The 144,179-nt window shown below is 40.2% G+C and overlaps 1 protein-coding gene across 1 annotated transcript; it reads right to left on the bottom strand.

Moving 5' to 3' along the window:
* Positions 1–41,943: 41,943 nt before the first annotated feature.
* Positions 41,944–131,797, bottom strand: ofcc1 (orofacial cleft 1 candidate 1). Its single transcript, XM_064331213.1, has 22 exons — positions 131,717–131,797; positions 127,199–127,263; positions 117,078–117,144; positions 116,559–116,735; positions 112,432–112,533; positions 110,356–110,445; positions 107,776–107,963; positions 106,402–106,494; positions 106,032–106,105; positions 104,631–104,748; positions 100,900–101,139; positions 97,220–97,483; positions 96,618–96,804; positions 89,290–89,378; positions 87,749–87,873; positions 74,290–74,508; positions 71,568–71,820; positions 69,877–70,040; positions 65,424–65,583; positions 50,684–50,893; positions 45,468–45,600; positions 41,944–45,159 (listed from the first exon to the last, which is right to left on the bottom strand). Exons 2-22 carry the CDS (start codon positions 127,214–127,216, stop codon positions 45,086–45,088), a joined length of 3,045 nt encoding a protein of 1,014 aa, XP_064187283.1. The 5' UTR covers positions 127,217–127,263; positions 131,717–131,797; the 3' UTR covers positions 41,944–45,085.
* Between the last annotated feature and the right edge of the window lie 12,382 nt (positions 131,798–144,179).

Below are 144,179 nucleotides of genomic sequence, written 5' to 3'. Positions count from 1 at the left end.
GGTGTTGTCATCTCCAGGGAAGGTGTAATTCTCACCACCAGGCCACGGCGGCCACAGCGCTCCAGTCCGCGCCCACGACTTCCACAACATCATCTGCCACCCGCCTCCACCCCTCCCCACCCCACCCGCTGCCCCCGCCAGCCCAGCCAAGCACACACCTTCATGCCTGTTCAGGGGGAGCTGTTATTCCAAAGGAGCCTGACTGACAGGAAGTGAATTGCTTCCGAGAGACGTCTGTCAGCTCCCCCACCAGTAAAACTGCAGCTTTAATCTGTGTCGCTCCCTCTTTTTCGCTGGGAATCAGATACAGTGGATTCTCTTTTGGATTCAGGCACTTTGCTTCATCCCTGTAGCCTGACTTGGTGGAGTTACAGCCGCAGAAGGAATACAACTGCTCAACTCTGGAGACTAGTTTGGCAGAGACCTCTGCTTCTGTCGCTATCAGGTATAAATGGGCATTGATATGAATCGTAGCGTGTTATCGTATCTGAGCAAGGCCTTATTCCCGCCCGCAGCCACATCCGCCGTCCTCCGGATCTCCTGATGCTGCTTCGACAGGGAAGGCCACGGACAGAGCAGGCAGCCCTCTGCGCCAACACAGCGGCCCTCATCAAGCACAATCAGGCGCCTGTGCTAATTGGGTGATGAAATGTAAATGGGCAGTAATGGGCACAATTACGTCCACTGGAGGGAAGTCGTCAAAGCAGCTTCTTCTTCCTTCACAGATCAGCACCCCCCTTTCTAGGGTCAAGCCCCCAGCGGGAACCCACAACCTGGGTGGAGGGGTCCCCTGTGGGGGTCTGGCTGGGCCATGCTGGGCTGGGCTGGACCAGGCTACAGGGGGATGCTGACGTTACTCCTGGTGGTGACTGGGGCTTTCCTGGCCCATTAATTACACAAAAGCCCTCTGAGAAAATTAAGAAGAAAATTTAATAACAAGGGCCAAGAGATCCATACGATATTTTTCCACAATTACGCGAAGACTGATGTGAGGCTTAGCATCTGGCGACACTGGCGTTTGCCGTTGGTGAACGCCAAAGGGATGTGTGCCCTCCAGGACCAGTTGCTGCATGCCAACCATGTTTATGTGAAGGTATGTACACCATGCCTTGTTGTGAGAAAATGAAGAGACAATGGCCTTCATCTGGTGTCCTGCAGGTTTCGAGGGAAATCTTAATGAAGCGTTTCAGATCCGGAAAGATTTCTGTGAATGGCTCAATTAAGAGAGTAATTGTTTGAGCTTAGCGATGCAGGGTAAATTGTTAAGCCATCTCTTTTGAGGATCCCCTGGCTAATCACCCCGCTTGATATCTTTTGCAAGTCAACAGCTGAACTTACGAGGACAAACTGAATTATTGCTGTTCACAAAATGGCGCAGCTGAAAAAGGGATTAACAGGATAGATGGATGTGGAGCAGGGTTTTTAAGTTTCTAGGCCTGATGCTGAAATCCCTTTCACAGGAGCCTCCTGTAGGGTTCCACATCGCCTCTTTGATACGCATTTCAGGCTCAAACCATATTTTAAAGTTTTACTTTCCCTTTGTTCTTCTCTCTCTGTTCTCTGGGGGGCCACAGTATTGAGTCTCTGGGTGCTACACATTGCTCAGGGCAAAAAGAGGCAATCTACGGGGAAAGGGATGCTTTAGAATTGAAGCTGATGACCAAAAAGGCTGTGGGTGCGGAGGTGTGTGTGTGTGTGCGTGTGATGTGAGAAGGTGCATTTTGAAAAAAATTGTATCCGCCCAAAAAACATGGTAATTTCAATTTAATTTGACCTCACGTTACTTGCAACTACGCCCCCATCCCCCACAATCCATAGTCCTGCAAAACACAAATGCAAACACACACACGCACACACACACACACACACCAACACCACCACCAAACCCCCAGCTTAAAGCCTTTGGGATGATTTGATTTGCAGTGATATCTGAAAACGGCCTCATCGTGCTAACAAGATTAAGCTGAGCTCCTGTCTGTTTCTTGCACTGAAAATTTGCTGGGTGATTAAAACTGGCTTTCTGCTGGAACTGGAGCCAGCGAATGGGATGGTTGCCAGGTAACAAGACATGACTCCTGTTTGATATAGCTACATAGGCAAAAGGCTAGCTACACAACCAAAGACCTCAAGCCCAGGCAACAAAAGATTATGTTTTCATGAAACATTGCCTTCATCAATAAGTCTGTGAGATTTTACACATTCCCAGTAAATGATATTCAGCACATTTTAAGCCACCAGAGAAGCAGTTTTGTCCACAAAAGGCAACACATAGTTGTTCTTAACCATTGTTTTGTGTGCATTTTTGCATTTTCAGATCTCAGAACGTGTGTTATTAAAATTATTTTTAAAAAATGATTGTAATGTACGGCTACACACCCCTTTGAAGAATCTCTCACTTACTCGGGGCTGTAGAAAGAAAGAATTCCATGCAATTTAGTATTCGGGAATTTTTAAGTCAGTTCAAAAATCTATTGTTATCAGCTGTAAACACGGTACTGATGCAGGCAGTCAAGTACGACCTGATGCTCCAGCTCGAACTTCCAGTTTACCAGAGGAAGAGCTGAGTATTAATCCTTCATCCCTCCTCTCTGTTTACTCAATTGGATTATGTATGCATGGGATCTCTAATGAGGATTTAAAAATGCAATTATTGCTTAAGCAAAAATGCGACTTTTTTGATAAATGTTTCTATTAGCTAATAAATGGAGAATCAACAGACTTAGAAAACTGCTTTATTCAGGGCTGAAAATTAGCCCATCAATCATCAGGAGTTTGTTAACTATTTTTTCTTTTGCTCTTTTTTTTCCATCACTGGAGGTCTCAGAATATGGAAAATGATTAAACTACCGAATGAAAGAATAAAAAATAACGGAGGACAAACTGTGCTTGATTACCCGAGTCAAAACGTTTTAAACGTGAATTGTCCATTTCTGTGGCTGAGTGGGAAATTAGGTTCAATTAAATAGCATATAAAATATGCCATAATTATCAAACACATTTATTATTTAAAAAGCCCTGACACAGGTCACTGGACCATGGTTTTCATAGGGTTAATCAGATTCATGTGAGACACAGTGCCCTGTGTCTGTAGCAGATACAGCTGCCTGAGGGTCATTGTGAAACCTAAAGCATTGTATGTTTTATTAACCCATTGATTGTGCTTTGCACTTTGAATGTTGCAAAAATGGTGTGTATATCTCTCATTGCTGAATCTATTGAACACTGAGCCTGTAACTCCCGATCAATACATTAATAGACCCTATGTGCAAGTATAAATTCACTTTATATTAGATGCTAGACATAATATGATTATATGTAATATGATTATAATATTTGTATAAAAAGCATTAGCATTACATACATAAAGAGTCGATTATTGTCATTCAGTGGGCCCATCGGTTTAAATGTTTTTTGTCTACCTCGACCTTGGATGTACAAACTCACATATACCTCACAGCCATATTGACCCCAGGGGGTATTCTGCAATGAATACTGGAGTTATTCTTTAGTGAATTCATTTGCAGACCCAAGGACGCGTTGCATTTGCATGATTATGCAACTGTAAATCTGGAAGCAAGTGGCATCCAGACTGGTCAAACACCGCTCTTCAACCTTCTTCTCCACCTTGAGCAATACACCAAAAGGACACAGGAAGACAAAATGTCTCATTAACTGAGCATTTTAGCCCACAATGCTAGTAAACAGAATCAATTTTGTTCTATTGCTTTGCGGTTATTTTTTCATTAGCCCATTGCCGCAGCTCTCAGTTCTGTAAGCACTATATGTTGGGATGACTAGATCCTTTAATCCATATGCTACTGAATGTATTTTTTCAGTTCATAAAATTTAATGATGCACACATAAACGTGAATGTATGGTCCACCCCCCCAATCTTGAAATGGCACACCCACTCCGGGACTGGAAGTACATACAAAAAAAAAAAAAAATTATAGTTACAGTGTGAGTTGAGTTAAAACTTAAGTCCAAAAATAAATATATTTTTAAGCCCTAGATTGCTTTGAGACATTTTCATTGGAAGACACATACAGAAGGGGAGGGGATAAGAACACCATGTGACATTCAGAGCTGGGATGTTCCAGCCCTTGCAGCTCTTCAAGTTCGCACCGTGCTAAAAGTGGCCAGAAGTTTCTGGCTTTAGTCTCAACACAGTGTGAGCCCATGGCCACCGAGCCACCTTACAGCACAACTTCTGCTGAATTGTATTGGACTGTTTGCTATAGGGAGAGGCTGGTTTAATTCTCAGAGCTGATGGCTTTACTTCTGTGGTCTTAATTCTGCAGGCATGAAATGCAGTTCTGAAACAGCACATGGAGGAAAATCAATCTTGAGGGAAATATCTCCCTATGTGATTACTGTAGTAACATTACCTCTAGGCCAAGGGTATCAAACTCCAGTCCTGAAGGGCTGCAGTGTCTGTAGGTGTCCATGGGTTCCTTTCAATCAGCTGCCAATTAACAGCTTGAGATCAAGGTGCGTGGACTCTAGCCAATCAAGGACCCACATTAATTGTATGTGCTGAAACCCTCCAAAAACCAGCAGACACTGTGGCGCTCCAGGACAGGAGTTTGACACCCCTGCACTACACATTGATAAGGCCTTGCCTTCATGAAGCCCGGGATACAGCCCACTGCTTTGTGTTCCCATCCTGAGAATGCTGTGGAAAACCTTCATATTGCTGGAAGCACCGAGGCTGAGCTCTGGTCTCAGCAGGCTTCTGTATCCATTGTTGCCAATTTTCACATCAAAAACATTCACAAAATGTATTGGCTGTTTCCAAAATGGCCTCTCAGTCAAAAAAAGGAAGAAAATTATTCATTTCATTTTATCATATGTTAATAAAAAAAATTTCAGCTATAAGAAAATGTTATCTGCATATACAAAACCTTAATTTATGTGTTTACAGACAATTAAAAACATCTTGCTAATGTAAAAAATCCAAATCCAAATATCAATGTGCACCGTGTCATGTATATGTGTGCAATGTGCCATAAGGCCAGTTTTTATCAGTGGAATCACTTTGTGGCTAGGTATGATTTCATTTTCAAATGTATTGCTATACCATTGATATCACTGGCTCATTTTAAAAATGTGTTATATATTAATTATTTTTATTCTCCATAATTTCTATTTCCCAAGTATTCATTATTAGCTACAGTATTTTAATTCCTCCAGTTGACTGGGTAATTAATTCCAGCTGTACATATCAACAACATCAAGTTTTCATTGTAACTGAAGAACATTTCTTTTGTTATTAGCATTCAAGCATTCTCTGGTTGTGAATGGTATCTCCTGTGATCATAAAAAATAAAACATAGAGCAATCATATGCTGTGATATTGAAATATCACATTTTCAAAATGAATGCTTTTATTCAAAACAATTAAAAAAAGCCAGGCTATACATTTATTTTTCTTTTTGTATTTCAGTCTACTGTATTTCTGTTCAAAAGCATACCTGATGGTGCATTCTCTATAGATACTCCCACAACTTCCATTTACCCTACATTAGGGAATTATAGTAATTATATCAAAAACTTGCCTTCAGCAAGTATTATTTTAAGATAAAATGGAACGTGACGGGATTAAATACTGTTGGACGACCAATGTAAGGTAATATTATTTGATGTTTTCCCAAAATGGCTGTAGTGGGCTACCACTTTACTGGGAGAAAGCTATTGGGAGCAGCCAGCATTCTCCAGAGACTGCCCCTTCACCTTACCCTCTCTCCTTTCAGCACATGTGTTCCTAAACATTATAGTAATGTGATTTAATGGCTGATTTTCAATGAGTACAATTGCTTTAATTGGAGGCTCCCAAATTGTATTTTATTTTGCTGCCGAGTTTTGAAATATAATCAGTTTTCCTAATTTTATTGCATTTCCTAATGATGCTTGCCCTAAGCAATTGTACTGTGTGTTCCTTAGCAAACAGCGCGTGTCAGCTACAGAGATTAATCTTGATTACTTTAGCCCTTGATGAAGTAGTGTACAATAGTGCTCTAATTGGGGAATATTATGGTATTAAGGACTGATAGACAGACGGTGAAATGGATGTTAGAATCCTGTAATAATTGCAATACTATTTGTGTGATTACTAGCTGTTGCTATGCGAAACATATAAACAAAGGGGTACACTTGACTTAGGATTTGACTTATTTCAGACACTTTATTAGAGTGATTGGTTTGTCACAATTCATGAAATATGTATATTTATGATAGATATAATATGATGAATATTTGTTTACATAAAGATTTTATATTCAAGTGTACTTTAAGTTCTAGTATAAACTCACCCTGTAATGAATATATTCCCAAAAGTTTCAATTAGCTATTTTCTTGTAACTAGCCCATACAAGTGAATTTTAAACAAACCACTCTTATAAACAGCCTTCCCACCAGCCTATCCATTGTTACCGTTTATTTATTGCAGATATGTATGCAATTGTAATGAATAGAAATGATCTCCATCTTCATAAAATATGTTTTGCAGGGGAAAAAATGTCAAGACATTTGATTACATTTTTTACTTTTTCTAAAATCCTTGGAGTCTCTGGGAACGCTTGGTAAATACAAGGACAAAATAGCTGGTATATTATTTTGGCTGCTTCACTTAAGCCAACAAGGTTGGAAAAAGCTCTTTGGGGGGTTGTCGTACACACTGAATGCATGCACTGTATCCCTGAGCATATTCCAATTCTTTTTTTTTCTTAAAAAAAAAAAAAAAACATCAACAAATTTTGTGTCGTCATGGCTGAAAAGATAAACACATAAAAGATGGGAGCATTAATCTGAGTCCGCCCCCATCAGAGGGATGTCTTCAGAGGTGTTTTATGGCAAGACAACATGTGCTGATTCCCACATTTTCTTTTGTGCTGACAGCATCTTTGATCCATCGGGGGCTTTGCTGAATCTCATTTGGAAGGTGAGGGAGACTCAACATCCCTGACGGGATGTGGGGATGGGATCTGAGGGCGGCCATGGCCGCGCAGCGTGGAGTAGGAGAGCACTGGTCAGCGCTGCACTGGCCAATACAATCACTTGGGCGGGCTCGGTGGTAAAGCTCAGCCCCCATTGTGTGTCTCGTGGAAGATGGACAGCCACACCAGGCAATGAAGCATTGAGGTCCCCAGGAAGTGTAAAAGGGTCCGATGTGGTGTGGAGTAGCCTGGCATGCCATGACGCCGGTATAGATGGTCATCTCTGTATTGCTGCCATTTCTCTGAAAGGTAAAGCAAAAACAGCAGAAATGAAGGGGTCCCCCAGCCATGAGTTAGGTGTCATGATGGAAAAATGAAAAAGGTGCCAAGGCCAGCTTTACAAGTGAAAGCTAAAGTAAACACAACCAGGGCGGTGTATTAACTACTTCCTGTTTTCTCTGGTTTTAGGGAAATCATCTTCCATGTGTATTTAGATTTTTGAAGGGATTTTTGTTTTCTGTACAGGCTGAAAGCCCAACTTTGGCTATGTCTCTGACTAGTACGCAAACACCTTCATACACATATGTGGCATTGAACTAAGCAGAGTGTATGCACATCTAAAACCAAAGGCAATGAAAAAGTAAACTTCACTATGATCACTCCATAATTGCACTTGATGTCTGTCATCAACGTCTGCGTGTCTATCATTCTTGCAAGTCCTATTTCATAAAATTACAATATAATAATATGTTTGGTGTGACATATATCAAGCATTCCACATGTGTTGCACTGAAAGAATGGTGATTCTGAAAATAACTACTAGCTTTGTGGTGTCTTCCCAGAAACAGCCAGTAACCAGCCACCAAAGAAGCCATTGCAAATGAATTGTCAAAACAGAGTGACTGAAACACACAAATGCTCTTAAATTACAACTCTCCTTGCCTCATTGCCATCATTAAATTCTGTGCCACGAAACAGCAACATCATTTCAGAAATTAAAAATATTATTTGCAAGCTAATACTCTGAGTACTGTAGCTAGTACAGTTGCTACTATAGTGCTCACAGGCCAGTATTGTGTCATTTTTCATATATTCAGATTTTGGAATTACAATCAAGTAAACATGTTTTCATGCATTCATTTGCTATTTTTATTTTCAAAATGAGCACATGACAGACAATCCAATTCCGCGCGGGACATCTATTGCCAAATACATTGTGAGCACAAGAATTACATTACAATTAATATTACATTATTGAAATTGCTCTTGTTTATCTCGTTGGTCTCAGCAGATTGCTTTTATTAAGTGCACGCACCGTTTTTTTTGTCTATCAGAACAAGCTAGTAAGAGCTTGTTCTGATAAACCCCAGCTTTTCTTATTAAAGTCCGAGCAGCATATTGTAAATACAGCAGCTTGTCATAATAATGACAGAGTCGACTCCATTATGTTCTTTTCAGTTTATTTCTTTGATTTACCACCCCAGACTTTGGCCCGGGATGATCTCCAAGGCTGCTGTCAGGATGAATTTTATGTCCTTGGCTTTTGCGTCTTTCTGCAAGCCTGTCACATTCACTCAGCAGTGACTAGCATACCAGCCAAGACCTCTGGCATACTGAGTATTAATAGAATATTGATACAGCCCAAATACTGTTGTGGGATTTATTCGTTTTGTAAATCCTTGCACTGTTTCGGTGGTACAGGAACAATTTAATTAGCAATTTTACTGCCTTGTCCTCTCATTAAATTAATTATTAATTAGGCAAAAAATATAGACTTGTTTAATACTTTAATTACGGGGGAGCTTTATGGTCATCAGAGTTCAGCTGGTCAAGGATATTTGGGAAGCTTGTGAGGTGGCTGCTCTGCTCTTTCCTCACTGCACTTATACACTTACATAAGCCACGTATGCAAGTACCTTCTTGTGGACATTTTTTTCTTAATTGAAGATAGTTGAAAAACAACGGGAGCAAAAAAAAAAAAAAGAAAAAAAAAAAGCATTTGCACAACCATGGCAGTACTGGGAAGAGAGCCAGCCTTTTTTGCATGTTATTATTATTTTTCTTTTTTTAAAACTCCTTTAGCTATTGCAGAAAACTAGTTCTGGCTTGAGCCCTCCTCATTTTTACAGGATATGCTGGGTGCTACTGTGCTTGACTTACGTTCCCTTTCTTGACTGGATTTGTTTTCATTTCAGCATCACTGAACAAGAAAAACAAACAAAAACAAAAAGCATTAATTAACACATGCTCTCTTGTGTTAGGTGCTAAATCATAATATCTGTGTATGAGGTGACGATGAACAGGTGCCTGAATCTTGTGATATGGAGGAAAAGCATGGAAAAAACTAAACTGGAGAAATTCAAACCTTAGGGAGCCAACAAGGGAGGTCCATGATTGCATTGAGATATATAATATAATAATAATAATAATAATAATAACAACAACAACAACAACAATTATTATAATAGTAATAATAATCTGTCTGCATCTATTTTCCATGAAACACTATGCTTGGCCAACAAACACAATAATACAAGCACAGCTAAATCATAGTAGTGGAGGAATTCAGATAATGGCATGTTTTCCAAAGGGAGTTACACTGTTCACTTTTCCTAGTGTAGTGTATGGCTTTAGACATAATGTTTTTAGATTGAGGCAGCCAATCAATGCCAAATATTCCTTTGGAAAAAAAGGGAAAGTAAATGCAAATGTAACGACAGGTTCATTGATTTTGATATTTACATAATTATCAACAATGCCGCTGTATATTGGAGTGTGGAGATAGATGATTCATTATCTGGAAAAAACACATGGGAGTGTGATAAACTAATTAATTTCCTTTGATAGCATTTTGGTTTTTGTTAAGAGCTGGATTACGTCAATAATACATTGTTTATTGAGATAAATTATTACCAACTCATTGAGTTGTGCATTGCTAAGTCAATAACATTGCTTATGCATACAATGTTTGGTTCTCCATTAAAATACAGTATATCGTGAAAACACGCCATTCTTAACAGTTTATGTAACACATAGTTGAATGCTTACATACAACAGTTATGCAGCTTTTCATATATTCAAAGGCATAAAACCCATAAGACAATGTCATTTTGAAACATCTGCGACGGTCATTTGAGCACTCATCAGAATCCCTAGTCTTCCATGAAAGAAATAATCAAAAGTCTCTCCTTCCTGGATGCCGAAATCTCCAGCTTGTTCGCTGTTTCCCTCCAACTTCTGAGGAATCTTTTGCGTGGCCAGAATTAACATTTTTCTGTTTTTTTATACGCATGGTCAGCCATGCACATCCAACATACTGTAAAAGTAATACATTAATCTAACTAATAAAACTCCAGGTTACATTTTCCATTCATTTTGTTTGAGATGGGTGAACTTAAGGGTATTTTTGAATAAAACTCAAAAATATAAGTTTGATAGAAAGACTTAAAACTGATTGCAGCGGAATTGAAATCATTATAAAACAATTGTTATAAAATGAAGTTGAATAAATGTCATTGGAGCAAAATGGACACATTTATAAATATTTAACTAAACTTGATAAAATTGAGTACAGCTTAAGGGAAATGCACCAGATAATTAAATTGCATGAACTGTGTTAAATTAAAATGTTTAATTTTGGGCAACTCTGCTTTCTTGTGTTAGTGAAGTTGAAACTGCATTGAGCACGCAGCAAGATAGGGGAGCACAAACTACACATTGCAGCGATGGACCCAAGGCAGCTTTTTATTGTATGCAGAGCAAGTTTGACTCAAGCTGTGTAAAATGCCTGAAGGCCATTTTCCATGCTCAAAATTCTGTCTACAGTTGCACATTGTAAACACACACAAAGCATTTCCGGTACTACTACTGTGACATCATAGAACAATAAGGATGTAAGCCCTTCAGTGGCTAACTAGCTAGCTCATTTTGATAGCCACCACTGCAGTATGCATTTTCTTTTCCAATGACAGAAACAAATCCAGTGTTTGTTTTCCTCCATGGGGATTGTTCTTCTTCACATAGAACTGGACAAAACTAACTTAATGTTCTTCATTTAAAAACAAACTTGCATAACCTACTGCAGATGAGCAGTACTATGGTAACGTTAGATGATAAATTATAATTTGACTCCTGCACTCATCATCTTAGAGTGACTTTTTGGTCATGCCTCATTAATACAAATGTGTTCGATTTTATTCACTGGCATGCACCATTCATTCTGTGGTGCAAAGTGCCATGGACAAGACTTGCAATAAGCCCACACAATGAATGAATAAAATCCAAGTTAAGCATGGCATAAGCCAGGTTCATGGGAGCTGTGATATAAGCATTTTCATTGAGTTTATTGCATACAGTTTATCATCCTGTTCTCATTTGTTAAATAAAATGATTGACTGTAAAAAAAAAAAAAAGAATTCCTTTAAGTTTGATATTTTTGAGTAGTTAAATTATGATGAAAATGAATTTATCAGAGGAAATTGTTCATATAGAGTATGTGTAGCCATGAAACTACTTTTTACACTGCAGGGGAAATGGGTGTGTGTCAATGTTTTTACATCCACAGGTGCCACTGTACTACCATGGATAAAGTGATATGGGTGAGCCACACGAATGCAATTAAACTGCAAGATGCCAACAGAAAATGTGACTGTGTTTGCAGTGGGCACCTCAAAATGGGATGGAATTTTTAATAAGCTAATATAAAATAATGTGGAAAGAATATCTCACTTGGCTATATGAGCCAATACACAATAAAATGTCCAGTGTCAATTCAACTCTAACAGTGTTAATTCAACACTTGAATTGACAGATAATATTTGGAATGTGGGACCAGATGGATTAACACTGTCAGAGTTGAATTAACAGTGGACATCTTACTGTGAAGATAACAAACGTGTAAGACAAGTGAGAGATATTTTTGTCTTTAAGAATATCGAATGTGTATGCAATAGCGACACAAAACACATACACATACATATGGCCTCACAAATATCGATGCTGTAGCTCTCCTCTCCACTGAATTCTATTTTACACAGAACTTTGACGACTCATTTTCTTTGGACAAGAGCGACTTTCTTTCGGAGTACTTGGATATAATTGGCACACTATTAACCATGTGCAAGTTCTCTGACTGATGCTATCCAAAACTATTTTCAATAATTGATTCTGTACTTTAATTGAACAGTATGAGTGAATGTCATAGCTCATTACTTTACTCATTAGTTAATTATCGAAGAAGTAGGACAAGTCAATAAAACGGAGGGCAGTAAATTCCGGTGCTAATTAGCGGCATTTCCTCAGAGACATATTTAAAGGCAGATTAGTTACCTGAATGTCCCCAGACAGCACGGGTGGAAAGAACAAGCCAGAGCAAGTTAAGGTTAGCAGCCTGCCATTATTAAGGCATGACTTATAATCACAGCACTGTTATGTAACCCCGGATAAGAGAGCGGGCACAAGTGAAATGTCAGGCTAAGCTGTATATGGCTCATAAACAATGATATAAAAAAGCCTTTGGAGTACATGGCACGGGATTTAATAAAAGCTAGGAAAATAAAGATGGGATGGCAAAAAATTAAATTCACAAAAAACTAAGACTAGCAAACAAATTCACAGTTAAGTCCAAACATTTATATTTATGTTTGTGCATCATTTTTTCTACATTCAATTCATTATGTGTTTGTTTGTCTGACTAGAATAAAAAAAATAAATAAATAAAAAATCTATATTTTGTACAGCTATCTGTTGAAAAAGGTGGCCACATTTGGACAAGCTGTTGACGGACGCATTTGGCCTGCGCGAGGGGGTTCGTCGAGCGGCGTCATGCGGGCACCGACACACCGCATTTGGGGGGCGGGGGGGGGGGTTCCGGGACGGAGGTTGCCGCTTTTGAGATGCAAATCGTCCAATGAGATCATAAACACCTGACATCGACTGCGACCGCGCCGTTTATCCCTTTTAATTGCTCCCCTCGCCTTTATTTCTCTCTCCGACGAGCAGGAGAACCACTCAGCTGTTTTCGGGGCCCGCATTATCACTTTTTCACTCAAATGGATCCGACGGGCCAAGTTTTCCCGAGCCCTTTTGCTGCGGGGGCCCAGGGGAGGAAGTGACAGAAGGCGGCTTTTATTTACCTTAGCGGCCTCACCGTGTCATCTGCTTAATCATGTGGCTAATCGACAACACTGTCTCCCCTCTCACACTGGGCTGGACAATAACAGCTCATTCATATTTAATACAATGGAGTGTTTAAGTCATTGCACGCGTTTGCGGGGGGATATTGTGTTTCATTGTTGAAATTCTCCTTGGAGACTTTGCTAGCCGTCTAAACAAGCATATGCTTGCACTTCTGGTGTTAAGCAGACCCATGCAGCTGGACTAGTGGGATGTATCAAAGAATTAATTCACATGATTAATTCAAATGGTTAATTCAGCATTATGGAGGTTTCAGATATAAAATTACCAAGACAAATATGTACTCCACTGAATAATAAATGACGGGTGAATTTAATTATGCAGCACAGTGTACAATAGGAGTTCTTTATTCCAGTCTATAATCTCTTTTGAGCCTTAACAACAAGTGCACGGTGTCAAATTCTAAGTAGCGTATGCCGCCATGTTTGTAACCATTGTTAAAAAAACAAAAAAACAAAAAAAAAACTGTGTGGATACTGGAAGCAGGGTATCATTGTGGCTACAGTATTTCAGATTGAATTTAAATACATTTTCTTCACCTCAACTTCCATTTTGCACAATTTGCTATCTGCACTTAAACACTACAGTATACTATTGTCTGTGATGATGTACTGCTTTAAAAAGTACAAACAAGTCAACAATTCAGTAATGTGCTACTGACGTTTCTTCCCTGGATCTTTTAACTAAACGATGAGGACAAGGTCGTTAAGACACTGAAAGGTTCATTTCATTGTTACGAGCAGATGAGTGAATTAATCATAAGGGATGCCGTTTAATGACACACTCGCCTCGCTGATTGTGTTCTTGTTAATTACGATTGTTAACTACAGAGCACCTCTGAAGGTCCTTTTGGTATTTGATCTGAACTCCCTTCTCCTAAACATGCATGCTTTATTCTCTGTCCTTGAGTGAAACTAAATGATAGGCGAAAGACACAGGGGTGCAGAATGTTTTTTTCTCAAACATTATGCAACGAGAGGAGGTTTGATACTTGTTTGCATGTGTTGTTAACTTTACAAAAAATGGCCATGAAAGCATGGTTATCCTCAGCACTGGTACTCTACTGCCCTGCGTCTTCTGAGCAAGAAAAAAAGACAGTTGTTGGTACCAGGACAATGTGGCCATCTCAGTTTCCCTTCTTTTTTTGCAAATTAGTTGGTGTCCAACAGGAGTGTTTGATTATGTGGTGGGGCTCCAGTTCTTTTAATATTGGGGTCTTAGGGGCAGGCAAAGGTCATAGTGGACACTTCCTTCTGTTCAAAGAGTAATTCATCAGAATCAGGTTGCCACAGAAACAATTGGAACCAATCAGGAGAACAGCCTGGGGTGATGGGAATCTGGGTGTTACTCTTAACACTTAAGAATCAGGAACAGATAATCTCTTAAGAGCTTTATGGTTATTAGCGCATTTGCCAGGTTGAGATGTTTTAAATCTTGGTGCGGAAGGGTTAAGTCTTGAGAATTTGCAGAAATTTTGTATTTATAATATAAACCTAATTTTGCTTTTGTCAATACTTGCTAAGTTCAGAACATGAATAAGAATCCATCTTGTGTTTTCCACTATTTTCAGAACAGATTTATGTTAACATTTTGCATTCATCCTTTATAAATAATATGATTTGAGTTGAAGGTTTATCTTTTCAAGATCAGAAAATGTGTCATGTTCAAAAGACCAGACAATAAAAAATATTTTTCAGAGCCTTAAAGCAATGAGAAATAATTTATTTTTTGGTCGATTAAATGCTTCATTGATTTATCTATTTGTGTTTTAAAAAGCAAAGAAAATTATTTTATGGAACTTATAAATGTTTTCTTTTTTAAATAATGAATAAAAGGAATACATTCATGTGCTTCTGAAAAATGAAAAAATAAAAACTACGCAGGCTTGTTTTTCAGGAGTTAATTTTAATGCCAGTGATAACATGAGACATTCTCTCTACTAACAGTAAAGACTGACAATCGCATAAGTAAATGTAGCTTTTTTAGTCTTATTCCATCATTTCCCTTCTCTTTCAGATTGTACTTATCAACATCTCAGAACAACCTAGATTGGCAGAAGGCACAATCGCAAGTGTGAAACACTTTCCCAGCATGTGCATTTTGGCACACCTTTGATGTGGTCGATACGTCTTCATCTCACTTTTCTATATCGTTCTCATTTCCTCCGAGTCATTTCCAATAATGCCAAAATTTTTCACTTTGATTTTTCTTTAAACATAGAAGAGGGCTTAAAGAAAATCCTGAAAAGGCCTTTTAAAATGGAATGGGACCAGCAGAGTTATTTGCTGGATTTCTTCTTTTTTTTCCTACTCTGCTTTACAATCTCATTAAAGCAATCTTTTGTTTTGCCACTTTATAAGCTGTGATCTCTGGCTTAGGACAAGTCAAGAGGGCAGGACAGTTTGAAAAAGCCCCTTTGCCACAAAGAAGCTGTTTGTCCTCCGACAAAATAAGCCTCCCTTTTTTAGCCCTCGACAAAAAGAGCAGGAAAGGTCATCCACTACCAAGATATCGTGAGAACTTAATGAAAGTTTTATAACTCTTGAAATGTTTATGACCCCCCTGTACTCACCAGCTTGACTCTCCAATTAATGAAAGATTCTGAGGGGCACATCAACTGCAGCTGGACGGCAGCCAGACCGGCCAGCTCTAATCTTAATGCTGTGGCACTTCCTCTTTCCACAGGCACTTTTATATTTCATATCACCAGCATGTTGGGGGTACTTCTCCTGCGAACACATTTCCCCTCTCATTACTTGCTGTAATTCAGAGCTTGACTCTTGATACTGAACTTGATGAATTGAAGATTGCTTTCTCCGTGGACACATTTTTCAGCATTACCAGTTGTTTTCAGAATGAAATCTATGCATAGGTAATTTTTCAAAAACAAGCTGTACTGTATGAAAATAACCATTAACTCCCATTTATAACCATATTCCAGGCAGCAAGATATATATATATATATATATATATATAATTTATTTATTTATTTATTTATTTTGTTAAGTTTCTGAATTTCTGTGAAAATATTGTGGAAAATCAAAACAATAAAGACAACCATTTCAACAGGCCCAGTCTACAACATTTGACACTACCTCCACCACTAAAATTAATTTTACCACAAGAAATCTCTGCACATGATAGTGGTTATAGAAATTCAACTTGAGTGAACACTTGTCTTTCCTCTGTAGACCTGTCGTACTGTGTTGCAAGGAAATCAGAATGCATCTGAAACAAATGACAAAATATATTGCCTAAGGCCTTTTCTTTTAATGGTTATGACGGGAAACTATTGCTGTCCACAAAATATGATAAAACCCCTGCCATAATAGGATTCATAAACATGCCTAAATACAATTTGTTGAAATGTATTTCAGGAAAAGACAATCATTTACAACTTCTGAGGGGGATTTGGAATAAGTATGTTTGTATGCAAATCCGCAACACGTTTTATGTACTCTGCTCCTGCAGTTCATGAAAGCGCATTAGATTTATGGCAGTGCATGTGCATAATTGTGGAATGGAGGGGGGAGGGGGGGGGATGAAGAAACATTTTGGATTTATAGAAAGACCTTTTTGGAGCTTTGATTACAGTGAAATGAGTTCCGCTTTCATGCCTGTGACATTGAAAACAATCCGATTGCTTTAACTATAAGTGTTCATCAGTTCGGTCCTGGATTGCATTGGCATGGGAGCGAGCCAGCTCCTATGGGCTAACACATTCAGCTGGCACTGACACAGTTCTGAGGGAAGAGGGGGAACAAAAGATTCTGTAAAAGCCCCCCATATCCAGAAATTCTGAAAAGGTTTCAACAAAATTTAATGTAAGATATTTTATTTTTTGTGCACGGGACACATTTTTTGTGTGTAAGACTGAAAAAGAAAGGTTGCACACTCTGCTCTGTTTTTGTACATCATAGATATGAGAGACTCGCTTATTTAAGATGGTGGTTTCTTCATAGCGTATTCTTGAAGGGTTGTCTGGGTGCCACACTATGAAATATCCAGTCATTCTGTATGATCGTTACTTTCTGGTAAATTCTTGAACAAAAATTTCATTTATTTTATTTTTGTACATCACAGCACGGCACAAAATTGAATTGAATACAAGTAACTGTTTTTTTTTCTTCTATTAAATTTAGGAAAAAACGGTAGTTGTTAAAACTGAGTGTTGTCTGTAATAAAAATGTAATAAAATATATGCAATAAAAATATATAATGATGGATGAACGTAGCCAGATCACTCACATGCAGTTCAATTTTTAAACTGATATTTTGGATGTATACCCACTGGCTAAGTAGTAATACTGGTGAATATTGCATACTGTTTCCTTTTATGGTCTGGTCATTTTTAAGACTGTATTTAATTACCCAGTAAAGAATATCCCAAATGTGGGCAGAGCTCTGTAAAAGCATTACAGTTTTCCAAAAAAACTGTATCGCCAAAGGTTATAAGTCAACCTTATGTAAACACATCTCAGAGCATTTTATCTAATAAAACTGCATTTACAAATGAATTTATACCCAATAAAGTGAGCAGACACACCTGCTTCACAGGCCCTGGAAAAATGTTATGTATGTTTGGAAATTTTACCACAACATATTTTTGAAATGTGGTATGGATTTGGGGCGTCTGTAGCAGTGGTTCTCCGTGCCCTGATCCCTCCCGCTGAGAGGGAAGCGGGTGACCCCCGATCATGGCTCGGAATGAGAGTTCAAAGGCGCTCCCTGCAGCTTGTATAAACCACACTCAATTGGCACAAAAGGAAACTCAATTTGCAGGGAGCTACGCTATATACTTTTTACAGAGGAACTTCAGTCATTAGACCACTTATTCCCTCTCACTCAAAGGCCGGAGCTGAGCGACGGGACACTGCTCACTCCCTCCACAAAATCGGGGGCACCTAAAATCCTAATGAGAGCTTGGTTCCTGTGCTATTAGCCAACAATGTTCGCACCAAAGCAGGGGGATGCATTTAACCCTTCCTCAACAAAATCTGCTTAGAATATGTAATCCTATCTAGTATGCATATGCTGGTCTTCAGGCGTGGTGTGCTGGAAAAACAGCCAAAGATGCTGTATCAAATTAAACAAACATGCAAAACAGTGCTTGGACTGAAATCAGTCCACAGCCAAGAAAATGATATTAAACTGAGCATTCTGAAAATCTACTTTAAGGCTGTCATATTCAGTTTATTTAAATGGGATTTGCAAACAAAGACAGCTACCAATGTGATACAAATAAATCTAAGAATTGATTTAGTAACAAAACGTCCTCCCTCTTGATTCAATGTACCTTCATCTGCATCTAATACACAGCAGCTGCAATCAAATTTTTTAAAGTGTCTTCAAGAAGTACTAAATATTTTTCTTGCTGTTAGCATAGCAGACTATTATTTTACTATTATCACAAATGCATGTTTTCATCAGTGTATGCATTCATCTATTAAATTGCTTGGAAATAGATAATTTGACAATTATTTTTTTAAGTAGTGCAATTTAATTACAATCCAAGTCCAATCCAAATGAATCCCAGAACATGTGATGCCATCCATACACTAGAAACGCCATCCATGCAGTGGCATTATTAAGATTCTACAGTATATTGTATGACTGTTGTATGACTGTGACCTGTCCAGAAAACTTGATCTCCACACAACGCAATTACAGCATATTCATCAGTGCCCTTGTTCTTCACTTTGGAAAATTACAGAGTGTTACAGAAGCTTTTTTTCATTTAAGGCCAACCTTGGCAGTCAATTTCTCTTCCACTCAATCAAATATGTGATTAGCTGCTCACGTTGCAGTGCCAGAGCTTCTCATATCAAATCATCCATAAAACATGATACAAATCACTTTAAATCTGTCTCACCTTAATTATATACACAACTGTTTATAAAATATCCAGCAAAATAAGCCCTTAATCATTCAGTTATCCAAAGCTAAACTGTGCTTGCTCTCTGCCTCATGTGCAAGTAGCATAATCTCACTTTGATCCATGTGCATCCTGTTCAGACCCTTTCCTCTATGTTCAAAAGAGTTACCCAATTCAAATAAATAACTGTCAGACCAAACATGGTGTGTGTATTCTGTCAAACTGCAAAGATGCTTTTTACATAATTTTGGACTGGATTCAATCAATGTTTTTCTTCTGCAGAAACACATTTTGTTGAGTTTAGATCGGTGATGACTGAACTCTCCAATATGCCTTTAACTGTGAATTGGAATTAGTAAAAAAAATTTTAATTTAATTCATATCATTCATATTTGTGAATAATTTTTTTTCTTCTCAGAACCCAACTAATTTAGCAAAGTCCACAGAATTAAAATCCCATGTAAAATTATTTAAGATGCCAATCAAACTTTCTACCACTGGAGATAAAGTTATAGGTTACAATGTCAGCTACTTGGGCACATGTAGGGATGAATCTTAAAGGTGTTTTTTTTTCACTCATTAAATTTACAGGTTGGTTATATGCTATACTGTTTTAGTTACATTCTTTATCGTATCAATGATCTTCTGTCCATAGCAATTTCATATCCCCCGAATTACTGTATGAGCTACTATGCAATTCCCTGCAATACAGATCCTAGTTGATAGTCAAACTGGCAATATGAACGTACTGAAGAACTTATTTTGGATTTTACGCAAGGACAATATTTATCCCTGGCACCACTTGTCTTATTTGGGTTCACTGTAAGGGAACTGAAATGGGTTAAGGAAGAACAAATTGTTTCATTTATAAAACTCACACCCTTTTATATGGTATTGGCACCCATGTAAAGGCCCGTAAAGAAGATGATGTTGTTTAAATCCAATCAGGTGCCAAACAGCCATGATCACCTTTGCATGACAGCACATGCCTTTTGTCTACAATCCATAAAGAAGGTCTATTATTTATATTCTATGAGAATCATGCCATGTGGCCTGTGCTACATTTTTTAAGTAATAAAGGTGACACTGCCCAGGAAAATTAATTTTGTGAGAATGTAAATTTTATTTGAATTATTACAGTTGTTTTGTTGAAAAATGATTAAAACTATGTTGATTTGGGATGCTATAATTGGAATGTAGCATACGGTAATGGTAAGCTAAGAGGCTTCTTGAGGCATTCTATATTCACAGTCCTCTACTTTTTGCTCTGCTTTTCATATTCCATTTATAACAATGGCATATGACAAAAGCCTGCCAAAGCCTATCGGTCAAGACTTCATTTGAACTCATGATTACTATATTTTGCTTGATCATATTTATGTATTTATTTATTTGCTTGTTTGTGTGTAATGGTAGGTTGTTCCCTGGCCTTGCATGACTACATCCAGACACAGACTGACCCTGAGTCTTGAAACCATGGTGTCAGTACAAGCCCGTAACAAGTAACAGACTGTGTTCAAAGGATGTCATAACACTGCTTATTGTTATGTGAATCGGGCTTTTATTCCAAGATGCTACATGTAAGTGACTTCATAATTGTAAAGCTGTAGCTGTGGCCTAATAACCTCATACATTTAAATAAAACATATTGTTCTAAGCACAATTTGTGCACATTAAATGTGAATATAAAATCTATGTATAGTATTCTGGCCAATCTCCTTTATTTTTCCAGTGGCCTTCCTTCATTAGCGATGAACTTATGATGAACCTTTTTGGTCAAGCCAATGCAAGTTCTCATTTGCCCCTCTTTTGTTTCCTATGCATGTTACTCCTCTCTTTCGTTACATGAAATAGTAATGGCAGTGCATATTATCTGATGTCCCTGAACATTGCCATATAATGAGATGTGTCCCCAATGGGTTGCCGAGATGTCACCACTAACAAATTCCCCAACCCTGCGTACAATTAGCTTGTAAAAGGAGTGATCATACGTTAAATCAGCACTGGAGAAGATGGATGGGGCTAAACACAAGAAAACCTTCCCACAGTAGTTACTTGGTAGAAGGAAAAGGGGGAAAAAAACCTGCTTTTCTGTCAACATTATTTCCCAGGAAGAAAATATGGACAGGTTACCTTTATGGTAACATTATTCCTGACTGGCTGGTGGCAGGATTTCATTACACCTCAGCTAATGTTGAAATATTTTCTGCAAAATGTCAGCATATGTAAATGAAGCCAAAGCTTCGCTCGTGTGTCATGTTTTGTTTAAAGTTGTTGCAACCTTTCCCATTCCTTCCTCTCTCCATCACTCAAATCCCCCACCTTCCTTTTATTTTCCTCAAGAAAAAAAGCATCCCTCTCCTTTTCCATGAAAATGAGTGAATCTATCAGTAAAATAATAATAATAATAATAAAAAAAGATCAATCAATCATAAAGTACCTCAAAAAGAGGTACTTTATGAGTATGTTACACAGACAGAATGTTACTGTGATGCCAACATACTGATACTGATGTGCTATTGCCAAAGATGGCAAAGATGCAGACCTTAGAATGGTAAAAAAAACAAAAAACAAACAAACAACAAAAAAAAAATGGTTGTGACAGAATGACAGTATAAGAAGTTAATAAACAAAACATGACATTAAAACAATTGATAAGAATGCAAAAATTGCATTTCAGTTCAAAATTGCAATCTGAATGAAATAATGGCATTATGCCAAAGGCAAAAACAAATAAAAGTGACCAATTAGTTTAAACAGAGCTATGGGTAATAGGATTGATTAAAAAATTAATGAATAAACAAAGGCCAAGAGGCAACATTGTTTAATACTGATAATATGAGGACAATTTCAATTCAATCTAAATGTCAAATAAACAATTCAATCATAACATGACACTGAATTGGTAGATTCAGATGGACAACTAATTATTCCAGTTAGACGCAGGATGGATAGTACTGCCAAAGTAAGTTTCCACAGAAAAATCCTATCAAATGTGTCCTTTTTTTGGGTGTATGTTACTTGCTTTAAACCGTGGACTAAAAAACCTCTGAGATCTTTGAGCGACACTGAAAAACTCCTTGGAGGAACCAGACCCCAAAGAATGGACATCTGATCTGTGAGCATGAGCACAATTAATCAATGTTATGATGGGCTTCTATGAAATCCATAATCTTCCTATCTGAGTTGTGGAGTTGTTATTGGAATACTCAACTGGATGCACAACTAGATTCATTTAACCACAGAGGGTTGAAAGAATGAAACAGATCACAAAAGCAGTCCACAATAACATATGTGCTTGTTTCCAATAGGACAACTAATGTTGTCCTATTGGACAACTAAGCAAGGTGATTAACTACACCAGATTAGCAGGTGATAATACAGTCTATTTCGGTGGCCTTCCTAGCAGAATGTTACCTAAAGCATTAAGTGGTTCATGTCAGTGAACACATAAGTGACCGTGTGATCATCAGTTCACCTCTGTCTCACCAGAAGTAGCAAATTCCTTTGATAATGTCCCTGTGCCAGAAGAGAGGGCCAGTTAAACCTATTAATTAGTTCATTTAAATGTGCTTTATTTTTACTACCTCTTAGCTTATATTACTGCAGGACTATAACATTAGCATTTTTTTTTGAAACTCCTGTTATATTCAAGTCTGTGTTTTAGATGACCCACCTGCACTGTATAATCATACAAATAATAAAAATGCCATTTGGTCAGCAACTGTTAAACTGTCTATATCTGCTGCTAAGCAGGTATAGCACTGTGAAGAATAGCTGACAAAATGGCATTTATATATATTGTTATAATTGTGTTATTGTGACTATTATTGTTATTACCATTAGTGTTACTACCGGTTGTGATGGTACAGTATAACATATTTCAGGGAAATAGCCATAACAAATGGATGCTTTTAATTTTCAGACATCACACAGAACAGATTAATAGAAAAAACAGGACAGAATGTGCTTTTGAGTGTTTTTATCCAGTCAATTCACCACAACATAAAATCTATGGTTTGGATGCATCACATCCAGGCGTCAATTCATGCATTTTTAAAAATGATGTTCCATTAGAGACACCAAGTCTGTTTTCGCACTGGATTTCATTAGGAAGAATTGTTTAAGCTGTCAGTGGCCAAATGCTTAGGGAGAAAAATTTGATAAGTTTTGAAGTATTGCAGATGGTTAAACAGTTTGATTAACAGATTGAGATCCAATGGTGTTTCTTCTAATTAGGTTATTATAGCAAACACCCCTGTGGAGAGAACACTCAGGAAGAAGGTTCGGAGGGGGAAGGGGTGGATTTGAATACCAGCAGATGCGATTTAGAAGTGTGAATCTGTGGCTTAGACAGTTTATAGACAATTATGTATGGTATTTGAGAAGATGCAAAATAACAAGAAACAAAGCAGTCAAAAAGTGTTTTACTGTAATCACACCAACTAGTAAACAAGCTGTGGAGACTGTGATTCTCTCAATATATGCAGAATGTAAGGGTTAGGCCCACAAAATGTTTCACCACCTATAGTTTGAAGTTGAAATGGGGACAAGGATGTCCTCTGTTTGCTCAGTTTTTATTCTGTCGCCGGTCAGACACGTTGCATTGCACAACATAAAAAGAAATGAAATACTTTTTTTCTGGCCAGCGGTTTTCAAATTAGGAACCAGAGCAGCAAAGCATTACTGTGAGTTTTCATTCAGAGCCAGAATGCAAATATGTCATCATGTTTCCCATTAAGTGCACACTGATGTCCACTACAGAATATCAGCCAATCACAAGTGCATGCTTAAGCACTCATCACACAATAAGAGCAGTGAAGCCAAGTGAAGTGTGATTTTCAACCATGGCTACTCAGCTACCATTTTATAGTTATCTACAAAAGAACACTATGAGCCCTTTTATACGTTGTTTTTTAAAATGGATCACAAGACTCTGATATACGAGGTATGGAAATTCATAAAATACATTTCCTAAAAAAAAACTTTACAAAACTTTTTCTTTGCTCATAACATCATCTTCCACCCGTCTGATATAATTACATTCAGCAAAAATGTATGCCATAATACAGAAAATCTAGTTAAGAAAAGAAGTAGTGTGTTTGAAGAAGCCTCTAAAATCTGCATGCAAATGCATAATAATCACACATTTACAATATTGCAATGATCAAAAAATACCTTGAATTAAATTACCATGTGGGGAAATAATCATAATGTTATTGGAAACTCAATTACCGAGGCAACCCATGTCTGGAAATTAGCAGGACTTAGCCAAGGCAAGTCAGCCCCGAATTCATCAAATTTCGATTATCACAATATTACATGTTCACTTTGATTCTGTCCAAAGACAAACATCCTCACTCACTGCTATATACTCACTGCATTTGTATTATTCATGAACAACGCTCTGATCTATTATACATACAAAACTGATTCTATGCCGCTTGCCGCGGGCTACAAGGCAGAGACACAGAATTAATTTTATTATATACACATGCATGATAATTGTGTACGATTCGGTCAAATATCAAGCTACTTTCCCGCGTGTGATTAGCGTTGTTGCTGCTCTTACTCTGTCATTGTTATTGCAGTCTTACCACAAGGAGGAAGGTGAGAATTTCATTTCTCAGAGAACTTTCTGATGCTTGTGAAGACTATTGAAGTCAAATGAAGCCTGTTTCCTATATGCGTAGTTCCCTTTAATAACAGTTACACACATGAAGAATGCATGACTAAATGAAGCACTGTTCTGCAAGGTATGAGACAGCATTGAGATATTTTTGTTTTGATTGTTTTGTTTTGTTTTTTGATGAAAAAACAGTTGGGCATCCATTGTCGTACATGTTTTGCAATGCAGAATTGAGTAAAAAGGTAAAAATACTGGGTGAAAATTTGGCAAATTTATGGGCATTGTAATAGTAACTGTAAAATATTCATAAGAAAATCTGCAACTCGGCACATGGGGGCATTTATGTATTTGGCAGATACCTGAATCCAGTGTGGGAGAGTACACATGCAGAAAACAAAGGGAAAGCAAGCCAACCCAAATAACCAGTGGCACAATGCAAGACTACACGTGACACAAACACAACAGACACGCTGAAATGTGTCAGTCTTGCAGGGGCTTCCTCCAGCCGAGTGCAGTGTCGAGGCAGCAGAACATCCTATGTCAGGTGTGCTGTGCGTTCTTAATTGCTTTAATTAAAAACCTCACATTTGCCAGCGCTATGTGCACACGTCAACTGTGTGAGCCTCGGCTCTTTTCCTCACTGGCACACGTGGCTCTTTCCCCTGAACCAGCGACACCAGCGAGCAGCAGTCTCAGAAACTTCAATCCCACATTATCAGGGGAGCACACATTGCCTCTCACAAGGGTTTAATTTATTTGTGCCTGTTTCAGACAAAGATTAAAGTTTCATTGGCAGTGACTGGCAGCTCCCAAGTTTTGACTAATTCTCCTTATCAGGGGTCCTTACTGCGGCGCTGAGGGCGATGTGAGTGCTGTGTGTGGTAAAGGTGCCCAGTCACACACACAGATGCGCTCATTCACGCACACACACACACACATGCACATACATACGCGCACACACACACACACACATGCGCGCACACGCACGCACACACACAGACATGCACACACACTGGCATAATCCCTAGTTTTTCAGCTGGCCAATATGACGGATACCTGGAACTTTTGGGTTTTTATGTTCTCTGTCTGGTAAATTTCCAAATCCAGGGCTCTGCATGTAATCAGCGAAACATTCACTTCTTAATACGGTATGTGTGCCGAAGACACCGGTGAATTTTAATTTACAAAAAATAGAGGGGATGTATATTCAATTAAAATAAACTTCACACTAGTTTTTAACTGTTAAAAAAATTGTGCTACAATTGCCCAAAGCTATTTACATAAAGTAACAAAAAATAAAATAAAATAAAACTGTAATTTAGGTCAGGGTAAAAGGCCATTGTATAAAAGCCAGTGTAAGACTTGCATTCATATACAAATCACATTTATGTATCCTGGGTCAAAGCAGAGTATAACCATGAACCGAATGAATTTTTTGGTGGATCATATTTATATGACATAGAGAAATAAAACATTTCAGACCTGCAGTATTAGCGGCAGCTATTAAAAGCTGTGGTTAATTTGAAGTGCCCCATTTACCCAAGCAGAGATGTGCATGAGATATGGTTCTTTTGCTCGTAAATAATGGCTCTAATCAGCAGCAGTATTACAATAACATGGTCCAGAAACTTTCTGCCTCAGATTAGCCTGTTCTCAAGGGAGCTGACGTAGCCTACAGAGCCAAACCCTCCAGATTTTCCTGCAAACGCTTGTACACGCATGCGCCTGGAACCTGTATGTTTCTGCAAGTATGTGCACATGCACACCTAACACATATGCCCACATACATGTACACATGGCATGCGCACGTAAACATGCATGTCTTGTCTGCATGTTGCACATATGAGAACGCTCTTGCACGCGCATACACACACAGATACACAGGTATGGCTTTAAACACACATACCCATGAGCATACAGATACACTCACACAAAATTCGTCTAAAGTGTGGTCATGGCTGATAAATGCAATATATTATAAAAATTTGCTGAAATTCATTATTCAGCACCACTGATAAATTCCTTCTATTTTAAATACAGCGCCTCATTTTTGGATTAAGCAAAAAATGATGAATAAATTGAAGCCCCAGAAACCTAAATATACAAAGAGGAAAATACAAAGCTTCATGTTTTTATTTGTGCCGTGAGAAAATTCACGGCCGAAAGAAGTGAAACTTGTGGGAATACGCATGGAGCCATTGAGACGCAGAGGAGAACAAGGTTACCGCCGGTTTAACACGTATAAAACCAGTTTCTCACCTGTCACAGCAAATCTGGGATTATGCCAAACTGTGAGGCAGTGTGCTGCTAGCCCAGCTGGGGCCAACATGCCTTCCTAATGCAAATAATGTGCTAACGCTCGGTCCCCAAACATATTACGCGCCGCGCGGTGAAACCTGCCCGTGCAGGCTACCTGCGGGACGGGAATTAGAAAACGCCGTCTCTCCGAGATCGGACGGATTTCACAGTCAAGTTGTTTCACACCGAGCGACGGCAGACTGCTGCATAATGGCAGAAGCGGGGGTCCTTTTCAGGCCTGCCCGTGGAGTCGGTACTCAGGGACAGGCGCTGGGTGATCGCGGCGCTCGGAAAGGGATTCTTCCACATGCGCTGTCGGAGCGAATGACGCCCCGGCGCAGGAAGGAAGCCCCTTTAGGCGAGCGATGGCTGCACTCGGAGCGTGGCTGGTGACGGTGGCGCGGGGTACCGCGTGGTGCCCGCGAACGCGTGTCCTCGAGCGCGGCGCATCTGCGGCCGGCGCGGGCCGGGTAAAGCGGCGGGAGCGCGGGGCCCGACGCCGTGGCTCCGAGACATGCCGTTAATTTGAATCCGGGCTGATGGGGGCCACGGACGAGCGGGGAAGTGTGAGGCTGCTGTCATTTCATTTACATTACTCTCCTAATGAATTCCTCTCTGGGCCGCGGCCGCTCGGCTCGTCTTTCAGGCTAATTTCACCCGACACGCGGCTCGGGCCGGGGCAGGGCCGGAGCCCCCGCGCCCCTCAGTGCGCGTTATGCTCAATCGGAGGGGGCCGTCGCCGACGTGGGCCCGCCGCCGCGCCCTGACGCGCCCTGCCGCATCCCGCCGGGCGGACGGCACCTGGCCCGGCGCTGGGCAGGAGATCCACCGACCGGCCCGCGGTGTGACCTCCAGGTGGGAAACGGGGGCCGCGCCCTTGTGCCGCCCGTGTCACAGCTGAGGGGGAGTGAGTTATCAACACAACTGGCAGACAGACACCTGTGGCCTGTGCAGGCAGGTTTAAACCCCCCCCCCCACTCCGCAACCACCACCACCGTCACCACCACCTCTCCTGACAAAGACTTCTTCTCGAGGGAGGAAAACACAAACATCCCTCCCAGTGAGCTGCCACCTTTCGCATGCTCGGTGTCTGTTCCTGTTAAAAACCACAACCGCGCCATCGTTCCAGATCAGCCTCCTGAAAGCACCTTCTCCGCTAACAGCAGCGCGGCGCAGCTCTAAACAAAGCGGCCGTGCACAACAGATGGCGTTTCTCTCCGACGCTTTGCGCAAAAAACGAGGCCAAAGATGTGGCTGTCAGTCAAGAGAAAGAATAATAAAAAACGCCCTTCTACGGTACAGGCGCTCTTTTCTTTCAGCTCTTGGCTTCGCTCCGCGGCGAGCATTCTCCCTTTATGACACTCACTGGCAGAGAACGCCGACCAGCTGCGCTACTCATGACTCAAATGTTTTGGAATCAATAAAAATAGATTTGTTTCTGTGTGCATGTCATGATGCTCTCACGGAAATCACCCTTGCCATGCTCTTGTTCTGTGTCTTTTACGACGCCGCAGACTTTTGTTTTCTTCCTTGGAAGACGTGAGCGGTTGCTCTCTGACACTCCGCATTTTAAATGCAAACGAAGAGCAGATAGCGTGCACAATGAAAAACCGATAAACGGAGGATCACAGGATTCTCGCCTCCACACAGCATACACATGTGAGTGCAATTAGAAAAATTATTGATGCGAATTCTGGATGTTTTTTTTTACGGAAATATGACATGCTCCAGCCTCTCTGACTGCTGCATCGCTGTGCCAGTCAGTGAGGTGGTTTTGGCATAGGTTACGCAACTTGTTAAATGGCCGGGACAAATATGCTCTACTTATTTACAAAGCAATTCCTTCGTGTGATTGAGACTGGATCAAGCCAGCGCTGTCTAACAGGAGTCTTAAGGGTTCATATTCACCGATCTTTAAAATGTAACAACTATGCATGGTTTTATCTGTGCACAGGAAGCCTATTGAACTGATGGGTTGCAGATAGTTCGTTTTTTTTTCTAATATCACATTTGATATCAACAGTGTTGGACAACAGGGGGTCAGTCCACTTTTGACACTCAAATGCTAGTAGCCAGCATATGCATTGATGGATGCTTTATGACAAGTACATTGCTTATCAAAATATGACAAAAAGCGTGCATCGGCCAGTGATGGCAACTACTATATCAGGTTAATATTTTCAGTAATGAAATGTTCTTGTGCCAAGCAAATGAAGGTGAGATGGAATGAGTTGTTGAAGAACTGTAGGGATCAAAGGCACTTAGAAATGCAGAGCTTTTTAGTAAGCAGCCTAGTTCTACATGGGGGAGCCCGCATTGCTCGCTGCAGATAACAACCACAGTCCTCCAAGCCATTGTTTTCAGTATCACTATTTGGATAAAATGCCTCTGAAATATTGAGCAGCTTCCCAAGGTTTTGTATACTAAACAATCTCAAGGCTTTGAAGTTCAGCTGGAAGTTGGAAGGAACTCCTAATGTGCGAAAATTTTGAAGAAAAAAAACAAAACAAAAAAATTTAACCCTCTCTTAGCTAAAAAAAAACATTGTGGTGATAACTGTTTATGTCTCATGACAGATGCTCTGAAAACATGGAATTTTTTGGGTGCCTGAACCAGAAGTTAAAAAAAAAATGCTGACAGAGTGATGGCAGCAATTATGGAGAAATTTTGCACACAGATGGGCCATACATTGGATGGGGGAGGGGGGGGGGGCACGTTGTTTGCGGGATGACCATCCCGCGCGCTCGCCATACGGACGGCGGCGCTGTGTCGGGGGGCGGCGGAGGCGACGGAGCCGTGGGATGGGCGTTAAATGAAGCGCGGCGGCGGTGTCTGCCGGGGAAAGCTCGGGAGAGCGGGGGCCCACGGCGGCGTCGCGTGCCGCGGCCCGCCGGAGAGACGCGGGGCGCTCAACCGGGCCAGACCCCCGCTCACAACACATGGTCACGGCCACCGAAGAGGCGTCCCCGTCGCTCCCGAGCCGATCCTTTCACGCAGGCCGAGCTGTGAGAGGTCCTGCCACTTCAGTGCTAGGCCTTCCTCTCCTACACACTTAAAGAACACTACTGCGGGATTATACTGCGCAAACGAAAACTCCGGCTAGGAGGCCGTGGGTGTTGTATCCTGGTAAACAAGGGTTGGCTATGTAAAAGTCAAAGCCAAGTACAATAACTGATTCATATCCAGGGCTTCGTAGAACTGGAGCACCTTGAGTCACAAATCCCTTAAATACATGTCCACTAATGGAAGCTGGTGCGTCTGTTGTTCCCAGCTTAGTGTGTTAAAATGATAATTACAGAAAAGAGATTACTCGTGATGTCATTTTCCAAACAAAAAACCGATCCTTTTAAGTAACCGTAAGGCAAGATAACGCTTGAACCGCAGGGACATTCAAAAAAGAGAACGGCAGAATTTTACTTGACCGATCGGGATCAGCTTTATCCATTAAGAGAACTGTGAGGCTTTCCCACTGATAGCACAAGCTGCCAGAACAAGCACGTTTCAGTCATATAGGTCATACATATTACGAGCATTTAAAACTGCTCTTGCACTGGTTTTAATAACCAGTTGCTTTATCACTTGTTTCTGGACCAAAGTACAGTATTCAAAGCAATGGAATATATGTTTAACAATAAGACAATGAGGTAAGCTGTTTTATTCTGCTGAAACACGCACTAAAAATTTCATGATAGCAGCAACTTATGAAAAAAGCATCCTGAAAATATATGGGCCCTCCATTATATTTTGCTTACGTGTGTTGTCGAAAACCGAATATAGATCCAAACCATTAAAAACTACGAGTCATGTGATCTGGAAAAAACATAAACAGTTAAGACAAATAAGTAAATTAAAACAAGCTGCTGTGTGCATTGTTGCCTTGTTTCTCTGTACTCCAGGAAACATGCACACATGCCACCGACACAGACACAAACAGCATGGTAAATATGTTTATATTCAGAAATGTTAATGTCTAATAAGGCTGTTCAATGCAGCTGTGATTCAGTCTGTTCGCGTGAGGCATGATTTAAATTCTGCACAGTGCATCGTTCTGGGTTCTTCTCTTACCCTACCTGATAACAGTCGCTTAAAGGTACTCCATTAAATGCATTTTAATGTTTGTTTTCTTCTCAATTCTCAATTACGATTTAAGTAAATCTGTGAAGTTTCACAATCTGCAAAGATTAGTAAAATTGTGTTAATCGCACTCGAAAATTGCAATTAACATCATGATATTTAAGTCAATTTAGCGGAACTGCACTTTCCATTGTGTTTTTGCCCATGCTAATTTCTTGTTGAGTAGGAATTCTTCTGGTGAATTATTTGAGGGGCTGTAGTTGTCCAGACCTATATCCAATCCCATTATAACTTATCTAGATTAGCTAGCATTGCAGAATTCACTGTACTCATCCCCTATCTGTAATTTGTCATAATTTGTCCTAATTCAGATTTTTAAAAAATTCTTATACATTCACATTAAAACAATAAACAATATTTAACAGTTTAGTGGACATTCCAGTAGAATTCATCAAAAAAATGTCTAAAGTAATATATAAAAATGTAACTCTAATTGATGTTTTACATGATACACATAAGGATTATTGAGCCTTTGTTGCTGGCTTCTACTGACACTGTGAACTGAGGCTACTAAAAGGGTCAGTGCAGGCCATGCTCTTTTTCGCATTAAAAGTAGGGCAGCTTTGAAACAAGTGTTTCAGCAGACTTAGTATGTGTTTAAAAAGAACTTGGATGTGCTATAAACACATAATTCCCCTTGGGATACTGATTGACAGCCTCTTTCTGCCGTTAAGCATTATCACTCATTTGTGGATTGTGACATGAGCCTCTGCAAACAACTGGAACTTTGTGTGAGCATAAGCCCCTCCTATGTGAGCTTAGCATGGGACTGGCCTGGTTATATATCTTCCTGCAAACAGAACATCACTCTCCCTGCAGTTACGCGTTAGGGCTTCTCCTCGCGGTGAACGTGTCTGGGTGAAGCTCTGGTCTCCTCTGTGAGAGCACGCAGGACCTGCCCTGTGGTGAGGTGTGTATGGCCATCACCAGCCAGCCCCTGTTGCCGCGCGCCCTGTCACAACAGTTCTGATTGACCCCCAGCGTCACGGCCAGCTGACGGGTCTCACGGCGGCAGCTGCAATGGAGACTAAACATTACTTGCGGTCTGTCGGCGGTCTGACCTGATGCCGCGCGACACGGTCGGGAGCGTGGACCGCTGTGCCCCTCCAAAGCCACGCCTCAGACGGAGTCGTCGAGCCGTACCTGCGTCGGCACACGGAACGCTCCGAACAAGCAACCTTGTTCACGTCAATGGCGGTCATGTTACAGTCTGTAACACATTGTAAATGCTGGGATCAGAAACAGGGGAAGAGCTTGACATATGACCACTGCCTAGCCACAGATTTTTTTTTGTCTGTTTTCAATTTGGGCACAACTTTAATGATTAATTCAGTCTATAATTAATGACCGGTATTTCATTACTTGCTCGGCAGTAAAAGTAAGGCTGAAGTTTTAAGGTCAGCGGAGTACACGCGACTGGGGATAAATATCCGCTGGCTCTCAGTCAGTGTTCTTGTGGACTTCCGTGACTCCTACATCAAGGTCACGCTGACAGCAGGAACAGTGGCTGGGGCAGGTGACTTTCATGTTCTTTGGACGTCTTCCTCATTCTTCGAAATACTTTTAGTACGACTGAATTAAGGGCGACCGACACGATACGTACGTACGTATATGCACAAAGGAGCGACTGAAGAAAAAGAGATAGGCCCGAGAAAAAGCCATTAAGACATAAGCTCCAGTAATTTTGCACAATGTGGCGCGTACTGGCCTTTTCTGCCTTATTTCTCTCAGCTTGAGAGCGCTTTTGTGCGCGCGTACATGTCAGCTTTCGCTCTGTCGGCAGTTTTTTGTCCGTCCCGCGCCTCCATTGTTCAAGACAACAACCTGACTTAATCACAGGAGACTGCAAAACACTAGTTGTCCCTATTCCCCTTTCTATATTAAGAATTTTCTATTTAGAAGCGCATTGTTTTAATGCAAATTATAACCATAAAACCAAATACCCCATTCTGTTAAATTAATAGAATTACAAAAAAATGTAATGATAGCAATTAAGTCTTGAAAATGCAAATTTTATAGTCAAGGACGATTACCTCATTTATAGCGTGTTGGAAGGATGCCAGATGAAGGTAATTTAGATCCCAGTTGCTCACGGTTACATTGTGATGAATATGCTGCATGCATTACAGCCATGCACCTACTGTCATGGAACTTTGAAAGAGAGAAAATGGCAGAAAGGTAAAAAGAGCGGGAGTTGTGTGTTTTCTCAGCAGCCCGTCTTCCTTCAGACAGATTTAGCTCGGCACACCACCGTATGATTAAAAGGTGCCCTTGAAATCCCAAAAGGAAAAGAACACGATCGTAAAAGTTGAAATATAACCAAAACACCAGTGACTGCGATAAATCTAGAAGAAAAAAAAAAGGGTTTGAATATTTACCCAAGTATTAGGGAGTGTTTGGTTGGACATACCAGACATGTAGAAAGCAGTCTTGCATGCAGACAGTAATAGATTGTACCTTCTTGATATGTCAAAACCACAATTGATCCAGACTCAGATTTCTAAGCACTTACAGTAACTCAGTTCAGTTCTTTGCCATTACCAACAGGACATATCATTGTGCAACAAAAATATAAATCCAGGGTATTACTTGCTATTTGGACAAGATGCTATATTATATAGGTGCAGCTATTCTGAAATAGGTAGGTGTTCAGGGGAAAAAAATAAAATAAATTTTTTCTGATTTAAAGTACAGACCAAAATGTGCAACAAAGCCTGTGTAAGTCTACTTTCCATCCTGTTCAGTAAAATATTACATTAACCTCATAATGTTCAACTTCAAATTAAAAATTAATGTCAAAAATAAATGCAGAGATGACATTTCAATGCAGGGATTTTAAAAGGCTAACAACGTTTGGCTGTGTAAAATACTCACATTAGTTAATTATTGGACAAAAAGAGGAAGCAGTAATGAAGATCTTTTACGACCCTGTCCGAGCCCTCGCCATGAAACGGCTTAACATTTTAATTTAGTGCTTGTTCTGGCTTGCAGTGGTGAGGGAGAAAACCTGGCACGACACCCACATCATAAGCCTTAACATTTGGATTGAGATGTCCACTGATGGTAGAAATGTATTCTTCTGTTAATTAAAGTGTGGGCTCGGAGTTAACAGGCCAAACAGAGCGTGCTCCTCTGCTCATGCTCACCATTGGATGAAATATTGAGACTATTATGTTGAAGCTGTAAACCTGAACATGCCATCATAATAGAATATTGATTGTATCAGAATTCACAGGCCGTGCTCCTTTCTCCAGCTTTGGAGGACTAAAGGTCATATCGTATGAGTACATAATGCTGTTTGGAGAAGAGAAAACTCTGGAAACCCTACTTTTTTTTCTCTGCATAATATTATGCATTCATCATTGCAGCTACAAACAGGAGACAAATCTGTTCGCTGTTTGTAGTATTTGTTCATCAATATAAACAAATTTACGTGAGATAGCTCCACCATAAATTAGGCCTAATTTCAGAAGTTGGGAATTGCAGTATGTTGCAATTTATCAATATATCAATATCATTTTGTGAAAGAAATAATACAGCATTTGGCATCATTAATACATTTTATGCACTTTGTATTTGCTTATGGTAGGGAATTTTGCTAGTGAGCTGCGCCGCACATGGTTTAAGGCCTTCAGAACAGTATAGGATGCCTCCTTTTGTGTGTTATTCTGTTTCTAAGTCCTCACATGAAGGTAAATGCCTCAGAACTGTTGCAGATGCATGTCTGTGCTAACATGCATACTTTAATTAGATGTGAGGGTTGCATTTCTTTAGTTGTGAAGCAGGGAGAGAGGAGTAAGGAGAAAAGGTCACAGTTCCCCAGGATCACCTGTTTGTAATTCGCAAACCTTTCCTCTCAACTTTTGCTCAACCCATTATTCCTTTGAACCTCAGTACTACTGCATATGCTGTACCAGTCGCATATTTTGTTTGACATAATTACTAATATGTACATGTTCACAAACACTGCTGGGGAAATTACAATCAGAATGCAATTTCATAGTTGCAGAGTACCTAATGAATTTCTACAACAGCTTCCACACTATGTTTTATGCATCACATAGACCTTAATATCAGTAATGTTGCCCCCCCCCTCCCACCACTCCATATTTTTTTGGGCAACTCACATCTGTCTTATTCACCTTAAGTAACAGAAAGGCAATCCCAACTATTAAATGTTGATTGAGGCAGTTGGGAAAAGCGCCAAAGGAAACAATGACAAATAAGCACACACCATGTGAACAGTGTACAAATTAAACCACAAGCCGCAGACATTTATGCTTGATTGGAGCAATTAAATGTTTTCTTTAAAAAAAAAAAAATCCTTTGAGGACATTTAAGAAAATGACTTTTTAATCATCCGAGGAGCTGTTGTGACTTCTCTCGCCTGATGACTCCATAAAAATTCCAGCCATTAAAAGCTGGTGTCTTCACTGGTCCTGATGAGCGATATGATGCGGCTTTACCCGATGCTACCCAAAATCACTCTCGCTCCCTCTGGTCAGCCTTTCCCACAGGGTGTTTCAGAGGTATGCAAAACCGGCAGGGATGACATGTACGATAAATTGGAAAATTGAATAATCCCCATAGTAACATTAGGGGCCTACTCAGACTTAATGATGAATTCACTTTTTTTTTTTTTCCTGTGCCTGGAAAATATATTCATGAAATTTCAATGTTGAAATGAAACAAGTTTTTTTTTCCACAAGGAAAAAAAATGAAAACATGACATTTCATTTCTCATTCCTCGTCTCAGCGACGCATTATTTTAGTATAAAATTCCACGGACATTTGTCTTGTGTTTCATTTCAACAAGCCGGTCAAGAAATAAAACAAAGTTATGGTCACGCCATTATTCACCCTCTTGTGTAAACGAAACCACCATTGCGTAAAAAATATCATCTGTGTGATGAGTCTTTTTATGCCCTTAGTGAGTAATGCAGTATTGATTCTGCCTGATGATGTACTACTCTCCCATTTGGACTGGATATTGCAGCTTGTCAACTTTCAATGTGATGTTTCTCCATGGCTTTTTATAACGATTACCCAGTAGATGGGCTTCACACTACCGTATATACATCTATTTATTTGCCCTTTTAAGTACTAGTTGCACATCGCACCATACGGTATATATAGTATAGTCTGTACAGTACAGTCTTTTTTTTACTCTGAACTCCAGTACATTGGATTTGAAATCAATCCATGAATATGAGGTTAAAATGCAGACAGTCAGCTTCAATTTGCGGGTATTTATATCCATATCGGGTAAACCATGTAGGATTTGCAGCCTTTTTTTTACATAGTCCCTCCATTTTTGGGGACCAAAAGTAATTTAACTATTGGCTGCTCAGATGTTTCTTGGCTAGCTGTGCATTGTTGCATCATTTTGTCATACACAAGAAAGCTAACAAAATGGCCTACAGTTGATTGCTCGCTGTGGAATTTGCATTTGGGGTGTGTTTCTGGTGTCTCTCAACACCAGGGCCAAAGCAGTGTCAACACCAGTACAGAAGGCCATCGTGGGGTGACACAATCTTAATAAATCAATCAGAGATTGGCCGTGTCAAGATGGCAAAAAGGAAGAATGCACTGGTGAGTTCAGCAATACCAAACAACCTGGTAGACCGCAGAAGACCACTGTAGTGGATGAATATTAAGAATACTTTCAGTTGTGAAGAAAAAAACGTTTTCAACTGTTCAATAGATCAAGAACACTTCCCTGCGAATATATGTGCAAAAGACTAAAATAAAGAAAAGACTACACCAGAACGACCTCAGAGGGTTCACTGCAAGATGCAAACCATTGGACAGCCTCAAGAACAGAATGGCCAGGTTAGAGTTTGCTAAAAACAAAAAAACAAAAAAAACAAAAACAAAAAACACATAAAAGACCAAAACGACAACAATTGTGTTTAAATACTTTTATACTCTGAAAAATGAAGGTACACTAGAGGTGCACTTCTATTCTTTAGGGGGGAAAAATTCACCAAATGTACCCTGAAAGTACAATAATGTTCTACTTTGCTGCTAATAAATACCTTTTACAAGCAAAAAAGGTACAAATGAACTATGTATTGCTGACTAGGTGATGCTAACTTTATGTACCTATTGGATACCAACCCAGTGACAAGTGTTAGTACTTTTATAGATACTTTGTCATACCTTCTTTTATGTGTGTGCGTGTGTGTGTGCGTGCATGTATATAAATATATATATAATATGTATGTAAAATACATCTCTACCCATGTAATGTAAATAACTGATAATTTGCATTCAAAATGCATGAAATTTGCATTCCATTATTGGGGGTGGTGGGGAGGGGGGGTGAGAGGTGATTTGAATAATGTATACGTACATATACTCCTAGAATGTCAAAGAATACTGAAAATGTTTTTTTTCGAAACAAAGTCATCTTTTCCTTTTTATTTATGGGCTTGACATAAATAATTTCACATTGTTCTAAAGCAGTGTGACAGAAGAAAGGGGTAATGTGCAATCTCCTAATCCACCATAGTGATGATGTTTGAGTTTTTGAGAACAGCCAGAAAGCCTCTGATCCCATTGATTAGTGTGTGTAATAAAGGAAGCAGGACATTTGGGCCCGGTCTGGACATGGTTCACTTGGTGACTTCATTACCCACAGCTGATTGAAGAGTGAGGGTTTCCCAGTTAAAATGTGGTGAATTTGTGAGTGTGTGTGTGCGTGTGTGCATGTGTGTGTGTGCGTGTGTGCATGAGTGTGTGTGTGTATGCCGGTCTACCAAAACAAAAATGCAAATAAAATATAAGAAAAATTACTTCATGTCAGTGTACTTTGAATGTGCACACATGTAAGTAAAAAAATTTACACATGCGTGAGAAAGACCTAGAAGAGAGAGCTTGTGTGTGTATGTGTCTGCGTGCGTGTGTGTTTGCGTGTGTGTGCCCATGCTGCAGGCACACTTCCTCCACTGTAGTCCTCATGAAAACACCACCTCTCACACAGGGGGTTTGCGCATAGAGCGATCGATAGTCTGGTGATAGAAATATGCTCTGCTCATTCCCCAGGTGAGAGATTGATCTGAGCTCCACAGAGGTTCTGTTGAAATTCCAAATAATGGTTAGAGGCCAATGACCCCAAAATTCTGGGGGAAAAAAATGCAATTTTTCCAATAATTAATGTGTTAGGCCACTGAACAAAGCATGAATCATAAATACACTACATAAATACACCATGAGCAGATATGGAGCTTAATTTCAGTCATGCTCTCAGAGAGATTTTTCAAGCAGTTCAGAGAAAGGATTCATGAGATCAGCCCCCAGCAGACACCGGAGTGAAGGCACAAGAGGTTTTTTTTTATTTTACATTTACATGTATGATGCCTTTCTCTATCTTCTTTGTAGCTTCACTTGGATCCTGTCTGCTGTCTATATAATGGACATGTGCTGTTCATTGAAATCTCTAACCACTGAAAAAAAGATATAAGCGTTGTTTTTTTTTTTTTTTTACAGAAACCACTGATAAATACAGGGAGACAGCACAAGGCAAAACATTAGCGTGTGTATTTTTAATTGCACCAGTCCAAATGTATACACGTATAATCTAATGGAAACATGGGTTCCTTGACATGTCTGTTATTTTATATAATTATATATGGGGGGAGGTGATTTATGTTTTATGCACCAAAAAGGGTAAAATGGATCATCTAACTGGATGGAAGATGTGAAGGTATTTATAGTGGAAAGGCTTAGTGGCTTAGACTTACTTGCACAGACACATTACGCATCCCACATAAAGGAAAGCTTTGAACACGGTTGTTTTTCAAAAGGGTTGTGATGCTGAGTTATAAGGTTAATACAACCTCTTATTACCCACCATATCTGTAAAATGTGCACATTTGAGTGATGACTTTCCTACAGGAACTAACAGCTGTATGGGCAAATCATGCATATAAATCAATTACCGGGGCCTATGTACTTTAAATGCACCCATTAATTAAGCAATGTCAGATACAATGAACCGTGAAGTTCATTACATTTTTAGCATTCAAACCCAGGATTATTTGAAGAAGAAATGAGTTTACCTAATGATTAGCGCAATAAAGTCGGGTGGCTGCCAGCGAAGCACACACTGAGCTTCGCCTCGCCAGACATGAGGAGGAGGAGTGCATTGGCATTGCTGAAGACAGTGATAAAAAAATAAAATAAATAAAATAACACGCGGCAGGTCTAATGTGCACACGCTATGCTTCCCAGGCAGGCAAAGGATTTGGAGTGCGCTTTTCTTACGACAGCGTTCGTCCTGCCTCTTTGTCCGTCAGCCAACGTATCAATTAAAGCCCCGCTAACCGTTAGGGTGCCGCGGTTTACCTTGCTTCACGCACGTGTGGCGGGTCTGGAACAGGAGCAGAGTCCGATGCGAATCTGCAGTGTTGTTAAACCAGCTCAGAGATGACAGGGAGGATGAAAAAACCCCACAGCCCCAGCTGCCTACATTAAGCAATGACCTCTGCATAATGAAATATGGCGAGAACATTTTCTAGTCATTACAAGGTTCCACATTGTGACATGATTTGCATATTCATATTTTTTTTCCTGAGCAAATTATTTTCCTGTGAGCAGGACATCTGCCTCTGCTTCTCTGGAAAATAAATAAATAAAGTAAACAAACACGCGATCCATCCAGCTGCTTACTCCACCAACAATATAGAGTGGTGTTTTATTTGTATCCCACAGTCTCAATTGCAAAAACACCAGTTCATGGAACTAGGGTCAGGGAACAGCACATCACCTACAGGCAAAGGGCACTCCTGGGATGATGTAACACTTAAATGGTTTGCACCCATGGATAATTTTTCCGTATGCAGGAACTATGGTTTGTTTACTACTTTCCATAGCAAGTCTCTATTGTGTCACATTTACATCCAGTCATTTAGCAGGTCTTATCCAGAACTTACCCAGACTTAAGTCAGTACACGCGAAAAGATTTAGACAACAAAGAACTGACACCATGTCATTAGGTTCACAACCGATAGTAGACGTTAAAACACAACTTACTTCGAAGTAGTCCACACATTAACCTACAACATTAAGCTGAGCACCATAGCAGGCGCAAGGAGGACACTGAGAATGTAGTGCTTCAAGTAGCACTAGTAGTTGGGTTTGGGTATAGTTACCATTACAGCACAGGTGTAGTTAGTAAAGCCATGACAAAAGCTACATACTAGGTGAGCAAAGATGCGATTTAAACAGCGTGTTTTCACTCTGTGATGGCCCGACAGACAGTGATTCTGCTGTCCTGACTGCAGCGGGGAGCTCATTCCACCACTGGGGGGCCAGAGTAAAGACAAGGTATACGATTTGGTAACAGATCGATGTAAGAGGGTGGCATTCCTCTCTCTGCACCATCTGCCAGGACGACAGCGCAGTGTTTTGTTCGGGCCACTGCCCATAGCCAGTTGAGGGAAATGGGGAAAGGTGTGACATGCATGTATTTTGGCTTATTATAGATGAGACACGCAGCAGCATTCTGTGTGAACTGGAGGGGCCTGACGGCACATGCAGGTAGACCAGCAAGGAGAGAGTTGCAGTATGCCAGTTGGGACAGCGCTAGGATCTCGACAGTCAGCTGGAAAGTCAGACACATGCATACAGGCATGCACACACATACACACACACACACAAAGTAATAAAAAATGAAGTCAATATTTTAAACTTTAAAGTTCTTATCGTCTCAGTTTAATGAGCAATGAAGTAGCCTGCAGTAAACTTGTAAATATTCGATTAGAGTGAATAAAGCTCAATCTTCAATGTTGAAAACATTGATTTTGAGAGATCTGGAGTGATTAATGCAAAACAAATTCCATAAACATCTACAGTGTTAGGGGTGAATGGCTTCAACCATATACTGTGATTCTTCCCTGAATTAATGAAATGTTGTGCGAACAGTTAATTAAATGCTGTAGTATGTTCCAATGTAAAATCTCACTCATAAAAAACTTAGAAGGTCTGCTAGTGGTCTCCACTCGAGAAAAGGCTCCAGGTTACTGTATCTATCAAGGTAAAAGGAGGACTTAGAGTAAAATGCACAGCTAGTTACAAAGTAGAGTGCTGCACACAGCATACACAACATCAAACAAAATGCATAATAAAGCTCTGCGATGCAGAGCTCTTCACCAAAGGCTTTTGCTTGCTGCATCAACAACGCACCAAGGCAAGAATAGGGAGCCTTGTGAAAAAGGTGTGCAGAATCTTCTTGACAGTACGTTTGATTGAGCGGGCGTCCATTTTGTTTAACGTGCTTTAATTCAAATGGGCCGAGCTACAGCCGGCAACGGCGCCCGCAGAGCTCCCTCCCTCCCTGCCTCACAGAGGAGAGGCCGCACGGAGCGCTCCCAAGCGCGCGCGCACACGCGCCTTTAATGCGCCAAGCACAGGCTGAGGGGTACATAAATATGAAATTAAACAAAGTGTTATTTCTTTTTATGTTTTGGGCGCTGGCAACATATGCAGATGTGGATGCCTACTTCAAAAGTTACAGCTCCCGCATGATAGCGCCGCAAAAAAAAAAGCTTTCTTTTTTTTCTGTAATGAACTTAAATCAGCAAATGTAAAGGAGAGACTCCAGGGCACAGTGGAAAACAGTTGCTCGCAGGGATCGATTTGAATTTTAAACTACAGAGAAGCAGTGTTTGTCATTAGCAATCAAATATTGGCACATTTGAATACCTTTTGTCCTCCTGTTGAAAAATCCCACTGCTGTATATCCATTTATAGAGAAGGTCAGGAAATACTTGGCCTAGTGTGCACAGAAATAAATACCGCCATGGAGGAAAACAAACTAAGAAGCGTCATCTTTATACAACATATCACTATAACAGAATCTCAGACATTTTAGATGAAGCTTAAATGGTTTGATTAACATAGTAAATCCTATTTAAAATGCCAAAATAAAAATTAATAATCCTTAATATAAATTAATAATCAATTAATCAATGAATAATCTCGTATCTACCAGTTGATTTTGTTCCATTAATTATTTTCTGGTTTATTTACATGGATAAATGTAGACACATGAAGAAGATGTTTATGTGAATATGATGTCTTTCATTTCTAATACTAGCCCTAAATCATACAGCAGCCATAACAAACGGTAGATGTTGACAAACCAATATCTTTGCCCAGCAAGTGCATAAAATTGCACGATTCCAGTATGCTTACATATCACTGTTGCAAACCAGCAAAGGATACACACAGCAGCTGCCATTATTGCTTAGAGCCCATTATCTGGAAATGCAGGGCAACAGTAATCTGTCAATTTTGGAAACAAAATCTGATAGATATGATACAATTTCTTGTGAAAATAAAATTTATTGAAGTTCTTTTTGTTTTATCCCAAATGCTCAAATTCAACATGATATATGTAAAGGATATTTACATATAAATAAAAAAAAATCCTCAAACTGAATATATTTTGAAATATTGCTTCAGTCAGTCACTGTGGGGGGTTTATAATGGTGCCTTGATGTGAGTGGACAAGTCTCTCCACATTTCTGCACCTCTTACACCGGATGAGCAGTGAAGGATTGCTGTGAAGGATTAATAAAAAATCTCATCTCATCACTTCTGCAGCCACTGAGGGAGCATCTTTCTGCCATTTTCAATATCTCTGTGCTAAGTGATACCTTCGATGGGCCCTGCACTTGACGCGTGACAGTACAACAACAGCATCTGTGTGCAAAGGCCATACGGCTCGCAGAGTGCATGACGATCCATGCAGGATTCCTGGTTTGGAACACAAGTAAAAGAATCACAGCTCATACTGTTCAACAACTTTTCATGGCCACTGCCCCAACAAGTGAAACATCCTGAAGTGGGCAGTACACTCCATAGTCAGTATACTCAATAAGAACTCCATGTCCTTTGTTTTATGTCAAAATCTGTAATAAAACAAATTAGTTGTGCAGATTTTTTCAGGTTGTTTTGTACAATGGCGTCATTGACACCATACTTAGCAAAAAATATCTCTGTTGACACCCAAATTTCGTGCCAAGAATTTGAGCACATTTCATTGTCTGTAAAATCTCTGAGTGATGGATCATAAAGATGACCATATAAGAGTTCAGCAACTCTTTGTTCCAAAGTATTCATCTCAAAAGGCAGTCACGATGACAATGGTCATATCTACACGGGATACATGAGATTTCAGGAACTGGTGTCCAATCCGATGTGTTCGCCATGATATAAGAATGAAATCGAGGAAAATTTTACCTCATTTTTCAAACAAAGGATAAATCGTTTGGATTGAAAGGTAGCCAAATAAAAGATAATAGCTTACTAGTTTCCCCATCTTTTATTTGACAAACTCTGTTGAACTCCGTTGTCCTCGGCTGGTCAACCATGACGCAACCAAGTATGTGATATTCGAATGGACTAGTTGCACACAGTTGGAACCAGTTCCAGTTCCGAATTTTGCTTTGAGTATACTGGCACGTTTACACAAGTCAGGTGATACTAATCTACATTTATTTATTGTCTTGTCACCTTCACACGCCCCCCCCCAAAAAAGAAAAAAAAGTGTTCCATGCTCCATCCATGGCATAGTCTTGTGGCCAGCATTCACAACAGAACTGACATGATTATAGATGTAACATCATTACAGTTAATGAAGAAATGTATGAATTGCTTGTGAAGCAAGCTGGTGGTGCTGGTCAGAGCATGACAGAGCATTCAAACTGAGTATCTGCACTGAGCATCCCTCAGACACTCCCACTGAAAAGCCCAATTTCTGAGGCTTCAGCTATCGCTTTCAAGATTAATACAAATACAAGTAGTTGTGCATCCCACAATATCAGCTGCTGCATCACAGACAGTTTCACACTTAGGTTACACGTTGACAGCTGTTAAAAAAAATGAATTATTCAAAACCGATTTTTCATCCTTTCTTTCCAAGATAAGCAAGCATGGTCGCAAGGAATATTACTCTGAAGTTACCTGTAATTTTCCCCACACAGCACTGCAGTCACTGGAGTGATGGTTTATACAGGTAGGGGTAAGAAAAAACTTCAGTCCAAAAAGTATGAGATAACGATCACTCTGGTTGACAGTCCCAAAAAGTGTTCCCACTACAGAAATTCGGCTATAATGACCACCGTAAAATGAAGGATCATCAATGAAAATGACAGGTTATTAAGATTGGGGATTAAACAATGAGTTTAATATGATAGGCTATCTATAAAACCTTTACAACCTGGTCCTGTATGCACAGATTACATCCCCGGTGCTCGATGCCAAAGACACATGTTAATAAGCTCACAACCTTTAATTAAGCAATATGTATAAGTAGGCTCCCATTAAGCAGTGATTTGTGGGCTAGTTCATTATGCCAAGGCCCAGCCACCAGACACATATTCAATACAAATCAAGCCAGCCTGAATATTATCCAGCTTAATGTGTGCCCAATATTGATATTTTATCACTGCCCCTCTGATTAGTGACTTTTAGAATCTTCATTTTTCATTTTGTTGGGGCAGCAATGAAGACCTAATGACCCTCATTAATTTTCTAATGGAATCATTAATTTACATTGTTTATTGGGTAATGAATGGCCTTCCCATTCGCCATATTTATGCTTCTTGCCTGTACAGTATATTTTATACTGGTTTACACTACACCTCACTGCTGTTGGGATTCTCTCTCTACACCTCTGTTTCGGGGCATGGGCCCGCATTATATTCAGTGATTTATTCGGAAGACGTGATTTACCTGTGTTCCTCCATTAGCAGTTTACAGGTTACAGTGTTTTCAGACTGATCAATGCCCTCGGTGCGGACACATGATGAAAAGGCTTTAGAATCCCGATCGATCGGCGCAGTCCTCATTTCCCAAACACTGCAGAAATATAGCGCCGGGCCAATTATTTTTAACATGACGGGGAGTGATCAACTGCGGTTTGCGCCGCGGCGCGGATGGCGTGGCGTAATTGGAGCCGAGGCGGTGGTTTTTTTTGTTTGCGGGGACTGGAATCCTCTCGGCGCCAGATCAAAGGCTGAGGTGTTTGGGCGCCGCCCCAGACTCACTGCAGCTTCTCCCTGCTGGCTCAACCCTGTGGGAACCTGCAAAAAAAAAACACATCCAGCTCATTAGAGGGAGAGCCCCGGCGCTTTCTCTCCTTGTCTCGGAGCCGGGAGAGGAAGCCTACGCCGCGCAAGAGCGCGCGGGAGCGGGGCAATCCATCCACTCGGGCTTGGCACGCAATCATCCTCTCCACATTTCGGCAAATGCTATTTCCCTGCAGGTTTTGTCCAACTGCCCTGTGGTCACATAAATCAGGCCCATCCCAGTGTAATGGATTCTGCTCGACAGAATTAAGAGTGTAGAAATGACACACACGGGACAGGGAGATGAAGAGGGTCCTACTCACGCCATGCAGCCTTCTTCTTCTTCCTCTCCCTGAGCTGGTCCGATGAGCACGTCTGAGCATCCTTCTGTGGCCTCTTCCCCGGACAGGCGATCACACTCACAGGAGGCTCTGCACTGTCCACATTACCCGTCACCTTTCAGGGGTCAACACACAACAGGTTATTTCTAATATGTTCTGTTGATGGCAATTATGATCCTTCATGCCTTACACAGACAGCTGTCTCAGGCAGTAAAAGGACTCGTATGAAATGGCTGAAATGTTTACACAGCGGGGCAAATAAGTAAGAAATCTGTGGGTACAAAAGACAGGCCTGCAATAAGGAAGTCTATGGTTAAAAAATGGGATATGATGTAACACAGTTACACTATTGGTGCACTATAGCAACACCTGCTAAGAACTTTATATTACTATATATAACTCTACCAACTCTTTGACCCATCCAGAAGAAATACAATCAATTCCACATAGGGCCAGTATGGAGTTCTATGGTGTAACTTTAACATTAAACAATTCAAATAGTTACAGAAATGAGGAGCAAGCTTTCTAAGCTGATGCATGATAAAAGGTAGATTACAGAATGGAATATCTGAAGACCAAGATACTATATCATGCAAAATAGGTATTACATTGATTATTCATTATGATTCAAATTGCAAGCTTCATCATTATCATTATTACGAAGTTTTGGGAATATTATCCTGTGTATCTTAAACTTAGAAAGTGCCTATTCCATTATTTTATAGAAATGTGGGTCCTTAACCTGAATAGTCATAATGCCTTCAGCTTTTATAGACTACCAAACAGTTTAAAACATTTAATACTTAAAACTAGTAGACAGGCAGGAAAAGTCTTATTATTCCATTTGGCATACACCACTGAACGTGCTGCACAGTATAAAATATACAAATGTCTGCAAGCAACATTGGACATATACCCTTGAAAAGGCCTGCTTACTGCCACCTATTGTGTAATTGTAAAACAAATATTTCAGCCATATTTTTCACTAAGTAAATACCCCTAACTGTAAAACAGATTACTATCTAAATGTTACAGACAAAAGAAAATATATTTCAAGGCAAGAATGGGTATAAATTAGTTCTGGAATAAATCATCCTTATTTCTAAAGGGTTTTTATGACATCATAACTAATGAACCATGGTTCCAAGCTCCAAAGGCAGAATGCAATCTACCATGGAAAATCATATTTAAAAAAAAAAGAAATTCAAGAGAAACAAAACTGATGCATTTTGTCAATTAATGTTGCTACAAGGTATTTTTAAAGGTTAAGTTTCATATTCAAACCCTAAATTAGGTCAATACGGGCAAGCTTGAATTCATCTGAATATCTGTACAGCTGAGTCATGGAAACTCTGGAGAAAGAGCGCGGTTAATGGGAGGTCTGATGGAATATTATATCAATAAAGGCCAAAGACATTAAATGGCATTTCCCTACACTCATAGCAGAGGCTGGGGGGAGATGATGCCAACAAAGGATCCTCACATCCTTTTTAATTTAATACCAAAAGAACAACATTGCCAGTTTTCATTTATTTATAATTATAACAAAATAGCTATTTATCAAAGTTCTTAAAAACATATCTGGCACTGAAATTCTGAGCAGCGTCCTAATGAGGGGGGCAGAATTTCCTACACAGCTGTAAGAAAAACGGGCCTTTAAATTGTACAGAAAATGTGTCTTTATTTACTGCATTGTAGATACTTATGAGCTTTTATTCAAACCATAAATAATTTGTTGAAAGGTAATATTCAAGCTGTCGGAGCTTTAGTTGTGCATTTTTAATGGAAGTTTTACAGAAGCTGAGCCAGGCTTCCCATATGCTGTGGAACACATATGCACGAGATTCTTGATACAGCACAGTTGGCTAGACCTATCTATTTTAGGCCATAGACACTTAAATGTTAGCCTCAGAGGAAAAAAGCACAAGCACATATAAACCTACCCGCAGTTTTAGTACAGACAGTAATGAATTCACCAACATTTATTCCTCCAGCCTCCTTGTTTCCACAAGGAAAGCTGTTTATAGCCAGTGCTCAAAGTTCCCAGGTTTTTACGTGAAATGTTCAAGTCGGAATAGCTGAACGGAGCACGCCACATCGTGATTTGGCACCTGGCGAGCTTCACGCATCTGTTCCATTAGTAGGGTTTGTTGAAGGATAATACCTGACACTACCTCATCCCTTTGAAGAAACAATCAAAGAAACCCAGTCAGTGATCATGATACTATAAAGCATACTGTGTAATGACTAATTTAGTTACACTGCTACAACATTCTCTGTAGGCAACACTGAGGCACTGCCTCAGCGATGCATACTTATGAGCTGGTCGTGCTTTGCGGGAAGGATGTAAGAGAACTACCGTTGATCCAATTACACTGCCAAAAAATAACCTTAGCTGTTAGCGCACAAACCATGACAACCTTTGTACAGTGCTAAATGTATCGCATTTAACTGTACCATTCAATCAGGATTGCCACTTTTCCAGTAGGAAACATTAACATTCCTATTTTATTCACTGTTTGCTTACTAGTTATCCTTTGTTAATATCTTTAAAAAATGATTAAGCCAAACTTTCAGAATAATCTTCCATCAAATGGGTTAGGGTTACTGATAAACAGGCACTTCAACAGCACCCGTGGACCATTCACCAGTTTTAAATGGCTGATAACTGCCCAGAACATAAACTGCTGCATTAATATTAAATAATTGAGTTCATTCATTTCCTTCAAATAACCCAGTCATGCCTAAAAGGGTCCAAGGGACAATATAAACATATATCAAACTATGAATAGCACAAACTAAATATAGCCACAAAAACACCCTTCTGATTTAAGCTATCAGTAAGCTGTAGCTTTAGGCAACTTTTGCTGAGCTTGTTCCTTCAGTTGCCATAGTAATACAACCCTCAACCCCGTATTGCATTGTTGCTGCTATTAAGAAAGACCCCCTTCAAAATGGTCATGTTTGTTTAAAGCCTGGGGAATCCTTCATATTGACCATAGGTAGCCAAGGCAGAACTCAAAAAGTCTGGCCTCTTTAGTGAAAATGAACCATCGGTCAATATTTCTTCAGTAAACAAAGAAAAGCCACTTGGATGGGTGGAAGAGTCCCTTAAGATATCCAGATGAAAAGAGCACAGCCTGCTTTCCACTGCTCAAACAACTAAAATAAATACCCTCATTAAGGGCCCCCTTTCTTTAACGAGGAGAGTAAATAATGTTGCGTGACACTCCCACACCCACACTCGTACATACATTGATTGCTGTCCATTTTTTATTTATTTGATTCTTGCTAAAACAAAAGGCCATGGGAAAAACCTACGATTAAAAAAACAGGACTATGTTAAAGATTATGACTTTAACTATGTTTCAGATTATGACTTTAAGATGGAGGCCAGTGTTTTGGAGGAACTTGAAAAGAAAGTTCTAGTGTAAATGCATTAGGCCAGGCAAAGGACACATGCGGTCGTATTTCATCCCCCTGAAATTCTGCAGCATAAGGTTTTTGTTCAAAGGCAGGGTTGCCTCAATGTTATTTCTCTCAGAGGAGCTGTCACCTTAAATCTTCCGACTGGTTTGTACACAGCCCCGATCGTATATTGCTGCCAGAATTACATAAAACAGTAATAAAATCATCTCAAGTGTTCTTCCGAGTGTTGGGAATGCCCTTTGGTTATTCGGTATGTATCTCTATACATAAAACCAGTATATATTCTGGAGAGAATTAGGTTGAATATGTAAAGAGTCCCTCTTCCACGAAGGCGGGAACGATAAGCCACCCCGCATGGCGGCTCGAGTGACGCACCGCTCCCTGGAGAGAGTGACACCGCGCGACTCTCTTCCGCTGATCAGGGACGGAGTCGATTTATTTACATTGCTAAAAAAAAAAATAAGTAAGTGAATCTCAGAAACACCACACTGAATCCCATATTTCTCAAGTTTAAGCCGGCCAGCGGAATGATGCCCTGTGGCAACAATGACAAAAGAGGGAAATATGAACACTGCACTTATGTATGAAGATAGTGGAGATAACTGGATGCCCTCTCTGGCCTTCGTTTTAATACCTAATGCATGTAGGAATCTGTTCATTGGTCTGTGAGAAATGCGTACTGTTTACCCACACCTACTATTGATATTCCCTTCGCCCATTATGCCATATCTTCGGGAAAACTAGTATTGAACTTGATAGATAATCTTTATGTTTAGAAACGTTTTCATCAGTAAATGAAGTAAGTTGCTATTAGAAAAACGGCTTTGCCTTGGAGCAAACAGTTGATGCAGCTGCAGTATAAATCTCAGTTTTGACACGGAACTTTAAAATATTAATTTTGTTGGGATGGCTCAGGTTGCTCTCGGGGGACGGGGAGTTATTCATGTGCGCGCAGTTGCTACAAAGCAAAATCAGTGGAACGTTTCATTAGACAACAATCTGTGCTGCAGTCTGCTCCTTCCTCGCTGGCAGTGTGAAGACTCGGAGAGGGAGGGAGAGGCACACAACTCAGAGCTTCTCAGAGGCATTTCACAGCTTCAAAATACTACTAAATTATCAACCTTGCACCTTTGCTATAAACGTGGATGACGATGAAAGTTAATGTAAAAAAGTAATAACAAGTTCCGTCAGCAATAAAAACATATTTAATCTATATTATTTAATTATTATTATAATAATGGGCCATTACGATTTTTCACCACAGGCCTCCAGTCTGTTACTGCTATCGGGCGGGCTTTACTGTGTAGCTGTGTTTTTCACGACTGACCCTAATGGAGATTTCCCTGACTGAGGGCACAAAATGTGTCTGTCTGTAAATGTAGCACACTGGTTTTGTCTTCTGCAGTGGACGACGGCAAAAGAGGTGTGGTGCCCACTCTCTCTCTCTCTCTTCTCTGTCTCTCTCTCTCTCAGCTCAGATTGTGCTAATGGCTGGGAGGGCAGAAAGCAGAAAAGAGAGGAAGAGACAGAGGGAGGAAAATAGAAACATAGGGTGGGGAGGTGGGGAGAGCATGAGCAGGAAAGGAGGAGCTATTAAAAAAGAAGGAGTACGGGACAGTAAGGAAGATACAAATAGAGACAGAGACAGATGGTGAGACAGAGTAAGAAAGAGAAAGAGATAGACGCAGGGAGAGATAAAGATAGACCTATAGTGAGGTAAGGAGAAAGAGAAAGAGAGAGAGAGAGAAAGAGAGGCCAGCAGACTCTACCTCCACGATGGCCCCGTCAGGCTGTCTGAGGAAGTGCCGGTGCTGCTCTCTCAGCCCGCTGAGGTGCAGGGTGTAGACAGACACGCGCGTGCTGGTCTCCCCGCGGCCAGGCGTGGCTCCAGAGGGCCCGGCGCCGTGCTGGGGGTCACAGCTGGAGGTGGCACGGCCCGCCGAGGGGTCCTCCATCCAGATGTAGTCGTACACTGCCACCTAGTGAGACAGAGGAAACCCCCCCCGACCACCCCCAACATCGTCACCACCACCATCGACCACCCCCCAGCACCGCCTTTAATTAGGTACTGTCAAGGGCTTGTCACAGCAGTCAGGACTCTCTCTCTCTCAGCGGCAACAGGAGGGGCGAGGGAGGGAGGGAGGGAGGGAGAGCGGGAGGGTGAGGGAGGGGTGGCGGTGGGGATGAGCAGGCAGGGCTGAACTGCATACCTGCACTGACACAAACGCTCACTGCACGCAATTACCCCCTCATACCTGCGACCGCACATCAGCGGCATTCAAAAAAAGAAACAAAGGCCACTGACAGTAATCCCCCGTAATTTGCCGTGAACTCCACCGCGGGTGAATTTCGGTCAGAGAACGCTCGGCGTCGAGTTGCTAATGGATTCGCACGTGCTCCTCTGTCTCCTGGGCGCCACTGTGAGCGGTGCAGGAGTTCACCGACTCATTTTTTGGCTTCTTGTATTCACGGGTCTGCAAAGCCCACAGAAGCAAACAAGGGATACGTGTCTCTTTGCTGTCACGATCACCTTGTGGCAGACCGCTCAAAGGGGTCTCCTCTTCCCGCTCCTCGCACGGCAGGCAGAACACTGTTGGTACGTACGTAAGTCGACCTGGTGGCATCGCTGTTTATTCGTGCTCAGCTTGTACTGTACCTGTAATGTATTGCGCTCATCTATTAAGAGAGCAGAGCGAGTAAGCAGAGCGTGTAACACGCTATATAGGTCATGTAACTGGGAGGCATCGGTGTGTGAAGATCAGGATGCCTCCCTGTTATTTGCTGTTTTCAGATGCTCACATGTGTCAACTCAATCACGGCCGTTCCCTTTACCCTGCTCCCAGGTGCAGTCTGCGCTGGTCTGCCACGCAATGGCAACCGACCGCACGCACGCGCTCACAAACACACACAGACCCACACGCGCATGTAGCACAACCGCACAAACACATAAACATACACGCATACCAATCAGTTTAGCAGTTGTTCATTGGGTAAGGGTGGGGGGGGGGGCATGGGCCTCCTGGTGGTAAGCCTTTTTCCAGGGCCACACTTGGTCCCTGTGGAGCAGAAGCCCAGCGCCGAAGAGGAGGACCACAGACCACAGGCCCAAGAGCAGGCGGTTCTCCAGGTGGCAGTGGTCGACTAGCTGAGCAGGGCGAAGGCCGGTTGGGGCAGACTGGGGCAGGGGATTCATTATCACATGACTCACAATCAGGGCCGAGCTCTCGGTGAGCCTCAGCCAGGTTCAGCCAGGGTGAGTCAACCAGGAAGTTTTAGACCGCACCAGAGTTTGTAAACTCAAGGTGACCCTCTAATTGGCTCCGTAATTATGATTTGTCTGAAAAAGAAATAACAGCGACGACTGAAAAAGCAAACTCCTTGAGAGGGCTGCATGGCAGGTCACGGTTAAAGAGTAACTTAATTTTGTGTCCTGACGTTTGGATTTCTTAAACGACTTAAATTGTTACTCAAAACACAAGTCGGTCGGCTGGAGCCCAAGAACCATTACCACAGGTAATTATGCATTCTTGAGTGCAGAGAGCCTTGAGAAACAGGGCCTCATTGTGTGAAGGCAACTGAGGGCAGGAAGGTCTCTGTCTCTTACGATTTCTAGAACTCTGCATGGTAGTTTGTATCCTTTGGTGGAGAGAATCATGATATACTGCCATTACCTCCTTTTGGAAAATGTAAACACTAGGATCCTACTAAGGTGGTATCCACATTTTCCGATCCACATTCATTTGTAAACAAAAATACCAAGGCCAAATATACAGTGCAGTCTGCAAGCATTTGGACAGTGACACAATTTTTGCAGTTTTGGCTCTGTACTCTACAACATTAGATTTGAAATGAAAAGATGAATATAAGGTAGGGCAGACTGTCGGCATTAATTTGAGGGTATTTACATCCATATTGTGTGTTCCCTGTTGTACACAGTGACCGTATTTTGTGGGACCAAAAGTAATCAATTGGCTGTTCAGCTCTTCCTTGGCCAGCTGTGTGTTGTTGCATAAGTAAATGCATGGACAAGAAAGCTAACAGAAGGTCAAGTGTTGGTTCTAGGCGTGGTATTTGCATTTTAAGTCCGTTGCACAGGTGAGCTCGGCAATAGCAAACAACCTGGTAGACCATGAACGATCATGAACAAAAACCCCTTTTCAACTGTCGAACAGATCAAGAACAGGATGTAGGCATAGATGTTTCAAAGACCACCATAAAGAGAAGACTACATCAGCATAACCACAGAGGGTTCACCGCAAGATGCAAACCACTGATAATGCTCAAGAACACAAAGGCCAGGTAAGAGTTGGCTAAAAAGTACAAAAAAACTGTGGAGGTCTGGAACAAAGTCTTATGGACCGATATATATTGGGTATTAACCTATACCAAAGTGGTCGAAAGAGGAAAGTGAAGAGAAAGAAAATAACTGCTGATTATCCAAAGCATGCCATCTCAACTGTGAAATATGGTGGATATAGTGTTATGGCTTGGGCATGTACGGCTGCAACTGTAACTGGCTCACTTTTTTGATGATGTGACTGCTGACGGCAGCAGGATGAATTCTGAAGTGTACAGAAACGTCTTATCTGCTCAGATCCAATCAAATGGCTCAAAATTAACTGGATCGAGCTTCACCTTGTAGCAGGACAATGAGCCCAAACATAGTGCTAATGCAGCCAAGGAGTTTTTCAGGGCCAAAAAGTGGAATGTTCTTGACTGACTAAGTCGGTCACCTGACCTGAATCTGACTGAACATGCATTTCACTTGCTGAACTCAAGACTGAAGCCAGAAAACCCCCGAAACCAACAGGAACTGAAGATGGCTGCAGTAGAGGCCCATACCAGGGAAGATACCCAGTGTGGTGATGTCTATGGGTCGCAGACTTCAGGCAGTCATCGAATGCAAAGGATTTGCAACCAAATAATAAATATGATGACTTTATTTAAGATTATGTTAATTTGTCCAATTACTTTTGGGTCCCTAAAATGGGGTATGAAATGAAAAGGGCTGTAATTTCCACATGGATCACTTGACATGTATTTAAATACACAATTTTAAGATGACAGTCAATTGTTTCATTTCAAATACAATGTGCTGGAGTACATAGCCAAAACAACAAAAGGAGAGCGAGAAAGAGAGGGAGGAGAGACAGAGAGAGAGAGAGAGAGAGAGAGAGAGAGATGCAGACAGACTGTACCCTATAACATAAAGTACTGTTCCGACAGAGGAAATCCCCCTCCCATACTTTTTACTTTACACTGATAGGTTCTGTCAAGCTGCTAGCAGAATCTGAGTGGTCTTTGTCCCATCCTTCCATTTGATAGCACTAAGTGACTGATTTAGAATCAATGCCTGTGTGTTTCAGAGAGACCAGCTGTGGGTTAAGCAGATAGCATTCAAGTGAGCTAACCTAATTCTAACCAATCTGCCCTGGATTTATTGTTGATGTCTGTATTTAGAAATCTGATATAGTCCATATCAGTCTCTTTACTCCCATTAGGAGAGACAACCACTATTTCTTTTAGGACTGTGAACATCAAAACATGTCTCCCAGCAGGGACATAAATTCGCAATTTGTAGACGTTACCACAAAATGCACAGACAGGGTAAGAGCCAGGAAGTGACAATCACACAGCACAGTACTGATAAATGTACATAAATCTAAATAGAAGTACAGTAACTGTCGCATGTAGTGTACAGTACATATGCATACACAAACATGCATTGAAATAAATAAGTGCCCACTAAGAAATACAGACATGCATGGGCAAGATAATGAATGATAATGTAATGTACAAATTATATGAAATACATGCAATGGTACCGATAGCTCATTTAAAAACCGCTTACCACTGTTCATCAGGATTAATAAAGCTAGTGTATGCAGTGCACATGTAAAGCAGCATTTTTAAAATGTGGACATATTTTGAGAATTTATTTAAAAATGTATATATTATTTTAAATGACCCACGTGTCCACTTAAGACAGGATATGGCCTGGCATCTAACAAAAGAGAAGAGGCAAGGAAAAAAAAGAACAAATCTTTAATGCTTTCATCTGGTTTGAGTATAATTATGTACCTGACTTCTAGCAATTCTAAAAGTGCTCTCTTGACATTCTTGCACATCTTTCTAGGGCCCAACTGTTGGCAGAAATAAGTGTCAGTACCATGGATGTCGGGGGTTTACTGTCCTTGCAACTTCAAATCAAAATTTCCCAAGCTGACTTTCCTTCATACTCTTGTGACTCTGTGGCCCAAACGATGGCAATTACCAATTACCAGGGGAAGCTGTGATTAATGAACAATGTATATTAAAACTAATAAATCACCGGGCCACTTTTCCTCTGATGGAGGGAGTGAATATTTTCAGGTAAGCGGCTAGTCGGGGAGAGACAGCTCGGAGTGACTTCACCTGCGGCTGAGTTCCTCTGGCTAGCTTCCAGGATCGGCCCGGCTCCTGCATAAACAAGCCTGTCAATGCTCCAGAGCTGCACCCCGCCATCTTTACCCAGGTTTCCCTCTCATTCTAATTTTACCTTCCATTTGCATGCTCCTTTGGACTAATTAAATCTTTTCTCTCAAGTCATCGGGATGACAAATAATGTGATGCAATTTTGGCACATTATTATGTATGAAATGTGGGTATAATATATTCCACTCGGCTGAATATCTCGAGACTGCATGTAATGAGAACAACAGCACAACTCTGCTCTGTGTGTAGCCCGCACAAGTACCTCACCCACCCAACCCCCCCTCCCTCTCTCTCTCTCTCTCTCTTTCTTTCTTTCTTTCTTTTTTCATCAAGACAAAAGCTGCTGACCTTCCTATTCAGTACCACCCACCCCCTTCCTTTTCCCCAAACACAGTTTATATATAGTGCCGGCCTTCCACTGGGATCCTTTCGGTTTCAGTTCTGTCCCACTTGGCTTTAATTTACAGTGGGAAAATAATTAGAATCTCACTTTTGCGAAGACTGGAGTGAAAATGTAAACAATGCTTCCCTGCAGGCGGGTGCTTCATCACGTTGACAGGGTGCATTTGAATTTGCCTGGGTGGGGGACAGGCTGGGTTATTTATGTGTCAGTCGAACATGGAAGCCCGGGCCTGGCGGAGATGGGCAGCACGCTCCGGCGGCGTGGCGGCTCGACTCGCCTAATCCTGGGCAGCGGATCGGCTCAGGCCGGGCTGCGGACGGGGGTGTACCCGCGCACGCCGCCTCCGCACCCCCCTCCCTCCCCCCCGTTTCAAATTCCCCTGTCTCCCCTCGCCTGTGGGTGCTGGTGGTTGGGGGCTGGGGATGTGGGGGGGGGGGTGTCGCCGACGGTCCCTGTGTTCGGGGTGGTCACTCGCGTGCCATGCCTCTGTGGGCCTGTTGTGCTCTCGCTGGCTGGATTTCAACATTTCCGCAGCACAATTACAGCAGGAGAGGTGATGTACGGCGAAGAGGGCCCCTCCCCAGCCGGACACGGGAAGCCATGCCTGGCTGAACGAAGCAGCGGTGCTCATTAACATGGACACGGACTGCAGCCATTACGCTAAACCTGCACAACAAGCAAATCATGTTTATGCGATTAGGAGAGCTTCAAAATAGCTTGGATTCATTATGACTTCATGCCCATTGACCGAAGGTTCTGACCTCCATGCCAGAGGCTGGATTTCATCTGTATGATCTCGACCTCATGCCTTTCCATTTTACTCAATTCGCTAATGTTTAAGAAATTCTCGGCGAATCTTATGATCTTTAATCGTAGCTGATGGGATGAGATAAAATCGATATCTTAAATAACTACTGAAAGTCACAAACAAATACAAACAAAACCCACCAGCCCCATGGCCTATGCTCATATTTATATTTTTAGAATGTTAAATAAAATACAGTCTGAATAAATTAAATAACTCAAGAGTTTTAGGAGAGATGGTATCTTTGCTCACGATAATCCTGGAAATAATCTGCATAATTCACTGTTACTAATTTCCTTTTATCAGGGCAAAATGCATATTTATTCCACAAAGAACAGTTATAAATACAAAGCAGAAACATCAAATATCTCACAGAACTCTCCAAAACCATGGCCCTGGTTCTGGACCAGGTCTTGACTAAGAGCTAACCTGAAGTCCAATTTTTCCTGTACTTTATGTTTGCTCATTTTTGCCATCATCACGCATGGACATAATGTTCCTAAATTCTTATTCTCAATATTTATAGTGGCTTTACATTTGAAGGGTGGAGTTCTGCTCCGCCTGCACAGGGGCTCAGGTTTGGGGGGGGTATCACTGACAATGAGGGTTCTTCCAAATCTTCCATTTCAGAAATTGAGGACCGTTCACGAAAAATCATCCTTGAAGGCTGATTTCACAGACAGAGATAATGTATGCATCTGTGGCATCTACTTTTGCTGGAATAGTGATGTGGAAGCAACAAGCTATTTATACATAACCCACTCAGAGCCTGAAATGGAAAATCATACCACACATCTATGTACTGCAAAAGAGCATTACATTACAGGCAACCGCAGATTATTCCGTACACATTGAAAGGATCCCTTAAATGCTCAGATTAGTAACGTTGCTTCATTTCCATTTTCAAAAGAGCTGATTGTTTGTCACACTGGATGTGGGAAAAGACATGCAATGGATGTATTTTCAATTTGCTCATCCGATTGTTTCTTTAACAGATACATGTCTCTTTAAAAAGAACCACTTGTACAAAGATATGCTACAAATTGAACGAAAAGTGTCCCTAATTTACCATACATAGCAGTGCATTTGGATCATCCCTCCAAGGCTATGGTAATTTGTATAACTTTGCCTCTAAAATAATATTGCAGCTGTGGGTTTCCGTAGATGGCTCAGCTCACGTCACGTCGGCGGTGCAGCACCTTAAAGGTGTTCACCAGATAAGAGATTCAATAACGATACGTCTCAGACATATTTCTCCTTGGATTGTCATCCCGCCCTTAAGACTGGACTACTGTCACAACAATAATCGCAGCCCTGTGGGGCGAAAGAAGGCTCCAAGGTCAAACTCTTCAAGACGCAGTAAAATGAACGAGGTTGTGGGCTCTTGTGTGTGCGCGCCTGCTTTTGTGCTGGGGACCAATAAGCAGAATAAAAAAAAGCCCGGGCCTTTCCTTTCCAGGTGTTTGCAGTAGTTTACGCAGTCCAGGCCATTTAATGGGGATGTCATCATTCAGTCACAGTGTGCTTTACGGCAGCGGCGGCAGCACCGGCAGCCGCTATTATGACTGTTCTTATTAGCCCTATGATCTATCGCTGATCAATTACAGGAACGTTAACGACCCCATGGATCACGGGGAAAAAAACAATTCCAACACCCTCTGTTCATCAACGGTCAACTCGGAGTACCGAAGGCACAAATTACAGTCCTCCCATCCGCCGGCGTAGCAGCTGAGATGGAAGTTGTGCAATCCCTTTGGATTTGGACAATTACTGTGAAGAATGTGGCGTAATCCCTGATATTCTCCCTCCTCCCCCCATCCCCCTCCTCCTCCCCCTCCCCCGCTCCTCTATCAGGTAATATTGTTCAAACATCATTTCCTTCCCTTTAAAGGTTCGAGCCTGGAAGAGTGTGGGACGCAAACATTTAGAGGCAGAATGAGGCGCATTTTCTTAAATATCCCATTGACTCCGCGCGCCGCCGCCAAGCGCTCACTCATTCGCCGACAGTCCAATTTGTTCCTCCTGTTTCGCATTACGGGCGCCCGGCAAAAAGCGCTGGGAATCTATAGGAGCCGAGGAGGGAGAGGAGTTCAGCAGAAACATGTGGCTCCAATTTTGCGGCTCACAGCTGTATGTGTTTTGACAGCTGACAGGGCCTACAACATAGCATGGTGAAGCCGAAGCCCGTCCCGAACATCCCATCGCTATACATGCACAGCAGCCTGGGTCAAAAACAAACAAACAAAAAAGACAGCAACCGTATTTTCATTTGTCTCCATTTGTGACACGAAGAGACCTTTGCCTAATCAGAGTCACTTCCTTTCTGGGGTCGGTTTGCTCTATCTCCTGCTCTGAGAAATCTTGAACCTGTTAAGGATTGGAAGATAATAATATCCTGCTCTTGGATTAATCAGGGGAGACATATTAACCAGCCCCTGAAACTCCGTAATTAAATGTTCACACAGATGCGTTCAACTGAGAGCACTTGCACATACTCCTGTCTGTTGGGAAAGAGGAATAATTTATTTCAAAACGCAAACAGGAACCAAAAAAAAAAACCTATAAAGCTTTTGCTCAAAATTCTATAAAATCTGACAAAAGCACTCCCGCATTCACACATGTCATTTTTGCACTGAAATATGATGAAGTCTTGGTTTCATAGCTTCTCAAAGATAGCCCACAGTCACTGGACTACACTAGCCCTGTCTGTCCCATAGCAGGATGGCCGTGGAACCCCGACGCTACAGCGGCTGCAGTGGCATTAACAGAGGCGGACAGGGCTGTGGTGTTTGTGAAGGGGGCTGTGCACTCCAAGTGGGCTTTAACCATTGTGTGACTGCAGAGCTTTCACACATTAAGGCCCACAAAAGTCCATGACCTTTTCACAAACACAGGCACATACCCTTTGCAGTCACATCTCATATTGAATTCTCTAATGCAGCGCTCCTGTGGCTGTAGCCTGGGGCCGTGGGGGCTCAGAGCAGTGTCCACTAATAGCCGCTGTAATTGAAGAAGCTGCTCGGACCTGATTTGAACGCACCGCTTCTCTGGGCAGGAGCAGCACTCCAGGAGCCACAATGCTTTCGGAATGACCTCTCTGTATCAGGGAGCGTCATCTCTCTCTCTCTCTCTCTCTCTCTCTCACTCTCTCTCTCTCTCTCTCTCTCTCGTACTCTCTCTCTCTCTCTCTCTCTCTCTCTCTCTCTCTTTCTCTCTCTCTCAACTGTTTTGGCTACCTTCTTGTGCCCCCTATCAGAGGTAGTTATGTTATGGGCCGCTGGTCTCATGCTAGGCTTCCTGGCCTTTTCCAGAGAAATGCGAAGCTTTGCTTTGCCATTACCTTTATAAGCTCAATTGTAATTTAAATGCACAGTTGGACATCAATGCTGTCCCAGCCTGACACAAAAAGGCAAGATAGATGTTGCCTCTGAAGCCAGTCCTTAACGGAACCCACATAAAAGTTATGCATAATACATCCAATGGTTATGTGCTGCAGGGAAAATTGAAGGGAAGCCACAACTTCCAGTACAGAGACGAAAACTCCAAAACAAAGAAGAAAAAAAACAGCGAGGCTGTTTTCCTTATGCTGCAGTAAGGAGGTTTCTCTATTCATCTGTATGAGTGACACAAATGAGGGAATGTACTGACCATGTAATATACTTGCTGCCCATTTCTAACAAAGAAATATTTCCGAGTACAGTCGGTACTGTATACATCATAGAAGCTCATCTTTCAACAGACAGACCAGTCTAGCGTTCTGCCAGCTGGAGACATGTTAGGACGTCAGGATAAATGATTTGCTTGCAAATAGCTGAAACGCCTAGGCAGTGGTCGCCCACCAGTAACACCGAAGCGCGATTCAGATTACAGTGGAGGAAATGTACCTCGCTCCCTTCGCTCGGCGGGGTGAAGAGTGAATGGGATAGCGACAAAGACCCTGGGAAGCCTGCTCTTCATTAGAGCTCCAATCTGTGCCATCCCAACCTTGACAGCTTTACCCTGGTGAATTGTTGCAAACCACCTTGGCTTTTCCAAAGTTTGCCCTGTGGTCACACATTATCTAGACGCGGGAAGAAAAACTACGCGCCCGCGCAAACCTTGATGCGGCGGCTGCGTGATGCTGTTGTGGAAACATCTTGAGGGCAATCAACTGCTATTAACACATGTCACGGGGAACTTATGAATTACTGCAAAGATTGCAGCTAACTGTACCGCTCCTCCATCATTGTCAAGACCTTCTGACAAAACAGTTTGCATACCTGCTTAAGTATTATAGAAATTAACACCTCCCTTCCAGGTATAGTAATCAAGAGGGTGACAGCAGACAATTAATTAGGTCCATCTGCATCACTGCCTTTACATAATTAATGTGTTCATTACAGAACTCGAATATAATTTTGTACTTCAGACTCCCAGTGGCTCGTGTGAATGGGGTGTGCAACTTTTCGCCTGCTTCCATAGCAACTTGCAACAGCAACATGAAGTGAAGATGCAGACAAAACATGCAACATAATTAAAAACATTTAAATGCATGGTGCATGATTTTGTCTGTCATCAGTGAGAACTAGGAAAGAAAATGTGAACAAGAACTTAAATGTATTAATTTTTTTTTATTTAACCAAGTAGGTCAACTGAGAACTCAATTCTCTTTTGCAGTGAGGCCCTGGGAATCAAGGTGGGCAGGAATGCAAGGCATTGTGTAGCCAATCAAATATGGATGGCGATTAGGTGCAAGACGAACAGAGCCATTTTTGGTGGGATGTTTGCCACCTCCACTACACACCTCCACTATTTCAGACAGTGTCATAGGTTCTTTAATGATTGAAAGAAGTCAGGAGCTCAATTTGACATCTTCTCTTTAGGTCAGCACCAACACCTTCTACAGCGCTTTATCCCCATCTCTGTACAGGGGCAATGGATTTCCATTTTGTCCAGATGGAAGAGTGCCCCCTACAGGGCCAACAACATCTCTTCCAGTAGCAACCTTTCTTTCCCCAGGAGGTCTGCAATCCAAGTAATAACCAAGCCCACTCCAGCTTAGTTTCTGCAGTTAGCCAAGGGAAGGGTACAGAGTAGTATGAATACTGGTAAAGTTTCCGTCTTTATTCAACGGTTTCATTCAAATGTTTCTATTTATAGATCTCGCTATTGTTGCTGTATTTAACGTTAGCAGTAATAATGTCAATTGTATGGCCCGGAAGAAACCGTGCTGTACTATAAAGTTAATTGCTACGAGAAAAATCTGATTATATTTTATGATCGTCTTGTGAAAATTACAAGTTCGATAATAACAGGCCATTGGGAGATTTGTTATTGAATGTGGACTTATTTTTATTGTTTCTTTGCTCGAGGGAAACCATGTACTATATAAAAGGAATCTGCTTAAAGTTGCCTGACATCTTGACTTAAGTTTCGGTGTGATGTTTATTCCGTATATGTGAGAATTATAAGAATTAAACCCACAAATATCCACTTTTCTATCTGTCACCAATATTCAAAAACACTCAGGTTTATTTTGTATTTTGGTACCAATCTTGTCTCTCTTTTTCATCAATGCCATAATTTTAGAAGTGTATTTACTTATGACACATTCATATTTACACATTCATATGATAAAAAGCATGACATTTTGTTTCACTGAAACTTTCTCTTTCAGGGTTGCCCTTAACATTATATTATACTACTATATAACACAAATCAGAGAAGTTGCTGTTCTGGCAAAGTAAATAAGGTGATAAACACTGTGACAATGTCCCTTCCATGGGAACTTCATTTTTCACTTTCACATCTGCATAACTTTTTGAAAGATCCAACGCACTGTTAATGTACCTGTGAATATATTTTCTTTCTGTTCTTTTTCCTTTCTTTTTTTGTAGCTAATGAAGGCCTTGTGGCCCATTGTTATTAAAATTACGCTTTTCCCTTGGATATTAATTGGGTCCATAATAAGAAACGCGTTGGATTCATTATTTAATTGCAGGGGCACATTTCGAATACAGTTTCTGAAATGTATTTTTAATGAAAAACACTACATCCTGACCTAATCATATCAACCTTATTCTATCTAATTAAGGATGCAAAAAATCATTAGAGTTGCAAAATATTAGTTTCAGCTCTGTCGGGCTGCTCCCCTCTCCTTCATGAATATATTTTTTCATGTCTATGATAAATAGTTAATGAGGGAAAAATGACAAAAATTTGCATGTAGGCAAATTAGTTTAATAGGGATATGTCTTTGCTGAGTTAGGAAAGTGACCCTTTTTTGCATGGAGAAATTGCTACAATAATTATGAAATAATGGCAAGGCCCATCTTATTTAAATGAAAAATCGCCTGCCTGAATAATGTAAAAATCATAAAATGCAATAACCTTAAATTTTCATCATACTGGCAAATGTGTTTAATGTGTTAGCATTTTATCAGTTTAATAAAGGCAAATTAGGGCCAATATGAAATATGCAGTAATTGTTGTAATGCAGGAAAATATATGTAAAGCTGATTTGCAAGGAAGTGCACTACAAGAAGCCATCTGCAAAAATAGAACACTGTCTTAATCAGAAACAAACTTTGCCATAAAAGTAAATTAAACTTTCTACAGTGGGGTAGGGCAGTTTTCTCCCAATCAAATTTCATTCAATGGCAATGTACCCAATCACCTCAACTGACCACCATCAAAAATACTTAAGTTCAGAAAAAACTATCTACGTCTACATTTATGCATACTGCTCAACTCAGCCAAACTTCAACCCTGGCTAACACTCAAGAAAGCAGGATAGTGTGAAGACACCACCAGAAGTAGTCAACTACATTATGAGAATCCCAATGCCTTCCTGTGCTTTAAAATGCTTTATCTTCGAGTAATGATGATGAGAATTTTTTAATAGTATGGCTATTCATTTCAGTGACCACTGACTTTATGGTGCACTGTAAGTATTTAAACAAATATTATAAGTAAACCTTCTTCCATTAATATTTCATTTTATTTCAGCTCAAGAAATGCAGTTTTTGTTTCTGTTCGGTTATGGATATGGCTAATATTTTAATGTTAAAGCATTTGTAGAGGAAATTATGGAAAAGAAGATCAATATTATTGATGTTGTTTAATCAATATGTAACCATAAACAATAATATCTGTATTTATCTCTTGTTTTTTACTCATATCACTGATCCATACCTGTCAACCCTGTCATTCCAGGGAAAACACAGCCATTTACTTATATTTGAGAAGAGTGGATTACTAAGACATCCAAAAATATTCACACAAATAGGCTAACAGGTTTGGAACAGTCCCATTTAATGAATGGCTTTGAAATATTACCAGAATAGCAAAAACAAGATGTATGTTGGTGCCAATTAAGATTATAAAGGAGAAATTAAAGGGAACGGATCACTCAACTCTCCCATCTTCTGCTTTGGGAAAATAATATATTCACTGACTAAACTATGATTTTTCCAGGACTGTCAAAATATGAGACATATAAAGAGATGTCCTGTAGATGTATTATTATTGTACAAATTGTGTGTGTGTGAACCCACTGAATAACAGAGCACGGAATGCATGAAAATAAGTAATAAATTCATAAACCCCAGTTTATACGGTTCAATAGTTTTGAAAAATAAATAATTGTAATACATCAAGAATATGACCCTAAACCAATTCCCCAAAACATCTATTTCTGAGAAATACTCCCTTGACTCAGGGTGGGCCATTTGTGACAGGCACCATGAGAGACCCACACTGTTGCATTGTTTGTTGTGTTATTATCAACCTTTACTTATGTGTCAGTCATCAGAGTTGGCCCTGTACTACCTCCCTACACTTCCTCAACAGTATCTCATCAGTCAGAAACTGGCCAATCTGTGGCAGGGTCAAACTGGCCATATATCAACAACTACCGGCACACAGTTATGCACCTAACACAGTCAAACATGTGACCATCAGTCAGCAGCCTGTTCTGGTCAGACTGGTACATTAGAACAGCCCCAATGAATAACCATGTTCAGCCACTACTGTTGGCCAATGCTGGACAATTGTTCTGGCCCTGTGGATTTCTGAACATTGGTAACACTGATAAAAATGACAAATCGCCACGCCTACAGTGTCATGCTTCATGGTTACTAATACTCCAGTCGATGTGCATAAATATTTAGAGATATTAATTGGGTTTCTACACCAATTAAAACATTAAAACCCCCAGAAGTAGAAGCTGTTAAGAGTAAACTTCCTATCAAGTGAGTTGGTATATTAAAGGTAATTTAGTGCATTCGTCCACATACATGCACATGCAAGTGTCTGCGTCTAAAGTGTGCATGTTGATTGAGTAGCCTTTCTTTAATGAAATATCTTTGGAAATTGGTTTCCACAGACTAATCAAGCAGCCCGCTAGCTGAGTTTCTGTTTTGGTAATTATCTTGTACTAATTAGAATGAAGTTAAAGACCTCTGAGATGAATTCTTGGCTTTCTGAAATGTAACTAAGGAAAATATAATGATATAAAATAAGGTTATTTTATGTATCTTTTTAGCCTAAATATCTTTGTTAACATCCCTTGATGAAAAGTTGGGGCCGGTGTCAGTTTCCACTATGACTAATCATTGGATTCCCCATTAGCATGCATGTACCATATATACTTCAGCCTAATCCAGCCTTACAAAAGAACAGAAGTTGAGATTCAGGTGTGACATTCCAATGGATCAATACAAACAAGTGATGTGTTTGTTCTCTGTAATATAAATAATTTTAACGGTGAAAGGAATATTGTTCATTAAAATGGAGCTGGAGAAGGAACTCTCGGGAGATGAGCTGTGCTTCCTACAGAAGATCTCACCTTCCTCCTCTCGCCATTGAATCCTCTCCACTGCTCAGCCTTCTTCACAATGTAGCTCAGCTCCTGGTTGGACAACTCCAGATCATGTGGAATGAAGAAGGCTTCCTCTTTAGAGTGCAAGCGCTGGAAGACGTCAAGCATGCGGCCGTCATTGTGTAGCCTGAAATGGGAAGGGCAGGTCTCCTTATAAAGGATCACAAGGCATTATTGTTTTAGAGCTTAAAGGTCATTAAGGGTCAAATATCAAACAAGATCTAACAAATGTCCAATGATAAATAATTTCACTACAAATAAAAAACTGTATACACAACATGGTCAAAAGTATGTGGACACCTGACATCGAACATCTCACCCAAAATTATGGGCATTAATATGGAGTCGGTCCACCCCTTGCTGCAATAACAACCTCCACTCTTATGGGAAGGCTTTATACTAGATGTTGGAGCACTGTTGCAGGGATTTGTTTCCATTCAGCCAGAAGAGCATTAGTGAGGTCGGGCACTGATTGGACTATTAGGCCTCGCTCGCAGTTGGCTTTCCAATTGACCCCAAAGGTGTTGGATGGGGTTGAGGTCAGTACTCTGTGCAGGCTAGTAAAGTTCTTCCATACCAATCTCAACAAAACCATTTCTATATGGACCTTGCTGTGTGCCCAGGGGAATTGTCATGCTGAAAAAGAAAAGAGCCTTCCTCAAACTGAGGCCCAAACCATGAAAAACAGCCCCAGACCAAAGGGTGTCCAGATAATTTTGGTCATATATTTTATATGGCACATTAGCTTTACTTTAGCAAGCGTCTACAATGAAATGCATATCATTCCTTTTGAAAACATACACTATTTTAAAATCTGAAATACAAATTTCAAAAGGTTGTTGTTATGTATTATTGAAAAAACAACATATAATACAGATACTTAGCTATGCAATCAATATTATCTAAGCTTTTTACACTGCTGCTTTAAACCCATTTCATCCACTGAATCAGTGTGCTAGTCTACTGATAAATGGCACAAAGGTCATAGCTAGTTTTGCAATGCATTCTGGGCACTGGAGTCAGACAGGAATACACTGATATGGAGTTATGAAACATTAACATTACAATTAAAAATTGGCTTAAAAGCTCAAACCACCACCTGTACATGTTTTACTGTATGAAGATGGAAAAAAAATGAATTCTCGCAGTGAGTTATAAATCAAATGGCCATTCATCGCTCATGCAGTAAAGAGGGAGAATGTCACATGCTGACACCAAATCATGAATAATAAAACTTCAGAAAAGAGATTTTCTGGCAAACAAGTCACTTAAACTTCAACATGCATATCTAAAAATCGGTACATTTAGAAACATACATATTGCATTTTTAAGTTTTGATTAAGGTGCCCTTTAGTTTTTTTGACAAATTTCTCACAGTTGAAAGTATAATTTTGATGAGTTTTACTGTTATCCTGAATACGGCATTGTAACAGGAAATATTGTATGCTTTCCATGGCAAGCACTCCATGAAACAAGCCTTGTGAGTTACAATGTTGTGCAATGTTTGAACAGATGCTTTCAAGCATGTAAAAGGGAATGCAAATAAACTGTAAACAGACCGGAGACTACGCATGGAGAGCAGTGAATGCCTGGCACTCTCAGCCCATTTTCCAAAAGCCACTTCAAAAACAGCGCCGTGAAAAAATGCATTGTCTGTGACGTTTTGTCTGAACACATCATCACTGTTGATCAATTCCTGCGATAAGTGTTGTTATGGTGGAGTGTTTCTAAAAGCACCAATAACAAACAAGACACTGGCAAAACAGAGATTTACATAACTTTCAAAACAAATGCAATGGAGGGGCTTCTGGGAATTAAGAACAATGAGGGGGAAAAAAAAATCCAAATCCAATAAGTTAAAATCTACAAATTTATTCATTGTTCCATCCCAAAAAAATTTTCTGCTTTCTTTGAAGCACAAAACAAAAGTGATTGTTCCCTGCTACATGTGAATCCCTGCTTGAAGCCATTTCTTCCCTGGACAGTAGTCCATGTAATGTCTGTATGTAATCCACATACTCTGCATCACTGCTTCCCTTGTGTATTACTACAATAGGTTACACACACACACACGCACACACACACACAAATAACTCAATTGATGAGTGAAAGACAGCTGGGCAGTATGGATTTTACACAGCGTTCACCCAGACTGTCTCTGTGCAGCAGGTTCACCACAAATGGGGACTGAAGATAACAGGGAAAAAAGGGACACATTCATGGCTGACATATTTCGTATCTATCTTCCTGCTTCAGCCCCTGAGCCTCACAGACAGACAGCAGTCTGGTTGGTACGGATGCACTCAAAGAACCGGGAGACCAGCCCTTTCGTCGTCCATTAAAATGGAAGGGGTTTACCTTGTAATCATTTTAATGCAATAATGTTACTATCACTGTCACATCACATACCCTTTATTTGCGAGGTTTTGGATGAAAAATCAGTAAAATATTTTGCAGCGAATGAATCAGGCCTGCCTAAAATGTAATTAAAAAAGGATAACAGTTCATTCTATCTATACGTATAGCCCCGGGGTTTTTTTTTAGAAATAGGTCACACGCTGTGTCACAGCTCTTCCTGACAGCCAATAGGAATTTGTAACCCATAAAATTATCAGCCCTCCTCAGCTCCCTGCCCTACATTCAATAGAACCCACATCCCTGTGAGTGGCAGAAGTCATTATTCTGAGCTCCTGTTTTAATATTGCCCATTTAGTCAAACCTGATAAACAGTGCTTACAGAAATTAGATGTCACCCTTTACCTAATATTTCCAGAAGGAAAACTGATTAATTCAATAAGGATTACTTTTATTGTGTGCTGCGGATCACATATTACTGTTGTTGTTTATTAATGTGAGTACAAAACATATTTTTTTACAGTGTGGGGTTATTATAAAGTGTAACAGTCACACACTGGGGTGCATGATGATGCTGCTCACCCCTAAAGCAAAGACAGCAATATGCAAAAAAATGTGTTCAAATGTAAATCTGAGGCAGTGCACGTTTTCTAGGGAGAGAGTGAAGTCTACTCGAAAACCAACCTAATATTTATAACACTATATGTCTCTAATGCTATTCAGATGCCTTAATCGTGGGGTTCTAACACTCCCGAGTGGCATAGGGTTAGGGACAGTATGGCATGTGGGTCTACCAGCAGGTGTCCCAGGATGTAAAAAGCACTGTATCTACTCACAGATTCCAGCATCCAACAGCATATTTATAAACAAGCCATTTGAATATTCATAGAGGACAAGAAGCAGCAATGCGCTCAGAATGTATTCATTTTATGCAAATGACTCTTATGCAAAAAAAAAAAAATAATTAAAGAAAACGCTACCTTTAGATGTGCCCCCACTGCACAATTCAATGAATTCCCAGAACTGAATACGGTTATCCGTTACGATTATAACAGCAAATGGTAACAATAAAGGACTGATCGAATCAGATTAAATCAACGTTTGCTTTGTGGAATGAGAAAAAAAAATTCTAGGCCTTGTAAAGATGTATTTATGAACGAGTAGGGGCTTGTAGACAGCTTTGGAGCGTTTCAGAGGGGCCCTGCTCTTCATTGGCAGAACATCCCTGGAGGCTCAAACTCCAAAAATATCCAATGATAATTCATAATTCTGGGTGGCTCTTCCTGCTTGCTTAAGTGTTGTGACACATTTCAGCCACTAGGAAGGTCAGAGACAAATTCAAAGTCAACATCAAAGTACAAAATGACAGTGAGGAGAGCTATACTCCTTTCTGAATAGAAAAAAAAAAACATAATAAAAAAACAACAAATAATCCTTGTGTTTCTAGGACCAAAAACACAAAATAAAACTTATGCATGGCAACTACATTGAAGATGTGTATATTTCTCTCATTTTCATCTTATCTACATATTTTATGTTTTAGTACCGTACATTGTGAAGGATGGAATTGCATATTTTCACAAAATGAGATACTGGAAACATGAGTAAAAGATAAGAAAAGCTTCCCCTCTGTCCTACCTGTTTGTAATACCTGTGGCCATTATCAGTGTGTAATGTAATCGTATGTATGTATCAGTTACAGTGATCTCAGACTCCAGTGTCCTAGTCCTGTAGTATGCAATGCAGTGCAGAAATTATCCAGCTCTTGTTCACTGTAGGGAAAATGTTAGGCCTGTCCATATTAATACTTTTTGCAGGAGGTTAGCCACAAATGATGTTAATGGAGTAATTTGTCTGAGGCTTGCCTGGAAGACTTCTTGTATTTTTGTATTCAACGCTATCTGAGAGATGTAAGATGTAATCTGATTAAAATACACCATTAAAATACCCAAGAAGATGTAATACATGCTTACTCTGAAGCTGTAAGACATGCATTACAGCAGTTAGACAGAATGACCCCCAAAATTAGTCACTAATAGCACAGCAGGTTAGTAACCCCTCTCACCTGAAAAAGTAGATGTAGAGGATGGTGATGGAGCAGAGGAAGAGTACGGTGTAGAGGAAGAGTGTTATCAGTATCCCCGGCGCGCCTGAGTTCTCAGTTCGGTGGAAGTGCCAGTACAGCTTGGCGGCGTCTGCCATGGGCTGCTCGGCACTGTAGGCCAGCCGCTGGAGAGACACGAGACCACCATGCTCCTGTCACGCCCTGCAACACCTCAGTGGCACTCAGGGGAAAAAGACGGTTAAAGGATCTGCCCAGGACCTTGGCCTAAAGGTGCAACAGCCTGAGCGTACTCTGTATTTTTTATGAAATAGAGCCGTTTTTGAATTCACTAAAATCGTTAAAAACATAGCAGAAACTGCCTCGGCTCATATGTTACAATCCATCTGTCTCAGTCATGTGACCTTTTTGTTTGTGGCAGCCATTTTCCTGACTGTCTTTTGCTGCGTAGCAGCAGGGGAACAATGGCGGGGAATACAAAAACTGCATTTCAATGTCTGTGAAAAACAATATATACAGAAACTAAAAAACTAGCTAAAATTCAATCACAACAACTATGCTAGTTAGGCTGGTAAAATGGCTGACATTACTCTAGCTAAAAGGTAGTCTAAAAGGTAGTCCAATTGGCTTCATAAACGATAACAGGAGGTAGCTGAATGCTATCCAAAAGCACAGGCTAGCATAACACGACTGGTGCTCATTACAGGGTCAGAAACCAGGTGAGCATACCAACGTTACAATATTTATCAATCGACAACATCACAGGTAATGGGATAAGAATAAACATCAAAATTCCAAACTATCCTAATAAGACCAATTATCCCATATTATGAAGTGGGTTAATATTAATGTTAGACCAACTGATATTTACCCTAACGTTAGTGCTAACAAAGGCCATCCAGGTGAGTCATGTTAAACATACAGGTTTAGGTTACGTTACTGCCGTGCGAGCCAGCCAGCTTAGCATCCCTGATATAAAGTGTTCATTGCACATTACGGAGAGTACTGTTAGCTTCCAGTTTGTCCCTCCTGATTGCAGCCAACCATTTTATGTGACGATCAGGGTCTTTGGGAAAGCAATAAAATTCCACATTTTTATTTTTATTGTTGTACCCAACTGCGCAGCACATTGAGGCATTTTGATTTTCACGGCCAGGAAGATGGTGGTGAGGTTTTACCGTGACGTTACAAGAAACAGATGAATATGCATTTTTAAATGGACTGACTGGTGCTTGAACAGTACCTTCCTCTATCTATTCTTATTTGAGTAGGAATTCCAGCCACAAATCGTATTTATTCCTGCTCTATCTAGTGCATTATGATTCATGATATTCTTAAGCTAGAATATGACGACTGGAATTTAAAGCATGGTGGGGCAGAGTGTACAGCATTTAAGTAGTGAGATGTAATCTAACAGTGTGGCTGTAAACCACTATGAATCATATGCACCGACCAGGCAACGGAAATTTTTGATACATTGCTGGAGGTACAAATAGGTTCTCACCAACCCATCTAAAAACGATTTGCAATCACTGAAAATGACACATAGCATTTGGAGATGGACAACAACAAAAAAAAGCTGCCAAAAAGGCATGCATCTAACCTTGTTTTTTCCCTCCTAAAGTCACTTTGCCAAGATAAAGTGAACTTCTATTTAAAGTGCACAAGTGTCCAAGTTATTTTAAGTGACTTACCCCCAGGATTGCATCCACAGCAAAGACTGCCAGAGGGTCGAGCACTGTCCACACTCCCAGAGCCATGATAAACTTTGACAAGAAGGAAGGGAATGAGCTAAATATTAGCTGACAGCCCCATCTGATCAGAACCAGAAGTAACGTAACTGCATTCAAGGTCAGAGGTCCGATCACGACCATCGCCAACTCCTCGCGGGTATGAAGCAAGGAATTCTGGTAGACGAGTTCCACAGTGTGAAGATGGAACCGGAATCTGAAGGGGGGGGGGGGGGAGTAGGGGGAAGACAGCATTTACACAGAGATAGCCGTGAAGGCTGTGCTAAGAGGCACAACACGCTCCGCTTCACCACCAGATTACACACAGCTGCAGGTTTGCTCTGCATTTTCAACTTAGAAATCATGCTGTAAATAACAGAACACTGTTTCCTGAAAGCTTCTGTTATTGTAAAGGTGCGTTTTTCGAAATCACAAACTGACAAGAAACTGACATGAAGTTTTGATGCACGCAGCAAAGAAATTTTAGTTCCGGATACATCTCCAAAAAAGCAGCGCTGATGCGAGAATTTGATTTCGCAGATAGGTGAGAAATTGTGCTGTCATTTACTGTACATTTTGCCCAAAACACTGAAAGTTGTCTGTGCCCCTTCAATTTACAGCAAGGCTCATGAGTTTCTTAATCTACCATCTACAAGCTGTGGTTGTATGAGTGGAGTCCATTTTGTGGCCATTAATTCCTTTCTGATTTAGTGAGGGAGAGGACTCACTTTTAGATCCTCTCCATTAAACCCACTGCGGTCCATTTGACTTTTCCCCTGATCCACACTTCATTTTTTGTTGTGTATGCTGTGGCTTTTGCCATGTCTACAATTTGTCAATACCATGTGCATACAATGTCAATATCATGCATTTTCAACATGATTACATTTCTAAATTCCAATAATTTGTCTCTGAAATGGTTCAAGTTTGAAGCTTTCATTCCGTAACTTCCAACATCGGAAGCTACTTTGAAACGCATGTCCTGAGTCTGCATAAAAAAAGTACTGCATCTGCGCATAATCTGGCATAACACACTAAAAAATGTTGTTTTAACAAATACAGCTTGATTCAATGCTCCATATTCACTGTGTGGAAACATTATCTGGTTTGACCCTCAAAGAACAAAGTGCACATAGAATGGAATGAATTATTTCCCCTCAGCTACGAATTGATGCACAGGCGGACCTGATGTTTTTGGACACCTGACCGAGTGAACGCCACTCTCCCCCTGGAGCGCATGCAAGCTCAGTGTCTGGCAGAAGCCAGCCTGAGAGGGCACGGTGGTTAATTACAGCCATGCAGGCACTGAGAGAGACGCCCGCACTCCTGAAGGACCCGCTCAGTGGCCCACTGATATCCGGAGGCCCGGGGAGGCTGTCATGTTTCTATTCCTTGACAGTCACAGCACTGTGGTCATGAGCATTGTCCATTGTAGGGAGAAGTGCTGGGAGGGGAACAGAGGACATGTGGAACTTGTCATCTGCGAGTGGATGTGTTCTGGCCAATTTATTTCCATGTTTTGAATTTTCATTTGTCCTCAGTCGTGAAAACAGGTGTTGTCTGCACTGTCACCATTTTGTCTGTCAATATTTAAAAGGTACACTAAAGACAGCGAAGAGTCAGGTCCAAAGGTATTGCCACCTTCAGCAAAAATGTGCAAATAGGCTGCAGAAAACAATTAACACAATCACACCACTACTTATATACACCGCATGGAAAACATGGTAATTTCAACCTAAATAACATATTTTTTAAATTATAGATTTAATAAAAAGTTTTCATTGTTATTGGCATTATTAGTACTTTCCAGGGATCATGAATGATTCCTCGATGCAGAACCTTTCCAGAACTTTGATATCTATAGGTTTGCCTTCATGGACTGCCTTCAATTCAGACCACATGTTTTTGATAGGGTGTTGATAAGTCTAGAGAATAAGATTTTTTGATGCATTTCAAAACATTTATTTTTCATAAAACCATTTCTATGCTGATTTTGAGATTTTGTTTCATGTCATTGTCTTGCTGGAGGGACCACTTTCTGGCAGAAGCAAACAGGTTTTGGGCTAAATCTCCCGTTCTTATGCAATTGATCTAAAAAGGGGCCCCTTTATTTTGGCCTCATCTGATTATAGCACCTGGTATATATGTGTGTGTGTGTGTGTGTGTGTGTGTTTGTACGAGAGTGAGAAAGAGAGAGAAAGAGTGATATTAACCCCTACTGAGTGATATTCATTCCAAAGGAGCTTAATACATCTCCTTACAATTTTTATAGAAACAAGCCATTTGAAGTAATATATATATATATATTTATATATAATTTAAAATTTATTTTTATTAAAATTTGAGTATGACAAGGTGACTAAATCCTAAAAAGTTTCACTATGTTTATCCCTTTTTAAAGATGCTGACTGTACAAAACAACGATTGATCCAATTAATGACCACTTACAGGAAGCGGCCAGTGGATTACAAGTAACTCCCCACATCACATCATTAAGGGTTTTTGTCACAATCCGGTAATTCTGGTAAAAGGGCTCATTTTCTCAGGAGCACAAAGTAACAGTAATGAATCAGTCTGGGGTGTTGTAAACATGCTGCTGAAGAACTCTCTCTCTCTCTCTCTTTTACTCTCTCTCTCTCTCTCTCGAGCTTGGTGCGCACAAGCATATCAAAGGAAGCACACTCACTTGTTGACAGGAACTGCGATGGCCTGGAGGAAGAGCCATTGGCTGCAGTAATGCAGGTAGAGCCTCACAAACCAGATCAAAGCGAGGAGCAGCATAATGAAGCAGAACTCTGGAGAGCGCCACTGTGACAGGCCCAGCTCTGACAGGAACATGCGGAGAGCCAAATGTGTGTGCTCAGCAGCCGCTCCGCCGGCCCGCCTGCCGCAGGACTGCTGAGGCCTGGAAACAGAGCGCCCGAGTCAGGCCTCCGCCGCTCCGCTCCTCCCCTCCTCACCCACCTCCGCCGCGGCTGCGCTGCTGCTTAGCTATTCTCTTTCATGGGGAGGGCTGGGACTCGGTTTCAGAGGAGTGGGCGCATATACAGTGGGGATGGGGGGTGGGGGTGGGGGTGGGGGGGGTCGGGGTGGTAATAAAGACTATAACAATTAGGCTAAGGCCCAATACAATAGCCTTTCCAAATCATTCTCACACCACACCTCAAAAGCATATGGTATACTGTATGCTGTATCCATAACTTCAGCAAACACTGGGTGAATTAAATTAACTGAAATAGATTTACTCGCATGATGCCAACATGGGCACATAAATACATCAGCATCTGTGATATTTGCCTGATGATGAATGATCACAGTCTTGTCTTTGTGACTGTACAATAAAACAACTGAGAGCAACAGCAGTGTGCAGGGAAAAAGGCACCTTATCATTTACTGATATATTTTTCACCTGTAAGTATTTTAGATATGTGTACAGCCTGCTTTGTTCCAAATGATTTTAACTAACACTGCTGGATAAAAACAAAGGTCTACTTTACTACAGGTGATATTTTTAGTTTTAATCAAATTGTGCAACTTGGCAGTTGGCAGCTAGGATATACATCTAGGGAAATACATTGCATTTTTTGCCTAAAGAGTAAAATAGTTGTGGGTAGAATAGATTGCTGTTTTCAGCGACCAAGTGAACTGTTGCATTTGAGTCCAAATGAGTGTAATTTGGAGAAAATTAAGTCACAGGATGTTGCCAGCAATTTCTTACATCAAGTCACAATAAACTAAACTGAACATCTCCAACCCCTCCAGGAATGCGCTTTCTGAAGTGTTAAATTATCTTACGTTATCAGGTTTCTCAAAAGATGAACATTAGATCACTTTCAGCTTTTGAAAGTGGAGTCTTATTATGAATGCTGAGTCAGCAGTTTAGGGACAAATATACATGTTAGCATGCAGTACAATACAGTGCTGCAGAGAAAACAATGTAAAACCTACAAGCATGCACTACAATTTCAAACATATCTATTTTGTTCAATATTGTTATCACATGCTTGCAATGAAGAAATCAGTTGTTAATTTACCAAACTACCAAAAACCTTTTTTTCATAAGCATATTTTCTGCATGTCCACACCAGTGAAGTTACCCAGTGGATTAAATGTACCAGAGATGTTTGTAGTATGCTACGCTATGCTATGCTTACATTTCCCAAAATTAGTAAATAAAACCTCACTTAATCATCCTTGTAATGAAGATGTTCATGATTTATGAATACTATTTATTTTTTTTGCTGCCTTAACAAAGAGACTTTTAAAAGAAAACCTGATGTGAAATCTGCAATCACCACAGATATTCCATCTTTACACCTTCAACCAAATAAAATAACAAAACAAGAACAAGAAAAAGTGAGGTAGGAATGAGTAAATTTAGATTTACACTCCCAAAAATGGAGTTTTACAAGACTACAATATTTCCATTTTTCTGTGAAATCAATGGTTACCTGGAATTTACAAGATTTAACAATAATATTTCACAATGTAATCTGAATAGTACTGAGAGATAAATGCAAGGACTACAGCAAAAAAATGGTGAAATTTGAACTGAATTGGACCATGCAGCATTATGGGATTTCGCGGCTGTAGTTAAAATCTAGCAATGCAGTACCTGTGGAGTTGACTATCAGACAGATACAGTATTAAGCAGTATTAAGCTATTTCAGCATTCAGATAGGTTTGCTAACAGTGGCTTCCCCATTATTACGGTAATATATTTAGCTAAATATATAGCTACATTTTAAAATCTTTTAACTGTGCTTTCATTTGTAGCTAAGGCTTTGTAGCTGGAGTGTGCTGTGTTGGATTATGGTGGTAAACGTTATCTTCATGTTAGCTGAAAAATCTAAAATCATTACGTGAATGTATGGATGAGCAATTAATGCACACTTCTTTAGAAATGAGATTGCTTACAAGTTTTGTGAGCAACCGATATCCGATATCAAAGTGCTAAGGTAGAACTATTTGGGAAGTGGGCACTGCGTGATTTAACGTAATTTTATACAGAAATTATTAGTCAACTTCTCAGGTTAATTGAATGTTTTTCAATTGCAATGCTTTTGACGAGCCAGCCTTATCAGGCTGTTGTTGTGTGATGAATTAAATTATAATGACATGACATGGAAGTGTGGAGCAACAGAAGGTTGTGGAGGTTTTCGTAAGTATAGAGCCAGGTTGAGCAGGCATTATTCCCTGTACAATGTCAAATGCCAAAAAAAACAATGCTAAAAATGTCTAGCTATGAAACTAAAAGCCTTTTGTTTACAGGTGCTTCTTGGGCATCAACTCAGAGAGGGGCTCAAAATAAAAGAAGAGGGCGGCTTCAACCACAGAGTTTGCACGTCTAAGATTGGATTTCAGGGTCAACCTAATTTAATTAAATTTTTTGTTGAAAATCATGGTGAATGTTTCAGTGTTATTGCAGTTGTACAGTAACATTTAAAACAGACATTTGCATTGTCTTGCATAATAAAAAAATATTTAAAAGAACCTGTTAGTATGCGGTTGTCATTGTATAAGCTTCTAATAAATTATTTATGGTGTCATAAATTTTGATACCATAAGAAACTGCTTAATATGTAAAATGGATATTGTCTATGTTTTAATTTTTTACCTGATTCAAAAAGGTGTTGTCAAATTACATTACACTGAAAAATTTACATTATGTAACAATACGAACTACTTTTACAGTAAATTTCTGGCTACTGAGTTACATTCATTTTACAGCTGATTTGTGAAAATACAGGTGATTACTGCAATTCAGAAGCAGTTGATTACTGTAATTCTACACTTGTACACAGCTATATCACAGTAGTAATGGTCTAATGTGAAATGGCAGTATATAGTTGTCATTTAATTAGAATATGTTACAGGAAATTACTACTAATTGGTTAACAGTAAATTACTGTGAAGCTTACTGTAAAAGTACAGCAATTATTAAATCAGTAATTTACTGTAAATTGACAGTCAATGTTTTTGTGTCGTCCTACACATGCACCTTCTGAGTAGTTCACTGTTGTAATATCACTTCTCGTAAATGATTAAATACCACTGAAAACAATTTTCATGACTTCACACCTCTTCACATATTGCAAATAAGGTCAAAACAGGCAATTTCAGACACACACACCACAAATGTACATGCATTGTCTATCATAGACATTGCCTCTATGAAACATTGTGCTACTTCATTAAAAAAACTAAAGGAGTATTTCATTGACCTTTATCCTAGATATGCTACAGAAGAAAGTATCTCTTTGATCATTCTTAGTTATATAACATGGAAATGGAACTAATGCTCTTTAAAAATAGCATGAAGTGAACAGCAAGTGGTAACAAGCATTAAGCCTTTAAGTTGGTATTGGTGATGATGGACTTTAAGCAAAGCATTGGCGTTGAGTTTCCAGCAGATTTATGTTGAGATGGCTGCAGGGAAGAGAGCATGAAGGTAACCCTGAGAAATATTTTTGCCTTTGGTTAAAGCTCTAAATCTGGAGCCACTTAAAGACTGGACTTATCCTTTATTTTGAGGATTAAGTTATTTTCTGTCACTTTTTTTATTTAGGCCATGGGCATTGTTTTTTTTTTTTTTTTGAATATGCCAGAAACTATTTTTCCAACATTGCCGCTTTCAGTGAATGAATGCTGTCGGAAAAAAGGCGCACTTCATCCACAACGAATGCTGCCATTTGTGTTTGTGTGCATCCTGTGTGCCGTAGTTCTGTTTACTGTAGGTCATGTCCAGAAAAGCAAATGTTTCACACAGTCTAAAGTTCAGACTGAAAAAGGCACAGGGAAGACGAGAGTTCTTCTGTTTACAGTTGAAAATCTACGAGGACCTCGTGCAGCAGCAACAAAGAATTTGCAGAAAAGATAAATATTTTTGCAAAGGTTTGAGTTAAGAGACAGATCAAAACTGATTATTGGTGTTAACTAAAACACACAAACACTTGGCTTATTACGTTTGAAAAAGCAAATGCAAAGTCCGTATTAACCCTTATTTGTGAATCCACTTTCAGATATTAAGTTACCATTCAGTGTACGTACATATCATTAAGATTAAGATCTGACATCTTATGGTGAGTTACATTAACAAACTGCGGCACTTGTATTTTAGAATTAAATTTTTATCTCATCTCCAAATTACTGCAACACAAACACTTAATCAGGTGCATTATGTCCCACACACTTGTTATTCCCCCTACCCATCAAGAACGAATAAATAAAGTAAGCTTGTGTAAAGTGAAAGCAATAAAGTATTCCTAGCCTGAGTGTTGACCGTGACAGAACCAATACACAGAGACTTATAAAAATATTGTCTAACTCAGAATGTTTCCATATTTCCACACGTGAATTTTCACACAGTGCCCATAATCAGCATGCAAGCACAGCACTGCTGACTGGTGAAGCAGCTGTGTTTTCTTTAGTCACTGGTGGAAAACTGTCAGATTAGAAGTATCATAGTATAGTAGTAAAGTATTTTAGGACACATCTAAGTATGCTTGAATATTTGCATACTTAGATGCAAATACTTAGACTATTCCATAGTCCTACAGAGTTCTACACATGGGCTTTGATGAAAAAGAAGTTATCTTAGTCTCTTCTACAACCATTTTTTGCCACAGTAAAAAACACTGTGTTTGTCACTCAACTCTTTCACACCATACTGGCACATTAAAAGGCATGTTTATTGTTTATTTTTCAAGACACAGAGAGACTGTGTAAAAACATCTGCAAAGTTAGTAAGATATCAATGTGAGCTACTCTTGCTTGAAAAAAAATGTCTAAACTCAGTGGTCAGCTCTAAACGCAAGTTAAAAAGCAACATTATACTGTAGGAAACAAAGTATATCAGTGTTTAAAAAACAGAGGGAAGAGTGTAGCGTTTATAAGTGTTACTTTGGTTTATTTGTCCCCCAGGAAAACCTTGTGAAACATGGCAAGTGTTGAAACCAAGAAGTGAACAGGCTTCAATCAAAGCTTCAAGGGATGCCATGTAATGCTGTTGTTTCTGCTAGCAATGGAAACACTGGCTTTACAAGCCTTGAGGTAATTAACCAGAACAATGTTTCACCGAGGCCGGGGATATTGTCACCATATGAGAATGATATGTGTACAGTGACTGGGTTCTTGTAGTCAGGAAGCACTGTAGACAGAAAGAGCATCATACTTCAGTACAGCTCTGTGTGGGCTTCAGTGTTGGTGCAACCCGCCCTTGATTACCTGTAGCAAATGTTGGGTTAAATGTGGAATAGCACCAAGCAGCAAAACTGCCATTTGAATCTGGATGTATCAAAAATGTAACCATACAATGATCACATCTTGCTATTGCAAATATACAAAGAAATCATAATTTTGGTACATGATTTGCTAATTAAAAGGATAGAAGGCTGAAGGGTAAAACATTCCTTTCCCAAGGTTTGTTTCACTGAGCAGTGCATTCTACCAAAAAATCTATCACCAATTTAACTGCATAACTGCATCAAGCTTGGCATGAAAGCACATCCACAGCCAAAAACATAAAAAAATAAAAATCACTACAGTTACAAGGTTTCAGATGATTTAGTGATTTGGATGCCTTCTGGGTTTTCCTGAATGAGTGCTTATGCTTTAAACAATTTAATTTCTTCAGATTTATTTTACAGTTGTTCTTTTACAGTTCTGCAATTAGATTGAAATCTGCAGATCCACAGGCACTACCTTCTAAATTTAGCTGGCAGTGGAAGATACCAACAGCCCAGTTTCATTGAGAAAATATGAAACAAGCAGGTATTTGGGGTATTGTAGAGGAAAGTAATGACGTGACTCAGCTGCAGAATTAGATACATTGCGCAATTAGAATCGTAATGCCTTTCTGCCAAATTATCAGAATTATTTGCAGCTGAGAGAGAGTGGGAGATGGGAGCAGGAGCTCTCTAACCTAATCAAAAGTATTGAAAAAAAAGATGTTCCATTTAATTAGAAAACCTTGTTTGACTAATAGCTGGCAGGTGCTTTTCATATGCAGGAACGTAGTTAAGTGTTGGAATCTCGATAAATGGCAGCGTAGGAGCGGCAGGCTGGATGGTATGCGGCTCTGCTCATCGCCCTACCCCATTACTTCCCCGCGTGAGCAGATCATTTTGTGTATGTGAGGTAGCTATTTTAATAAATGCAACAAGTCAAATTTTATAGACCCATTCAACAGCACCAGAGGATTTAGAACCAAGGGAATGGCAGATCCCCCAGCGATTAATAAAGGTTCTGACACCACCGGATTATCGAGCACCGGGGACAAAGACTCCAGGTCTTTCCCTGTCCTCCCTTAAACACAACATTCATGGAGATTGCATTCCACACCCCAAGTGTCACTTTGACCTTTAATGTAATCCTCTGTATTAAAGTTTCTTATTGGGTTTTTGCGCTACCTCGGATTCAGTAACGCGACCGGCGCATCACGGCCCTCGCAGTGAAAGCCAGAGCGATAGCAGCTGCCCAACGCCGGGATGTGATTACATATTACAAGCGCCATTACTGCAATTATGACTTCCTTGATTCGATTTATGTGATTTCCCCAAGCCGAAGCGCAGGAGGACGACATGCGATTATGGCGTCCCGTCTTGCATGTATCACTGCAGGGGGAGGGGGGAGAGAGAGCCGCCAGCCGAACACACCTGTGAGGCCGCACCCGCGCACCAGACGGGCGAACCGGCCCCGTGCCACTGAGCACGCTCCCTGCAGACGGCGAGTGCGTCAAACCTGCCGTCGCTGGAGCCTTCTTATCGCCCCCACAACGCAAGCCCCGTTCGAGGGGCCCGCGCCCGCAGAGACGGCGTCCCTTCAATCAGGAGGTGCGGCAGGCTCGCTCTAATCCACGCGCTACGGGGCGAGCTGGCTGCGGACCCCCCCGAGACGATTTGGGGTTGGATCTCCACTCGGGGACCGGGCAGCCGAGCAAAGAATCAGACAAGATGCGCCACTTTTCACCACCCCCCACCCCTCAGCCTCATCAGAGACTCAGAGGGGAAGACAAAAACGGCGAGCCATTAAAGCCTCCTTTCTCATTTGGTAATCACCTTTCTTTCCACGTTATTAGCTATGCGAGATTACCAAGATCAGCATTTGTTTGTTTTTTTGTTTTTTTTCTGTAGGACTGTACAACTTCAAAGGGATCAGTTCCTGTCCATTCAGCAGCCAAACAATGCAGAACAAATTGTATCAGTACCCAGAGAAACAGTGGGGAAGAGAAAGCCCTGCTGTACGCGTTGGGTGTAATGGGACTGAGGCAGATCAGACGGCTAGAGAGGCGTGTCTCGCCAGCGGGGTTAAAGGTCAGGCTACGGTTCCAGAATACTGCAGTTCGACAGACAATACACAATGGATGTGCTTTTAGGACAATGGTTCAGAAGGGCTGTTCAGAGATCAATTTTTGTTTGTTCAAGTTGACGAACACAAGCTTGGGAATGTGGCGATATTTGAAATGAATGGAAATTAATCTCGCTTAAGGTTTTCTCAAGCCAAATAATATTGATTTCTTTTTTTGCAAACAGTAATAATTTAATATGCATTGTGGAAACAAATACTCTCTACTATGTGAATGTATATATTTTTTTTCTTTTGAAGGACCCCTAAAGTTGTCCTCTGAAAAACATAAACCCAGTTGAAGTGTTTGGTTGGAGAGCACATGCATATCACTTTCCATTGCAGGCCTTCTACAGTACTACATTTGTGTTTGGTAATGTAAGTAAACCCAAACACTTTCTCAGGGATGCATTTTCATACATGTATCTTGATTTTACAATGCCATAGGCTCCAAAAAACAACATGTTATATAAAAATTAAATACTTTTTTACTTAAAAATAATTTAAATATTAAATACAAGTGCCTTTTGACATTCACGGTCAGAGAAAAATGCACAATTTTACTCAACTACAAAACAGTATAGCATTCAAAGCTGAAGAATAACCAAATCAAATCAAGGCAGGAAAACAATAGCTGGTTTTCTAGCATGCGAAACACACAGGAGCCACGCTAAGTTTCAGACCGAGCTGAAGGGGAAAGGCACAAAGGCCTGCCCTCCTGCCCCCTGGGGTGACCCTGCAGGGCGCGCGACACGTCTCCCTCCGCCGCGCGATCAGGAGGCTGTGGGAAATGCAGCACATCTAACGCGGCCAGTCAGCGGGGCCGCGCCAAGCCCGTTACAAATCACCCGCCCACCTCGCCCCGGCCCAGCCAATAGCGTCGGAGCAGGCCCCTGTCAGAGCTGACAGCTTTGATTTGCTTGAAGTGAGCACATCCACCCCGAGCGAGAGAGGTGAGGCCAACATCTGCGCTGGAGCCGCTCGGGGGGCCACGCCGCGGCCTCACCTCCCCTTCCTGCCTCCGAGTGCAGAAACGGAGCCCTAAGAACGGGGGGGTGACCACCACCGCCTCGGTCCGCACCCGCGCCGAATTACATCAGAATTGATTGACCTCTGCCCGGTTTCAATAGGATCAGCTTCTCTGCGCCGCCGGATGCAGATACCGGCTGACGGTTGCCGCGCGGGGTTGCGGGTTCTGCTCTTGTTCCTCTCCTCCTCCTCTCGTCTGTTTTCAAGCACCTGCAGCTGCGCTGCGCAGTGCATCACAAATAAACAAATGTGAATTTACGTCCCTGCCCTCGTTCCCAAAACCGCAATGCCTGGATCTTATCAATTTAACGACGCCACGCAATCCGTTTCCAACAACAATAAGAGCAGGATGTATCCAGGAAGACAGGGCCCTCGCTTCAGAGTGTTCGCGAGCAGGGAGCAGCGTGAATGACAGACAAAAGGAGAGAGATTCCCTCCCCTAGCTCCGGAGAAGTCTTGATCCTGACCCCGTGGTGGTTTGTAGCCAGCGTTGATACGCGCGGACGGAGTAGCAGGGACTCGCGCATGGAGGCAGCCCAGGAACAAGTGGAAAATGGATTCTCAACATCTGAAGACTGAAAAATAGGTCACTTTGTTCTTGTCGACTTTACAATTTTTTTACGTTCTAAGAACAGTTCGACATTTCTGACTGATTCCAGCTCCAAGGAATGGCGGCTGAGGGGGTTGTTTATTAGTCCAGTTGGATGCAGCATGCAGTCAGTCACAACAAACTGCTAAAAACACAGTTAAGGCAAGATATATTGAATGCAGCTCAATTAAATAGATAACATTGCCTCTCTTTTTGCTATGTTGGATAATGAATAATGTCTAGGCTACTGCGCAAAATATAATGCTTGATCGCTGATTGAACCTGCAAGTATTGCATGACAAGTTTGTACATCTTATCACAAACAGCAGTCTATGTCATTGAGTTACTGTTGGTAAGACAAAATTGGAAAAATTATTAAAAACAAATTGAATAAATTATTTATATATTTCATAATATCCAACTGTCTTATATATAGAGTATGTTTGAATCAGCTCAGTGTATCAAACTAGCTGGAGCGGTTGGGAATAAATTCAGGAGATAAAAAGTCAAGCAATCATGTGTTTCGGTGGTTAGGTTCCTCTGATGAAAGGCAGTACAAACAGAGGCCTTTCATGTCTGAAGTCCATAACTGTTCAGCAAGATGTATGTTATTCTATAGGACTGCTGCAGTACATACTGCCCTTTTGCAAATACACCAACACCCATAATTGGCCAAAGGGAAACAGCCATGGCAAACAAACATGAACCAATATGAGTGTAACCTTTTTTTGTTGCATCTGCTAAGCAATGTTTTTCAACGAGTCTGTTATCTCTTCAGTTACAGAATGTACCGTAAAAAATGTATAATAATAAACATATTATTTTCATGGGGAACTTTTCTTGTTTTCATGTCTATTCGTGTAATAGGACTGCAGTATAACCACTCCTTTATTTTTTTGCACAATCTACGACCATTGGAAAAGATATTAAACACAGTATAAAACATGTTAAAATAAGTAAAACTCACAGAATGCTTGTTACTGAGAAATACAAAGAGGAACATGAAGGAAGACAGCATCTTGCTGCCTCTGGAGGCCAAGCCACAGTTATATTTCTCCTTTTCTTCTCCTTTTTTTCCTTTTTCTAACAAGAAAAGTCACAGATATAATTGATATGAGATTTAGGGGGTACATTTCAGTGTAATTAGAGTCTTGATAATTGGGCTAATTAGATCTAATTGTTATGTGAAAGTGAGTTTGATTAAAACAGGTTTCCCCAAAACGAGAGAATTTTTTTTTTCCGTTTGATAACATTGCTGAAACATGCACCATAGACTAATTAACGAACAAACACATAAACATAAAAAAATGAAGTATTAACATCGGCGGATAGCCTGCGGATGATATGGATCTTCCAATCAAAAGATTTAGCTGATCAATTTAATGATAAATTGCCAAAAATACTTCTTGCAAACCAGACAAGATTACTCATTACATGTAGTTACCCAGGCTTAATTTTACATAAATATGCCGTGTCATCAACAAAGTGAGAATTTCTGGTGAAGACCCCCAAATTGGAGGATGGTCACTCATCATAAATGGCTGCACTTCATAAACATACACATACACATAATTTACAGTAACTGTCCAGTAAAGGCTTTGTATCAAAATCCCCACCTTAGGAATATAATCATTGCATGTAATATAACAAGCAGCATTTGTTTTATATTGAATAGACACTAGGCAATAGGAATTAGTTTGTTCACGAATAATTAATATACAAGCAATTATGGCTTCAAGATGGCTTTCTGAATAACAGCGGATTTAATCAAACACTTTAATATTCCTCGTTTACATTTCTCAAGAAATGTTGTTAAGACGTGCAGACATCAAATAAGGTGGAGGGTCACAGAATACCTTTCATGTTTCTTCAAACAGATCACGACTGTACAGAAAGCTCCACAAAATGATTCCTGCTGAATTTTCATAGTCGATTCATCTTGCTAAAATTGACTGCTATTGTCAATACTCAATACTTGCACTGTACCGTATTGTGTTTTCTTTGAAATTGTAATTTATGGTTTACGGTTATTATCGTGCCATGGATATTTATTTCGTTAAGTCGCTTTTGAGGTTGGTAACGAACAGCTCACTTTTTGATATGTAAATCCAGAAGGAAAAAAAACAGGGGAAATATACTCAAACTGAGAGACAGGAAACCGTGAGCTAGTTTTACCATCCGACCAAGTGAAACTATATCAAATGATATTTATGAACTGCTTTCACTGTAGGAGGTATGGCATTCAGAGAATTTTCTTCATAAATATACTGCAGCCTTTTAATAATTCCTAAAAATATTCCACAAATTCTTTGTGTGTGTGGAACGCCATTATGTGCCATTCAGGGTTTCTCCACGTCCCCTTCTAATACAGTGTGACTCTGCATGGACAGCTTCTGGAACAGGCATCGCTGTGGGTGTGCGTATTCCATACCTGCTGGCACCTGGCACACTAAGCTGTACGGATAAACGCAGAAACTTCAGAGCCGTATCCAGAACGCCACAGTGAAATGTAAATCACTTAGCGCTGACAGGCACTCCTCAGCAGGGCGTGAAACCGTAATTCACACACACCGAGGCACTTTAACCAGCAGCTCTGTCAATAACCCTACCAACAAATGACTTCTTTCAGCACTGACCAAATATGCTCGCACCCTGAGTTTAAATTTTAACAGCCATACATATCGAAGCAGAAAGGAGCACTTATGTATATCTTTGTTTTTGTTTTAAATACTTCCTCGAGCTCCTGCTGTATATCTTGAACCTTGACCAAAAATGCACTCCGAATTGGGGGTGCACATTTTTATATGAAAGTGAAATATATGAACAGCTATACTGTATTCATCATTGCTGATTTTCAAACTATGTACAGTATGTCATTTGAACAACATGCCTTTGAAAACATTAAATCATATGGGTTACTGAAGAAAATACACAGGCATGCATACACTATGTAGTCACAAACGTCAGTGTCAGAACTTGCGGAGAAGCACATACTGACATGTCATAAAAATCTACTGTAGTTTGAAGAACAACACTCCCAAGGCTGAAAGCAGTCTCTGGTGGTTCTCTAGATGGCAGTAATATCCCTCAATTATCAGAAAATGAATTCAAAATTATACATATGCTGCACAAATTGATATGAAGACTGTATAAAAATGTCAAAACCCCTCTTCCAACTCTGCCTTGTTTACAATTTTGTCACAAGCTTTAAAGTGGTCAAAGAAAGTAAAATTTAAGTATACCTAATGCATGTTCATTTTTAATTGCTCAGCTGGAATATACAGACTGATTCAGCACATCTTCCTCCAAGTGTACAGAAGCTTCATTGCTATTTATTTATTTTTTTTACCTTTTCTCTATATACATACTAGTACATTTTCTGCCACAAGGTGCTCACAGTTGTGGCTCTAAAGACTGGCATATTAGATCATTGTATATGTAACCATTCCTCTTATGACATCATACAGATGCCAGCAGATCTATGCACAGAGCATAAAATATAAAAATTCACACGGCAAAATATGTAATTGCGAACTAATCAGTTTATGCAGTCTTGCATTAACGAACAGAAACAAAAATGGATGTCTATTAGCATTTTCGTTATTTCCCATAAGTGGTGATTTGCATATTCCAAAATTATATTTTGAAAATCTATTATTTTACCATCAGTCTAAACACCATTATTGATGTTATTTACCTCATGGAACAGAAAAACTACAGGTAGTATGAGCTTTTTTTCTTGCTTAAATGAAAATGTTTGTGAATGGGAAAAAAGAACATAACCTGCTTTGTGACGTGTATGAAAGGGGCAGATTTTTTAAACTTTGGTGACTGTATTTTAAAAAAATCTATTAAATTGTTTAAGGTCTCATGTAACAACCTAGGATGAACCACAATGGTGAAATCACGAATGCTGCTTGAATGAAAAGCAGATGGGTAAATATGTGGGTTTCACTAGTGTTGCTGCTACATTAGCCAGTCTACTGGCCACTTAATTACGGTACTATCCTCTGAGCCAATGAGCTTTTCACCGAGCAATTCCCAATGGCATTATGGAATAGGCCTTAAAACACATTGTGCTGCTACTGATGATAAAATCAAACATGCAAAGCACAGAATAAGGCAAAACAGACGCACACATTTCCGTCTTCGTGTTATGCAGATAAATTAAATGGAAACTTACTGTAGGGAGAATGTGTACTCCTCCAGCTCCTCAACAGAGATCATTTCCTGTTTGCCACACTGAAGAGGTGGCATGTTTACTTTCAGACATGGGTTTGAGCCACTGATCTTTGGGCTTTGATTCTTCTGTTTCATCAAAAAAATAAGGAAGAAGAGACACAAAACAGGAATAGATAGTCAAAGCAGCAGCCACTTATTTTGCACAACAGCATGTCAGACCTTTGCCCTGTCACACAATCAAAATGTCAGGTATGAAAATTTGACAACCATCATAATGCCAGACACCATACGCAACTTTTTCCTAAGCTGGTGATTTTATATACCAATAAACATAATGTGGTGCTGTCTTTCACAATGCTCAACAGCATCTTTGAGCAGATGACACGTTATCCACAGCAGTTATTTAGAGCCATAAATCCATAAACAAAATCAAATGGAGTTAGGGAAGATGCGTTTTTAAATATTTCACAAAACTACTGCGATGCTAATATTATTTGTTAAGCCGCCAACATGTTAACAGCTTGCTTTCCATCGTCCTGTCAAGTGCGCTTCGCCCTTGGGTGAGCTTAGGAATTGTGCTACAACTTGCAGAATACTTGCTAGTAATGTATGTTAATGAGGTCTCCAGTTGGAAATGTGCCCTATCTTTCTCAGCCCCTACACCTGAGAAATCCTGTAAATACAGAAGAGTGGAGATAAAGTCGGCATTGGCCTTCATGCTTTCTAAAAAGATAAAAGATAATCCGTTTTTTAAAGAGAAGACAAAAAAACCCTAGATGACAGATTCACAACAACATGTTTCTGGGGAACGGTTCACCTCCAGAAAATGTTTTAATTAGCCCTGAGCTACAGTTTGAGGGCCTGAAATTCGATCCTGTGCGCCCTGGCTGAGGCATGTTTGAGATTAGTGCACTTAATCATTAGACAACTGGTTTAAAAACTCCGACAAACAAAAAGCTGGGGTTCTTCTGCTCTTCAAAGTTCTTGAAGTTCAGCAGAGGAATTAACTTTTGAAGGCTGATGCTAGCTATTTTATTTTTGTCTAGCAGTTGTGAGGGATTTGGAAAACTGCGGTGGTAGGGCCATTTAAGAATGTGTTTTATGGGCGTGTGTGCATGTGTGCTTGTGTGGCGTATGAGGCGGTAAAGTCGTCATCGAAAACAGCCACAACAATAACCTCACAACAAAAGGCTGCATCGAAAGCCGACTGGCAGCTGGAATGCGAGACAGCAATGCCAGATTAGCAAAGAAGGCAATTCAGCAATTACCACTTCAAAGTGTGGCAGGTAACTTACAGGCTTTGATTAATTTAGCTTAAGTCCTCTGTAGCTCAGGAAGAGGCGTGTTGCGAGCAGTAAAAAGGTTCGCTGGCATTGCTGATTTCACAGAATTTGAGTTGCTTTGGCATGTCAAGCAGATCAAAAACGGGCTTTGAAGAGCGAAAATACCTGTTAGTGTGAAACGTATTTTGACAAATCTCAGATAATAATGGCAAGGGTTGCCTATTTTGAAGGAGAAACATTTCCCCAATCACACTGTTACCTTGTAGTACATTCCAGTGTCTCCTTTCACTGGGAAGGCACCGCTCGCCCGCTCTGCATTTTCTGGGATCACTTGACTCGAATCCTTTCCTGTAACACAATAACACATTTCTGTACGCCATCTCTGTGTGGTGCTAATAGCAAGGCATTTGAGATAAAAATAGTGAAAAGAGGGAGAGGAAGAAAGATGAAAAAAAGAAACAGAGGAATTGTTACTTTTGTGTGCATCATTTACTTACTGACACCGCCTAACAAACCACAATTAAAAGGGGAAATAAACAAAAACAATACAATTATGAACCTGTGCTATGGTTAATTACAAATATCAAGGCAAGCATAAATACCGTTAGTGTCTGTGTGTGTGTGTTTGTGTGTGTGTGTATGTGCGTGTGCATGTGTTTTTGTTTTTGTTTTGTTTTGTTGTCCATAAATGCAATAGATATTAAACATGCACTGTTATCCTCCAACCTAAATGTGCAAACATATATGCCAGTTATCTAAATTGTAACTTTAATTATAGTCATTTTTTGCCACTATCACTAACATGTCACGTAAACTTGTCCTGCAATACATTCCATACATGCTTAAATGTGTTCTACATTTGCTATTATGCTCAAAATGTACAAAATAATTTCCCTGATTAAATGATAATTTACCATCAATCTGAACCAAAACTGTGTTGCTTAAACAAAAAAAATACTCCAAAAGAGGGATGAATATAACATTTTGAGAGCAGTCACTGTACATTTTTAATCCCCTGTAACAGGTTAACGTGTGTGGCAGCTAAACTCTGACGCAGGTGAAATCTGTTCTGCTGCACTGTCTTGAGACTCCGGAATGACAACAAAGACACAGAGCCAGTTCACACTGTGCCAGAGAAAGAGCGAGCAAGAGAGCGAGCCACTCACAAAAGTTCCTTCCGCGCAAATCTCTCACAATCGGAAAGCAGACTTTGTGAGTGAAATCGCTCTAATGCACGCAATTAGACATGATGAAAAATCGAAAAAGAAATTAAATTTAGTTGTAATACATTTCTCCATTCTTCCTTCCTTTTGGAAAATTACTTTTGAAGTGTTTTTTTTTTTTGCTGTAATTTAAATGGTAAGCCGCCAGATGTGTGTCTCATGCTTGAAGAGCTAAGGCTTTGCATTATTTAGCATATTAACATTCGCAGAATTTAAAAAAGGGTTCCTTCATTGCCTGGAGGTTCTAATTAAGTAAACCTTAGCTTGATACATGTAAAAATTTCACTATGAGAAACTTTTTTTTCCTTCTCGCTTTTTTCGGCAGCCAGTCACATCTATATAATAAATATGGAAACTTCCAAGATGATATAATTTTTCCTCTCGCTTCAGGATTAAATATATCCGTAATAATAACTTTTAAATATAGGCAACATATCAGGAATTCCTCTGAAGGCTAAAATGTACTTAATGGCAGGACTGTTTAGCTTGCTGAATGCTGCCATTTCCCTCTTGCTCTATCTCTCCACTTCTTGACATTGACATCAGATTTTATTTTAAGGCTGCTGTACTTTTTAATTAGTGGTTTGGCTGGTACACATTCAAAATGCCTACAGTTACAAGGTTATGGATTTAAATATCTGCAATTTTTTTTTACGAGGGGAAAATGCATGTTACGGTTAGCCTTTCATCATTTGAATGATAAATTTTCATATGTCAAATTTACATTTGACAAGTTACATGTTGCATGCTACCCTCAGAGGTTCACATACACAAGACAATGGATAAAATGCACAGGAAGGCATTCAATAAACTATTTGCACTGGCTTATAGAATGCTATTCTTGAAACAGGCTGATAGTGAGGCAGACAGAGCATTTCACCACACACATTTAAGACTCCATGAAACATCCCATTTTGAACTTTCATAAAAAAGTCTCTTTCCATAAATTCAATGCCACAGATTGAACTGAGTATTGTGAAATCGTAGAATTGGAGAGAAAGTCAAATATACTATATTTTTCAGTTTCGCAGCTATTTCAAATGAAACATATGTTTTTCTTTTTACCGAACAAAAGCCATAAGTTAGTTAATGCACTAGAATTAAAAAATATGCTGAAGCTTGACAGAGAGACCTTCACAATCATTTCTTCTGATTGATAAAGTAACAAGGAGTTACATCAACAGGAAGGCCATAGCCACAAACTGTCCGATAAAAATGGCTCAATCACTTTAAACTGCTTTATTTGGATGATAAACCACTCAGAAAGGACAATAAAAAATCATTTCTTTCCAACAAAGGCACTTATATGACGTGCATGTGCCAACAAATATCAAGAATCATACTGTACTGGATTTGCCTATTTTGTTTCTTATCCGGCTTCAAGTATTTCAGTTTGTAAGGCAAGCCCACTGGTCTAAAGAGGAGTGTGTCAGTCTGTGTTCGGCTCTGGGCTCCTTATTCAGTCGACTATAAAGCCTGTCAGCGGCACACTCGCTCAATAACTCCTCCATGGCGTGGATTTTTAATGGGGGAACACCACACTGCAGCTTCGGGTTTAATTATGTTCGCTACCCTGATGCTCAGATGGTGTCGAGCCAGAATTAGCACAGTGTTGACAGCTACAGGCTATGTCCATGAACTTGAAGGTCCACAGCCACTACCCTCATTCTCAGAGGGGGAACAACAGCTCCTTGTTATACCCTGGTCTCTGAGCCGTGTGTGAGCTGTGCACTGAAGAAAATGGCCCCTGGCCACTCACGGCGAAGGACCGGGCCCTTCACTAAGAGAACACCATGACCGGCCGAGCTGGTCTCCCTCACCTGGGCTGTGATTGGCCAAGAGGTGCAATGGACCTTGGAGACATGAATTATTAATTACCCTTGAGTTTTCCCTTTTGTTGATGAATGCACACAGTAAACATATTAATGTAAATATATTGTTGCTTTTGTGTGTTTTTTTTTTTTTTGAATAACTTTTGGGTTTTACAAACGACTGTCTAATGGGCTATGTTTTACTGTAGCATGACAGCTAGAAAGTCTGAGAACACAATTACAATTCTGTCTGAGAATATTTGAGATGAAAGAGCTTTATGAATTCTCCTACTATACATGAGAGCAATATTCAAACATATTGTCATCGTATTGTTATGTGTAACAATAGAATAAAATAACATTTCTTCAAAACATCTTGGCCCATGAATTTAAAATAAAGAGTTTCTCAAGGGTCTTGTTCTATTTCTATTCATTTCATGCCTTCATATTTATATACTCAAACTGTGAATTGCAAAGGTTAAAATGTCAACTTCAAGAGTAAAGAACTGTTTAAAGGCACTGACAGTGGATAATTAATAGGGGAAAAGATACACAGTGATTGAAAGGGTATGATACTGCATTGCATTTAACCCCTCATTACCACTACCCTATCCTAAGGGATCTCATCCTGGAGGTACACAGATGCACTCCTAAGAGATTAGTCATGAAGTCCAAGAAATTGTCATCCAGTTAAAAAGAGCATATATTCTGATGACATAGCTGAAGAGTGACTGCAAAATGCATGCTATAAACTGTGGTACTGAGATACGTATTTTGTGCAATATTTATAACACTGTAACATTTAGGACACATTGTGTCCTCAGGACGAATATACAGTATACTGAAAAGCAGTCGCACAATAAAATCCTAATTTAATTAGTCACTTTAATTCAAACAAACCCAGTGTGAACAGATCGTCCAGTTAACGGTAAAGGTCATTTGACCCATAACGCTTCCAGCGACATTATATATTACTGTGGAATATTCTGCTCTTTATAAATTATGTAATATTATGATTACATTCTTTTTTTGTTGCAAACTGTCACACATACACACACACACACACACCTACATACACATTCATGCATGCACACACACACACACACACACACAAATACACGTACATACAGCTTTTCATGCCAACAGAAGAGCTTTGGGTACAGTGTGTGCAATGTAAGCTTTACACATGCAGACGTGTGGGTAGGGCTAAGCAGTAGACAGAACGACTCTCCTTCCACATCCTCCAAACAATCCTCAAACCTTCACCTTCATAACATGAAGAACAGAAAGTCCTCTGTCGACACAGATCATAAACCAAGGTAAGTTCATTGTAAAGACATTTGGGGTCTTAACATTGGCCTGAGCGCTAGACATCTGATAAGTCTTATCATTTCATTTCATGTTCTGAATTCGATTATCACTTCAGGATAGGTTAAAGGTGTCTTTCCTGTGTTCCTTTAAACTTGAAATGATCTCTGGATGAAACTCAAAGCCTTGGCACGAAAGGAGCCGCCTTTAAGACCAAAGTACAACATCTGAATACTGTGACCCTCTTTCTTTTGCTCCTCCAAAAGCTCCCAGAATAAATTTTTTGCGTAAACGCGACATAAACTTCGCACTGCATTTAAAACTTCGCCCGTGATGTGAAATCGGAGACGCCCTCCGCTTTGGTTTGAGAGCAGGTTCACTCCTCCAGCGACTCCCGGCCTGGTGTTTTGAGGCCGGCCCTCGTCGCCTGTGTGGAGGAGCATAAATCTCCTGCAGTACTTCCCCAACACCAGTGGGGACACTTCCCCTGTGGGTGTTAGGATCTCTGTGGGAGGTCAAAGGTTGTCCTGCAGAGGAAGTGACAAGCTGTGAAATGTAAAAGAACAATTTCTTCCACATGTTGCTCCACTCTGAGAACACTATGGAGCTGTCAGACAGCATCACGTTAAAATGGGCCAGGTTACTACCCAGCAGACCTGTCACAACTCATTTGTAATTAAAAAGGCTGTGTGATGTTTAAAGCTGAGCACCCCAGAAACTTTTAAGCAGTGTTAAATAAAGATGAGTGCTGCCAAAAAAAATGATGTATTAATAATGGAGGCTCGTCTTTGCGCTAGATCAATACCAAACGAGTCTGCATTTGATACTTAACTCATTCAGGGCGGGGCATGCATGGATATACAATAAAAGTGTGTATAATAAGATACGGATTATCTACAGTGGAGGTATAATAGCACATGTTAATATGCAGTTTCTCTGGGCAAACCCAGTGAAATTCCATGTATTATCTCTCAACTCTCAACCTGTAAGACAGGTGGAGTCAAAGTACTTGAAGTACTGGATGTCTTATCTGTCAACATTAACACATTTTTTGGGTGAAGAGAGCTTAACACATCAAGTGTTACGATCCAGCCAGGGATTTTGTGAACAAATACATTAGGGCATGCATAAATCACTCTTGCTTCATAAGAAACAGGCAACGCTTTCTGGTCCACACCCACATATAAACCTCACAGTCTTGGCAGTGGCAACTTCGCAGTAAACAGGTGCGAAAGCAGAAATGTCTGACAGAATTGTGTGAGCTGTTCAGGTCGGTTGGACCCCATTTTACTAATGTGACACTCAATGGTGCACGATGACATCCACTGGGGTTCGATAAATAAAGTCCCCTATTAGTAATTACTTAGAAATGCATGTTCTCCACACGTTCATATATAATAAATTCTATCCCTTCAGGTGTAAGTACCAGTGACTGATTTATGCTAGAATAAATATCCAGTGCACTTTTCTCCACGCTCATAGTGGACCCTGGTGACCTTGGCAGCTATCCCCAGCATGGAGGGGAGTAGGTTTAATTGTTAACCCCAATTTGTAAGGATCATTTCCATTCCCTAAATTATCAGCGCGGAAAACGGGACTGGGGCTCACTCGAGTGCACGTCCCTCTGGTACCTGCTGCGTGATTCCTGTCTGCTTCCACTCAAGGCTTTTTAATACCCAGGTTGTTTGGGAAACTTGAGGCCTTAGCCCAAAGGCTCCCGTGCCCGATAGCCGTACAACTTCCCCACTGGCACTGGGGTCATTGGCCTTGGCTGCAGAACCAGTGCGTACGCATCCAAGTCTGGTCTTCAACCAGGTGCTGCAGCACATATTTTATCAACACCATGCTGATAAAAGTATTTCCAAACAATGCCTCAAAATTTTTATATCCTAACCCTAATACTCTATACAATGTATGCTGATCAGTCTCACATTGCTAACAATCCCACATATTTGTACGACCTTGTACACCACTCCCACTGCTCCATTGTAAATGCCACATGCAAAACAGCCTACTGCTGACAGGCACTAATAGTGCCCGAGCAGAGACAATTATAATTGGCGAGAGCCTTCATTCGATGCCTTCACTCCTTTGGAGCTTCCTTTCTAACCAGATTCTCTTCAACAGAAATCCATCACGCTAGACAGCACATCTAACATCACTTCAGTGCGCCAGACAGGCTTACTCAAATAAAAGTTGTAATGGAAACTTTGATGTGCCTTAAAGTTTCCAAACTACCAACTGCAGGGACATGAGATTGTTGCGCTATGAGACATTTGTGATGTTTACAAATTGTAGACTGGTTCTGATTCTTAACATTCTGCGTGAGAGGCAGACACTTCATGCTCGGAGCAGTAAAGCACCAAACAAATTATCGTCCAGGTTCAAAATCAACTGGTGTCACGAGTCACGACCACCCCTTTCACTCCCCCCTCATGCTAATACCAGCTCGCGAAACGAACATCCAGCCCTGCCATTTAGAATTCGATTCATATTCCCTAAACCCTTTAAACACACGCGACGTGTCCTATGAGCTTCATCCCTGCATGTGGCCCTTTGTTCTCATCGTTGTTTCCCAAACAAATGTAGCATATCCACAGCTCAAAAATATAAATATGCAAATCACACACGGAAAGGTTAAATGAGTTCCTCCAGAAGTGCTTCCTTCCCCCATTTTAGCGCATTCGGCCGTATATTTTATGGTTCATTGTCACCCTAATTGTGTTCATTGTTTGTTGTTGTAACATTCTGATTGCACTGATTATGGCTTTAGATGGAGATGGCTCTATATACTTTTGATTGGTACAATATATAATAAATGTGCCCTGCCATTACAACTGGAGAGGAGAGTACATAAAATAAAACTTAAGAGGAGGAAGAGGAGAATGCATAAAACATAATAAGATCTACTAAGACTAATAAACGACGTGACACAACAAAATAAACACAACGCGAAAGCATCGACTATATTACGAGTTGTGGCATGCGGTTTCACTGCGTCTCATGCACAGTATGTGCACTGATGAGCATATGTTGCGTGCAATAATGCAAATACGTGCTTGTGGACAATATTAATGCATGTTGTGTATCAACAGTGGGTGACTTTTGCATAGGAAATGGTAGGCGGACACACATCCACCCTTGATTACCCCAGAGGACGGCTACCGAGGTCTGGTGCTTCTCCCCTACCTGCCCCTGACCTTCAGTGACATTTGTCCCCCGCAGCGGTGGCGGCGGCGGCGTACCTCGCAGTGACGCGGAGGAGCACCTGGAGCGCGCGGATAGGCTGAGCGGGGACCCCTGGGGCTGGGGCTCCACGGTCCCGCAGCCGCGCCCCTGGGCGCCACCCGCGCACGGCTGGGATTGGGAGGGGACCTCCAGGGCCACGCTGTACTCCGCCCCGTCGGAGGCACCTCGAGGGAGCTTCTTTACCTGCAGCCGGGGGCCCCACAGACTGAGTGTGAGTTCAGTCATGCAGAACATTGTGCCCTGAGACACAGCTTCCCAACACATTTAGCTGTTAATATTATTAGGACTATTGGCATTATTATTATGTTAATGAATTGGAATCCATGTACTGTTGTAATAACAGAAAGCTGTGTTTTGTTCTGTAATGCAATTAAGCTGTTGGTTAACTGGACCAATGCACCACTTGCAGAGCATCCGGACATATTTTGCAGTTTGTTTACAATTCAGGGCCAGTCTCCAAGTTCCATGCTAAAGCATTTTTAGCACGCACTCGCCTTCGAACTCCACCAGGTTCACGTAGGGTAAACGCACTGGCGCACGCACTCGGCGACCTACCAAACCGCGGTGCACAAACGGGGCGTGAGTCACGCGAGCGCACCTGAAAGTACAGGTTGCACAACCAGTTGTCCAGGTCGGACGACATCAGCTCCTCCACCTTGCGGAACTGGTCGAGCGCCGGGGCCCGCTCGCCCCTCAGGAGGGGGGTTCTGAACTTCCCCTGGACGATGTCGAAGCCGCAGCCGCAGACGGGGAAGGCGCCCCAGGCCGCCACGGTGCTGACGTGACTGCGCTCCCCGGGAAAGGAGAGGAGGCGGAACTGCAGGACCATCGACGGCACCACGTCGCTCGACGCGGGCAGGACCTGCGCACGCGGTGCAAACAGAGCGCGTCAGGCGCAGGCCGCCCAGACTGGAGCAGGCCTCCCGACTCTCCTTTCAGTGGATCTTCAGCGGACAGGGCGCAAATCGTAACGGCGGTGAGAGACTCTTCCAAACGATGGGCATAGCTCGAGAAGCAGTAGAAAACAGAAACAAACCTAATGATTAGGAATGCACATATTCATGATTATGACTGCGTAAGATATCTACAGTAAGCACTATATGTGATATATATGTTTCATGACTATATATGTATTTATTATTATATGTCAGCTATCGTAGTTGAATTTAAAACCCGCGAAAATGATTCAGTGGTCACGGCTAACAAATAGATTTTTATTTACTCAAGGAGCACTAGACTTGAATTCCGTCTAAAAAATGAAGTGACAGAGAAGAGCACGCCGCGTCATCAATCACCAGAGAATATTTCATCCCTCTGTTAGTTCTAATGGAAAATAGAGAAGACTTGTTTTATCACATAAATCATGTGTATCCCTGCTAATCTGCTTTCAGCAGCACCTGAAAAATGATGGGTTTCTCCTGAGTCAAGGCACAATTTATGGCATAATGCTGCATATTATGGATATTAAAAAAATCTTCTATTGTTCATTTACTGAAACAAGCATAAACAAAGGATGGGAGGGGGGAGCTGGCCTAGCAGGTCCAAGGTATGGGCACAACAGAATATCAAACAGAAACACATGTTTCAATATGCCTTAGCCCATGGTGCCTGCAATTAGCCCATTACAACTATCAGATTTCATTAAAAACAGCTTTTTTAAGCAGACTGAGAGGGGGGAAGAAAACATTATAAAAATTGTGCATTCCGGTTCACTTTATTGTCATCATTCTTCGGGAACACTTGACGAAAAGAGGCCCTTGGAATATAAAAGAGAAACAAACAAAGATAAAAAAAGAAGAATAATAAGATTGGGGAAAATTCCAGAGATTTTTGTTTATCATCCCAAGCCTTCATTCTCTTTCTCTCCCTTCTATATTCCGATTTAGAATCGTATGCTTCCCACCAGAAGTAAACACTGCATAAAGACCGTGGGCCCGGTATGGATTCATGAGCAGCCTCGCAAGAATCTTTAAGACCGATCAAATTGAACTCCAGCATTCCCGTTAAAACCAACCAGAAACGCACAAAAAAATGAAAGAATGAGAGAGAGAGACAGAGCTAGAGAGAGAGAGAAAGAGAGAGAGAGAGAGAGTGAGAGAGAAGGGAGATGGAGAAAAAATAAGCTCTTGGCTTCCTCCTACTATTGGTAATTCCTTATTCCCTCTTAGAAGGTACCAAAACACTGCAGAAATCACAAGATAACGTGGGCATGGGGGGGGGAAAAAGAGAGCCAATCCTGATGTTCTCAGACAAATCTGATCATCACTTTCACAGCTAAGAACAACAGCTATGAATAAGTCCCAGGGCTGGGAGAAGGGAGAGTGACACGAGGCGTTTGCAGTCGCGTGCGAAAACTTTTTACCTCGGAATCACATCCCAGATTCACCGCGCGGCCCGTATTCCTTTCTTTCCCCGGCCCACTGCACGATTTACTTCAAATGAAATAAAGACGATGTAATCGGGAGTCGGGGGCTGGATGAATACACCCACAAAGGCACCAGATGGTGGTCACAAAGCCAAAGAAAAAGGCCAGAGCGGCTAAGACTGGCAACTTTTTTCCACGCTGTCTCGACCCTTCTAACACTGTAGAAAACACCGGACGTCTCTAAGCTTGACGCATATAAGACGGTCTTTCTGCCATTGGGAACAGCTGATGGAGTAAAATAAATAAAATAGGATGCACTGTAAAGTCACTGTGATACTGTGACAAGAGATGGTAAACACCCTCTGTAACCTAACATCTTTTATTTTTACTTTTTACGGGGAGCACCAAACAGGTTGATGTAGGTACTGTAACTTTAATATCACAAGATGCAAAGGGATGTCAAAAACACATATGGTAATTGGCTCAGCATATAAACGCAACAGAAATTTGGCCTATTTTGCAATATGAATATATTTTCACAAACCGAGCATCTAAACATTTTAGCAGCTTGACATTTACAGTTCTTATCAGTAGCTGAACACACTCGACTGTCCAAGACTGTTAAAAATTGTGATGAAACCAAATGTTTAAAAAATATAATCAGTATGAGAAATAATTTAATAGTAGTTCTGCTTAAATAAATCAATAGCTACAAATGAGCCTTCAGGGCACTCTTTTTTTTGGGCTGAATCTAAATTTTAAAATCACCTTTTCCCATATGTGAATCCTCCATATGCCAGGATATGTGCTGACACGTGCAACATAATCCACTGATCTCATCATATTTGAAAGAGGAGGACCTTAGGTTATGATAATCAGGCTCAGATAAATGCAGCATCATAAAGTCAATTTGAAGAAAGACATTTTTTGAAAATGACTAATAAGTAGCAAATATTAACAATATTCCTTTGGTAGCATGTTAGCACTTAAGGGTGCATAAAATATGATATTTGACAGCATATTAAATGCCGTTCCTAGTACCTGGCTTTGTTATCAAAGACTTCTCCTTTTTAGATACCAGGGCTGATATTTTTTTCATTATGAGTTCCATGGTGACTGCATGATGAGTGTTCACAGTCCGCTGGAAAAGACACTAAATTTTTCACAGCATTTGTGCTTCATTTTCATTCCAATAAAATACTGTGCCCTTATATAAATGAATAATAGATCTTCTGTTTGATTTACATGCATGGATTAAATGTCATGTTTGAAAAGTTGCTGTTTTATTCATATTGGATTTCCCAGAAGTGAAACCTAGGGGCTCTCTGGCACGTTTTAATACAATGTCTTTCCACTCTCATATACACAGTTACTGTTTAATATAACTTTTCATAACCCCTTTCAATCTATATATTACTCCGCGGTGAAGGTGTAAACCACCGTGAAAGGGAAAAGTAAGAAAGCCACCGGAATTACTGCAGTCAAAATGAATTAAAAACGGGAATGCGGCGCACCAGTATTTTTAAGCGGCGCACTGACTCTCCTTTTATTGCGGAGGTCGTCTTTGTTTGTTTTTAAGATACCGTTTTGTATCGCGCTTCGCTTCAAAGACGTTCCGCGACATGGAAGTGAATGTATTTTAATCCCGACCCTCTCAGTGTCAGAATTACTTTCAGATGAAGGGTGCGTTTTTTTTATTATTTTTTTTTATCACGTTCATCTCCGGGACCGCTCAGAAAAAAAGGTTCCCCCAGCATCGTTTCAATAAAGCGAGGCCTTATTGAATGAACTTCGATACCCCGCAAATCACATCCTGCCCTTCCCCTCCTGAATAAAAACACATTACTCTCCATAAAAGGGGGGAACAAATGTGTTCATTACTGGGCGGCAGCGGCGCGGTCCCCGGGCCTTACGGTGGAGACGCTTTGATCGAGGCGCAGCTCCGCGTCGTGGAATCGGCCCCGGTGCTCCACGCGCTCGGTGGTCCCGGCCCACGGGCGCTCCTTCAGCCGGGACCAGCGGAGGGCGCGGCCCCCCAGGCGGGCGTGGAGGGCCACGCTCACCGCGTAGTGGCCCCTGGGCAGCTTGTCCCTGACGGCTCGCAGACAGAGCAGGTGGATCTCCACGGGCTGCGGGGTCCGGCTCCACTCCACCTGGGAGTGGAGGGAAAGGGGGGGGGGGGGGGAATGTGGAAGGGGGGCACAGGGGTGACATCAGTGCATGTGAGCATCACCGGCCCACTTGCAGATACCCTGCTTTCAGCTGAAAAGAGGTTTTTTTTTTTTTTTACCCCGCACTACTACATTCTGTCCTGAAGCTGTTTTTCTTCTCTCTCCCACAAAGGATGTATTTACCTAAACATCTTGTGCACGCTTCCTGTATACCCCCTCCCAAGTTGATCCTTTCCTACATGTTTACAATTAAGGAGAGATGTCCTGTTATTCACTCATGCTGAGGCTGAACCATATGTAAAGCCTTGTCTGGTCTTCCTGCAAATTCAGCCCAAATGCTGCCTACCCACAATGTCGCACGCTTCCTCAAAAGAACAATTCAGAGAATACAAAAAATGAAACATTTAGCACATAATTGACCTTGGTTGTGAATACCATACCTTGGAGCAAAACGTGTCATTCAAAAAATAATGTACTGCTGTATAGTTTATTGTGTGCTTTAAAATTAACTGCACAATATCTCCTTTTTTAGGAGATGTACTAATGAACCCCAGTTTATCTTTAGTCAGCCAATTTCAGTGCGTTTCTGAATTTAAATCAAGAGGCACAGCCACACTGTATCTGCAGAGTGCAAACACGGATTGCTTTTCAAAAAAAAAAAAGGGGTAAAAAAACTGCCGTTGATGGATTTCTCTCTCGAACGGCTGCATGCAGGGATGCACATCAGGCGGGGAATCCACCATCGGAAGCGATTTGGCCAGCGATGTTAGGAAAATGGGGGACATGGAATACTCGGGATTAGTTGAGGAAGCAGAAAGTTAAATATAAAATGTGCGCGCCCGTGGAAAGTGGTAAGCCGCCGTGGCGAAAGCGTGGGAGGACCGCGATGCGCGCCATCCCGCCTGGAGCAGACGCCGCATCGCCCATTGTATCGGCGCCGGAGAAGTAAAAGACAACCCTGTCAAACGGCTCCTCTCCCCAAAAATATTTTTTGGGGAGTTTAAGCCTGCGATGAACGGAAGCTATTTACAATGCCGTTCGGGGCCTGGCTCGTGTTTTTGGGGAGTGTGGTGGTGTCACATCTCATTATGCCGCTCCCGGTGTGGCAGGCAGTGAGCATCGCCATAAAAACAAATCTTACAGCGCGTATAGCGGGTGCGCTTTTGTTTTCGCAGGGTGGACAGATTCTAACACTTGCAGGCACTGTGCTAGGCTATGCAGGTATTGGTTGGGCTGTCCCAGTGCAAAACAGGTAATGATTCATAAAACTGGATCCTTAGGTTATTATGTACTTCAATAAGTCAGCAGACCTGATCCTGTATACATATCACAGAACCACCTTAGTTCTTTGGCCTCAAAAGCAGCTGTTAATATCACAAACACAGTTCAGAAAATCCAGAATTTTAAAGTTAGTACATTCAATAGTTTTGCATTTAAAACACAAATGACCTTCACAAATATAGCTTTAGTACAGCCGTAATACCTATACAGCATACATAAATGAATATATAAATACTATTATTCATTAATTATATATTTACATATTTGTATATACAATATATAATTATATAAAACATATAAATTAATACTACAATAATTAATTGGCTTGTCTGTATTGTTAAACCCAGCCTAACTAACAGGGAACTGAACTATAGATGACACAACACTGCTTGTGAATGACTGTGAGTTTTGGGGAGGTTTCTGCTCTTCAGCCCATGTTTATAATATCAAGATGGCAGTGCGAGGGCCCAGAGAAGGAAGTGCAGCTGTCGAGCCGTGTCCCTGACCACAGGAACCCCGCCCCCTCTGCCAGCAGCGCCCAACATGATGCCTGCCTTCTCAAATACGTGCCTCCACACAGAATTCACCCACCGAGCAGAGTCTTTGGCACTGCCCACTAATCGTCGAGCGTTAGAGAGAAGCGATTTGCTGAGCTCCAACGTAATGCCGCCGAATCTCCTTGCCCAAGCATCTTTGCATACACAAAACCAATTTAGTCAATACTGAAATTAGTATAATTGGTGGTAAAGCGGTTTAACCCACACATTGCATCCAGGAGGTTAAACCCCTCAGCCCCATAGCAGTAAAACTAAGTACCCCACCAGCCTTTAATTTCGCTCGGTGTCTTTAAACACCGTTATTATCGGGCTCTCGCGTGCACAGGAATGGGAGGGAAAGTGAAATCTTCCAGGAAGGTAAAAGGTGAAGCGAGCCAATCTTCCATAGCAGAGGTGGTTCATTTGCCTGGAGTTCTGTTCGTGCCTGAAGTACCTTAACATCACACCACTCCCACAGATGAGATCAAAGCCACTACCAAGTAACCTCAGCAATTTTCCTGGCACCTCCGCTCAAATGTCTTTTCAGGGTTACACATTGACTGATTACAGAATGCACTCTTAATATACAGGAAACGCCGCATAAAAGAAAGTTCTTTTCTTTCTAAGTATAGCCTAATATTCAGAGATTAAGCTTTTGCGTTAATTATTTTCATTTTAATTAGTAAATCTTAATTAACAATGAACATTTACCCTTAAAAATTTTGGCTTCAGAGGGAAAAAAAATATGCGAATAAATATGACAATCTTTTCGGAACCTCAAGGCAGGATTACTGATGCAGGCCGACTTAGTTATTAAACACGTTCTAAATTAAATGCCTCCATGAATTTTGCACAGAAATATATTTTCATAGTTTTGCATGCCAAATGTGACATTTTATGTTTTAGATTCATCTGCCGCAGTCATTTTGGAAATGTCATATAAACAAAGATTTTGTCATTTACCAATGAAATTACTATGCATGGCAGGTTGGCCATTGCATTTCTGGCTGTGCTGGTTGTTTCAAGTCAGCAAGCCATAAAAAATCTTTATCTCTCTGAAACACAGCAATTTGGGAGATAATCGAATGGTGACTGGGGGGCACAAATGCCAGTCTGAGGAATTATACCACAATCTCTCTTGCATTTACAACCTTCCTCAAAGCGAGTTGTCACCCTGGCAGGAAAGGCTGATAGAGGATTCATTACATCTCTAAGCCTGCATGGTGGCAGAGCAGTCTCTGCTAAAACACAACAGCACACACACACACACACACACACACACTCCTGCTGCCGCTCTTTCACACACCGGGGGAAAAATATTAAATAAACAAGGGGGAAGAAGATGATTTTTGCCCACCGTTCAGTCACAAACACTGAAACGCTTCCTTTAATGTCTGTGCGAGAGTGAAAGAGAATATATATATCGCTGACAGCTTCCATTCACTCCGCGCATTTCATTTAATTACATCATTTTAGTTTTTATAGAAACGTCCCCCTATCTGCCTTCGCACTGTGCAAACACTTTTGGAATATATCCTTCCTTTTTTTTTTTGTGAGAGTACAAATGTGCGCGTATCGAAAGGCGGCTTTCCTGCAGACTGTAGCCCCCTCTGTTCCCTCTGTTTTGTCCTGATAATGCTTGTTAACAGATCCTACCTGCCAGTGAAGTCCATGCTCCCTGTCTGGCGGCGCCGTGACTTCGGCCATGGTGCCATATTTGGCGATCACTTCACCTTTGCGTTTGCGCAGCGCCTTCAGCAACTGACTCTCTGCTCTGAAACAGAACGGTAACAGTGTTAGCAGCCACCTGCATATTGTGCTCTCTTGTTCCACTTTGTAGCCAACAGCACCGAATCTAATAACAGACACAAACTCTCCCTCTCTCTTGCACACACACGTACGCACGCACGCACACACACACGTACGCACAAACGCACGCACACACACGCACACAAACACACACGCACGCACGCACGCACACACACACGTACGCACGCACGCACACACACACGTACGCACAAACGCACGCACGCACACGTACACAAACACGCACGTACACACACGCACGCACGCACACATGCACACACACAAGAACACTCAATGCTGGCCTTTCAATCTTATCTTGTGTAATGTAATAAACCATTGCTTCACTTTGTCTCCTTGTGACAACTCTTAATTCCTCAAAATAAAGCAATATCGCAGCCTTGCCACTCAGTGGCAATGCTGTTTTTAAAAGAAGAATAAATCAACAAAATTCTCTCTGTCAACTAAACGAACATTGTGCTTTTAACTTGAAACATTTTGCCTGCTTTGTTGTTTTTATTTTTAAATAAAGCATAGGTGTCATCCCACCAAACAATGTTATGAGTATGGTTCACTAATACAATTATCATGGTGCCATTAAATCATTTTTTAATCAAATGCTAGAAAGACATAAATTTCACATGTTAAAAAGTGAGCTTGGCATCCATTTCAAAGAATGTGAAATTATTTCTTATTGAATCTCAGAAATGTAGCCTTAGGTAGTGCGTATAAAGTCTCTCATGTCTAATAGCCACCCACCAACGATATCAGAAGGAATTTACAGGGGCAAAGCTGAGCGGAGTAGGTCATTTTGCAAAACTAAAACTGCATTCATCTGACAGCTCTGGTGTCCAACTAACACCCACAATATACAATAACCACAAAAGGCTGATGTATATTTCCTTGATTTTATTATGTCAGCCAGCATGGTACCATAAAATTATTAAAAACTTAAACATGCTATTGCCTTTAGGGTAAGGGAAGAAATGCATGATTCCTGACTGAAGTGGATAGAGCAAAATTGATGCTCCTTTGAGTTCAATGACATGGACAGATTCTTTCTGCCTCACAGCGATTTACCCACAATGCAACAGCACAGACAATGCAATGTGGAGTATATTACACATTTTCTCAAATGCCACCAAAACTACAAACATTACACGTTAAATTAATGATTAGCATTCCAATATTTTATATCAGAAAAGCATTGTAGTGTGTGATATGATTTATATAGAATGCCTTTTGGAAACATACCGTTGAAAAGCTGCGTGAAGCTTGTCATGCAATATCTGTTCTTGCTGGTGAAGATCTCTGTGTGTATTAAATTCCTTAGAATGATGAGACACAAGAATAAATGCTCTCAATTTTCAAAAAATATAAAAAGAAACAAATACTACTATTGCCAGCACTTTGACTACAACTAGTATTAGTACTAGTACACATACTCCCACTATAATAATAATAATAATAATTATTATTATTATTATAATAATAATAATAAAAAGAAGAAGCAGAGGAAGAAGAAAAAAAAGAAGAGGAAAATACTGTGAATACTAGTATTTTCGTAGGAAACCCCCTATAACACAGCTAAAGTCATCTTTGCCTTTTGGATGCAGTTGAGTACCTCTGCATTTCCCCTTAAGAAGGACATTAGTCTTTTCTTTTCCTCTCGCTCCGCTTCCTGCGACATCCCTTTCTGCATCACGGAGTGCGCATTCTGCCAAACAAGGGCACATACGTACTTTGAGCCAGATATACTGGTAGTGTGGATTAGGTATGGCTTCCAAGCAGCAAGTAAATTCAATGTGATTGCATTCCGTAAAAGACTAGACCCTGCAGACTCGTGAGAAATATTTTGGCGGCAGCACTTAACTAGCTACAGTTTGTAGCTATTGAGATACAACTTTTAACAAGGCTGCATGCTTGTGAACTATCGCAAAAATCAAGCTGTGTGCTTTTGAATATTATTCCAAAATAACCACTAAATCTCTAGTGTACATGTTCTCACTCAATGAGAAGTGGGCGCAGAACAGTCAGAGAGCGAACGCTCTATTGTAATGGAACAAAACACTGATCCCCACTAGTATAGATAAGACTGCTGTTATTCACAAGACAGGATGACTCAAGTCTTACCACTACATTTGATTCACTACATCATATTGTGCGATCAAATTTTAACTTTTAATTTCATATTCTCTGTATAAAATTAGGTACTTGTTCTTTTCAGTTTTAAAATCTTCTAAGACAGATTAGAGCTATAAATATAGTAGCATTTTCTTTATTCTCTACATGTGATTTTTGATAATGTATGTTTCTTTCTATTTTTTTGGTGCCCAGCAACCCAAATGTTCTCATTCAGGGCACAGCGACTACAGTACCATGAAGTATTGTTTCATAAATTGTTCCATATGTTCACAATAGTCCATGTGCTCCTTATTCCAACAGCAAAAAAATAAAAAAATAGTGATACTCCATTAGTCATCAAGAAGTACATGGACTGCAATTCTACAAAAGCATATCTACAATATGTATGTACAAATATTGATATGTAAAATAGAAATTACATATTGCTTCACATATTGCCATATAATGTTAAAAGCTGTTAAAAGTTTCTCAGAGAAGTTCAGTTTGCTTGTAGCCAGAATAAAATAAAATGCTCAAACGTCATTTGTGGTGCCAGAGAACCACAAGAGCTTCTTACTGAAGAGTAACAGTACTATTTTTATATTACCTAGTAAAAAAACACAGAGAGGTGATGAATATATGAATAAAGTATGTGAAATGCAGGGGGACCACACAACGCATGGCTTCACTGTCTGAATATGCAGCCCATAATGGGTGACTGTGGTACCGAAACATGCAGCACGGTACACGCAGAGCGCCAATCAAACGGTGGGAAGCGACGAGGGCCAAATGCCTCCATTAGGCGGAGCGTGGAACGGACAGGCACATGCCAGGGAAGCAGAAGTGACAGTGATATGCCCTTTTTAACTCTGACCTGTTCCGGTGAAAGGCTGCCAAGAGCGATCACGTCACCCCGCACACACTCCTTCAGCCGCTCCGCGTAACAGGGGACCGGCTCCTCCTGGGCGGCCCGCCCGCGGCCCGGGGGAGCAGGGAGAAGAGCTGCGCCTCGCGCCGTCACCTCCATCTTCACCTCCGCCTCCTCATCTGGGAGCGCTGTACCTGGAGGAGACAAAGTGCACGTGCGAGTACCTGCTCACACGCAGGCAATACACGGGAGCACATACATACACGCACATGTACGCACGCATGCAGACACGTACAAGCACACAGACACACACATACATACACGCACATGTACGCGCGCATGCAGACACGTACACGCACACAAACACACACATACATACACACACATGTGCGCGCGCATGCAGACACGTACACGCACACAAACACACACACATACACCCCCGCACACACTGCAACAGGCACACGCACACAAACACACACACATACACACACGCACACACTCACACAGGCACACGCACACAAACACACACATACATACACGCACATGTACACGCGCATGCAGACACGTACATGCACACAAACACACACGCACACAAATACACACATACATACACGCACATGTACGCGCGCATGCAGACACGTACATGCACACAAACACACACATACACACACACACACTCACACACATACATACATGCACATGTACGCGCGCATGCAGACACGTACATGCACACAAACACACACGCACACAAATACACACATACATACATGCACAAACACACACATACACACACACACACTCACACAGGCACACGCACACGCACACACACACGTATACATGTATATAGGCACATGTACACATGTGCACATACATACACAAAACAAACACACACACACACATCCATACACACAGGCACGCATGTGTATACACACACACACACACATGCACACACAGTAGCCCTACACAAACCATACCTCATGAAATACCTGCTCTTCAGCTCTTTTACATTGCGTACACACACATTATGTATGGGTGAGGTGTTAGGTTTAATTTATGCTTTGTTTTTGAGTATTCTGAAATTAAAGGGCTTAAGTTAATCATGTTAGCTTTTGACCCTGTCGCTAATTAAAAATGACCAGCTAACACAGTTCCACCTTAAATAGATGAAATAGCTTCAATTAGTCCCAGGTTTGGAGCCAATAATTACTGGGTAGGTAAGAGCTTTGATTTACTCACATCAGGCACTAATCATCGATGTGGCAGGACTAAGAAGTGTAATCTGAGCTAGTGCTAATGGCTAGGCATACCAGGAGTGAATTAGTAAATTATTGCTGGCGGAACAGCTTTAAGAAGTCACCGATGCAGCACTTTTTTCTGCAAAGTGTGAGGTCGACAAACAGAAGTTCAAAATTCTGACAGCTCCCAAATAGCCCCTGCCACCGCAGCGTCCAGTCACACCGGACTTTTCTTATTGACATTTTTCAGGGTTGTCTCTGAAATCTGAAGGAGTTGGCTGTTTCAGGTTTTTATTCCTATGAGGTGCGCAAGCTGAAGGAACGCTGGTGATTATAAACACTGCCGGTATCCATTTCCACGGGCTGGCTGTGACCGGGCTGGCGGAATACTGCATTTTGGGATGAGCGAACGGAGGCATATTTGCATATTGCGATACATGTGTGCCGGTATGAGTGGGTGGGCTAACAGAAGCGCACCTTGAAGACGAACACAACGTGTGCAGTCCGATGGTAAGCGATTCAAACGATCAGTGAGCTTAAGAAGGGGGGTTTTTCTCAGGACACCAGATAACTGCGCTGGACCATTCCATTAATGTTTTTTTTTTTTCCTGTAAAAGAGCTTTGAATGCGACTGTAAGGAGGAAAATCCCGTCAGAAGTGACAAAATATCAGGATCATGCAAAAGCCCTACCTAGACAGACTGAGGCCTACATTGGTGGGAGGCATCCACAGGAAAGGAAAAGGTGTTTTTTTGCAGTCTATTGTGGCTCACCAGGAAAGCATTGGCTGTGGATGCTGTTGGAAGCAAAGGGCTCTGCTATTGCATAAAACTGTTAATCCAAGATCCTCTTTACTTTTTGGATTTCATGTATATTCTCAGACAATAGCAATGCTGCTAATCTCGCTGCTACAGCTAAATCCATAACAATCAAAATAATACAAGCAGGCTAAATTCTAGCATGTACTAGAGGGTTTAAATCCCTCACTTCCCCATTGGAATTACAACTGAGATGTGGCATGTCAACAGGATCCATTGCCGCTGTCTCCCTGTGAACAATGGCTGCTTAAACCACCACCACTTTAGGTACATATTCAAATGAGTTAAGGCTAATGGAAGAACACATGCCCACTCTGAAACAATGGCCCTCGCATGGAAGACAAAAACACTGCTTTGATTCTGTAGTGTATTTTACCAGCCCACAAGTTCCCACATGCTTTTATGCTATTCCCTTTTGGTGAACCTCAGATGTTGTACTATTGCCGTTTTCTTTTTCCTCCTTACATCCGAGCTTGCGTGACTGCGAGCGGGTTCGACTTGGTCCACTGGGACAGTGTAAAATTTTAGTCATACCTGGTAAATCTATGATGGTCGTAGTGTCATCTTCAGTCAGCATCACTGACATCTTGTAATAAAGTTCTTGTTCACCCTCTCTCATAAGTTCTAAAAAAAAAACAAATAAATTGATAAATCAATCACGACGAGTCCCTTCAAATCTCCAGTCTAGTAACTAACGCTGTTCTAATCATAGTGTCAACCTACATTGCATTGTTTTAAGTCTCATGTAGCCCCATTATCCAATCTATAAAAAACCTGATCTAATTCTTTGCAAGGCACTGAAGCAGACTGTCTTATATATATACTTATTCTTCAGCCATGTAACCTGAATTGGACACATGGAGTGTATAAACACATTATTTAACCCAACGACCTACAATATTAACATTTAAAAGGCACACTTGAAATATTTTGAAGCTATCCTTTTAAGCATGTTTTTTATGCGTTTGCTTACTTGTTTGTTTATAGCATTGACCTCCATGCGGCCAGAAATGTGTTTTATTAAGGCCTAGACTCCTGCTTGCATTGTCACAGTCACAGTACAGCCAGTGGCCCCTTAGGCCAATATTGCTACTCAACCACTTGAATAAACAAATAAATAAATGCTGAAGTAGAGCAATAAAATGTGTGTATAAACCACAATATGTCCAGAATATATCCATTGTCATAAATGTTTATGAAAACCGAGCACACATTTTAGGGGATGAGGCATGGGGAGGCGGCAATAAGGGTTGACTGCAGAAGTCACTGCTCTACACATATTTGATGTCCAAGTTTGAGCTAATCTTCAGAAGATCGAGCTGCTGTAGAAAACCCTGTGGTCTTATTAAATCCAAAATATTTGCAGACTGAAAAAAACAACAACATCGGAGTTGCTATAATCAAGCTCTGACAGTCAATACTGGGGATAAAACTAAAAATGAATCATACGTGATATAATTCTACAGAAGATGTTTTTTATTTTAAATCTCTGTACCAGTTGTGTGCCTACACAAGGATAAGGACAAATGGAAAAAGAAGTAAATAAATAAGTAATTAAAACTAAATGTTACCAGCTATGGGAAATGCTTGACAGTAGGAATTTGGAGAACAATGCTTGTTTCTGATTTGATGAAAGCTGGATTTCTTTGTAGAAATGAAGATCAGCCCTAGTTATCTCAGAATCCAGACCACAGAGGAGAAATCTTTTCTTTGTGATTCTTCAAAGAAGCAAAAATGAAAACTAGCCACAATCAAACACAAGAAATTAAGCCTTTTCCCCAAAACAAATCTTCTGAAGTGATATGCGGACTAAAACTATTAATTTTCCTTTCTGTAGACATACTATCTTCCACTGTGAAACCAAAAATAAAGCCTCCTTCAAGTTCAATCCATAAAAAGAGAATACATATTAATTTCTCCTTTGGTAATGTAGTAAAACTAAACAAACTTGTTTCAATTAACAGATCACACAGACCGCGCATGAAGGACAGCTTAATGCAAGAATGTCATCAACAGATTCACTGCTTCTGATTAAAATTAGCATAAGTATTTTCAACATCTGCCCAAACCCATAATGTAAAAAGACATGCCAATCACTCTCAGATTTACCACTTCAATAAAGGGGCAAATGTGAATGGCAGTTTATGAGAAGCTATTGAGAATAAATACTAATTTATGCTGAAGATAGGTACTTCTGTCTGAAGAGTTTCTGTTTTAATGACATCTCAGATATTTTAAAGCTCCAAAAATACAGGTGAAATGGCTCTCTGTTAATAACCCACATTTCATTATAACATGCATATTACTTATCTCCCAAGAGAATGGTTTTAATAGGTATGGGGGGATGTAGCTATTGATACTGCATGATGTCTCTAATGATAATATTCTTTGGAAGCAAAGGGAACGGGCAAAAAGATAACTGACCAATGAAATGTGACCTTCAGCAATGACAAGAGGCTGGATACCAGTCAGTCCAAAGAGCCATCCCAGAAACCATCAGCAACCGTATTTACTAAGACAGTCCCATCGAAGTAAATTGTTCGCAATGAATGATCTTTCTCACCTCACTTTAATGAACTGAGCGGACTATTATGACAAGAAATGGCATACTTAATTCCAGCTCATCTTCCGTGCCGACCTCCATCCTGCACTGCCTTGGGTTGGTTTCCTCCGCCATCGGCGGGTCAAAGTAATTTCGGGCGCATTCATTTCCTGTGGAAAGTACATGAAGCGAAAGGGAAGGGAAGGGAAGGGGAGGGAGGGCAAGGGGGAGGGATACGTGTGCGTGTGTGTGTGTGTGGGGGGGGGGGGGGGTCAGTGGTTATTAGAAGCACATGAAGTGAAATGTTAATTCTGAAACCCACACTGTTGCGACTGGGCCGCTCCTGTTACCCGATAAGCCTGGCCGCCAGTTCTCAGTGCTGCTCGCTTGGACCGGGGGAGCTGTGGGGCCTAATTAGCATGCTGAGAAAGGTCACGCCAGGCAATCTCTTAAATACGACTGCCATATGTTACTTGTGTTCAAAAGGAACTAATGAGAAAATTTACAAGTTAAAGTACCTGGAATTCAAAGACAATACCCTCTAAATGCTCTGGGGTCGCCGGTGCGGAGATCGCCGGTGGATGAGAAGAGCAGCGGCAGGAAAAGAGAAAAAAAAGCGAACCCACATCCCATTGACTTCTTATTAGCGATCGCTGACCTATGGGCATCAAAGCTGCTCCTCGGAATTTATGGGGGTCCGCCACCTCGAGGGATATTTCTATTAAACAGGTACATCCTACAGAGCGACTTTTTAAATGTGGATTCCCTCCCTGAATATTCCATGACATTATTCTATTTAAATTACTTCACACGTTTCTGCAGCAAAGTCCATTAATAAAAGTTATTGATGCACTGATGGATTCAGATAACAGTTAGCCCCAAATGAAAGCACCCAGGAATACAAATCTGATTGTGATTCGCAGAAAAGCAGGCAAAGTACGTTTGCATCTCATGAACGCACTATTGCTTTATTATGTACAGGACACCATGGGCCTTCATGCAGGGAGCGCCTATATAAATAAATTTAACAAATTTCACATACCTCTTTTGCAATTCAGCTTGGGTTGCAATATGTCAAATAGAAAATGTAATTGTGCTAGAGTCTCATATATTCGTTTTAGTAATAGCGATACCATAAATGAACTGCAAAATTCACATTTAACTCCTTACAACGTAAACACAGTTTTAACAATTTTGCGGCAATAGCTTAGAGGTTATGAAACCCTTTTTCAATCTGAATTTGCATAATATCTACAACCCCAAAGATCTCTACTTTGAATCATATCTTTGATTTACCTAAATCGTCTGACTGTCTTCCAGTGTTCTTCTTTTATAATAACATATTCAATGCCCTGTCTGCATGCCATCAATAACTCAGAGGTCTTACAATTCAATGATCTTCATAAGAGGGAATCTATTTATGGAAAACACTGACAATAGCAAATAAACTACCATGTTAGCAGCTAAGATCAACTGAGGCCACTGGGTGTACGTCATAGCAATGCAAAATAAATTTATAAATTCCCCAATACGAAATGAACCTGCGTACTGTTTTTAATCTTTTCTTTTTTAATTTCACATTTTAAAATTACATTAAACTTAATTTGGTACTCATAGGTAGAGTTCAGAATCATATAAATGGAAGAAATATTATATGCAACTTAACCTAATTATACTGAAAAATGGAAAATTTGAAAAATGGAAATAATTATCTGTGATATCCAAAATGACTCCAAATTAGTTATCAAACATAGGAGAAAGATATGAATTGAACTGTATACACTGTAAAATTATTCTGATTGTATGTATGTATGTATGTATGTATATGCAGTGCTCCATAATGTTTGGTGCAAAGACTTTTTAAAATTTGGCTCTGTACTCCACAATGTTAGGCTTCTAATCAAACAATTCATATGTGGTTGAAAAGCAGATTCTCAGATTTTCATTAAAGGCTATTATTTATGCATTTTGATTGATTTAATTTTAACATGTAGAAATTACAGCACTTTTTATACATAGTCAAGGGAACCATAAGTTTTGGGACAAATGGTTTCACAGGTGTTTCTGATCTGGTCTGGTTTCTAGGCTTTTGATTGCCTTTGGTGTCTGTTATTGGCATTTATCAACCTGGGGACCAGAGTTGTGCCAATGAATGCCAAGGAAAACATTATGAGGCTGAGAAATAAGAAAAAACAGTCATAGACATAGGCATCTTCAATTGGATACAGAGGAGTTGAATGACATGGCTAGTCTAGAATGTTCCAGTTACTTGTTTTGAAAAACGTCTTTGTTGCTTTAGCAATACATTTGGGATCATTGTCTTTCTGTAGGATGAAGCACCATCCAATGTGTTTGGAGGCACATGGTTGAACTTCAGCAGATCAGATGATTCTGTACTCCTCAGAATTCATTCAGCTGCTGCTTTCAGTAGTTGCATCATCAGTGAAGACAAGTAAGCCAATACCTGTGACAGCCATACATGCCCAAACCATAACACTCACACCATAATGTTTCACATATGGGGAGAGGAATGCTTCGGATCTTGGACAGTTCCTTTTGGCCTCTACACTTTGTTCTTCCCATCACTCTAATACAAGTGTACTTTGGTGCCCTGAAATGGGGAGCTGTGTATAAAATATTCTGTCATTTCTACTGGGAGAAACCAAAGTGTATAAATATATCCAGGCAATGTGCAATTTAACCACATGTGAATTTTTTGCTTACAAATCTACAATTGTGGAGTACAGAGCCAAATCAAGATGTATTATATTGATTGATTATATCCTGTCATAAAAATGATTTAAATCAACCAAACATATCAACGGAATCTGGTCATCTAATATGTTTTGTGTTGTTTATTTTAGTGATTATGTATTGCAGATTTTGAGATGCATACACTGATTGGCCACACAATTGTAAAACCTTCATAATCATAGACAAGAAATAGTTTTCAGAGAACAGCAAAAGGCACCCTTTAACACTTTACAGTCTAAAATGACTGACATCCACTTTCCAATGAACAGGTTGTGAATGATTGATTTCACAGAAGAAGCCCTTTACTCTTAGAATATTACCGCTTCTTTTCTCTTTTTTAATAAGTGCAAGTCATATCTGCTGACAATTTGAAGCCGAGAGGGGCCAATGTTATTGATTTAATCTTTGATGAGAGAAGACCGCCCCTGGGATTCATCAGAGTACTCTCCCTGTCTCTCACATGACGTGCTGATGGGAAACACCAAGCTAATCAGGAGAATCTGCTCCACCACTCTCACCCAGCACAACAGTCCCACGACCAAGTGTGGGGCTATGGATCTCCAGCAAGCTATCGCTAATCAAAATCATTCCCGTACTTCTTGTCACAATCAGCTCCTTGCTTTGATGGCTTCCTTTATCCTGTCAGTATTATTTTTATTAATTCTGAGCTAACAAGAGTGCATTTCATCTCACAGAGAAACCTGACATATTTCGACTTTCTTGTTATGTGATTTGTCTATGTGGCTTCAGTAAACTTCAAATAATAATGAGTGCAAAACTTCCAAACGCAGCATTCCTGGTTTGCATTCCTGTTTCCTTTCATATTGCTGTAGAAATGTAGAGGGATTAACGCTAATAAAAAGCATACTATTTGTTGTTTTCATCATGACTGTGTTTTTTAGAGAGGGTGCACATTTTCATTAAAGCACAACCATATGGCTGAATGTGTGATTATCCTGAGCTTACCCAGGTCACACAACACATTCCCAACAGCTTTAGGGAAAAAAAAAATGCATTAGAAAATTAAATCCTTTAAATTTACATTGTACTACAAGTGTATCATGTTAGCTACAAGCAGGTCTTGTGAGGTGTGAGTGAACAACCAAAGTTTCCTAAATATGTCACGTTAGCTGCGTTTCAGGGTTTCTGCAGAGTGTCTACACTTTAAAGATACACTGAAGACTCAGTCTGGTGTGTTAATGCTGAAGTCTAGCTCATGAGGCAAGCACTCTGGAAGGCATGTGTTCACAGAACATTCTGACTCAAGCAAGATGTTCTGGAACGCCCGTTCTCATGACACTTATCCGGTGCAAGTTATGAGAGAACTTGTTCGGACGTGTTAGCTTGGAATGCATGGATCAGGCCCCAGAAAGCAAAAGGTTAGATCAGGAACAAAAACCACTGTCAGTCAGCTTGAGGTTAATGAAGAATGAAGCTTCACCTCTTGGTTCGGCAGGGGCTTGCAGCTCCATTTTGTGTTTCTGAGCTGCAAGGGTGCTATCCTGCTTGTCACGTTCAATTTCTTGACTTCCCAGAGCGTGATAAGCCGAAAGGTCCCCATCCCTGCCATCGAAAGCTGGGTTTTCAATACCTTCCGCAGCGGCTCTCTCGTCTTCTCCTGCGAAAAAACAACACAACAGAAAGAAAAAAAACAAGGAGGTCAGGAACCAAAGCATTATACCAAAGTACATTTCAGTGACAACCAGAAAATTCCTTCTAGTGATTCCTTTGCCCAAAATACTCAAGCGCATCCTCCTCGAATGTCACTAAAATACAATTAGGTTAAAATTAAATCTGAATCTTGTATGAAAAAAAGAAGAGAAGAAGAATAAATGATTAAAATAATTACAAATCGCGCCCTGACAAGCAAGAGCAAAATTTAGCCCAAAGCCATTTGTCTGTAATTAGTTAATTAATCCTTACACAAATTATGAGCAATAACTCATCAAGCAGGGCTCACCCATCAGAAATTCAGCCGACTCGGATTTCTTCTGCTTAGGTTGCTTCAGAGCCTTCTGCTGGAACTTCTGGAGGGAAATTGTTAAATGAATAAATTAGCTACAGAATGAAGATCATCATTTATGATCCGCAACTAACGCAGTATTTTAAATATGGGACGACACTGAAATGTCATTTAATTTACATCTCCGCTAAAGGGGTCAAGCACTAATTGAACAACAGGAGTGGAAAAAATTTAATCATAAATAGATAAGAAAAGTTGACGTGAATGCGTAATGAAGGTCACATTAAAATACTTCCTCTGTTTCTTTGTGATTTCTCTTTTTAATGAATGGGAGACAACACCCCCAGAAAAGTGAAGCAGTTTTAAAGAATTTTGCTGCGCGCATTTATGTGTGTGTTTACGCGCATTCAGACAGTACTGAGGAATCCGGACTACCAACACATTTACAATGTGGGTCAACTTTGCATACATCATTATAGGTCCAAAGAAAACCCTTTTTCTTGTATAGCCCTCGTCTATACCAACACCTAAAAATATTTGAAATAGCATCTGAAATATTTTACATTTGGAATATATTAAACATTTCTGATACACTGTGCCCTTTGGTATCACTAAAATACATGCAATGGATATTGAAAATATTCACAATTAGGTGCAAAGAAAGGAACAATATATTGTACATCAGAAGAAACTATGGCAGCTGGATACACTGGTTGTTATAGAACGATGCCAAAATTTGCATTCTACATTTTCCATTGAATTAGAAACATTTTGCATAATACTTTTTCATAGTAACTGGATGTGCCAGCCTTTCGACTTCTCATCCCCAAACATTGTGGAACATGTTCCATTAATTACAGCACATTGTGACTGCAGCTAAAATTGTTCCGCAATGATCCAATGTCCTCAAAAAGGGTTAGATCAAGCATGCCCCACCCATTGAGACAGCAGCTTCATGCCCAACAAGAGCTCCGTGCGATGCAGTGTAGACGTCAAAACACATGTAACAATGACATAAACCTGAACCATTGAAAGCCTGGGAGTCTGGTTAAAAAAGCCCCCCATCCATAGTAAAATGCTCAGTGTTAAATCAACTCTAACAGAGAATGTATACTCCCTTTTGGACATATGGTCCCATTTTACTGTGTATTGATTTCTCCCTCTTTTTGGAAAATCAAGTTTTTTTATTTATTTTTTTTTAACATGCAACAGGGGTCCTGTGAGTAGCAGTAATGCTTGCACCCTTTTGGCTTCTACGAGATGTCCAATTATCTTCTGTAAACATAATACCTGAGTTGAAGTAATACTTAGATAAAGTGAAAGGATTTTTTTTTTCAGTTCCTCAATTTTAGTTTCCATGTATAACATGATTTTATGTTATACATGGAAAATCTGTTCATTGATTATTTTATGGTATCTTTGATTCTGTTAGATGAAAAACACTTTTGTATTATATGTAAGTATATATGTATGTATTATGAAATAATTTTGGGATTCTATATTGTTCATACAGACACATGGCTCTGGTCATGCACATGTACAGTATTTTCAGAAAATACAACATTTAATTTAAAAGACAACATTTGCATAGAAAGAAAAAAAGAAATGCTTTAATTCATGATGGCAATTCATGATGGGCAGGGCAATTAAAATTGTGGAGGACATATTCTAATTTGAAAAGAAGAGTTTTGTAAATCTGTTTTTTCAATCCAGCAAGCCCTAAAGCAAGACATTCATTTATACCGCAGAGATTAATGGTAATCTAATTGTAACTTATTTAAAAATCATTTTCTTTCTACTGCTTTCCAATCAATTTCACTTGAGTTGCGCTTAATAGTAAGACTTTAGCACTTACCAGACACATTAACTGTATGTATGTAACTGTAATAAAATGTTACAGATTTGTACATACTTGTATGTACCAGCTTTCCTCAATTTTGAGAGGAAGTTGTGATCTACCTGAATCCGTCTAAATAATGAATATTATTTTGCTAATATGGAAATGACAGACCTTATGATACTATGTACAATATACCTTTCCTAATGTTTCTAATGCACAAAAAAATTCCATATATAACAGCTGTCTATATTAAAATATTAAAGCACACAACAGACACACACACCCATGCACACACACACACACACACACACACACACTATTTGCAGTTCAGTTAGTTTAACTTATTTAATTTCATACTGAAAGTGATATCATAAAAAATATAGAACCAAAATTCACAAGTTTTCCTTCATTAGCTAATATGGTACAGAATACAACATTAGAATAATTGAAATGTGTCCTCATGTACTAAGGGATCAATTTCCATCCAATCCCAAGAAAAATTTCCTTAAAACATAATGCATCATGTAATGCAATGTTACTGGTTCAGGGGTGTGCGCACACACTGCACAACTTAGGGAATTATTTTCCTCCACAAGACAATACCAGAATTTCTGCAGCTGATAAAATAATTTTTTGAAGTCCAGTGCTAGTAAGAACATGATAAACATAGACCATCATATCGGCTACAACATTATCGAACGAGCTAAGGTGAATTGGCCTTAAGAAAACTGAACTGAGTGCATGGGAGATTAAACAACTTTATAAACACTGTTTACAATAGAGCAAAAACAATCATTTTTTAAATTATGGCAATACCTTTATTTTCTTACATTTTTAGGGCATGTTGCGATTTTCTGTGAAAAACTGGACCCCTATGACACTTGATTTCCCTGCCCTACATGTTTTTTTTTTCAATGCCTTCTCAGTTTTAACACTATGATCACTTCACTTGATTTAATTTGATGACCTGGCCAGCACGTACCCTTTTCTACGTCCAACTCTCCTAGAAGAAGTGGTCCCTGACCACTCGGATTAGAAATCTGGGTCCTTGTGAATTGTGCTTGTCCTTGGCTCCCTGTTACTGCTAATGTAGTTAACCTGTTAATTAATTATTAGCCCCAAGTGCATTGTATATAAAAGCTTTGCTGATATTGCAAGATACGTAACATCATCAAATAGGCCTATATACAGAGGCATTGGTGGAGCTGGGCTTTGGTTAACTTGTGTAATTAATCATTACATTAGCACTCTGTAGGCAGAAAACATGCCTTTATTTTCAAAAAATCTTTGTTTATGCCCTTGAAATAGAAACACTCTAAGGAAAAAAAACAAAAAATACCCATACAGGAGTTTTCAAAAAAATGTACTGAATTCCACTCAAAACTAAAATCTTTGTTCTTGCTTTTTTCCATATTTATGAACAGTATGTAGGTCTGGACGTATGCATGTATGCTGCATGTTTGTATGTATGTACGTACGTAGGTATGTGTGTATGTACAGTATGTATGTATGCACAGCATGTATGGATGAAAGTTATGAATTACTGTTATGCCACTTTCAGAATCAGTGCAGCTACCAAATATGCACCTAACCCTCATAGTATACTACAGCATACATGTTCTATTCTGGAACTCTCATTTGAAACGGTTAGCGTGCCAAGTGGAAATGACTTATTATCTTTTCATCAGGATAGGGGTTTATGATATATAGGGGTCCAAAAACATATCCAATACCTCTCCAAAATGAGTAAAATGCTTTTTGTCCATTATAAAGATTATAAAGTAGCCCCTTAAGATGGTTTAAGATGCAACCTTGATATCACATTGAAAAATAATGCAAAAACATTGTGGCACAATGTGGTACACATACCTAAATACGTACTCTACAGTATGTACTCTTTTGTTGCGAAGAGATGACATTTTACAAATATTACTATTTAAGGGAAAATTTTACATTAATCTAGCACATATCAGCACACAGTAAATTTGAAAGAGTGTTTTCCATGCCCTATGTTGCAAGTATATCCCATGGAGATACTAATACCCCACATTCTGTATAATAATATTACAGTAAAATAATATTCCACTGTCAGAAAAATGTTGGCGATGTTCTAGCTTCAGAGTAATCTGGTGATTCAAACATAACACATGACTGAGCTACCTATGAATGCTTACACTACAGTATCTGAAATGCCCACATTAGAGAATAGCAAAAACCATTTTAAATACTCTCAGTTTCATTGTGAGTGAATTTCATGAATTTCATTTCATTATGAATTCTAACAAAGCAGGCCACTATGAGCCGCTTTACACTGCACAGGCTACGCTAACAATTGCCTCAACATTAACACCAGAACAAATGCTGAGCATTATTAGTCAATGCTAACAGTTGTTTTATAACCAATATGAATATAATCATATCAAAAATATGACACAACATAAATAATAGAAATGTTACAAGCAGTAATATATACATCTTCACCATGTATCATGGCTAGACTTCCTGGCCCACTCCCCAAATCCATGTCAGGAAGGCGAGATTTCGCTTTAACCATGCTGATGAGTTGGCCAAATTAGCAAAATCGAATCAAAACTGAAGGTAATATACAATTACACCACAACAAGTGCTTCTTTATTAAGCGTAACCTTATGGTTGACCATACAACATTGTACTGAATCAAAAATTTAAGCGGTTGTGTGGGGCTCTCAATGTTTGTTCTAAATGTAAAATTACACATGCGATGCACGGTTAGAAAATTTACACAGTCCTCTACTAGATAAAAGAGTTATCAATAAAACAGGAACAAACTGAAAAGAGTTATAATGGTGTAAATGGCAAGTGGGGTTTTGTGCATGGCTGATGTAAATACCTACCCCCTCTTTCTACTTGCACTTCTAAAATGGATTGTTCAGATCAATAAATGAAAACTGAATATTAAAAGGGCACCTCTACATATGAAACCAATAGGTAGGCTTGTATATTTATTACATTTGCATTTAGTCACAGATATTGAGAGTAAAATGACGTGGTATAATTACACAAGAATACCAATTGTTTATTTTGCTAATCGGTGAACAGTATTTTTCAAAGATGTATTGGCATAACTTTGGGCTATTGTTGGCTTTCTCTTGTTGCTATAAGCGAATACTCATGATTGGTGGTTAAAGAATATTTTAAGGAACACTCAAATAGACACTATTGTCCAGTGCATTGTGCTTGGGGGGTATAGTTGCAGATGAGACTGCAGGGAGGGGGTGCTTGTTAAATGGACAACCTATGCAACAATGGTGGTACTTAAAAACTCTGTATTTCGCATAATTGTTGTGAATCGCCAACTAATACAGCCAGAACACAGAGTTTGCTCTTTCAAATCATAGTTTGGTCGCAGGAGCACTGAACATTTGAGCTGAGCAATTTCAGGATGCTGGCGTCCTAGCTACATGGGGGCTAGCGCAAAGGGGTTAACATTAAAGATATTAAAGCGGAAACAGTAACCAACTCAACAGTCACAAAGTTGTGAAAACATTTATAAATAAAGATTATACAGAAAGTCACAGACCCACAGACACCTCAGCGTCTCCACACACCTCATCATGAACACCAACATTTCTAACTAAGAACCCACATAGTTTGTTCTTGTCCCAAATGGGGCTAACCGGGCTCAGTCTACAGCATATGTCTGTCTCACTGTCAGATTTTTCAATCAAAGCATCATAAATCTTGCTGCACCTGGGATGACAGACAGATCACACTAAGTCTGTGTGGCATTAGTCTGAACCAGGCATTAGCTGGCTACAGCTTGCAGGGGTTCTAGCTGGTTTTAACTTAGCTAATACAATCTATCAAATAGGTAACATTATCTTACCTAGCTAGCCTAGGTAAACTACCAAACTCAAAGTTGTTACGTTTGCTGAGCTGGCTGGCATGAGATTTATTCCTGTTGATGGAGTTATGTGAGATTTGTTTGGATGGTAAGACTATGAGAGCTTGAGACTGAGCCTGAAATCATACACACACACACACACACACACGCGTGCACACACGCGCGCACACACATACGCACACACACACACTATAAAGTGGACACTAATAATATAAATACCCAATAGTGCAGCACCAGTACAGCAAAGTACTGATGATGACCCACAGTGAAGAAAGCAATTAGATTCTGATCAGCTTTCAAGTGTACTATGATTTCAGGACAATAATGTATATTTTCTCATTTACCATTTTAAATTGACTTCTGTACTGTTTTCCATTGCAATTCTAAAAAGCTAATGTTGTTGTTTATACTGCTTTCTTCCTCAAGTGCGTATCAATGAATACAAACAATACATTTTCCCACACACATAAAAGTTAGTGGCCATAAAATCACATCACATGGAACATTATGCCAGCAATGCATTCCATTTGCACCATCTTCTGGACATGACCAACAATCTAGGGATTGAAAAAGTGGTGTATGATATTGATGATTCCAATCACGCCAGTAGTGCCACAGAGCCCTCAAACTGCACACGATGACAAGACTCTAAATTCACAGCATGTAGTTTGTGAATAGGCCTTATTAGTGTGTACATACACTCTGGGCACGTCATGCCTCAGTACGCTTAAGGGAACATTAGAAAGACAGGGGGGAGCACACTGAAGTGCACTCACACTTAGGCATGGTGATAATGTCTCACGATGCAGGGAAAATCAATGCGGAGCCCAAAAGTAGTACAGCAGGTTACTGCTGGTTTTATAGCAGATGTGGTCTGTATCTAACATGCCCTTTCTTAGCAAATGTTCTGCAAACAGTATTCTTTGGACTGTGCTGTTTTAATGCAATCCTTTGTCTCATTTAGGAAACATGCCATTTCAAACCATTACTAGCCTTCAGATAATATATGACGCAGAAAAAAGAACTTGGTTTCTTTCATCCCATTTGTTGTTCCATACAAGGGAAAAGTGTCATTTTGTTGACTCAGACACACCACAATGGTTTGATATGCATGCTGTTATTCCGTTATTACCAGACTTGGTAGAATTTCTCACATTTCGTTTGAATTAGTTCCATTCATTTTAAATGTCAACACGATTGCAATTTGCACAAATTTATTGCCTAGATTTCGGGTCCTTGTTTTACAAAACTGCATAGTCAATCACAGCAGAAAAAGGCTCCAAAACAACCTATTGGTTACTTCAAGCCAATATATAGCAGTTACTGTCACAATTAATCCAGTTCAGGCAAAGCATTTTTCCTCTTCAACCACTGATCTGCACACATGCATTCCTTTCCCCAATGTATATCCAATGTGAGTAACTGCTCTTACTGTGCCTGTTTTTGCAGTTACCTCATTTTTTTTTTGTAAACCCAAAAATTATAGTAGACTTATAGTCAATTTTAATGGTAATTATAGTCAACTTCACAATATATTCATCATTTCTTAGATAATAAACAGTACTGCAGCATATATGTATCATGCTGGGGTGAGCCTGAATATGTTGTGCCTTGACAGGTCAGCAAGACAGATGCCATTTCAGAAGTGCTGGGCCATTTTTATAATAAACATATTACCATGCACGAGTAAGAGTACAAAGGGGTAAATTCCTCTCGACATGACTTTCCAGGGAACACACATACATTAAATTCACAGTGCTAACACAGAGTCATGTGCCAAGTATAACTGGTGTGATATAACAAGCACTGAATGCAACATAAGAGCCTTAAATTCACTCTGTTGTCATTTTAATGCACAACATTTCTCATGATGTTACAAATTCTGCTCCTCGCCGAAAATGAGTCTGCACATAAAATGCATACTTTGTGGTCAGGGAGCAAAAAAAAAACCTTCATTTAAAACTGGTGACAAGGGAAAAGTTTTTAAAAGAATGTGATTGTTGTCAAAAGGAATTGGGTACAACAATGCCTTGTTCAGTTCTGGTTCCATTCAAGGCTGTTGCTGTGAGGGCTATGGAAAGACTGCTGCTAGGCTGGTGGGCATGGACCAGCTAGAAAGTGAATTTTGCATACTGTACGGATCATCGCCCAGTTCAGGGCAGTCACATTGAATCTGTGATCAACCAATTGTGCTTCATGAAACCGTCAGCCCTAATTTATGTCTGGCTGTTTTCTTCTATTCTGCTGTAAACAAGCTCCGCTCTGAGCTGTCTCCCCATCCCTATCCGCTTACAACGAGAGCACAGACAGCGTGCGTCCTTATCGTCAGGACCCCCGCTTAAAACTACCACTTCCAGACAGCAGTCTCAGTGCAGGCTGGGAGCAAAAGAACAAGAGTGGCCTGGGAATGACATAGCCTTCCTCAGTTTAAGGCGTACACATACTGTACCCCTACACACTGGCATTGTTACATTAAATAAGGTGTTCTTTATCTTAAACTGTTTTCCAAAATCATTAGGTTAGCAACTGGCCTCAGTTTTCTTATACTTTTCATTCTAATGTCGCTTGGAAGCAAAAGAAGGTGATACGCCAGTCACATGAAAAAGCAGAGTGCATAGATCAAAAATACAATTACTGTCCAATCAATCCTGTATGTTAGTATCGGTCACGGCTGAGACTGACTGAGATATTGCTTTATCGCTGTCAGGAGAGAAATCTACACCAGTGATTCCCTACTTGATTTGACAGAATGGTGTAGCTTCGCATAGGCTAATAGAACACATGTGATCTAACCAGATTATGCACCATGTCTAGACTGGAAATATCAAACAGCAAAGCTGAGGGGTCATCTCTTAAATCATTTGTTAACAGATAAATTAACATTGCTAAAACAAAGAAACTGTAGTTCTTAATTTGCCTTATTGTACCAAAATGAATGTATCTGCAGTAGCAAATTGTTCACAAATAGCTCTGTATTTCATATTTTCTCTTATACAAGTAAATAGCAACTGGGAAATCTGCCAAATGGTCATATGCTTAATTATCTATCGCTTCAGCTGATAAAGAGCAGAGCAACATAATTAACATTCTATCCTAATTAATATATGCTGGCCCCTTTAAGACACTGGGCTTAATTATTTATGCATGGGTGTTCCTTTGAAGCAAAGCTAACTGATTGGGCAGCAGAAGGGAAAACTTGAAATATAGCTTTGAACAGTTTGCCCGGGCACTCCCTTAGATTACATTTGTCAGTACAAATACAGCCCGAAAGGTTGGAAAAGACCTCCTGTTATCAAATATATATGAATTAGGCCTATACATTCCCAAAGGTTATTAGCACTTTTACTAAAAATCTGAAATATGGCAAAAAAAATTATAGAATATTATATTTTATACCAGTCATTTTATAACAAAAACTTCCTAATATGTTTGGCTCCCCTGCTTTCAGTACTTTGTGCACCTCTGCAAAACACTACTGTACTGGGTCATCTTCTGTAGTGTTTTATGAGAATGGTGAACATCTTAGACCATTCTTCCATGTAGAAACTTACAAGATCCTTCAGTCTGTAGACGACTCTCTTCAATTCAATCTCTCTTCAATTTCAATCAGGTCTAGGTCTGGGTACTGAAATTGATATTGCAATGCCTTAATTCTGTGGTCAGTTAAATAGTTCTTGGTTGATTTTTAGGCATGTTTGGGATCATTGTACTGACTGGAGTGTATGATTCCACTGACCTTAACAAGAACCTCTGGACAAGTAGATGCAAAGGTCTGCCACATTTCACTGTAGGTCTGACGTCCTTTCCAACATAGGCATCCTTCTTTTGACACCCAGCCTACGTCTGGTGGAGGCGGCCAAAAAGCTTCATTCTGGACTCATTTGACCATAACATCCAGTTCCAATGGAAGTTCAGCTTAGGGACTTCCATAACACTACTTATGGAAGTCCCTAAGCTGAGCCAAGTTTAGCCAGAGTTAAATTGAAGACCACCATTTAGCAAACACAGTTAGGTGGCATATTTCCAGAATACTGGCTCAAGGCAGGGGTAAAATCTCACAATTCCTTTCCTGTCTCCAACCCAGAGGCACCACGAAACGCATAAATATGTGTTTTTTGTGTTTGTAAATCTAATAAGTGACACAAAAATGGAGCAGAGCAGGATCAAGGTCCCTCTGGAGACCATGGGAACTCTTTCGGCCTCTGAAGAGACTTTTGTTTTACTCGTTGAGAACTTCCCTCACTGTGGCATTGCTTAATACCCTCCCCAAATCACCCACAGAGATCTTGGGGGCTAAATGAAAGAGAGTTAAATGTCAACGCTCTGCCACAGTCCATCGACAGAATTCATTGGGGTGAAAACACAATCCTGCATCCTGAGTTATATTGTACTTACAGAGCCAAATGTGTCCATTTCCTCAGAAAAAGAAGTGAAGGACCATTTCCTTATGTACACTGGGCCTGACAAAAAAAGGGAAAAATCACTTTAGTTCTGTCTTACATGCACTTATCATGTGATTTCACTCTGTACTCCTCAGTTTTAGATTTGTGATCAAACATTTGTGATTTAAGTGTACATTCTCAGCTTTTTTTTCATGTTTATGAACTTTGGGTTCACCAAATAGAAATTACAGAACTTTTTATTAATCGCCAGGCCCACATCCCCCCCGCCCCCCATATTAATGTTATGTAAATGAAAGTAGTCATGTTTGGAATTGTGTTGTATATTCTTGTGACCTATAGACATCACTAGATGCTGAGTATTTTCTCTGGTGATGCTCTGCCAGACATGTACTGCAAACACCTCCTGCTTGTTTTGGGGGATAGTCACAGTCACAAAACATTTTGTAAATTCTGCTAGCTTTTGTTCTTTGTTCTTAATAAAAGTTCCTATGAAAAACCAACATGGGATACATGAAACATGCACCTTCGATTTTGAAGGTATGCTAGGTATATCAGAGCATGAATGCCAATTGTTCATGAACTCAATGTGTGTGCTGGTTCATGTTAATTGGCATACAGAAATACCCTAGAAATCCCATAAAATATATGCCACCTGCAGGGTTATGTCTAAACATCAGCAATTAATTGCTGTGGAAAAAAATTTAAATATAAACTGAAATAAAAATAAAAACAACGGTTTTTGAAAAAATGAAACCAAACTAGAACTACCAAACCTTTTCTAAATAAATAAACGTTAAACTGAAATTAAAATGAAAAGCTAGTGAAACCAAATTCTAGGCTATTCAGATAGGTTAGTTAATGTAGTTAAAAGGTCTGTAACTACTTAAAATGACTTTGTACAAATAATAAAGCATTACAAATAGAAGCGGCTTCTGCTTATGCCTTTACGTGTTTCCAAACACAAGTAGATTTTGATCTTACCAAAGAAAAAATTCAGATAAGAGAAAAAATGATGAATGCCAAAATATTTTGGTGACGTTCATACGCACAGTTAATGATCTAATTTGACCATACATGTGTTTCATGAATGCGGCCCATTGTCTTGCTGTAGGATGAAGCACTGCCAATGAGCTTGGAGGCATTTTCTTGAACTTGAGCAGATATGACACTTCTGTATACTTCAGAATTCATTCTATTGCTGCCATCAACCATACATGCCTAAACCATAACACCCCCACCACTATATTTCACAGATGAGGGCAGGCTTTGGATCTCGGGCAGTTCTTTTTGGCCTCCACACTTTGCTCTTTCAATCACTGTGATACAAGTGAATCTTGGTCTCATCTATCCACAAGACCTTTTTTCAGAACTCTGCAGGCTCTTTTAAGGACTTAGCTAACTGTATCCTGGCCATCCCTGTTTTGTGACTTAGTAGTGGTTTGCATCTTGCAGTGTATCCTCTGTAGTTATGTTTGTGACATTTTCTGTGGACAGTAGTCACTGACACATCCATTCCTGCCTCCTAAAGAGTGTTTCTGATCTGCTGGACAGGCGTTATGGTCTTTATGGTGAGAATTCTTTGGTCATGAACTGTAGAGTTCTTCTGTTTGCAATTACTGAGCTAACCAGGGTTTCTTTCTTCTTAATGATGTTCCAAACAGTTGATGGTATGCCTATGGTGTGGCCTAGGTCTCTGACTATTTTTTTCGTATTTCTCAGCTTCGTAATGGCTTCCTTGACTCATTGGCTGAACTCTGGCCCTCATGTTGACAAGTAACTATAATAGACTCCAAAGGCAGTCAAAAGTATAGAATCAAGACTAGATACTGAAAGCTATCTTATAGATGCACAAAAGAAGCAAGAACACACCTGACTAATCAGAAACAACTGTGAAGTCATTTGTCCCAAATATCATGGTGCCCTCTAATGAGGGGATTGTAATTTCCACATGGTGAAACCAAAATGTATAAAAATACCCTTTATAGCTGAGAATCCGCACTTTAACCACATATGAATAGTTTCATTACAAATCTGAAGTTGTGGAGTACAGAGAACCAGATTATTTTTCAAAGTATGTCTTTGTCTCATATATTACTGTGATCACTATATAATGAGAGAGAGAGACAGAGCTCCATGCAATGCATTTTAAATAAGAAAAACATTTTCAAGATACTGTTATAGTGGGTCTTACAATCAGCAGAGTGATGAAGAATAATTTCCTTTTTTCAAAATTATCTGGACAATGTGAAAGGTTGTAAAGATTTGTTCCTCAGCCAGAACTCTTTGTAGCAGTTAAAACTCATGCACAAAACAAAGATCAATGTAGTCTGTTCCATTTTTGTACAGTTGCATAGGTTGTTGTGGCTTGTATGATTCCAGGATCAATCTTTGGTATATATCTTGATGTATGTCAGCATAAATATACTTGAACTATTATCAGGAGGACTGTATTATTGTTCCCCATTATTCAAATATTGTATATTCATTTACATTTGAGACAGTACTATTTAGTCTTTTTAAACATTTTTTTTTTCCAATGGTAATTCACACAGTTTTCACAAGTTTCTGCTGATATAGCAAAACAAACCCCAGGCAAAATGTGAAAGATTATCCCCTACCATGTGAATTACTGTGAAACGCTATACTTTTTCATATTAAACACTGCTCCACTGGGTGTGCTCAGCAAACACACTAAACCATTGAATTTTTACTCCGTATATGGAAGGAAAAATGTTTCAACATACCAGCTTTTTAATTATGGTTTCAAATTATACTCTGCTTAATTTGGAATTGTTGACTACCGTAATTAACCCATGAGTAACAAATAAATATGACTTGATAATGTAAGAACATAAAGTTCAATAAATGTATATATATATATGTGGGTGTGTGTGCGTGTGTGTGTGTTTGCAACTTCCTGTTTTTCTCTCTTTTAGCATTAGGAGGGAGAGTCAATCTTGGATACAGAGCTAACTTTGCAATGCTTCCTTCACCTACATTCAATTGAATAAACAATAGTTTTAAATTTACGTTTTCATTTAGTGATTTGTTTTCTTAGTTACTAATAGAGCTGGGTGTACAAATGTTTTATAAGGGTTATAAAGTGGAATTCTGTGAGCTGCCCAGACAATTGGTTGTAAAAGCTGTTAGGCTCTGTCTGCCAACTGCTGTTCTCAAAATAATTTGATTCCCAGCAGTTTCTTAACCGCAGAAATGAGTGACTCAGAGAAGCTGGCTCTACAGAGACTATGTAAATATATTCACACAACACCCTACACCATTTTGTGTGTGATATACTATTTGGGTCACGGTAGCAGCCCAAACATCTATGGGCCATGGATCGTGCATGATCTTGATACTTTCTTAATGTTATGTCTGCCACATAATCATCATTACACAATGCCTGTATTGTATAGAGATGAAATTCGCTATATATCTAGTTGAGCAAACTCTTTCCAGAAACATACTTCCTAATAATTGCCATTTCCTCTTAAAGCCATAATGCTGTTAATAAACATTAATTGAATTCATACAAAAAAAAGTGAGTGTGTTAAAATTTCCATTCTGTAAAACATTCACAGCACATTTTACAGAGCATAGGAATTAATGATACAAGCAACTCATTTGACCCCCTATCCACCCTCTGCCCAGGGCAGCATTATCTTTTCTGTCATCTACTCAGCAAAGCTCAGTCAATTCCAAATATGAAATTCCTCCGTGTTCCTTAGCCCATTTTACTTTATTGTATAACCAGAAATATTTGGTTGACATTCTTTGTTATCCCGCACCAATAATAAAGGATGTAATTTCATCAGCTACATAGTACAGGTCGAACCTGAGCATTTTTGGGGGGTGGGTGGGTGAGAAGCCTTCCAACTATCCTGGAAAGCACTGCTTATTATTGTCACTGCTTCTTTTTTTATTTTTTTATTGATCAGCTGAACCTAGGGCTGGCTCGACTTGCTTTCGTCACATTTATAAGACCACCTTTACGACTTACCGAAAGACTAGAGGATGGAATAAGCACATTAAGAGACAGAAGGACCAGCGTCCACAAACTGCCAGAGTGAAAAGTGAACACCACAAGAATATTACCGATCATTAAATTGTTTTTGTAGACCTACATGAAACAACTGTTTACGCAACAATTTCAAAGAAGATGTATGTACAGGAAGAAAATAACACGTAGGCCTATTTCAGCGCACACGTTCTGTTTTACATTTTCAAAGCAGAATAATAAACAACCGCCAAACATCTGGTAGATAATGTCATTTCGAGCAATAAATATCCGAACGTGCAATGGCTTGATTAGGGATCATCCATACAAAGAAATGCAACACACCCGCCACCATTGCCTTACAGCCATAGAGTCGAATTTTTTAAATAATTGCGTTAGGCCTGCGAACACTTATCATGAAGCACTAACATACGTGCATAGAAGGACACAGTGGATGTATTCAGAATTTGTTTCGTGCATTTATAAATGATAACACACATTAATTAAAGTTACCTGAAAAGGCTTCTCTTTCTCCCCTTCCCCTGAACTGCAACCGGATCTCCAAAGTGCAAGGAGTCGCCAAGGTGACGGTGACGCACCTCTCCGGTCATTAGAAAGTAGTAAGAGATGTGAGTGAGTGGCCATCCTCGAAAGTTTACATTTATGAAGGTATATGAATGACTTTCATGCTCCTGGGTTTGTTGGAATACCATCTGAATTTCGACCGCGGTTTCATAAATGAATTAAATGCGACAGATTCTGAACATTGCATAACATTACAGCCTCAGACTATGCCTTCCGTTTAAGTAATGTTAATGAAAAGGAAGTGTGCCGAAAAAATATCCCGCGTCCTCTTTAAATTAAGCAATGCCTTTTCGATACATTCAAATAAATTGTATATTCACTGGTGTTATCCGCTCCCAGCCTTGTAAAAGCCTTTGAATTTTTGCATATTCCAATGTGAATATGCGATATGGGCCTATAGCTCTGGTTGGACTGGTTCTTACTTGTTGCTCTGTTACATCGTAAACATAAAATATATGACTGCACAGATTTGAATATTGTCTCATGCTTGTCTTCTAGCCTATCTGAACGTAATCAGTATTATGAGGAGATCGATTCAAGAAGCATTTTTTCAGGTAAATTGCACAGTTAAGTTTTTTTGTTTTTGTTTTGTTCCCCATCATTAGGCTATGCATTCTGTAAACTGGTTAGACTGCAGTATATATGCTTTATAAAATTAAAATATTAAATTAATTAAATCATTGCATGCCTATATATTATTGGTGACGTATTTGTCGTGTATCATTTTATATTGGTCTGCAAGTACGTTCTGTTAGTTTTGAGTGGAATTACCATGGTGTCAAATGTTGAATACTCTGTAATTGATTAAAAGTTCATATAAGGTTTCAACTCTGGCAACCTGCTATGGCTGGCAACCAGATGGCACAATGTATGGCTTGTCCTGTTAAGTGTTCTTTTATTATTTATGCTGGTCTTAGAAAGTGGCTACAGGTTCTAAACGTGTTCTTGCGACTGTTTACAGGTGGTAAATTACTGGGAAAGGAGGCCTTTGTTACCGTGCCACATCAATTAGAATAATGAATTTGCCAGTACAAGCCATCATACAACTTTTACTTCATTTATAATGCAGTTTGACAGTTTTTATAAAGGTTTCTCATACATTATTTACAACAGTTCTCATAAAGATACTTCACACAAAGAAAGCAAGTTTGAAATATAGGCAAAAAATAATAATAAAATAAAACAAATGACTGACTTTGACATCACAATAGATACAGGACATTTGTCAGGCCGGCCTTAAATGTAATCTATACCTAACACTGCCATTGATTATTGTAAGAAATAATGGTATTTGTGGCCTTTTCAAGTGAGGAAAAATAATTTGTTAAAAAAAATGTGTTGTTTGTTTGACAGGTTTTAGATCAATAACCCTCATGTTTAAAGGTAATCTGTGGATAGAAAACACATGGTGTTATTTTAACTGATAGTGTGTTTGTTCATTTGAATGCAATGCTTGGCAGATATACCTGGAGTGAAAAATTGATTTGCACTGGTTGGTTTAATTCATGTAAACAGGGGTTCAAGCTGACAGTAAATCCTCAGCTTGAACAAAAAAAACGTACTACATTCATGATTAAATAGTTTTACGCAATGCCAAGTGGATACATGTCTACAGTGAATTATGAATGCATGTCAATATGTCATTGTCCAGAATGAAATTTATTTTTCCTATGTTTGTGTTTGTATATCTATCTGTGAATCTGTCTACCCATATGTACAGTATGTGTGTGTGTGTGTGTGTGAATGTGTGTGTAAAACATTAATAGATTAACATTAACAGTAATAACATTATTAGCTTATTACACAGCTACAGAGTGTTAACAGTATCCCTGTGCTAATTAAGCACATTCTATATATGATCTAAATAAGACATTCAATGATCTGGACTCTCCATGCCTCTGCTTCAGTTGTTCCTGATTGTTTAAATGATTAAATATAGACCTAAATCTACAATCCGGGCCCAAGCTTATCCAATTAATTCTCTATGTAGGCTTGAGAGTGGTTAATGATGTTATCTTACCTAATTAACCTGCAAGGAATTCGACTCCAGGACTAGAATTGTACATCCCTCATCTAAGTGCTCATGACTATAAAGGGCTAGCTAATAGTATGGGCAGCTTTTGCACCAACTCTTGTAAAACTGTGTCAAGAATTTAAAAAATCTTTTCCTGGTGCATGCTTTATGTGGTGCATCCTATGGGTTTAAATCCTGAAAACACGGAAGTTTGGAACGTGTCTATATCCTGGTACAAATAAACTCAAGAACCACATGGTCCACTGCTTGACTAGCCTGTCAATCCTGTTGTTGGCTTTTGAAAGGCCATAAATAGTTCATAAATAAATTGCTCAAAATAGCTAAAGCATCACCCAGCTCAGTATCTTCATCGTCTCATCCTCCTCATGAGAGAGGAGTTTCATTGTTTGCCGAGTCTCTCTGCGGCCATTTCCTGAAGGTGTTAACTTGAGGCAAGAAAATGAAGGTGGAATGTAAGCATGCTGATAAGAAATAAGTGCCAGTACAGAGGCCTGTCTTGTCATTTTACAACCAGATGATATTGATGTCCCTTCACCGCCTTCCAATCACAACAGTACGTTTGAAATATGATCACATTACATATTTAGCATACTAAAACTAATATACCGAAATCTACATTGTCAAGAATCATGGATGCCTGTGAGGGAGAGGCAGATTTGCTCTGCGATAAGACTAATTACAGGAGATTTTGGGGCTTTGATTTGCTAGGTTGTGCTGGAAAGTCTTAGCACACTGCATTACTAAATGACTTTTTTGTCAGCTTTCCCATTTAGTGAAGCAGCTCCAACTTATTACCACTGCACCATGCCTGGGAATCAATACACTTCATTGGGCAATGTGTCATTTGTTAATCGGGTATTGATGAGAATATTGACATGGAGCTAATTAATCTCAAACCCAGCTCCAGCTTTCATATGTTTTCTTAATTATGTTCTTCATCTTAGTCCTTTGACATTGACACAGAGACGCCTTATTGTAGACAGTGAATGAACTAAGCTGTCAGGCTTTTTTTTCTACATTCCAGCACTCTGGTTAGCAGTTGCCTGTGCTGAATAAGAGATTTAAATTATATTCCTTCAGAAAAGCATGTATTTTTTTTCAGAAAAACATGTATATTGCATGTATAATGCTTTTTCGTTATTTGTTTAGTTTTGTTCCGTTTTTGTGTTGTTAGTTTATTTTTCTTTCTTTTTTGGGGGGGGGGGCGGGTTTGCATGTGTCATGTAGGCCTGTCTAAAAATACAAATCACAACATCTGTTGGTCCACTTTTTGGATCTTTTTGGAGCTATTTGAAAGAATAGGCCTAATCTTCCCTAGTTCAGTGCATGGAGAAAATTATGTTGCTTAGAAGCAATTGGACAGAACAGTAAAGTGTAGCATATCAGGTAAACGGTAGGTGGTAAAATCTAGTTTTGTTTTGCTAAGTTAGCAATTGTATACAATAGAGTATATGGTGTCCGTGGATTTATGATGCAGTAAAACCTACTGTATATATAAAATTGTATATGCAAGACACAGGTAGACACAGGCTGAGGTTACGATACACATCCGCATTCGCACATTTATGCACTCTCAATTTATTTTTTATAATCAGGCAAACCCACACCCCGGTTTTTTCCCTTAATTTGTGCAAACTGTGCTGCTTTATTGTGGGTGATGTTAAATAGCAACACGAGGGTACATTGTATAAACAATTTAGCTGGAGCTGCATGAAGCCTGACTGTATGTTACTCATTAACAAGATGTGGGCTGCTGCAATTACAATGTTTCCTCCTAATGTCCCCATTTATTGAGCTGCAGTGGAGGCGGCTCCACCCGCTCTCCACGGCCACAGAGAGCCACAGACTGTGGCGACTCTGCTGCTTGGAAGGAGCTGGGAGCCAACTGACTGCATGAGCTTCCAGTTTTAATCGATACTGTTTTACGTTAGCCTGCGGGCTAACGGGCCAGAGCAGCCAAAGGTTGTGATCGCCGAAGGTTGTGACCGCCACGGGCATCTCTACAGGGTCCACCAACCGCTTCCTAAAGTGCCACAACAAAGGCCCAACTTGCGCTCAGCAGTTTGATTATTGTTTATAGATATAGTGAGTCAAGAATTAAAGCATCGCCTCCAGGCAACATAATTATTTACAGCTGAAAACTCATATCATTATCAGCATGCTCCTAATTGCTTGAAGTAATATCAATGTTAGTTGATTAAACAAGTTTTTGATAATGTGCATAGAAATTGTTTCCCCACTGCATACGAGGTGACAGTTTAGAGACATACAGCTATTAATTTACCTTGTCTGTTTTGTTTTCCTAAACCTCTGTATCCCAGCATGCTTAGAGGAGAACGATCAATTACCTGTGCACTGCTTTTTCTGTAGACCATGTACGAGGTCAGACATGAGTTTACTGCTCAAATGCAGCAAGTGGATCGAGACTACAATGTGCAAGTATTAAGTACACTTTCTTAAAAGACAGCAAAAGTATATGATATTTGTAATAAATGTATGAATGTACTCCCAGTAATTAGGTATTTAAAATAATATTTTGAAATATTGTGAATACTACTGTATGAATGCATGGATAAAGTGCAACAACATGGCACAAAATGCATTTATGTAAAATGACAAAAATTATGGAAAGTGTAGTAGCTAATCAAAGATATATAAATAAATGTTTTATTATGCATATTGTGTATCCAAATCGCAAAAGGAACGTCTTTGGAAAAGCTGTACATATCTAAACAGATGACGAAGAAATACTGCTAAGCTACAGGATAAGTGATTATTTATGCTTCTATCACTTAGATGTAAATGTAATATTGATATGTTGACTATAAAGCCAAAAACAAGAATAGCAATACTTGACAAAGGACTCATATAAAAAAAAAGTCTGAAGTACATGTATTCCATTGTCTTTCCAATAGAAGAAAAATATAATGACCCTTGGAGGACGAAGGAGCTCCCTGTACAGTGTATCCATTAGGACAGCTTCAGGGAATGCCGAGACGCTCTGATTTCTTGTCAGCATTCGTCTCAGAAAAATGATAGCTGTAGAGGGTAGGCTATTTCGCAGCTCAGGACGAGCACAGTTGCGGGTCATAAAGAGATGTCTGTCTGCACATCTAATGCTGGTATTAGTGAAATGCATGAGATTTGAAAGATCACGTCAAAAATGAGTGTCATGGATAGGTGCTTACCGAGAATTATGTTACTCTTTATTATTTAAAATTATGCACTTTAAACATGATGAAAAGATCCCATCTACCCAAGACAACCAATCATCAAATTTTCCATACAATCTCAACATTAGGATATGTCACACTAAGAATAGAGCCCCCTTGCTCTCTAAAATCCCTTATTTTTTCTATTACTTGATATTTTTCTTCTTTCGAACATACAAGTGAGCAAACACACACACACACACACATGACCATATTGTAGTATGGCTTGTGTATTATTTTGTGCGTTTGATCGTCAAAGCAAGCTAACTAGAGGAAGTTCACACTTCCTATCCCACCTTGGTTTTCCCCCTTTTTCCCTGCTTTTTTACCCATACAGTTGAACCTTATCATGTGCATTGAGGAGCTTGTGTGTGTGTGTGTGTGTGCTCGCTTGTGCAGGCATGCAGAGAGAGGGGTGGTGGGTGTTAGCGGAGATGAGGACTGTTTCATGTGGTTTTGAGAAGCCACAACGTAGCTTTTGGGAAAAAGCTTTTCCGCGCTCGAATGAGGAAGGGGGAAAAAAAAGGTGGAACGGAGTCTGCCGAGCATGATATATTTAATATGCATAGATTAGAAAGAAATAAGACTGTTAGAGAATTTTCTGCTTTCTTTGAAAGCATCATGCCTGCTGTATGTGATAAAATAGAAATAATGTGGCCCCAAAAGATTATGTCTACGAGGCAGGAATGTTCTGCAGGAATCCATCTTGGGCTCTGAATAAAATTGTGCAAAGAAGTGGAATGATTGTTGAAAGGGCATCACAAATAATTATTAAAAATGGGCCTTGGGTCATCATTAGGGCGTGATCTTTGGAAAATTGGGACCACTGGGACCATTTAGACAACATCTTGTTCACCAACGAGGACCATCTTGCATGCGACAGCAGCGTTCCTTGACGAGGATTTATTATGTGTCTCTTGACAGGCGGTGAATCTCTCCCTTTGATTAGCCGGCTGCAAGTAACTCCAAAACGCTTTAGGAAAAGAACAATTGGACAACTGTAAGAATAAAACTTTCTGCTTAAAATACAGATCTTTCTATTGTATTAATTTGGAGACATGGTGATGTCAGCCCTGGACGCATGTTCCTTCCTGGTTAGGTCAAGTGCCCCTAGCTTCAGCTTAGACTGCCTGACTGAGTGCGGTGGATTCAACCAGATTATACTGCCCACTTCGTTTAATTTATTTGTTTACTCATTTATTTATTTCTGTTTCTCATTAATCGGAGACTTGCTTTTGATTCTCACGGGGATAACACGTTTGCTTCATTTTTTCTGTAGACATACCATTTAAGTTTACTCACTAATTAAAAAATTAAAGTATCACTTTACTTTCTCATTCGTAAAACAAACCCAAACTTTTGGTTGCAGAATTTCAGCTGAGTATTGCTGGTACAAATAGAGGATATGTTCAGTAAGTTTCAAATGAGTATGCTTGCGCAATGATCAATTGATACAGTTTGTGGGTACATGCAGCTCTGAAGTGGTAAGTCAGGCTCTGCCAGGGTAGCAGATCTGTAAAGAACACGCTGTCCTTGACAATTACATCATCAACAGCACAAAGATGATACAGCCATGGTGTCTCACAGTCTCAGACTGCTGAGGCTCGTGTCAGAGGGCCTGTGCTTATTGTCACAAAATTAATTGTTTTATTGAATTCAGTCACATTAAATGGACTGCATTTATTTTTGATTTTTTTTTTGTTGACATTACAGGCAGGTTCATGGCTTTTATGTGTTCAGTGAAGCCAGGTTTGCTATAGCTAGATGATTTGACTTACTAAATTTACCATATAATACGCTAGAAATCTTTTTGTTTTCTTAATATGCTGATGACATAAAGTCTGTGTACATCGTTCATAAAAGACAATGATGGTTGCTTTATGTAAATATGTAGTTCACTTCACTGCAAAGGGGTTGGGATATAATTATAATGGAAAATCTAAACTGGGAATTCTCTGAGATGTGATTGACACTTGGAGGTTAATGGGTCAAGGTGGCACCAAATGTCTACAAGACTAATTGCTGTACAATCTGATGAATATCATCAGGAAGATTTATGCAGATGTTGCACAGTGAAAAGACAAATCATGTAAACTCAAGAATAATTTGCTAAAGCAGATGTTTTGTTCCTATGACCCAGTTCAGCTGTCTTACAGTAACTTGATTTTTACTGTGATCATTGCAGTCTTGGGATCCTTTCTGTGTAGGCTTCACTTGACTGCAAAAAAGATGGTTTTCTCTGATAAATAATTTTCATTTAACCTTCTATCACAGAATAAGCCTGTCTGCTTAATGGCCTAATCATAGTCATTTGAACTTAAAAAAATAATAATTTATTGTATCATTGGATATTTTACCATATTGGATCTTAATTTTAGCAGCCAAACATATAAACAGAGCTTTATAGATGCATCTCTAGACATATGTGCTTGCTAATTGGACTGTTGTGGCCTGGTTTTTGCTCTTTTTCTGTATAGCGTGATACAAATAGAATTCTTTTGATTAGATGAATGCTGAAATCTTTTAAACATTTTTGTGCTCATCTACATCTTTCACAAATCTTTCAGGGAGGTTTCTCCATTGGAAACAATCAACATGGCCGAGCAAATACCTGTAAATGATGTCAGCCTCAGCTCAGCTCACAGGGCACAGTAATCACATCTTACTGCTGATTGCAGTAGCTTAATCATGAGGGCGAGTCTATAGTTTATTTTAGATTTTTTTTATTACATTAATTTGTTTTCTGCAAAAAAAATTGTTTCTTTTATCACATTTGTTGCTATTTTTGAATCCATGATCAATCCATCAGCATTTTCATTATACAATATAAACAAAAAGATATGTTTTCAAGGATAGCTGAAAGAATGCTAATTGTGAGTAAAATGCTGTATTTAAACATAGGTATTTACTTAAAAACTTAAAGGATTCACTGTTATAAACACATTGAATTGCACCCTTAAAAAAGAACAATGTTACTATATCAATTCATGAAGCTATTCATAGCGTGGAGAGAGACTGCAGAGTCTGTTTTTCCTACAAAGGTTGTTTGGTTACTTCATTGCTTTTGTATGATTGAGCTCACTCTCTTTAAACAGATCAAGGAAGAATGAATCAGTTTTTCCATTCACTAATAGGTTGCACAACAATGTATAAATGCAACTGTATATTAGGGCTGAGTTTCTTTGCATGCTTCATTCCACAACGCTACCAAAAACAGATATAAATAAAGTTAGAAAGGTTTTACTTTAACTTACAAAGTGCTTTGTATTTCTACAAGTTTATCATTAAATGTGAGATGAATTCAAGTTTAACTGCCTTGCATTCACTTCACCATTGCCGGGGTTTGAATGAATGATCTCTGCTGGTCCAGGTAGATGAAGACTCTGTGTACCATAACATGAATTGTGTGATGAGCAATGGTCTGACATTTGCTTAACAAGAGAGAAAAAAGTACATAACCAGGAAGAGAAAAAAATATTGACACCATAAATTCAAGGTGCTGTCAGTGTAAACCAGATTAGTCTATTCTTAAGTGTTTTTTTTGTTTGTTCAGATTGCAGCTCAAGCATGACCTCCACGATCACGGCCCTCTGTTTATGCATACACAAGAGCAATGAGGTGACCCGGCGGTTTGCGAGATGTACGTTCCTCAATCTTTCCGGCGATGCCATGCTTAAAATCGCGGTGGGCTCTTACGGGGGTCGCTGAATCGGCTGGGAGCGCGCTGCAGCAGTAGTAATTAAATAGTGTGTTTTGCTGTTCTTGGAACCTTTTCGGGTCCGAGTGAAAGGGGGCTCCGTGCCACGTGGCTTGCAGAGCGCTGCCAGAGGAGGGAATTCTCCTCGTGCGGCCGACGGCGGTAGGCACGCCGGGAGGCCGTCCGGTTCGCGTCCCCGCCGACGGTTTTTACGGCCGTCCCAGTCGGCACACGTGGGGGCATTATGACGTCCAGGGGAGGGAAACTGGGCAGAGGGAGACACCTCTATAAATATCTAGTGATGGGGGAAATGATCTTAGTACTGTGAGGAAAGCACAGGAAAAGCCCAAGCGTGTTTAACCTAAGAGCACAAATAGTACTTGTGTGTGTGTGAGTATGTGCACACCAAGTAGGGAGTGTGTCTACCTGCCTGTCTGTTTTTTTTTTGGTGGGGGGGGGGGGGTGGTTCGCTCTTAATTTTTCACTGAATGCTACACCCCTCTGTAGTGGAAAGTATACTTTGAATTCTACTACTCGCCTCTCACTGTTTTTACCTACACAATCGGGGAAGAAGCCATTTTCCAAATGTTCAGTGTTTAAAATACATTTCCACCATTCCAATAGATGCATTTTTCTAAACAAAACATGTACTTCAGTTCTTGGTAAATGTGAACTTTTTACAACCAGTTTTATCGGTATCAGTAAATTGTCAACACCTGAAGACAAGATAGTGAGTGGCAAATGCAGCCTTAAATAGGATTTCAGAAAAAGCAATAATTAAATTAGTTGTTGCTCGTGTTTCAACTTCACAGACACACCTTATAGTCTTTCTGATGACAGCACGTGCTTGCCAAAGTTTTATTAATTTAGCTCACAGGTACCATCAAAAAACAGACCGAGTATGTCATCAAAAGATGAGCAGAAAGAAAGAGTTGCTTAACATGCAGGCTGCACCTGTGGTAGGAGACCAGGTGGCCCTAAAAGTCATAAATCAAGTCGGAATGAGAGCACGTAAGGCCTCTGCAAGGAAAAGCCAAGGTGTCGGTAATTAAAATACAAAGAATGAAAAAAATAAAATCTTACTTTGATGGGAACAATTGCCCGAAGAATTTTCAGATGAGCACTTGATACATAATATTGTAATGAGTGCTGTGTATACCAGACAATAGCATTGAGGGACAGGTGCACGGCAACATTATGCTGGCTTTCTGTAGGGCTTGATTAGTCAGCCGTCTGTTCAGTCGTGCAGGGAAGTCCGTTTTGGGCCAGAAACAGCTTTTAAGGTCTACAGAGGCCTGGCGTGCTATCATCCTGGCCTGACACGGCAGCACCACACCCACCATCTCCACCTCTCCCCACATCCCCCTCCAACACTCCTAACCCCCTCCCCCCGCCCCACCCCCTTACTGTCTTACACCCTGCCTCTGCCCAGCCTGCTGAAAGTTGACACAATAAACATAGAGCAGGGAGGGGGTGGAGGGGTTACTGGAGCCCGTACAATGGCTGTGCTTGTGTGTGTGTTTGTGTGTGCGTGTGTGTGTGTGTGAGGTGGGTGGGATGGGTGGGGCAGGGGGTGTGCTGGGTTTCTGCAAAGCGGCTTACATGTCAGTGCACCGCCTGCTTCTCACTTTCATTAATATCAGTGATTAAAGAATTAGGCCCAGCTGAGAAGGAGGATAAAGTTGACACTAACCCAGCTAAGTTACAATATTGGCAAGTCGACGGGCGAAAAAGATGCTGCAAACACAATGCTAGTGCTCCCCCCATCTCTCAACGCGGAACGCCCTCAGGATTGCTCCACGCCTGATTAACGTGACATTATCTGCTCTTACTGAAATGGCCGTTATGAAAAACGAGAGGGCTTTTAAAGGACAAATTAAAATCCTCATACTTCAGACCAAGACCGGTGTGGATAACACGCAAGGTACACATTAAAAGGAGCATTCTGTTGAAAATGATGGTCCAGAAACTGCCCATTTAAAAAAGAAATTGCAGGTTTATGAATAATTCTGGCCATGTACTTCATATCTTATATTACAATAGCAATAATTAAGCTAGTTCCTTTCTGTAATTAAATACCTGCGAGCATTCAGGGCTGGAGAGTAGACAATGTGGATATTCAGCGTCATTTGTCACATATCGTCTTTTATCTCCTGGCATGATGAAATTGCTCTGAACTTTAAATTCTGTCTTTTTCTTCATAAGGTCAGTTTCTTGCATCTGAATTCTGCCTCCCGGTTGTGTTACGTAACAGCAGACAGCTCTGATTACTTCCAAATGAAAAGAGAAAGACGGAACTTCCAAATTAATTTACGGTTGCCCACCTTACAGGTAGCCGAGTTTAATGTAATTGCTTTCCGTCGTGAACGACTGTAATTGCGCGGCCGCCCACAGCGCGCACGATAACGAAAACGGGAGCCGCAACGAAACCGCAGAAAGCCTTCTTTCCGTGGTCCGGCGCGAGGGAAACATCTGCGTGTCCAGACTGCATCCAGCCCTCGCACGCACGTCGTAATCCAGCCAACACCTGTTGCATCGCTCCGCCTCTCGGCTTTCAGACTCTTGCTACAACAAGGTGGATACGCCCGGGATAGGAACGACAAGCTCTGATGGGTGCTTAAAATCGAAATTTTGGGGCATTATCGGCATTGCGAGTGGCTCAGACTCAAGGTCAGAAGTCGGCACGCTGGCAGAGCAAATGGAATCAATGTGCCCAGGAAGCAGGCCTGGTGGGTCCTTCTTTCTGGCTTTAAGAAAACCAATTGTTTTTGATCCTCGTTTTGAAAGATCATTTAACAAATGAGGTGAAACAGGCATTTATAATAATACAGGCATTTCATACTATTAGATAAGAGCCCCATCATGTAAAGGCATACTATGCAAGATTTTAAGCCTTGCTGTGGTCCTGTGTTTACAATCAAAAAAAGCTTCCTCTTCCATCTTCAACCCCACCCAGTTTTATATTCTATTTGTTTTTATGCTGTTTTTATTTTTCTATCTCCATTTTATAGATAGCTGTCACCATTGAGGAAAAGCAATTCCAAGGTTTTTGAACAAGCCCTGTTGTCTTATCAGTTCGCTGTGCTTGTTCACCTCCGCCATTGCAGTAGCAACCTAGCTACAAATGCTTCACTGAAACCTGATTCAGCAAAAACTGAAACCTGACTCCACAGGCACTGTAGCTACACTCACCCCTCCCCACACAGAAAAGAGCGTTACACCCAGAAACGTCCCGAACACATTTTAGAAGAAATAAAGGCAGAGGAGCAAGGATTTGGCAAATGTGCGCATAGACAGACTGCCAGTCCATCATAGATATGATTGAGCATGGTTATTTTGTATTTTCAAGGAAAAAATCCTGCATAGTATGTTTTAAATAATTGCGCCAAAGAGGAGTGCAGCGCACTTGTGCAGACATCGTCTATAGCGATTGTGCACTCGGTGGAT

The sequence above is a fragment of the Anguilla rostrata genome, chromosome 4, assembly GCF_018555375.3.
Source record: "Anguilla rostrata isolate EN2019 chromosome 4, ASM1855537v3, whole genome shotgun sequence".
Classification (NCBI taxonomy): domain Eukaryota; kingdom Metazoa; phylum Chordata; class Actinopteri; order Anguilliformes; family Anguillidae; genus Anguilla; species Anguilla rostrata.
This window is presented reverse-complemented; position numbering and strand designations above follow the sequence as displayed.

Excerpts from the sequence above, each read along its gene's own strand:
- ofcc1 (XM_064331213.1), bottom strand. Across the intron at positions 106,106-106,401 it reads TCTTAAGGGGAAATGCAGAG|GAATTTAATACACACAGAGA; the intron begins GTACTCAACTGC and ends CATCATTCTAAG. Across the intron at positions 71,821-74,289 it reads ATCGCAGTTCCTGTCAACAA|ATTCCGGTTCCATCTTCACA; the intron begins GTGAGTGTGCTT and ends CCCCCCCTTCAG.